Below are 110674 nucleotides of genomic sequence, written 5' to 3'. Positions count from 1 at the left end.
ATTCTCAGTTTATTTAATTTGTATAAAAAGAGAGAGATGTCAGTCGTTCTCATCTCAGCTCATTATGTTTTAATGTGACCCCGCCCACGGAGAGCGTGCGCTATTCAAACGCAAATGTGAGGCGATCCATGCAAACCTTTGAGCCCACTTTAGATGGATAACACACACCGCGAGTTCACTTTCAGACTCATGTACTTTAATGCGCTGTGAGGAATAATACTATCTTGATAATAATCCTGGAAAATGTACCTCAGAAGTGCTGGAAGTTTCATTTCGAGGAGTAACAAATCCAGCTGAGGAATAGGTCAGTTATATATTTGCTTTGTTCTAATCGCAAGTGTCTGTACATGCAAAAAGACTTTTTTTGGTTAAAAAAATGGGTACATGGGTAAGATGACCATGTTCAGGAATGGAAACCAGGGAAAATGACAATTTTTTTGTTTGTGATTCAGTTGATAAACCATTTAAGTTTTGGGAGCTACAGACTTATATCAGATTCATATTGAGTCACTGATGTTACAGCAACACTTCAAAAACACTGCTGTTTTCAAAGCAATATTGTTTAATTAGTTTTAAGTGGATTTCATTATTTGTGCAGCAAATCTTTGCCACTCTCCGCTAATCTCCACACATTTGTAGAAGCGGCTGATGATGTCACTGAATTCTGTTTGGGGGTTTATAGTGTTGAATTGTTCTCAGAACTGTTGTGTATTTGTTCTAAACTTCTGTTAATTCTCAATAAAAACTTTTGTGACAAATTTGTTTGTAATATCTTTTTTTTTTTTTTTTTTTTACGGTAAAGTACTGGAAACCACAGCAGCCAGTTTTTTTGTTACCATAAACTTTAGTTCAATGCCGTAAAACAAATATTTCTACCGTATTTTTTACTGTAAAGTACTGGAAACCAAAAGTTGTTTAAGTTCAATGCCGTAAAATATTGCTATAGTTTTTTTAAGGCAAGGTATCTTGCCTTAGACAGAAGATCTCAAAGAAAGAGCACAGGACATTGTCTTGTCCAAACTTATTTCCTACCTTATCTCTGCATTCCCCTCTCCCTCCTCCCTCCTCCCTCCTCTCTTCCTTTCTCCCTGAGTCCCTATTTTACCCTAAACAGGCCGCTCACTGCTGTGTCAGAAACCAATCAGCAGACTCTGCATCACGATCCACACAACGTTCAATCTCCCCAGAATTCTAATCACCCACACCTGTTCACAATCAGTAACCTCATCAACCAGCTCCATAAAACACTCACACTCACTGCAGTCTAGCGTCAAGCCTCCAACAGGAACTGACCGTATTCCCTCTGTCTCTATCTGTTAGAGAAAACCTTTGAATACTCTGTTCACTGAAAATACTCACCTGTGTATCACTAACCTCTGACTCTTGTCTGTAATCCTCAGAAGAGCTGCTGTTGATCACCGATGTCCTAGCTACCAGCACTCATCCAAGGCTCATTGAAACCTCGGTTTCTCCCGCTGAACCCTCACCTTATTCTGTAAGAATTAAGGCCAGTGTTATCATTCTGGGATTGTATTCACGGAATATATGATTTCAAGAGTGTGCACCAACCTGTTGTGGATCCCGCATCTTATGTTCACTTAAATCCTCTCGTCTGGAAAAGACAATTCACATTCACAGATCTGAAGAGGAATACTCACCCGTGATGGATCCTAATCTCCTTTATTGAACAATTCTGAAAGTTAATTTGAGTTCCTAACCCGTTGAGTGAATATTACCCGCTGTGGATCCCGAATTCCTATGTTTTGTTGCTCCGGGTTTTTTCCCCGAATCCCTTGCACCTGCTATCCTAACATTCAATAAAGTTGTGTTATTTAACATCACCTCGATCTCTGAGTCCATCGTATCCTGACAAAAGGCTTGACCAACTAAACTTCAAATCGATGGTATGGATATAACACAGCCAACTCCCGCCGCTATTCCCATACAATCTACAAGCAATGCTACCGCTTCAGCAACATCAGCTCCTGGTACTTCCGCAAACACTGCTCCCACGCTGGTGTGCTTGGCTAACTCCGCCTCCCGACTAGCGCCATTCTCCGGCCGGGCGGAGGACTGCAATGGATTCCTTTTGCAGTGTTCACTAGCTCTTGAAATACAAGCTCAGACATACCCCACTGATCGATCAAAGATCTCGTTTATAATTCAACATCTATCTGGATCAGCATTTAGATGGGCAGAGTCACTGTGGATGCAACAAACAGAAGTTACTACATCATTGCAGAGTTTTGTCAATCATTTCAAGGAGGTGTTTGGACAACCCATCAGTGATTCCTCTATTAGTGACAAATTATTGCAGCTCCGCCAGGGTAACAAATCTGTTTCAGAATATTCCATCGAATTCCGGACACTAGCCTCTGCAAGTGGTTGGAATGAAAAAGCCCTCATCTCTGTGTTTCGTCGAGGCTTAAATCCTGCTCTCCGCCTACAACTCGCCATTTATGATGATAATCTAGGGCTAGAAAAATTCATACAACAAACCCTGCGCATTCATCAAAGATCACAGAGTTGTTATCACGATTCCCGATTATCCAATACACATTTCAATCGACCTCCATCTGATTCCACTTCTGAGAGTTCACCCGAAAAGATGCAGGTCGATGCTCATAGAATCTCCCTGGCTGAACGTACCCGAAGAAGAGAACTGAGGTTATGTCTATACTGCGGGACAGCAGGTCACTTTCTCAAAGAATGTCCAACTCGTCCACCTCGACTGATGGTGAGTTCAGTGCAAACTCTAATTCCAGTTTCAACTCCTCTCACTATTCCAGTAATTCTGAAATCCCACAATCTCCAAGTCTCCACAGCTGCCATCATTGATTCCGGGTCAGCGGGGAACTTCGTATCAGGGAAGCTCTGTAAGAGACTCAAACTCCAGAGGATCAACACTCCAAAACCATACTCCATCCACGCTGTAACTGGCGAATTTATCAACAAGGGGTACGTTACCACTCAGACACCACCTATCACTTTGTACACTGATGACACTCACCAAGAAAGTTTCGAACCATTTATCCTGGAAAACAGTCAGATTGAGGTTATCTTAGGACGTCCATGGTTAATCCGTCATCAACCAGATATCAACTGGCAGACTGGCAAAATCAATAGATGGGGCTGTCAGTCACCAAAAATCATTAGTCTGAGTTCCACTTCCATTGAAAGTCCCACAGAAAATGTATCTGTCACTTTTCCCCATAGTTACTCCTCGTTCTCCGACGTTTTCAATCCAGTTGCGGCCTCCAAGTTACCCCCACATCGACCCTGGGATTGCGCAATTAATCTGATTCCCCTGAGAATCTGTTCCAAAGGGTCGTATCTATTCCCTGTCAATTCCTGAGCAAGAAGCCATGCGAGCGTACATTGACGAAGCCTTACAACAAGGTTACGTCCGTCCTTCCACTTCTCCCGCAGCTGCTAGCTTCTTCTTCGTATCCAAGAAGGATGGAGGTCTAAGACCCTGTATTGATTACAGAGCTTTAAATAAGATCACCACAAAGTTCAGTTATCCATTACCACTCATTCCTTCAGCCCTGGAGCAACTCCGAGAAGCCAAAATTTTCACCAAGCTGGATCTCCGCAGTGCTTATAATCAAGTTAGGATTCGAGAAGGGGATGAGTGGAAGACGGCATTCATAACTCCTGCAGGACACTATGAATACCTTGTCATGCCTTATGGCCTTGTAAACGCTCCTTCGGTCTTCCAGAGCTTCATGGACGAGGTATTCCGAGACTTCCTGGGGCACTTCATGTTGGTGTATATTGATGATATCTTAATTTTCTCCAAAAATCCAGTAGAACATCAACATCATGTCTCTTCAATACTCCAAAGACTTCGTGAATTCAATCTGTTTTTAAAGGCTGAAAAGTGCACTTTCCATCAATCTCAGGTTGAATTCTTGGGCTACCAAATTAGTGAAAGAGGTGTGGAAATGGATAATAGGAAGACTGACGCCATCATGTCCTGGCCCACTCCTACTTCGATCAAAGAGCTCCAGAGATTTCTCGGCTTCGCTAATTTCTACCGAAGATTTATTCACGTGTACAGCATGTTAACAGCTCCTTTAACCTCTTTGCTGAAAGGCAAACCCAAGACCCTTCTATGGACCCCAGAGGCTGATCGTATCTTTCACTCACTCAAGACTGCATTCACCACTGCTCCCCTACTTAAGCACCCAGATCCTGAAAAGGTGTTTATCGTTGAAGTCGATGCCTCTACCTCAGGTGTAGGAGCTGTCTTATCTCAATACTCTGAGAGCTCCTCCAAGCCCTTACCTTGTGCCTTCTTTTCAAAGAAGTTGTCCATTGCTGAAAGCAATTACGACATAGGTAATCGCGAACTTTTGGCAGTGAAACTTGCCTTGGAAGAGTGGAGGCACTGGTTGGAGGGAGCTAAGCACCCGTTCATAGTCTTCACTGACCATAAGAACCTCCAGTACCTAAAAGAAGCAAAACGACTTAATCCACGGCAAGCCAGATGGGCATTATTCTTCACTCGCTTCCATTTTAGAATTTCTTATCGTCCGGGCTCCAAGAATATCAGAGCAGATGCTCTTTCTCGTATCCATGCCCCTGAAGTTCCGATCGAAGAACCAGAGACCATTCTACCAGAACAGATATTCGTCAACCCCATCCAATGGGACATCAATGAACAGTTACTTGAGCTATCTCAACAGCATCCTGGACCTCCAGAATGCCCTCCAGGAAAGATTTATGTGCCTCAAGAATTCCGCAATTCCTTAATTTTTTCGGCTCATTCATCAGTTGGCACAGGGCATCCAGGGGTACACAAGACATGTTCCACGCTCCAACTCCGGTATTGGTGGCCAAACATGCAGCAAGATATCACAACCTTTATTCAGGGATGTATTCCATGTGCCATGTCCAAGGTCCCAAGAAACCTTCCAGCCGGTAAACTGGTCCCACTCCCTGTTCCAAAACGACCCTGGTCCCATATCGGGGTTGACTTTGTCACCGATCTCCCAAACTCAGCCGGGAATACCTGTATCCTCGTTGCCATCGACCGGTTCTCAAAGGCTTGCAAATTAATCCCACTAAGGAGTCTCCCTACGGCCTTTGTCTCGGCACAGTTATTAATGGAACACGTCTTCCGAAACTTTGGAATACCAGAAGACATTGTGTCCGATAGAGGTCCCCAATTTATCTCTCGGGTTTGGAGAGCATTCTTCAACCTAATGAATGTGACGGTAAGCCTCTCATCTGGTTATCATCCACAAACGAATGGACAAACTGAAAGGAAGATCCAGGATGTAAGCCGGTTTTTGCGTACATTCTGCCACTCCAATCAACACATCTGGAGTCAATACTTGATTTGGGCAGAGTACGCACAAAACTCTCTCAGACAGTCATCCACTCAACTCACACCTTTCCAATGCGTCCTGGGCTATCAACCTCCTTTGTTTCCATGGTCTGGAGAACCATCTGAAGTACCTGCAGTCAATGAATGGTTTAGGGAGAGTGAAAATGTCTGGAATCAAGCCCATCAGCACCTACAACAAGCAGTTAATCGTCAACAACATTTTGCAGATGCTCATCGACGCCAAACTCCCGTTTATCAACCTGGACAATTGGTATGGCTTTCTACCAAAGATATGCGACTCCGGCAACCCTGCCGTAAACTTAGCCCAAAATACATCGGACCATTCACCATTGTCAAGCAGATCAATCCGGTCACATATCAGCTTCAGCTCCCCGCTCAGTATCGGATCCACCCTACCTTCCATGTTTCCCTTCTCAAACCTCATTACCCACCTGTACCTGGCTCCCCAGCAGAACTGGCTCCCGGAGACGATCCTCCTATTCCACCTATAGAACCGGATCCCATCTATACGGTTAAAGAAGTGATGGACTCTCGACGTCGAAATGGTCAATTGGAGTATTTGATCGACTGGGAGGGATATGGACCGGAAGAGAGATGTTGGATACCTCGAAAGGATATCCTCGATCCTACTTTGCTCCTCGAATTCCATGCTCAGCATCCTGACAAACCAGCACCACAACCCAGAGGCAGACCTCCAAGACGTCGAGGTCTAAGGTCCGCTGGCGCGGACTCTAGAGGAGGGGGTAATGTCAGAAACCAATCAGCAGACTCTGCATCACGATCCACACAACGTTCAATCTCCCCAGAATTCTAATCACCCACACCTGTTCACAATCAGTAACCTCATCAACCAGCTCCATAAAACACTCACACTCACTGCAGTCTAGCGTCAAGCCTCCAACAGGAACTGACCGTATTCCCTCTGTCTCTGTCTGTTAGAGAAAACCTTTGAATACTCTGTTCACTGAAAATACTCACCTGTGTATCACTAACCTCTGACTCTGTCTGTAATCCTCAGAAGAGCTGCTGTTGATCACCGATGTCCTAGCTACCAGCACTCATCCAAGGCTCATTGAAACCTCGGTTTCTCCCGCTGAACCCTCAACTTATTCTGTAAGAATTAAGGCCAGTGTTATCATTCTGGGATTGTATTCACGGAATATATGATTTCAAGAGTGTGCACCAACCTGTTGTGGATCCCGCATCTTATGTTCACTTAAATCCTCTCGTCTGGAAAAGACAATTCACATTCACAGATCTGAAGAGGAATACTCACCCGTGATGGATCCTAATCTCCTTTATTGAACAATTCTGAAAGTTAATTTGAGTTCCTAACCCGTTGAGTGAATATTACCCGCTGTGGATCCCGAATTCCTATGTTTTGTTGCTCCGGGTTTTTTCCCCGAATCCCTTGCACCTGCTATCCTAACATTCAATAAAGTTGTGTTATTTAACATCACCTCGATCTCTGAGTCCATCGTATCCTGACATGCTGACTCATCACAAAGGTGTCATTTTTTTTAATAGTTGCGAGCTTGCATCGTGCTAATAGTCAGAAATTGGAGAGTCTCCTTAATGATGTGCCCCATGCTCCATTCATTAGTGCCTTCAGTTTGATCTATCCTGGAATAGTTAAATAAATAATAATAATAAAACATAAATAATAAAACACCACCTATAAGAAAGTTTACCATGATAAACTATAGTACATACTATGGTATTCCAAGTAGTACCATGATACCTTACATATAACCATGGTACATTTTGCAGTACCTCAGATTTACCATGGTACATTTTGCAGTACCTCAGATTTACCATGGTACATATCATACTGTGGCATCTGTGTAAAAGCAGCAAAACTTGGATGATGAAGGTTAATTGGATGATCAGTCTTGTTAATGACAGACTGATCACGAAGACATCAGATGATCCCAATGATCTTGATGCGTTGTCACCTAATCCCTTATTGTTGTTAAAAACACAGGCAATACTGCCACCTGGCATATTCAGACAAGAAGATCAATACACACACAGACGTTGGAAGCAAGTGCAGTATCTCGCAGATTTATTCTGGACCAGATGGGCTGCCGAATTACTTGCCTCAATTACAAGAATGTCAAAAATGGTCTAAGACCCCCAGAAACTTACAGATAGGAGATGTGGTTCTCGTAGTGGATCATTGTGCACCAAGAAACTCATGGTTGATGGGCAGGATCATAAAGACTATGCCAGACTCAAACGGACCATAAGACGTTTGATGATGCAAACAAAAACCAGAACTCTAGAAAGCCCTATAACTAAACTTTGTTTTTTAGAAGAGACTGTTTAAACTGGTAACAAAAGAAAAATGAAAGGATTATTCTCAGCGTTTATGGCTCCACCTAAGTGACTGATAATTGATATAGTGTCCCTCCTATACAATTAGGGGCCGGAATGTTAGAGCCATAATATATGTTTTGCAAATTTGATAATACTGAAGTGTTGTTGGATTATTACTTATTGTACTTGTATTTTTTTATGAAGATTGAGAATGTTTATACTATAATTATTTATGCTTTTGTTATGTCCTTGCTAACTGATGAGGAGATTAAGACGTCATATCCGTGTGGTGGACAGTAGCAAATGACGGAGCGATACGGTTTTTGACTGTTGTTCCATATTGTGTTATGTAAAGTTAAAAGGTTGTTCTTGCTTTGAGGTACAAAATAATCAAGAATGAAAAAGGAATATAACGACTTGGATGAGTTTGTTGCGTCAGACTGGTTGCTTTGAACGAATGGTACATATTCTAGATGGAGTGCCGTTACATTAACATAAAAAGAAAGCCGTACTGTAAAGTCAAACAAGAAGCGAATTTATTGAAATGTTTTAAATCAACTTTTCATTCCAATTTTTAAGGCTGACCATCAACCCATTCTCACTTCCAAGGCGTCAAAAACTGAAGCGCCCCCAGCGTCACAATGAAGACGTCAAAGTCGCCCATCTGCGTCACTCTATGACGAATTTGAAACTCCGTTTCTTTCAATGGTAAACTGTGGCGTCAACAATAGACACAAATTTTATTAGTAGGAAATCGCACTGAAGAAGTCTCATTCAGAACACATTGCGATATTTGGCATCAGTTCACGTGTGCCAGATGTTGGCAGAGGTGTCAAGTCCAGGTTCAGAAAGTAAAAGTCCTCCTCAGTATTTTGTTCCAATCACCTGGATTGGCTAATTCAGCAGGAGAGAGAACTAATTAGTGAAATCAGCTGAAACTCCAGTATTAAATTAACTCTGGGAGTTTATTTGGCTCCAGACTCAAGAGTTTTAAAGTTAATGAGCTAATTAAGTGATTGATTGAGTGATGATTGACCATTATTGAAGACACTTGATGTTAACAAGCAGAATCACTGTAGGAGAAAAATCACAATTTTAGTCACCATTATGAATATCAGTGCAATGAATCTCAACAATGGTGACAAAAAGAATATTCAATTAGGAAAAGCAAATTACTAAGACAATTCAGATCATAATTTATTCATACTGCAATGCATGATGGGAGTCATTGATGAGTTTTGATTGGTGGCACCCAGAATGCACTGCAACATGCTTTATTATTGTCACCATTGTTGAGAATCACAGGCTGATTCTTGATGTATCTGTGTCCAAATAAAATACTTTTAAAGTATTTTGATCTGAACAAATTTTAAGAAATCTTTTTGATTATATTGAAAATGCTGAAAATAGTATACTGTAGAATCACCGGCTGCTGTACTCTAACACCTAACTCTCTGAATGAGTTTTGTGGTTCAAGTCAAAAGATGATTATGTCAAAACATAACCATCACCACCAGGTCAAGAGCCCAACTAAAGGAAAAACTGATCACCATAATGGTAATAAAAAAAAAGAGATTTTCTCCTTTGGTGATTCTGCTTGTTATCATCAGGTGTCTTCAATAATGCTCAATCATCACTCAATCAATCCCTAAATTATCTCATTAACTTTAACACTCTTGAGTCTGGAGCCAAATAAACTCCCAGGAGAGTTCATTCAACCCCCTGGGGTCGGCTATCGCGCCGGCGCGATAGGCTAGTTTTTTTCCGTATGAGTGCAAAAAAATAATAAAATAAAAATATAAATTTTTATCTTATATGCTTGTTTTGTACATCAATCTATCCTGTTAAGTGTGTATTATTTTTGTGTACACTCACAATAAAAACAAAGTGTTGTGCTTTTCGCCAAATAAAGAAAAATAAACATGATGCAAGTTCTGCCTTCTCTCTGCCAGTGTCGTCCATTCTGAAACGCGTCCGAAAATGAACAATAACTCAGCGAATACTCAGTCAAACAGGCATACAGACAGACAGGCATGAAGCTTGAATTCTCTTCTTTTAAATGAAGTAACTTATATAAAAAACAAATATTCTCATCTTGTGAAATCTGTATTAAAAGAGAGCGATTCCAGTCGACCTCATTACAGCTGATTCAAATGTAATGTATGGCGTTATTATCCTTTAAAATGTCGAAAGAGCGCATTATTGTAGGGCGAAAGTACATTAATATAATGCGCGAGCGCAAATCTCTCTGCTCGCGCGCGGAATATAATGCATGAGCGCGAATCTCTCTGCTCGCGCGCGGAATATAATGTGCCGAGTGCGAATCTCTCTTGCTCGCGCGCGGAAACTGAGCGCGCGCTCTCAGACAGGCTGCTCTTGTAAGAATTTTCTCTGGGCTCGCTCAGAGAATATGCCTGCACTTAAAACGTGTTCAGTGCAATCGCGAATCTCTCCTCTTCACTTAAAGTAAGCGTGTATGTGCTTAGACTGTGTCCCGTGCGTTCGTGCATGCCTAAGTAGGTATTTTTTTTTTTTATTAATGCAAAGGTATCAAAAATATAACTTACATAGCAAAAATGTAGGCTACAAATTACATACAACGGAATAAAGAAAGCAAAGCAGCATATATAGCCTATATATATATATATATATATATATATATATATATATATATATATATATATATATATATATATATATATATATATATATACATACATACATACATACATACATACATACATACAGCCTGTACATATGCTCATAATAAAATAAACAGAACAGAAAGCTTTAATGAAAAAAATAAAAAAGTTAAAACAAGTTTATTATCTTAAGAGCTTTAAGATTTTTAGATAACAAAATGCTTTGGATGTATTGTTGGACCTCTCTTCTAAAAACAATGAATAAGGGATTCTGCTGAGTGTGAATTTACTACAGTGAATGTGAAATTTTGCAAGGAACAATAATAGATTGATAATATAAAATTTAGCTTTTGAAAAGGTTTAAATCAGATGATGAAACTGCTCATCATATCTTCTGGGATTGTCCTCACACACAGGTATTTTGGGTTGAATTTTATAATTGTATTAAGCGCAATGTGTTTCCGGATTTCTCTTTGCTTTTTAAGGATGTACTGTTTGGTTTCTTTAATATACAAAAAGCTAAATTTAATGAGTATTTTATTATTAAGCTATTATTGTTCCTTGCAAAATTTCACATTCACCATTGTAAATTCACTCAGCAGAATCCCTTATTCATTGTTTTTAGAAGAGAGGTCCAACAATACATCCAAAGCATTTCGTTATCTAAGAATCTTAAAACTCTTAAGACAATAAACTTGTTTCAACTTTTTTATTTATTTCATTACAGCTTTCTGTTCTGTTTATTTATTGTTTATGAGCATATGTACAGACTATATGTATGCTGCTTTGCTTTCTTTATTCCGTTGTATGTAATTTGTACATTTTTGCTGTGTAAGTTATTTTTAATACCTTGGCATTAATAAAAAAAAATACTTAAGCATGCGCGAACGCACACAGTCTAAGCAAATACACGCTTACTTTAAGTGAAGAGGAGATATTCGCGATTGCACTGAACACGTTTTTATTTTTTTTTATTTATTTTTTTTATTTATTTATAAAGGGACCATGCACAATTTTTAACATAAAATTTACATTTCATGTATTGTACCGGATTTAGCCAAAGGCTATTTTTCATCCGTAGTCCCCCAGGCAGGTCAACGCTAACACAACATTACACAGACAATACCTATATTCACATACAATAAATAAATACATACATACACACGTACTGTCAGGGCCATTAAAACATAAATAAATAAATCAGTCAAATTAATTTAACTACAACAATCTCAATGGTTACATGATTGGTTCAATTTTAAAAATGATTTTAACTTCAATTTAAAAGGGCCATGAGCTCTACACCCTTTTATGTCCTCTGGTAGAGCATTCCACTGGTTAGTGGCTTTCACTGTGAAAGATGATAGCCCAAATGCAGAACGACGAAAGGGAACCACACAATTACTCATAAGTGATAGTCTGGTAGATCTTACAGAGGTTTCACAGCGAAGATGAATAAAATCACATAATACAGAAGGTGCCAGACCGTTTAAGATTTTATGAACCATACACAGACTTGAATAAAGTCTAAAATTGTCAAAGTCAAAAAAATTATATTTCCCTATGATCCTACAAGAATGAAAATGGTTAGGTTTTTTAGCTAAAATTTTTAATGTCTGTTTATATAAAGATTTTAAGGGTTTAATAACAGTTTCACCAGCTTGATCCCAACATGTCAAACAGTAAGACATATGAGAGAAGATTGTAGCATGCATAAAAGCCTTAGCTACATCAAAAGAAAGACATGGTCTAATTTGTCTAAAGTTTGCCATATTATGTTTAATATTCCTCACCATTTTCTTTACATGTTTTTTAAATCTGAGATTTGAGTCTAATATTATACCAAGATAATTGAGCTCATTTACTATTTCTATCTTTTCACCATTAATATATATATCAACATCCGGAGATTTAACGTTTGTTTTAGAGAAAAAAATTCCTTTTGTTTTACTGATGTTTAAGCTAAGACATGACTGTTCCAGCCACTGTGTAATCTTTTCTGTAGCAGCATTTAACTTTTCAGCTGCTAGTTCTGCTGTCTTCGCATGTGTAAAAATAACGGTGTCATCAGCATACATTTGTGCTTGTATCCCTTCACACTGTTGCGGAAGATATACAAACTAAATAGTAAAGGACCTAGTACTGATCCTTGGGGTACACCCATTGTATAATGCAAATCACAGGACTTAACCCCTTTAATTTTTACACATTGTTGTCTATTTAATAAGTATGAAGATACCCATGCTAAAGCTTCAGGTGAAAATTGAAATGTAGACAACTTAGAAAGGAGAACTGTATGATTAACGGTATCAAAGGCTTTACGTAGATCTAAAAATATAGCCCCAACAAATCCTCCTTTGTCAACTTTTAAATGTAAAGTAGCTGTTTCGGTAGAATGATTTACTCTGAAACCAAACTGCATACAATGTAGGCCAGCCTCAATGGTATTAAGATGGGATGTCAGCTGTTCAAAAACGATCTTCTCTGCAACCTTTGAGAGTACTGGCAGTATGCTTATGGGTCTGTAGTTACTAACTTGATAATGGTCTCCAGATTTAAAAATAGGAGTAACAATTGCTTTTTTCCATGCAGTAGGAAAAACACTACCTTCAAATGACAAATTAATTAAATGAGTGATAACCGGGGTTAAACTATCTTTGTGAGTTTTAACAAACATAGTATCCAAATCATAAGCATCTTTACATTTTGAATTTTTCAATGAGCTAATAACTTTGTTAACTTGCGTTTCATTTGTCTTAATTAGATTAAAACTTTTACATACATCCTCAATTGGACTAATATTTATTTCCCTTCTTGAAAATGTATCCCCTAATTCTTTAACGGAGTCAATAAAAAAATTATTAAAAATAGTAGCAATGGCACAATCATCTTCAATTAGCTTTCCCTTAACTTTAAGTTTAACATCACCTATAAGATTTGGTTCCTTTCGTAAAAGAGAATTTATGTTTTTCCAAATTAGCTTACCATTACCTTCAGCCTCATTCATTAGATGAAGATAATAGTTGGATTTGGCTACTCTCAGCTCTCGAATAACTTTGTTTCGCAGACCTTTGTAACAAAGCCTATCAGTGTCTCTTCCAGTCTTAATAGCTTTCTTTAATAATGAATCCCTATTCTTCATCAACTTCCATAAATTCTCATTGAACCATGGTAAAACATTCTTATGTTTGATTTTTTTCTGAACACTAATAGTAAATTTATCTCTTACAGACTTAATTCTATTATAAAATGTATTACAACCATAATCTATATCCTTGGAAGATAAGATATCATTCCACTTTAGATCAGCTATTTCCTCATCGAATGCTAATAATTTTCCTTTTGGTATACGATGAAAAACATTAGAGGTTACTATATTATTTTTAAATCTGTTTTTCGTTAGTTTCCGTGCAACTAAGGTTAAATTGTGATCAGATAACCCAGTGATCAAATTATAACTCTTAATTATCCTTTCAGGTTTATTAGCAAATATTAAATCTAACTGTGTCTTAGAAGATTTAGCAATTCTAGTTGGCCCTTTAATTAACTGATTTACATTAAATTTATCTGCAATAATTTTCAATTTTTTCCTCTTTAGTTTATCTTCCCAATTTAGGTTAAAATCACCCATAAGAATTATTTCTTTGTTAAGATTACATTCTTTTAAAAGTCCTGTAAGTTGATCATAGAATGTATTATTAACAGAAGGGGGCCTATATACACATAGAACAATAAAAGACATTTGAGAAGATAGAATCATTTTCAACCCCACAAATTCTAAATCATTAGCGGAATTAAACATGAGACGTTCACACTTAATGCTGTCTTTAACATAAATTAACACTCCACCTCCCCTTCCAGAAGATCTATCCCGTCTAAAACATTGATATCCAGGCATAATAAATACACTAGAAGATGATGATTGTTGCAACCACGTTTCAGAAATACAAAGGAAGTCTAAATTTGAATTGGATAATAAATGAGACAACTGTTCGCTCTTTGCAACAATGCTTCTTATATTCAAGTGACCGCCAAAAAGTCCTCTCGGTTTCACTTTCGGATCCCATAGGACCTTGGCATGATTAGCAGTCTCAAAGATCTTACATAATGTCTGCTTTCTTACTGCAGGATTTCGGCAAGAGGAAGCATTTCCATGATACACTGATGTTTCTATTACTCTTGTAGAATGACTGGAGAGTAACGTAGAAGTGTCATACCTTGGAGCATTGAGTACGTTGTTAATTAAACTCGTTTCATTGTTTGGGAGGCCAGGTAGATCTACAGGAAATCCCCAGGTACTCCCTTCACTGTGAGACGCCACCATGGTTGTTGCCAAGTGAGGCTCAGCTCCAGAGTCCTGCTGTATTCCTGGGTAAACTGGTCCCGGATTTAATTGGACATCCCCGGAAAGCAGTAGTAAGATAAGCAAGAAACCATGAGTCTTAGTAAAGTAAGTAAAGTAAACTTTATTTATATAGCACCCATCACAGAAAGAATCACAGAGTGCTTTACAAGTAGCACGTATACAATTTAAAAAACATCATACAAACATAAAAACATAAAAGCACAATCAACTAAAAGCTTGTCTAAATAGCAGTGTCTTCAGCTGTTTTTTAAAAGAAACAATAGAATCGGCCACACGCAATGACAAGGGCAAGGCATTCCACATTTTTGGAGCAGTCGCCTGGAAGGAGCGATCTCCCCGAGTTTTAAGGTGGGTTTTAGGTACCATCAGGAGATTTTGACCTGAGGAGCGCAGAATACGAGACGAAGAGTAAGGGGTCAACATGTCAGTGATATATTGAGGCGTCTGTCCATGTAGTGCTTTAAAAGTTAAAATTAAAATTTTATAATCAATTCTGAATTTTACCGGAAGCCAGTGGAGAGTAAATAAAATCGGAGTAATGTGTGCCCTTCTGTTTGTTCCTGTTAAAAGCCTGGCTGCGGCATTTTGAACCAGTTGGAGACGTCTCAAAGAACAATTGTTAAAACAAGTAAAAAGAGAATTACAATAATCTAACCGTGAAGAAATAAAAGCATGAATGATCATCTCCATGTTAGTTTTGGGCAGTATTGTTCTTAATTTAGAGATATTTCTCAAATGATAAAAACAGCTTCTGACCAGCTGTCTAGAATGACCATCCAGGGACATCGATTGGTCAAACAAAACACCGAGGTTTCTTAGGCTCGTCTGGAAAGACGAGTCCAAGGAACAGAGGTGTTGTTTAATTTGAGATATTTTTTGTTCTGGAGCGATGATCATAGTTTCAGTCTTTTTTGTATTCAGTTGTAGAAAATTGTTATATAACCAAGACTTAATGCATGACAGACATTCAAGTAAATCCGTTAATTTTCCAAACTCAGAATCATTAAAAGAGCAGTACAGCTGAATGTCATCAGCATAAAAGTGATAAGACACATTATTAAAATTTCTGATTATTTCACCAAGCGGGCTCATATATAATAAAAACAAAAGAGGACCTAAAACTGAACCCTGAGGAACTCTGTATAACAGAGGGGTCATATCTGACAGAATGTTATTAACAGACACACAGAATGATCTGTCGCTCAAGTAAGAGGTAAACCATCTAAGAACAACACCAGAAAAACCCATTTCATTTTGTAATCGATTTAACAGGACCGTATTGTCTAATGTATCAAACGCTGAAGATAAGTCAAGTAAAATCAGCACTGTGTACTGTCTTGAGTCAGCAGCCATCAGAATGTCATTTGAAACTTTAAGAAGTGCCGTCTCAGTTGAATGGCATTTCCGGAAACCTGACTGAAATTTATCAAGTATATTTTTCCCATTAAGAAATGTAGTCAGCTGGCCAGCGACCACTCTCTCAAGAATTTTAGATAAAAAAGGCATTTTAGATATTGGCCTATAGTTAGTTGGCACAGAAGAATCCAAATTAGGTTTCTTTAATAAAGGGCTGACAGCTGCTTGTTTAAAATGACTAGGAACAGATCCACTTAAAAGGGAAAGGTTAATCAATTTCACAACAAATGGTCCAAGTAAATCAAACACATTTAATAACAACGAAGTCGGCACTACATCAAGCGGGCTAGAAGATGGTTTCATTTTACTTAATATGCTCTTAATATCATCTAGATTGATTGGAGAAAAAGTATCCCAAGTGTATGAGGCAGGTGACCCACATGAAATGACATCAAGAGATGGAATTATAGTACTTCTAATATCTTGCACCTTGTTTACAAAAGTATTTAAAAACCTATTGCAATCACTCTTTGAGTGTACAGGCACTTGGGGAGCAAGGGGAGAGACGATCTTAGATATTGTATCAAACAGGACTTTAGAATTATTCTTATTCTGAGTTACAAGATTAGTAAAGTATTCTGACCTGGCCTGTTTTATCTTAACATTTAGCAGTGAGATAAGCTCCCTCAAATGCAATCTATGTACTTCTAGACTTGTGGATTTCCATAAACGTTCAACTTTACGGCACTTTCTCCTGAAAGACATTATATCATCATTCATCCAAGGGCACACATTATTAGGGAATATGCTTTTACTTTTCAATGGAGAAACTAGATTTAAAACCGACAGACACTGATTATTAAAAGACTGAAGAAATAATTCAGCATTATTACAATCAATAAAAGAACTCGGGTCAAATGACTCCGAAAATTTCTCTGCTGTAGCTTGATTGATAATACGTCTTTGCAACATCGGTCTACATGGAAGACAGTCAACATTAGAAGACAGATTAAAAAATATGCAACAATGATCGGTCACATTTATGTCCACAACACTCAAATGGTCAATACTCAGACCTAATGAAAAAACAAGGTCCAGAGTATGACCTTTTATATGTGTAGGACCTAAAACACATTGTTTAAAATTAAATGATTCAGTGAGTGTTAAGAATTCAGATGCCACAGAACATGACGAGTCATCGACATGCAAGTTAAAATCCCCAAGTATCAGAACCTTTTCAAGTTTGATAATTGAAGATAAAAACTCGGCAAAATCAGCTAAAAACAAGCGAGCAGAACCAGGAGGGCGGTAAATTAAGACAGTAAAATGAATCATTATTTCCAACCTTAGTCATCTGCAGCTCAAAGGAGTCGAAAGAATCCGAATTGATCAACCTGCAGCAGAAACGGTCCCGGTAGACGAGAGTGAGTCCGCCTCCTCGTCGCGACACCCGCGGTGTCCCATACACAGAACAGTCCGGGGGACACAGTTCATTGAGTCTTTCGAGTAGACGCGCCGGGTCTCCGTTGACATCTGGTCTGTTTACATATCACAGCGCGTCCATACCTCAAAACAGATGAATAAATTGCATGATAGCCGAATAAGTTTTGATGAAAACTTCCCGCATGGATAGATACCGGGAGAGGATCGAAGTGAAAACAGTTTTTTCCCTGATCCACATAATTGCTTGAATTCTTGAAGCACAGCTGATCAGCGTGAACAGTTCTGATCACCACACGTACCGGTAGTGCAATAGTGGAAAAGAGTAGTAGTGTAAAAAACATACTACAAAATGTAGATTCCAATTTCTCATTGATAAAATATTTAGCTCTGCTTAAAAAAATTAATACGGCCTCTGACAAGTATTCATTAAAACAAAGAAAACGGCCGGCTAGTTGGAGAAACGGAGGAATTGCAGCACCTGCCAAGATGCGATCCGACGTCGCCGCCATTGTCGCCATTTTAAGTGCAGGCATATTCTCTGAGCGAGCCCAGAGAAAATTCTTACAAGAGCAGCCTGTCTGAGAGCGCGCGCTCAGTTTCCGCGCGCGAGCAAGAGAGATTCGCACTCGGCACATTATATTCCGCGCGCGAGCAGAGAGATTCGCGCTCGCGCATTATATTAATGTACTTTCGCCCTACAATAATGCGCTCTCGACATTTGACAGGATAATAACGCCATATAATGTGACTCCGCCTACGGAGAGCACACGCTATTCAAACGCAAATGAATGAGGCAATCCACGCAAACCTGTGAACGCCCACATATCAGTTTATTCAGATCATTACTTGTTTACACCGTCTCGCAGCGCTGTGAGCAATAAGAATAATGAAAAAAGTACCTCAGAAGTGCGGGTATATCGAGGAGCGAGCTGAGGAATACTGTAAGTTTTTTTTTCTTCTCACGTGAAACGGGTTTCTGTTTATGAATGAATGAATGGCAGAGATGCGCGCTGTTTACCACAGCTCGCAAAAAGACAGTTTAAATTTGAATCGCGTATGTGAATGAATGATGATGTTTTAGCAAACTGTATTACTATACTGAGATGAGTAAAAATCGACTGAAATACGTTGAAATAAAATGTAGGCTATTTGTATAAGCAATACGTATTAAACTGCAAATTAACATTTATATGCCCTAATATTTCATAAAAACAACGTTACAGTCAGGCGAAATATGAAAGACAACATTTTGTTGACTAGATTTGAGTACAGTTTTTACTGTAGAATATACTGCCACATCAAATAAGCTTTTGTTTAGCAATTTTTATATATATATAAAATAAAGTCATCAACTAAGATGTTAGCTGTTCCAATTTTGGCTATATTCAAACTAATGAATACATAGATAGGCCTAAAATGTAGGCCTATAATCATTTTTTTTTTTTTACAAAGAAAGAGTACACTTGAAATATTGTTGAAATTTTAATTATTGTTGTAATTGTAACCTTTTTAATAAAATAGCAAAACATATTTACAAGATAGATGTAAGCAAAATCTTAAATGGTCAATATAAGTCTTCTTCTAATTTTTTGTCCTTGCATTGTGGTTCAGTCAGTCAGAGTCACACCTGAATGAATGGCTAATTATGCAGAGTCATTATGCATAATGGGTGGGACATTTTGTATTCCAAGGTGTAAACCACTCCTCGTTCACGCCTACTCGCATATTGGCTTTCCAAGCAAAACCTGTTTTACATAAATTTAAATCAATGTATTGTTTTATCTGAACGATAAAGCAAGACTATTTTCACATAATTTTGAAGCCAGAACTCGAAGGAAGAACATCCATTAGTCAAAAGTCTTATTCATGCATATTTATTATGAGTTTTGAGGTCTTCTTTCAGCAACTTTCATTTTTATTTTTTTCAATGGGGATGGCTAGTGCCTACGTCATCGTAGCCAAATACGTCACTTCCGTGTCCAAACCGAATTGGGCTAGAATGGTGCAGTGCTGTGTCCCAAGTTGTAACAACAGAAATGATGTCAATAAAACGATTAGTTACTACCGCTTTCCTTTGGATGACAACGAGAAGAGGAGATGGCTTAAACTGATACGGTAAGCTGGATATCTAACCATGAAAAATACATTTAAGTGCGGGCTAGCGCCAGTATTTGCGCTAAACGTTAGCCGAGATAACGTTACCTGTTGCTGTTAACGATGGAGTGGGGCCACATAAAATAATCGAGATTAAAGTCATTATTTACGGGAATAAAGTTGCCATTTACTAGTTTAATGTGACTGAGTTTAAAGTCGTTATTTATGAGAATCAACTAGCTAGTTATTTATGAAAAGTCATATTGTAAGATATTAAACTTTTTTACAAAAAACAAACATTTTACAAGAATGAACGAGATTAATTACGAGATATACGTAATATTTTACAGAATTAAGTCGTTTACAAGTCCTTTTTTTAGATTTACGTGACAATTTACCAGAATAAAGTCAGTATTTACATTTTTGAGAATGAAGCCATTAACAATATAAAAGTCACTATTTATGTATATACAGTTGCCAAATTGTGTTGCTTTTGTGGAACAGGGGTGAGAGGGACAAGGGTTCTGCACTGGCAGAACCTACTTCTTTTTGTTTATCGCCACAGAGTTCTTTATGTAATGTTTTTTTCTTTTATCCAGGCGTAAAGATTTCACACCTAACTACAACTCAAGGGTCTGTGGATGGCATTTTCCACATGGCAAAGCAGCGGGGCCCACACGGTTTGCCTGGAATGAGGGAAAGGCTTTTCCTCACATCAGCCAGCCGACCAAACGGCAAAAGAAAATGCTCCCGGCGACTGTAGAGGACGAAGGAGGAGCTGAACCAGGCCCAAGTCACCTTGACACTGCTCAGAAGACCCCAAGTAGTTCAAGTGTTTTGGTGCTTGAAATTGAGAATAAGATGCTCAGAAAAGAAAATGACAAACTGAAGAAAGAATTGGAGAAACAAAAACAAACATTTTCATTTAGTCAAATATCCTCCCACCCAGACATAGTCAACTATTACACTGGCTTGCCAGATGCTGCCACAGTCTTATTTTTGGAGACCCTTCTTTCCAAATTTGATCTCCAGTATCACTTTGATTGGAACGTCCAAAAAATGCCCTTAATCGATCAGCTGCTCTTGACTTTGATGAAACTCCGACTGAATTGTGGTCTTGTTGACCTTTCTGTGAGGTTTAACTGCTGCCGGGCCACAGTCACCAACATCTTTATCACCATCTCCAGTGCCCTGTATGACATTTTGTATGTCGGCATGATGGAAAACAAAATTCCTTCCAGATTCAAGAACCAAACCTCCCTCCCACATTGCTTCCAACCATTTCCCAATTGTCGGATTGTGCTCGACTGTACTGAAGTACCTGTGTCCAACACAGAAAGTTTGGACACCCAAAGTCATCTGTACAGTCATTACAAAGGAGGTACCACGCTTAAGGCTCTGATTGGTGTGGCACCTAATGGATTCATTACCTTCGCCAGTGACCTGTATGGTGGAAGCACATCGGACAAAGCAATAACAGCAGACTGCGGAGTACTTCAACAGCTAGAAGCAGGTGACATGGTGATGGCTGACAAGGGCTTCACTATTCGTGACATTTTACCTGCAGGTGTTTCACTGAACATCCCAACATTCCTTGTCAACGGACAGTTCACAATGGAGGAAATCAACCACAACAGACTTATTGCCAGTGCAAGAGTTCATGTGGAGCGTTCTATTCAGCGCCTGAAAACATTTCACATTTTGTCATACATTCCGTACCAGTATAAAAAGCATGCAAACAAGATACTGAAAGTGTGTGTTTCTCTCACAAATTTACAGACACCCATCCTCCGTGAAATAGCATGAATTTCCTCTCACTGTTTGCCACAATGCCATCATCAGCATTGATTTTTTCTTTAACTGTATTCCATATGAACTGTATCAATGTTGTTTTTTACTTGCTAATCAATTTTCCTAAACTCACATGTTAAATGTTATATTTTTTTAAAGGTTTGTTATACATATTATCAACACAACTGTGTTTGATCCTCCATAAGCTGAATGAATAATTTTGTTCCGTTTGACAGCCTGGATGCAACTGAAGCTGAACAAGACAATTAAAAAGTCTTCACACTGATTATGTTGCTCCCACTCAATTTATTTGAACTGCATGTTACTGCTTTTCTTTTTCTTTTTTAGAATAAATAAAACAACAAAACACACAAACATCATTTTAACTGGTACAAATGCACAGATATTGATATATACAAATTGGGAGAGGCTACAACATTCAAACTGAAAATAATGCTTTAGAACTAGGAATGTCAAGATTAACTGATTTTTACAATAACCGCGGTCCATAAATCCACTCAAACGCATGAAGTCAATGGCAGGTTCATAAGTTAAATGTGAAAATCTTATTTTCATAGCGGCCAAAGGAAGAGTAAAAAAAAAAAAGGATCATGTGCAGCCGCGTTTGTCACGTAAAAATGGACATGAACCGTGTAAGCACATGGAAAGACATAGATCTTTCAAAAACATCCACATAAATCTGCTTTCTTATAGCTAGCTAGGTAGGTATAGGTATTGCTAATAATGATAATAATAATAATAATAATAATGATATTCTACTGCCTATTTATAAGTTTACTTTTTATTATATTACTTTTTTATATATATTTGAATCCTGACATCCCTATTTAGAACATGTAAACAAATGCAGGGTTAATCATTTAATATCGGAGAGAATATGGGGCAGGAAAATGTCCTTATAAAATATTTCTAAAACACTAATGTTGTTTGCCCAAGCTGGATCTTTATGGATGAACAGAATTACAACATCCAGCGGAGTCCATACCACCAGGTGGCATGTGCCAGCTCCCGTAAGGTACAGGTTGCCCTGAATTTGATGCCAGTAGTTGTGAGTCGGCTTCATTTTCAGTAGGCCAGTAACTTCATCCAGTTTGAGATAAAAGTCCTTTGCCTCTGCTGCCTGAATTATGGTCTTGTTTCTGGCTGCATAAGGACATTTCACCTCAATGATGCAGTCAGCAGATACTGTCCCATCTGGAGAGCCACCAAGCAGGCCACTGTCAGAGAGAAACACTCCGCTCTCCTGGATGGTCACACCAGTGCGCTTCATGTACTCTTCTTTAGCCTTTGGCTCATGAACGATTCCCCAATCACAAGCCTGGGGGTTGAAAGGGAATTTCATACACAATGGCATCACAAGGTGCTTTATAAAGGGAGAGAAGGAAAGAAATATCAGCCCAACCCTTGTAGTACAATCTTTGTTTACACTTGTTTGATTTAAAAATTACCCTAGGGTCTCTATGTGGGTTTTTTCTGCCACCAAAGGGTGATATGTAGAACTAATTGACAATAACCTTCACTGTATTTGAGAGTAAAAACATTTTTGGTGAAGAAACTTAATTGTACATAAATTTTGAATATGTGATAAAAAATAATGTAAACGGTCTAAAATACACTGTGGGCAAATTTACAACCCTTTCAAACCTAGTTTTGGCTGTTTAAAAGCCACAACCATTACAGCTGAAAAAACCTCTGATAAAAAAATTTGATCAACCTTTTTTCCCCAAACACTATTCATCAAGCTCAGACCTGATCAAAACAATTATTTTTTTGTTTTTAAATAATGGATTTTAACCTTGTGAATGCCTTTCATATGTGATTTCACTGCAGTGTCATGGTTGAATGAAAAATTGTGGTTATAATGGGAGTTGCTGGGGAGTATTACTTAAAATTTGATGCTGCAGAAAAAGTAATGTGCCAAAGCAGATGTTTTCACAAGTCTTTGGAAGATCCAGGAGTGTGATAGCATATAACAAATATAACTAAAGGATATGTTTTATTACAGTACCCAAGGGTTAAAAGAACTTTGTGTCCATCACTTACATGAGCTCCTTGCTTGAAGTTGTAATGACCAAGCAGCGTTTTGAATAATGAAGGAGGGTAAGAGTTCCTCTTCACTGCCGCCAACACAAGACCAAAGTTGCTGGCTGTAACTCTCTTCTTGCGATATGCCATCCTGTTATAAAGAAACACACAACAGTTAACCTCACAGTCACTAATGACTTTTAGTACACATGAAATCAATCGATCCTTGTATGTATTATTACCATAAGTCATTCTGAGTTTGCCCAACTGTGGCCCTCTCGATGGCTTCCTTTTGTTGTGGGCTCACAGCAAGGGATGAAAGGAGATGTTGAGCTTTGTCCTCACAATACCCGGAGTTGGCCAATATCCCATCAAAAGTTTTGACGTGATGGCAGGGGTCAAAAGTCTGTCCCAACAAATATCATTGAATCAGAATAACAACAATTAGATCCCTTCATGTCAACATTGTTCACAGACATACATATATTGAGTTGCCTTGTGTACGAAATGCGCGGTTTGAATAAAGTTAAAATTAAAGTCTGAACAGGTTTATGTCTGATTTGCAATTTAAATCTGTGGATATGTCAAACTAAATTTACCATCTTACTAGGGATATCGTCAATCTTTGTAACTGATTTAATGTTGTGTACATGTGAAGTTTCTGATAAAGCAGGACATGAAACAACAAAACACAAGTCAAACCTGAGGCAGTGCAGGAGGTTCTGGAGCTAATATCCAACCCAGACCTGTAAAACGGTCAAGCTGTGCCAGAGATGACGATGCCCATTCTCTGTCCTCCGGGGTGACAGGGCGTTTAATTCCAGCTGAAAAAATAGCATAAAGGATATGATGGTAACTGCTATCTAACCCAGGCTTAGATTTTACTATGAAAAGAAAACATATGGTCATTGTTTTTCCAATGATAACAAAACAGAAAGCATGACAGATATTTCCAAGTTACTCGAAGAACTAACCTTGTGATGTGGAAGGTGCAATCACAGACACTTTCTTGGCCGTGATTTGCTCTGTTTTGGGTGTCGTGGGCCTCTTCCACATACACTCGACATCCGTGCGGGTGAAGTTCTTCTCAGCCCAAATGAGGAGGGCTGCAACATGGTGGCACTTGGACCTCCCGATGGCACAAGAGCAAGAACTTGCCTTCACTTCCTGTCCCTCAACGTGTACCTGAGTGAAATCAACTTTGCTAACCCTCACAAAAAACTCTTAACAATGCTAAGAGGCAAAGCTTTGTAGTGCACTCTGTAAGCCTGCACTGCTAACTTTTTTTTATTATAGTATGTTTATTTTTTTATTGTTTATACTTTTTGCCCCCTGAAGTCTGGTAGTCACTGTATAAGATACCTCCTATATTCACTATTTAATTGTTCGTTTCCTGTCTATTCTGCACACCCTGAGTGTTTTCTTGAGAGCTGAATGTAACAAGTGAATTGTGAGATCAATAAAGGTTTTTCTTATCTTTGTGTTGCACTAGGTGGAGCCAACAACTAGTTAGGTAACGTCTAATCTGTATTGGGCGAGCAATACTTTTCCAGAGTTTTAAGTTGTCAACAAACCATAGGTACTTATTCTAACATAGCTAAGTACAATAGTTAACGTTACACTTGTACAGTAAAGTTAGCTTGGTGGCCGACAGCCTTATGTTAGCGAGGTAACGGTAGCTACTAAAAACTTGTAACGTTTGAACCGTGACAAATGTACAATCTTTTTATGGTAAAGGGCGACAGCTTAATGTTTGATTAACAATTTGTTTTATGCTCATATAAAACAACAAAAGTCATAGAAATTTGTGCCATTTGACGAGTCACTCAAGAGTCGGGACCTCACCTCAACCTCGTAAACTTTACTTTTCATTGAAGCCTGTACTTTCCCTTTCAGACTTCCACCTGCCAGCACACTAACATTTACAACTCTGTTGGAGTTGTACGAGTTCAAACCCTTTTTCACGGACTTTGGGGTGTCCGCAAAATACGATGTCACCGTAAAAAAAGTGACCGGTTCCTTAGCTACTGCCATTGTGTTTACATTAGACGCAGCGGCTTGGACACGGAAGTGATGTCGTGACGTCACACTAGCCATCCCTATAACCACGCATAAGCATTATTCTCTTAAAAATAAAAAAATATACATGCATGGTGATCACATATTTTGGTAGCCCTGTTTGTGCTATATAGAGTGAATTTACACCTTTGCCATTAACATGTTTATAAATAACTGAAAAAAGCACAAATGTCAGAGCATGTCAGAACACCTCCAGGGCCCAGAAAACACCTCAGACTCCAGAGGGTTAACACTGGAGTTTTTGCTGTGTGAGTTCATGGGTGGAATAAATATATGGCAGGACTTTTTCTTTCTGATCCCTGGACTTTCCACCTCTGGATGTTGGTAAGTAGTCGTAAATACGCTGTCATAATAATGTTTGATATAATGTCTTTTCTGCTTGTCAATATTAATCTGATTAGCCCTCTCATGTTCAGTCACTGCATTATATCTGTCTTCTCCAAATGCTTCGCATTTCATTGCTTTCTAATTCAAAACAGGGTGATTAAACACTGTCTGTCACGTGACGTGCTATAGGCCTAGACCTTCAATCAGTTAATCATATTCATATCAGGTTTAAAGTAGTAAAATTAGTTTCAAAGTTGTATTTGTAGTAGAAGCACAGTAAAAACAACATTTACCATGCTTTTAGTAGACACATTAACCTTAGTTTTACTGTGATGGGTGTAGTAAAGGACAGCAACCACAACACTTACCATGTTTTTACCACAGTAACTTTAGTTGTACTGTGATAGGTATAGTAAAATGATAGAAACCACAAAACTTGCTTTCACCTCAGTATTGGTAGTTTAAAAGTGATATTTCTTGTAAATGCATAGTACAACAGTACAACTTGCCATGCTTGTAATGCCTTATCATGTAAAATCCAATATTTGTTAGGTAAATCAGTACTTTTTCCTTTAAATAATCCTATAGGGCAGGGGTCTTCAACTAAAATCGCTTGAGGTCCAGTAAATGAACCCTCCTCACCAGCCGAGGTCCGGACAATTATATACCTAAAAATATGAATTGATGGGTTTTACCAGACTAAAGAAATGAGTGTAGATAACTTTTTTTTTTTTATTGAACAAAATATAATGTTATGGATAAACATATGTCTTTTCATATGTATAAGCAGCCATAAGTAATCCTTCACAAAACTGATCTAATTTTAATGCTGTTCTGTTATGTCCTTTAAGTTGATTTGGTACAAAATATCTGAATTCAACCAGTAACAATGTCTGACAAAAATATGATTAAGGAAACTGTGCAAAATGCCTTCATCTCTAAATGTGCACTAAACATACATTAATTTCAACATTAACAACTTAAAAGGAAAACTAAAGTGCTTTTTTCGGCTGAACTGAGATTAACTATCACAATCAACGCAAACCTCCTTGTATTGTCTCTACTTAACTAAATCAATGTATCTAATGTTGATAATCAGCAATATCATTCAGAAACACATGCAAAAAATAGTGCCACCAGTGTTGGAAAAATTAAAAAGTGCAAGAAACCCTTTATCTCTTATTTTGTACAGTCCATAAAAATGTAAATAACCTCTTATGAAATTTAAATAAAATTGTCTTAAATTCACTGTATTCTCAGTGAACACTCATATGCTCGATGTTGGGCGGCGAATGAGTGAGAGAGGACGACCCGTGTAGATCGCTCATACTGGGCTTTGAGCTCATTTATTTTCTGCGCCCTTACCTCGGACTGCTGAGGATAAGTTTCTTCTAATAAGTGTCTATGTTTAGCTTCGTAATGACATTTAATGTTTCCACTTTGAACAACCGCGACAGACTCGGAGCAAATGAGACACACAGGCCTTGTAACAGTTACAGCTCGATGCAGGAAGAATAAATGCGTATTTTTCCACCAATTATCTCGGAAAACTCGGTTTTCAGCGTCAACTTTACTAATTTTTGAAAATGCCATTGTTTTTCACTCACTGAAAGTTTTATCTCTCTGCGTTTTTCACTCGCTGAAAGTTTCATCTGTCTGCGCGCTCTCTGCTCTCTTCATTGCACGCAATGACTGCGCGTCTGAACGTAGCAACAGTGAGCATAGTAACTGTAGTAGCAACCATAGCAACCCGTTGCGCTGTTGGACCCAAACGGCTCTACTGAGCTGACTTTGATGTGCCTGATATAAATGTGTTTTTATTAGAAAATAGCGGCATTTATTTATTTCATTATGTCAAAAGGCTTCGCGGTCCGTATGGACGCATTTTGCGGTCCGGATTCGGACCGGGGTCCGCCAGTTGGTGACCCCTGCATAGGGGGCTATATTATACATAAAGGTATTTTCTTTTCTCTTTTTTTTTAGCTGAAAAGACCAAAAGGGCCTTTCGGACTCATTCAGTGTTTGAGGAGAAGTAAATAGAGGAGATGGAAAGCTAAAAAGGCAAAACTAGATTCGATTTGAATTATCTATTGATTAGATAAGATTTGCGTCTGTTGTTGATGCCAGTTTCCCATTGAAAGAAATGGAGTTCCAAATTCGTCATAGAGTGGCGCCGAGGGGTGCCTTTGGCCTCCTTGGGAGTGAGAATGGGTTGTGATTATATAATTTGTAACTTACACACTAAACTCATTACAACAAACATTCAAAGTGTGCACATGTTTTAGATTTCAAATTATATCTGTTTATAACTGTGATTATGGATTTATAGATCAGATCAGATAGGAGCAGCACATTAGTCTGTAATCAGATGTGATCTTATTTTTGTTTTCAATATGAATGGAGGGCAACTATCACAAATTAAATGTGACATTTGGTCTGAAAAGAATAGTCAAAGACTTGGAAATGACTCCGATCTTCAACCAGATGGAGGAACTGGATAATATTCTGAATGATCTGATCAAATCTGACTTCTGATATATAATACTGCCTAAATCATAATCATACACTGTTGTTTTGTAGCCTAGAAATCTAGACGCACCCTAGCGGCAGCTAAATTTATTTCGCAGCCAGGTGGGTCTAGCAACTCTCAATAGACCTTCTAGCTGCAAAAACCTAAATTGGGTCAGGCCAATCACGTCGTGTATAGAGTAGGCGGGGGCGGGCTTAACATATGACGACAGAGTTGCGACGGTTGCCACTTGAAAACAAAGAATGACGGCTGCTGATGGAGAACAACGGTCTTTCGAATCGGCTTTGGCCGCGACTCTGGAGGACTTGGAGTTAAGTTTTTCTTTGAGAAAAGAGCAAAGAACGGCACTTAAGTCATTCTTAAAAAAAGGAAGATGTGTTCGTCGTTTTGCCGGCCAGATCTGGCAAAAGTTGAATCTATCAACTAAGCTCCGCTGTTGGGAAAACGCTCTGGTTGGTTGAAGCGCTGTCCTATTGCGTGCAGAGGGAATTTGAAAGACAGCCATTTACCCCGCCCCTCGGATTAAACCGCGTCTATGGTGAGTTTCCAGACTTAACATCTTGATGTAGGTCTGGCTTGCCAGGCTAGTTGTTTTGTTGACCAGAGGAGAACTGAGCGACTGAGTTTTTTTTTTTTTTTTCCTTTCTTCACCTTTTGTCACCTTTTGTCTTGCTTATGTGACAGGTTGATAATCTAACGTTCAGTTTTGCTCATTGGAATTGGGGAACTTGTACGGAGCCCCTAAAGGGACGTGGTGGTGGAAATTTTTTTAGGTTGGGAGAACATTTTTTTGCAAATCTTTTGCGTTCCCTCTCAAAACTTTTGCGTTCCCCCGAGATACTTTGCGTTCCCTCGCAAAACTTTTGCGTTCCCTCGCAAAGATATTTGCGTTCCCACGCAAAACCTGTTTTGAGCTCGGACAGACAATTCCTGTTTAATGTCCCGCTGGCAGTGTTTCAGAGCTCAGTACGTTAATGGAGCGTTTCATAGTGTTTGAACTTGGACTCAGATGCGGTCAGTGCTTAACTCAAGGAGTTCAGTGAATATTCACATAGGCTATTCGAACGTCAAGTCAAGTATTTTAAATAATCTTCTGTGATCTAATTTGGCATCAGATAAAAAAATCAGACAGAAAATATACTATTTGATAGTCTTCTGCACAATGATGATAGTCTATACAGATTAGCATTACATTATAAATATAATCTATTATTATGAAAATACCTGGCATGGCTTGAAAAACACAGGTACAGTAAATCAAATATCATTGCAATCATATTTATTGTCTTCAAAACATCTTTATCTGCATGTTACAGCGATCTCTTGTTAGCTTTGTGTGTATCAGTGACGTCCTGGAATGTCACATGATTATGGCTCTTCTTCATGTTCCATATATGGAATATTTTTGTGCATAATAGCGCCCTCAGGCTATTGGTATGAATTGAAAATACACAGTATCAGAGTATTCAACCGCTCATAATGATTACATCGACGCATTTGGGTATAAATTCAATAATATTATTCCTGTCAATAGAAATATGATGTAAACCTATGAGAATCTATCAATATTTCTCCAAATCTGCACATTTTTGAGCTAAAAGCCCTGAGGGACGTTGTTTTCTGAAGCACTGTCATGACGACAGCACAGAGTTTTTTTTATGAATGAAAGCAGCTGACACGCATTATTCATATTAAAGGTATCGACTCATTTTTTCATTTCATAACTCCTGACATAAATTAAGAAATAACTTTCGCTATAAGTTTCTCAGAATACAATAGTGGTCAAATACTGAAACTTGAGTCTTATATCTTTTTAATGATGTATAGTTTGTCAAGGTATAACATTAAATCTGATAGTAACTTTGAACTAAATAAAAAAAAAAAACGCTTCAGTGCGCGGGCGCACTGGCAACGGTTAACAGGTTAAGAAGGGGACCAGTTCCACCACAGCATACAGTGGAGTCAGTTGAGGCTACCGAGACAGAAACTGGAGGTGCAGTGCAGAAAGGCCCAGGGCCGTCATTGATTAGATGCCACACAGCAGAATTGTTGGCTGACGAGACTGCTAAAAAACTGAAGGACAGTGCTTTTGGGGATTGCTTGGCCATCGAGGTGAAGATAGCAGGTGTCAAAACCAAGTGCCTCTTAGATACAGGGTCAGAGGTGTCCACCATATCCGAGTCACACTTCAGACAGCACTTTGGGGAGCAGAAGTTGAAGTTATCCTCTGCGTGCTGGGTTAAGCTTACAGCGGCCAATGGACTGGACATTCCTGTCTTGGGATGCTTGCAGGCTGATGTAGAATGTCTGGGAAAAGTATTTCCTGGAAAGTGTATATTCGTTCTGACTGACACAAGTCCTGATGTGAAAGAAATGAAAGGGGTGTCTGGGATCATCGAGATGAATGTACTCAGTGAAGTTCAGTCCTTGTTTATCTCAGCTGAGGGGATGGAGAAGATTGACAAGTATAATGGGCGAGATGAAGCCCAGGTCCGGAGAGTGCTTGCTAAAGTTGAGAAAGAAACAGGACATCTAGGGTCTGATGGAAGGATTGGGTATATCAAGATTGCCGGAAGACAGGCTGTCACTATTCCTCCTCGCTGTGAGAAGGTGCTGGAAGGCCGCTGTGGAGTGTCGCCTAGGGTGAATAGTCATGTGCTAGTTGAGCCAGTCGCTGGAGCAAGTTTGCCAAACGGACCTTAGTGGCTCACGTTCTTGCTAAAACAGAGGATGGAAAGGTCCCTGTGCGTGTAGTGAACTTGAGTGGAAAGGCTGTTAGACTTGTTCCCAGATCCAGAGTTGATTCTGTTTATAAGCCAAAGGAAGTAATCACAAAGGACGTGCTTGAATTTGAGGAAGATGATGGAGTACTTCATGTCAAAGAGTTGGTGCAAGACAAAGTTCAAGCTGATAAAAACTCACCCATACCGCTACCAGTTCCTGATGAAGTGAACTATGAAGGACTCACACCAGAACAATGTGAAAGGCTCATTGAGTTGCTATCAAAGCACAGAGATGTTTTCTCCAAAGATAACCAAGATAATGGCTACACCACGGCTGTGGTGCACAATATTCCGACAGGTTAAGCGCCACCGATAAAGCAGCGACATCGTAGAGTACCACCGCAAATATTCCAAGAGGTCAAAAGGCATGTCCAGGGTCTGGTGTCCCACGGAGTCCTTAAAGAAAGCAGTAGCCCCTGGGCATCACCCGCAGTTATTGTTATGAAGAAAGATGGCAGTGTGTGTTTCTGCTGCGATTATCGAAAACTAAACGAAGTAACATATAAGGATGCATATCCGCTTCCACGGGTGGATGAGTCCTTGGATGTGTTGGGCAACGCCAAGCTGTTCTCTACACTGGATTTGACTACTGGGTATTTCCAGGTGGCTGTGAGTGAGAAGGATCAGGAAAAGACAGCCGTCACCACTCCATTTGGGCTGTTTGAGTGGACCAGGATGCCGTTCGGGCTGTGCAACGCTCTGGCAACTTTTCAGCGCCTTATGGGTGTGGTGCTTGGTGACTTGGCCTTTGAGGTTCTTCTTGTCTATCTAGATGATGTCATTATCTTCTCCAGAGATTTTGAAAGCCACAGTGAGAGGTTAGAACTTGTCTTTAACCGGCTAAGACAATATGGTCTGAAGTTAAAGCCAAGCAAGTGCTTTCTTCTAAAGCCCGAAGTAAAGTTTTTAGGACACCAGATCTCTGCAGATGAGAAAGTTAAAGCCCTGGATATGTGGCCAGTTCCTAAAAATGTGAGAGAGGTCAGGCAAGTGCTTGGTTTTATGAGCTATTACCGAAGTTTTGTCCCAAGGTTTGCTCAAATTGCCAAACCACTCCATGCACTGATAAGTGGAGGAAAGACAAGCAAGAACCCAGGAACGTTTACTTGGAGCCAAGAATGTCAGTCTGCATTGGATGAGTTGAAAGGATGTTTGACGTCACCACCAGTTCTGGCATATCCCGACTTCAGTGAACCCTTTATACCAGAGGTCGGGAACCTATGGCTCGCGAGCCACATCTGGCTCTTTGGCAAAAATCATGTGGCTCGCGAGGTCTCTAACCCTTTACCAACAAACCATCGATGAAAAACAATTAAAACACATCAACAGAGATCGGCTCTCTGCAGAAAAAGCAACCAATTACAATTCCCTTGTTGTAGTACAGCCTACTGAAGTTAATGAAAAGTTTATGATAATAATAATATTAAAGTTGTACCGGCAAAAGTGCGTGTTCAGTGCTGTTCGCGAGTGTCACGAGTCACCACAGCAATCAACTAACCGCTTACGTTTCTGTGGTAACCTACAGCTCCTGCACTGGGATTCAAGCTGGCGAAAACCATTCTAGAACAGCAGCAAAAATGTAAAAGTAGACTTTATAAACTTTAATATAACATTTTATTGAAACGGGTGCTTTGCTGCGCATAGAGACATTTCACCCGCTGGTAGGCTACTTTCACTTTTGCCGCAGAGACCCTTTATGTCCTATAAATGTGTCGTATTTTTGATAATCCGCGCAGATTTCAGTTGACGATTCTGTTTAAAGTTATTAAAAACAAAACATGAATGAATGAGAAAGAAAAGAACAGGATGTGCTTTATATTGAAAAGAAATATTAAAAGCGCGATAAGTCGCGAAAGAGAACTGACAGGATACTGTGCGCGCGCTCCGAGCGCAACACGGACAAGCAGCCTTTGTCTTCGGTTGCGCGCCTAAACGGCCAAATAAACACAGAAATATATCAAAATGCTAAGTCGAGTATTCACGTAAACACAGCAGATAGTACTGTGTGCATTCATTCTCTCTCACACGCACACAAAATGGTATATGCTCATCACTTGGTACTCAACCTCACAGTGAAAGCCCTGCAGAATTAATTCCATATTGCAACTTATTTATTGTTTGCTGAATATTTGTTAATAATATTAATAATTAAATAATATTAATAATAATTACTACGGTTGAATTTTTTATTGAAAAAAGCACGTCTTTAATATTAACTTTAATAATATATATATATAGGCAAATTTTTTTCCTACTGTGGCTCTTTTGGAAAAATGCATTATCCAAAAATGAAAAAATGGCTCTTTGGTCAAAAAAGGTTCCCGACCCCTGCTTTATACTTACCACATATGGAAGTCTTCATGGACTGGGAGCAGTCCTCAGCCAGAAACAGGAAGGGATTGAGCGTGTTGTGGCATATGCAAGCAGAGGGCTAAGAGGTTCTGAAAAGAATGACAAAAACTATAGTGCATTCAAATTGGAGCTGCTTGCATTAAAGTGGGCGATCACTGAAAAATTTAGAGAATACCTTATGTATTCAAAGTTTATGGTGATTACTGACCATAACCCACTAAGGTACCTCTACTCAGCTAACCTTGGCGCAGTTGAGCAGCGCTGGGTAGTGCAGTTGGCCGAGTACGACTTTGAAGTATGCTACAAACCTGGCCGACACAACACGAATGCCGATGCCCTGTCAAGGATTCCCTCCAAGGAGGAACCACAGAAGGATGATGATGGGAAGGATTTTATTCGGCTAGGAGCTGATGAAGTGAGAGCATGCTTGTGGCCAGGCAAAAGGGTCAACCAAGAGCAACCTGATGGTAAAGCCGCGGTGCAGGCATCAATAAGAGGAGAAAGGAACGAGGATCCTGTGATCGGCCCCATTTATAAAGCAGTATCTGAGAACAAGAGACTGAGTAGAATGGATCACAGATGGATCACAGAGAATGGATCACAGCTCAGTAATTTGGAGATGGTTCGGATTCACAGTATCAGATGAGGAACAACATCACGTTTTTTTGTAGGGAGTGCAATAAACAAGTTACAGCCAGGGGTGGAAGCACTACAAATCTTTTTCACCACCTAAAACAGTGGCACAAACTGCAGTACGAAGAGTCTTTGAAACTGCGCGCTGCAGAAGTCCCAGCCGCAAGCCATAGACAATGCGAAAAAGCTCCAGCCCTGAAACAAAGCTCACTGCAAACTTCATTTTCCCGCAATGTGCCTTATATAAAGAAAAGTGACAAGTGGTGTACTATAACTAAAGCGGTGTTCTATCACATTGCTAAAGATATGGTCCCCGTTGCAATTGTGGAACAAGTCGGATTCAAAAAGCTACTGAAAACTATGGACCCGAGATATGAGCTTCCCAGTCGCAATTACTTTGCACGAGAAGCACTGCCACAAATGTACACTGAAGTCAGACAGAGCCTTGCTGACCGGCTCGCTAACGTGACCCATTTTGCGTTGACCAGCGATATGTGGTCGAGCAGGACGTGTGAGCCTTACATGAGAGTGACAGTTCACTTCATTCAAGACTGGGAAATGAAAACAGCGTGTCTGCAAACAAGTAATTTTCCCCAGGATCCCACCGGTGAGCACATAGCTGAGGCCCTGCAGGACACAATTGCAAGCTGGAAACTCCAAGAAAAGTATCTGGTTGCTATAACAACCGACAACGGGAGCAAGACTGCACTTGGCTATTGGTGAGTGCAGTGTTTTAAGGAATATTCTGTTATTTTACTTTAAACAAAAACATATTAACCCTGCGCGTTTTGCCGGATTTTCTCCACATTGTAGCACTATAAACTTAAATTACTCCATCATTTATGGTCATACAGAAAAAAGAAATATAAAAAAAGAATCTGTGATATTTCTCCTTTTGTATGTGTCCACTTACAATCAAATCAAAACATTGTGCTTTTGTAAAATAAAGAAAATAAACAGGGTGTGCGTTCTGCCTCTCCGTCGCGGTGAACTTTTTTTTCTTGAGCACGTCAATAAACTGAAACAAAACTCAGCAAATACTTGTAACACATTTATGAGCCATATACCTTTATAAACATTAAGTGTGTACTTTTAAATGATCGGATTCAAAACGAAAACAAATATTCTCTGTTTAAGTAATTTGTATAAAACCAACAAGATGTCCAGCTTCTCAAACGCTTGCTCATTACAGTTAATTTGGCCACGCCCACTCGCGCAAAAGACATTCACATGCAAATCTCCACATGGGACGCGAACGCGCTCGTTACCTCAAAAACAAAACACCAAAACACTTCACAAGTCTCTGCTTTTCGTCGAGCGCCGTGAGCTTACATTGGAATTACCTCAGAAGAAGAAGATTTGAAGACAAGGAAGATGTAAGGTAAGAAATTCTTACATATTAGTTTGTTATTGTTGCATAAATTTCACATTGCAGTTGAACTGTTGCTAGATATATGGTGAATATTATAATATTTAGACCCGTGTTTACTGTTACTGTGTTTGTGGATATCTGCTCAAATGTAGATATGGTAATCATAATGTTTTATATTTGAGCGCGATCGCGTTTGAATGTATCATATTTGGATCGCGATCGCGTTTGAATGTATCATATTTGGAGCGCGATCGCGTTTGAATGTATCATATTTGGTGAAAAGCACCAAACGGCTTCATGTTTTTACTATTATCTCATGCCATATCATCATAACAAATGGAAACATTTGAAGTAACATGATAATCAATATATTTTTCTCTTTATAAATATATTTTGGAAGATATATAGGCTGCTAATATGGTTATTGTTATTATTTTATGCAGCACTGCGCATAGCCTATGCCTATAAGGCACAATAAACCTGATGTTCATTATTATTGGAAACATTTATGTGTGTGTGTATGTATGTGTGTATTCTGTGAATTTTAAAAAGCAATTTTAACCAGAAAAATCTAAAATTTATACCCAAAATCGTGCAGGCCTATAGTTTCTCTTGATATCAGTATGTTCACTCTTTTTTTTTTTAGGGCCCAGATGCCACTCCTGCTGACTTCAACATTCACATGAGTCACTGTACATGAACACGGTAAAGTGAAAATCAAACACCTTGGAAATGAAAGGTATGTACAATGTTTTTAGGGATGGCACAAAGGTCTCTGTCTTTGGATAATAGTTTTCAGTGAGTGCTTTTTTTGTCATTTGTTTTGTATCTTTGGATTATGTTGTGTTGTAAATAAATCCAAACAATTTAAAAGACATTCTTTTTTAAATCTCCTCATTTACAGTATTGTGCAAGGTTGCTCAGCATGATAGGGCCCTGATAGCTCCTAATAGGGCCATTAGGGAGTGTCTTTGTCTTTCTCAGGTGAGAAAAGCTTACATATTAATGAGGTCCCGCATAAGGCTTTTTCACACAAAACACGTCATAAAATTTTTAAATCAATATATTGTCTTATCTAAATGAGCAGTCCGGGTGATTTTCACATAGTTTTGCAGCAAATATTCTAGGCTATGTCATACAATTTTCAAAAGTCTTGTGAAGAAATAATCAGTATGGGTTTTATGACCTTATTTCAGTGAGATTTTTTTTTTGTATTTTCACAAACCACGCATAAATGTCATTATCTCAAAACAACAAACTTTTACACACATGCTGCTGATATATTATTGTAGCAGAGTTTGTGCTGAATACAGTGTAATTAGAATTTAGCCATGAAAATATCACAAGTAACAGAAATAAGCACAAATGTCAGAGCATGTCAGAACACCTCCAGGGCCCAGAAAACAGCTCAGACCTCAGAGGGTTAAAATGTTAGTTTTTCCTTATTTTCCTTTGTGTGTCTGTCTGCAACTTTGTGTTTTATGCTGCTGTTTTGGCCAAGTGTCCGTTGAAATATGTATTGTTAAATATAGGTTAAATAGATTAATAAAACACAAAACTTAAAGTGCTAAATGTTAAATCACTTACAATACAGAATGGTAGATTTCAGACCCATATTAATTAGGTTTCCGTTATTGGATAAGAATTAGTGATGCATTGATGTATTTACCACTTTAATGTTACAGCTGGTAAAGGTGAGATAATTATGACCTTAAAATGCGGGTTAGCCTGTTGATATCATCAAGGTAACATATATTTAGCTATTATGATAGACTATAGTTTTTTAAATTGTGGAGTTTTTAGTGGAGTAGAAATATTAAGTAGCATTCAAAAATAGCATAAATATTAAATACTAAGAACAACAAGAACGGAACATGAGTAAATGTACATTCAGTATAGTCAATTTATAAATTATACAAAAATAATAATACATAAAAATCACTTGCATGATTAAAATTCAGGGAAAAAAAAGAATATAATATTTGATATTTATGATTAGTACTTGTGTTGATTAAAAAAAAAAAAAACTATGAAATGAGAAAATAATATTAATGTAGAATATTTCTAAAGCTTAATTTTGGATTAGTTGTATGAATGTGTTAAAGTGAAACCAGAGTCAAATTTCTCGCATAAGCACGATTTGTTTAATAGTTTTTTATGATTCTGACAGGACATGGCATGAATGACAAGCGTGTCACCCGGGCCATTTCTTTGTGCAAAAGAATTGTAAGCTGTTTTTCGTACAACTGGAAGAAAAGGAGACATCTTGCTGAAGTCCAGATTCAGCTGGGTCTGCCAAGTCACCAACTCATAACCGAGTCTGCCACACGCTGGGGATCCAGGCAGCAGATGATAGAGAGAGTCCTGGAGCAGGAAGGAGCACTGGCCAACGTCCTGTCTAATGACAAAATGACCAGGCACCTTGTCCCTACCTGGCAGGACATAGAGGTCCTAGAAGCAGTCCAAAAGGTCCTGAAACCTCTCCAGGACTTTACTGATGCTTTATCAGGTGAGGAGTACATCACTCTATCATATGTGAAACCTGTGCTGCACCTTTTTAACGAAAGTCTCCTGGCATGTGAAGAGGGTGATCGCGAGCTTTGTAAATCGATCAAGACCAGCATTGTTGAGTACCTCAACAGCAAGTATTCTGACCCAGCCATTACTGACCTTTTGGACATGGCTTCATTTGTGGATCCTCGGTTCAGGGCCGCCTACATCCCAAGAGAAAAAGTCGATGCATTGAAGCACAGAGCTGTCTTGGAGGTGGAGACGCTACTGGCTGATCAGAGCAGCTGTCAACCGCCTTACCTATGTGTGCCCACTGTGCCTGAGCCTGCAGATGGAGAAGCAGCAGTAGCACCAAAAGCTAAGAGACTGGCAAGCTTCTTCAAGAAGCACACCGCCACCACCACTGCACCAACCAAAAGAGGGGGGCTATTGAAAATGAACTGTCAAGTTACTTGCAGTCCGCAAGTGTGGAGAGTAACACTGATCCCCTCAAGTGGTGGAAGGATCATGAAGTTTTCTTTCCATCTCTGAGCCACCTGGCAAAAAAGTACCTCTTGGTACCAGCTACCAGTTCACTCTCCGAAAGGGTTTTCAGCTGCAGTGGCAATATCGTGACCTGCCACAGAGGATCTCTGATGCTGGATGCCGTTGACAGGCTGGTGTTTCTCGCACAAAATATTTAAACGAAGGAGGATACGCTTGTCTGTCTTGTAATGTCTACCTCAAGACAGCATTACTATTTATCAAAGTAAACAAAAGAGGGGGAAAATGTTTATTGAGTTGATAATCTGTTTCTTGTGCAACTGGTTGAGACTGTTCAGATAAGAAATTGAGTTAACAAAAAGGAAAAGGTAATCTCAAGCTGATGTTTAAAAAAAATGTTCTTAAACTGAGCACTTTATTTTGTTCTTTATATGTAAATGCTGCCTTTACTAAGGTTTGTCATATTCTTTTGTAATGTTTGTCATTTGCATATTATTGTTATATTGTTATTTTATTTGTTAGAAAGGAGAAGAAAATCTGTTATTTGATTTTAATAAGCCATTTACAGTTGTCAAACTACAATTTTTTGATATTGTAATTTTCTCATAAATATATTTATTTTAGAAAAAGATTGGCCTATTTTATTTTATAGGCTAATTTTATTTAAGATATTTTTATTTTATTTAAATGTGCACCTTATGGAGCTTTGATTTCAAAAAAGGTACTCCTGTCCTGTTGTTATACAGTATTTTTGTTTACATTTTATTGTTATTTGAACAGCTGAGCATTTAATTATGAACCAGGTGAAGAAACCTGTTTATTATTTATTCATTTGATTTTGCAACTGTTCACTGCAATGGCCGGTTTCAATAAAACTACTTGTGATGTCATATTTGGCTTTGACTTTGACTGAACATTTGCTCTCACTTTGCGGAAAAAAATATTGCGATATATATCGTATATCGATATTCAGCCTAAATATATCGGGATATGACTTTTTGTCCATATCGCCCAGCCCTAGCTCCTATGACCTGCAGTAAAGTTTCAGCTCCATTAGAGGTCCTAGCCATGGATTATACGCAGCTTGAGCAGTCTTCTGGAGGGTATGAAAACGTGCTTGTTCTTACCGATATGTTCACCAGATTCACAGTTGCTGTTCCTACAAAGAATCAGGCTGCAAACACAACAGCAAAAGCGCTGCTTAAGCACTGGTTTGTTTATTACGGCTGTCCGGCTCGCTTGCACTCGGACCAGGGCAGGTGTTTTGAGGCCAACGTGATCAAGGAGCTTTGCAAAGTCTATGGTATAGGAAAAAGCCGTACCACCCCATACCATCCACAGGGGAACTCTCAATGTGAGAGATTCAACCGTACCATGCGTGATTTGTTAAGAACCTTGCCACCAGAGAAAAAGAGGGATTGGAAGACTCACCTTCCAGAGCTGGTAATGGTTTACAACAGCAATGTGCATTCATCCACTGGTTATTCCCCGCTCTATCTAATGTTCGGAAGAGATGCACGTTTACCAATGGATGTCCTTGGGGAAAAGGACCTAGAAGAGGATGAGGTTGATAACCTGGATGAGTGGGTGAAAGGTCATCATGCAAGGTTGAAGACGGCAGTGGAGATTGCAAATGCAGCATCTCAAGAGGCTTCCAGAAAGAGAAAGAGAATTTATGACCGCAAGTCATTTGGAGCTCTTGTGAGGCCTGGAGATCGAGTGCTTCTGCGTAATCACAAACACAGGGGCAGAAATAAAATTCAGGATAAATGGGAAGACACACCATACATAGTGTTAAAGCAAAACCATGCAGACATACCTGTGTTTACGATCAAACCAGAGCAGGGGGGTCTTACAAAGGTTGTACACAGAGATCAGCTTCGGCACTGTTCATTCCCGTCATCCACAACACTGCGTGCATACCGGCACGGTATCAGAGACAAGCCTGAGTCAAACACAGACATGTCGGACATTGTCTGCTTTCCAGAAACTGCACAACACTCCACTTACCATGCACACACAAGGGTGGATTAAGGGGAGTCACAGGAAGTAGGACAGGGTGACAGTGATGAGAATCAGAATGTGATAGCTGAATCAGAGTTGAGGGTACACGATGACTCAGATGATGTTAATGTTTCAGAAGCTGTAAGAGAAAGTATTTCTGAGCTTAGACGCTCTCAGAGGCAAAACAAGAGTATCTTACCTGTGAAGTATAGAAGTGACTATGTTGTAAAATTAGAGTTCAGAGTCTTCTGTAACTTTGGGAAGTATATGAAGTTGTATGTCATGTTTTTCTAACATGCTGTTTTGTGTTTCAGAGATTAATCTGCCAGAGATGTCAATGGAGTGGCAGGGTTTAGCAGGGGGGAATGTCACGGGTATATTATTTTGAAAGGAGATTATATATATATATATATATATATATATATATATATATATATATATATATATATATATAGGGGACTTTTATTTTTGCGAGTGGTCTACTTTTTGCGCGTGCTGTGAATTAGTGATGGGATTTATGGCTCTTTGAGGGGATCCGGATCTTGGCGATCCGTTCCTTTCAAAGAGCCGTTCAAAAGAACGGCTCTTTTGGCTCTTTTTAAATATTTAGTCAGTTTTAAGAAGCCAGCTTGGGGGCATCTCAGTTTATCCTGGAAATAATCACTGAGAGGAATGATGAGGTGAGATTTGTAGTCAAATTAAAACTCAGATATCACACACCAATATCTGAGTTTGAATTATTCTGAAATATTGATTATTACCTCATTTGTCATGTGTGGACTATATTCCATAGGGTTGCACAACATCCCTCTGCTTAGACAGTGACATCACTATTTTGGATTTACCTTTAGTACAAAGTGTGTGTATGTGTAAAGCTACGTTGACTTATGTTATTCATACAATACCTACTCACAAATAAACATCAAAAACAGAGCCAGCTGCAATGAATTTCTGTGCAAAACAGCTTTTACTACAAACACTTCCACACAAGAACATTATCACACAAGAACATTTTGATAGAAAACAAAAAATATTTAAAGTTTTAAATATATACTGTAGATAAAATTAGAATAAATAAAATGGAAATGTCTACATACACAAAGCCGTGACGGCAGCGTGCACAAGTCATGACTCCGCTCCTACCCAATGACAGAGGCACGGAGGGTTTTTTCCACTGGAGTACTCACGTGAAGGATGCATGCACAACTATCATCATGCTGTTAGGCAGTAGCACCCCTGCGCTGGGTGCGCCCCTCCCCCTATAACTGTTCTGTCTCGCGGAGGAGCTAATTTGTGTGCATCTGTGTGAAACACGCATAGGAAAAAAAGAACGACAGAAAGAACGGCTCCCCTCCAGCCGCGACTCGGCTCCCATCGTTCATGTTTATGAGCCGTTCAAAAGAATCGGTTCGTTCGCGAACGTCACAACTCTACTGTGAATGCAGCGGAGAGAGACGAAGAAGAGCGCGTGTTATGAGGGTGTGACGGACACAGAAGAGAGTGTAGTGTCGCTATTGTGAAGCTTGTTCGATAAAGTTGTTTCAATTAAAGATTATCGAGGCTTAAGTAGAGTAAATAACGACAGCAGACAGCACTTAGTTAAAGTGTGAACAGTGAACCACGTTTGATTTTGCAGAAGAGAGTTTTGTTCCAGTGGTATGTGTTGGCTGTGAGAATGACGCAGTGACATATTGTGAAGACCACAGAAGCTGTGAGTACGTTTAAGTGCAAACCCCGTTTGATTTTTGCCATCCAGAGACTTGTTACATGTCTTTTTTTTTTTTTTGCAGTTTTTTTTGCACTTCTCTTTGCACTTCTCGTGTTTTGATCGAAAAGTGTCGCCGAGTTAATAGCTCAGTGGGACTGTTCACGTGTAATTGAGTTTCCCGCACGAGTCAGAGATTGAGATCGCTGTAGCAGCTAGTATGCACTTAATCAAGAGACATAACTTTTCCAAGAGTGAAGGTTACCCTGCCATTGAAGTGACATCTCAGTTTGATTCATTTGCAAGTTAATTTTCTTTTTGAGACAGTTTATCTGTGAAACGGTTGAGACAAAGTTGAGTGTATTTTTGAACTTGCACACTTCAATACGGGATCTTCAGTTTATTGCTACGCACCCCACGTCCAGACAACGCACTCTAATTCATCGTTCTACGAACTGGTATTTTCCTTTATTTTACAGTGACTGAACTGATAAACGGTGAATTGTGAGTACACATTTAAAAGTGCTTATTCAGAGGTGAGATTTGATGGTATGTTTATGTTTGTTGTTCTCAAATGTGATTGTTTGAAGGTGATCTTTTGAAAAAGGTGATAATTTGTGGGTATACAAATTGACACGTTGAAAATTATCTCATTTTGTAGTTCCATAAAGGATTTGTTATACCACAAGTGAAAAAAGTTTTTCAATTTCAGTATTGAAAGTGTTGGTGTGAATTCAAAAGACAACACAAAGACTGTAAATTATTTTATTTCATTCTTTATTTAGACTGAAGACTTTTTACAGTGTATCTTTTCATTGAGAGCTGCTAGGGAGTGGGGAAGTCTCACTTACTTTATTAGATCTGGGAGGGAGGAGCATAACACACTGTGATCTAACATTATGCAATTGACCTATGGCTAAGCCACGCCCCCAAACGCGATGAGCCAATCACAGTGCGCATAGCTAATCCAATGCACTCGGACATTCTTTGCTTCCACGTCCATTGAAATGCATTGCAGTTAGTCAGTTTTCATTCGTTTTTATCTGTTTTTTCTTGTCATTTTAATTAAAATGGTCAAACGGTGTGCATGGGGTACATTCAAATCCAACACTAGGTATCCTGAGAGGCTGGGCGACGGTGTGTATTTTTAACCCTTTCCCAAGGCCCCGTTTACACGTACATGGTTATTTTGAAAAACGGAGACATTTCCCTTCGTTTGCGCCCTTCGTTTACATGCAAACGGAGGATTCGCCAATGAAACCGATTCTTTCTAAAAACTCCGGCCAGAGTGGAGATTTTGAAAATCTTCGTTTGCACGTTTGCATGTAAACAGAGAAAACCGGAGTTTTAGGTAGCGACGTCACAGAATGTGACTATTTTCGGGATTCTGATTGGCTAAGGGGGGCTTGAGCTTCTCGTTACACTGCCACCTACAGGTTTGGCATGCTCTTGACAGCATATACACAGGTTTGTGTGCACGATGTTATTTTTGAAAACGAAGAGGGGTGAAATGTCCGTTTATGAAAATAGCCACCTACGTGTAAACGTAGCCCAAGTCACATCTCAACCGAGATAAGTGTCTGCTCTGAATTAATTTATGCGGTAACTTAGACCACAACACCAACTAAACTTGAATAAATTAAACAAGGATTGTCTACATCTGTTTTAAGGTAAGTCAACAACGTATTTCAACGTTATCTTTAACATCTCTAATGTAACATTAGCCTAGCTTCTAGCTGCGTTGCAGTTTGTCAAGAGTACAGTTTGACAAAAGCACAATGTTGTGTTTTACACAAATACAAGTATGCTAAACACTTTGCAGTTTTAATGATGTCCTGTATGAATTTTTTTTAGTTTTTATGTTTCCACTGTCGATCGCAATCGCGCCTGCGCCTCTCTCTATCTGACACATGCTGCGACACCAAACGCGAATAGAGCGTCAAATTCGCTCTAGTTCGACGCTTGAACATTTTGAATCCATTTGCACGGCCAAATCGAATAGGACGCGCTTATAAAGCGAGCGTTTGAAGCGAAATAGCACCCAAACTATAACGTTCACTGACCTGTAACATTAAATATTTGTCTGGAGCTGAAGCTTTTCATCGACCTTCTCAAAATAAAATGATTAATATAACCCTCCAATGCATAGCTAAGGCCCTTTTGGTGACTTTGAGATGATATATAATCTTTCTGTCTCCAAAAATCATCAATTGCCTCCTGTGAAATGCCTCCAACTGTGACAGCTGCCATAGCGCCTGTTACCGATTGTTGACTGTTTGTCCGAGTCAGTGGAGGGGGCGTGGCTTAGCCATAGGTCAATTTCTCTTCAGGAAGCCACCGTGTGACATTATCGTACCTGAAGCCTACCCTTGTCAATCTTTAGATTTCTTACACAATAAAGTAAGAAACCACATACACATATTAGCGTGTAACGAGGCTAAAGCGTTTGGGGAGCGAGGACCAAGATCCTTTCGTTGTTCAAACTTCCAGAGCAGCCATAATCCATTTCCCCACACGACGGGCAAAATACCACGTTACAATATAGCTTAAATTCCCCTACGAGGTAAGAAGTGTTATAATCGGTGTCTTATTTTGGGAGGGGGGAAATTAATCAATGTATTTACTATTAGTGTTTTTATTGCAGGTGCGGCCCAAGAGCGCTAGCTGCTGATTTTTATTTTATTATATTTATTTTGTCATTGTTTCATGGTCCTAGTACAACTGACGGCAGCGGATATTGCGGTTTTGATCCGCTAACGATCGAGCTCTTTAACGAGCTGCTCGTAAGAAATGTGTTGAAATACTGACGTAGCCAAATGTATGTTCGATGGGCTATTAAAGGAGAAGTTCACTTTTAAAATGAAAATTGTCACCCTCATGTTGTTTCAAACCTGTATGAATTTATTTCTTTTGCTGAACAGAAAAGAAGATATTTAGAAGATTATCAGTAACCAGACAGTTTTTGGGTCCCATTGACTTCCATAGTATATATTTTTTTCCTACTATGGAAGTCAATGAGACCCAAAAACTGTCTGGTTACTGATAATCTTCTAAATATCATCTTTTCTGTTCAGCAGAAGAAAGAAATATTTTGTTGTAATTCTTTTTGGTTTAACTCTCTTTTTGGGTTATTTGTATTACTTTATACTTTCCTGGGTAGAGAAGGAACCTAGGCTAGGTGTCGTAGTTGTGTATTTTTATATTTAACCAAAGGTTACACTTAATTGGGGACATTTAATTTAAAATTCAACAATATTATTGATCTGCCTGCATTGACACTATTACATGAGAACTGAACATCACTGTTTTCCTCAGAGCTGCTATATATATATATATATGTGTGACTAAATTAATAACTTTTTTACAACAAATGAACCATCACTAAACTTCCATGTTATCTCTGTAAAGCTGCTTTGAAACAATCTGTATCGTGAAAAGCACTACCTAAATAAATGTGACTTTCTAGTTCTTTCAAAAATAAAAATGCAGTCATTTACTCAACCTCACACTCATCTATATAATGGCAGTGAAAAGCTTCAAGCTTTAAAGGTACAATTTAAAATATCCAAAAACTACTAACTAAAATAATGGTATATTGTGTTGACTTGTGTACTTTATCCCAAATGTTTCCAACAATGTTAAAAGGAATAGTTCACCTAAAAGTGAAAATTCTGTCATCATATACTCACCCTCATGTTGTTTCAAACCTGTATGAATTTCTTTCTTCCCATTGACTTCCATAGTAGGAAAAAAATATACTATGGAAATCAATGGGACCCAGAAACTGTCTGGTTACTGACATTCTTCTAAATATCTTCCTTTCTGTTCAGCAGAAGAAAGAAATTCATACAGGTTTGAAACAACATGAGGGTGAGTATATGATGACAGAATTTTCATTTTAAAGTCAACTATCCCTTTAAAGGTGCTGTATGTTACTTTTCTACTAAAATTAATCCTTTTTTTATTGCCTGTGTGTGAAGGGGTTGTAATCTCACATTAAAATGATCCACTTTGTCGGTTTTGCTATTACCTCGGAAAGCAAATAATCTTATTTTTATGTGAAGGTGCCGGGTCGGATTTACCGCGAAATCCAGTGACGTGAACTGCACGCGCGCTCCCGAGCCTCTCGCCTCGTCTAGCCTACTGACTTTGCACTCAACAGCGACGACACCAACTTATGACATGGACTTATGACTTATGCAACTTATGACATGTCTGATAACACTACGAAACAACCTGTGTTGTACAACACAGACTCCAAAACAAACTCCACATATTGATAAAAAAACAACAACAACAAAAAATTCTGCTGAAGCTCTAAGGCCAGACGTGAATCGCATGAACTTCGGGTGAAAAAAACACGGCTCAACATCGGTAGGGCATTTGAATCATGGAGAAACCTCATTTCACATTCACACAAAATGTCTAGTTAGTTGGCGAACTCATTAGTGCATTACTCCTCGTTTGTATTTCTTTCGAAAAGGTGAATTATTGCATGGTACCTGGATGTTCAGTCAGAACATATGCAGTGCGAAACTAGGATAGTTCTCAACACAAACGTCCGTGTCCTCGTCTGATTCAGAGATTTCGTCCAGGAGAAATTGTCATCGTTGAAATTCTTTGTCGCAGACGGACTCTATCTCTGTGTTCGTAGTTGCATCTTTCAGTCTAAGAGTTGCATAGTGAGATCACCGGCGCCACCAGTCCGCCCTAACTCGAGCCAGTCCGGGCTCCTCGTCCGCGGCAGGCAGGTCTTCTGCCTTGGCTGCTCTTCGCTATAATGCGGCTTGTAAAGGTAGCCACAAACACCTGATTCAAGCATCAGACTTCCAAAATCCTCTTCCTCTATATCATATTGAGCACTCTCCTCCGCTATTGTCATAACTGTACATCTGTCTCCACAGCGCCTGTTAGCTTAGCTTAGGGCTGGGCGATAAAACGATAACGATAATCATCGCGATATAATTTTTCTCGATAAAACGATATCAAGAGGTCGATAAATGTTCGATAATGTTTATGCGCCAAAAGCGGAACGAAACTCATTTGAACCGCGCGCCACACGGACCGTTTATCCGCTCGGCTCAAAGTCCAAACGGCAGCGCGAGCGCGAGCTCACTAAAGTTAGAGCAGATACATTTACTCTGATCGGTCTCGGTCACGAAATCCAGTGAGAAGCGCTTGAATTCAGCGAAGAACACAAATGTCTCAGTGATTTAAACCAGCTTAAAGGCAGATGAAACAGCGCTGACAAACAGGTGAAACACTGTGCGCAACGATACAGTCTGAAGGCTGAAATTCCCATCATTTACCACGGATTTACTGTTAGCTTAGTAATATTAACTTCACCATGAAATGTGGGATATACTGTACATATGGAATTGCTATTATATTATTAATGTAGACAATGTATTAAAGGACTAATGGAATATAATTACAGTATTTAATAATGTATTTAGACTACTGTTTTTCATACAAATACCATAGAAACCATAAAGTTACATTTTGCCATGATAGTGAGGTGCTGTAGGGCAGGCTATGCCTGGTTTTATCTGTGGTTATCATGATCTAAATGCATGATACTGGATGACCAATGGTTAAGTTTAATAAAACTCAGTCAGAATATTACATTTTACAAAAAAAAAAAAAAAAAAATTAGCACATGCAGAAACTAAGAAATTGTCCAATAAAGATATTTATTTTGTTAAGGAAAAATGACAAATGTTTGAATGTTCTCTACCTCAGATTTGTGAAAAGTTCACCTGTTTGTGTTTGTCCTGATATGTTCTGACAATAAAGAGTAGTTTAAAACCACAGTTAACGCTCTGGTTTCTACAACTTTCACTTAGGAGCAAAAATCTGCCTTTAAACTTTAAAGAAATAAAGATTTGACTTTTATCGTGATAATTATCGATATCGACTGATATAAAAAATTTATCGTGATATTTTTTTTTGGCCATATCGCCCAGCCCTAGCTTAGCTTCAAACAAGATGGAGGATATTACTTTCAGTTTCAGAGAGTAAAGTCCCACCCACTGATCTGTAATAGGTCTGTAGCGTGAGCGGGTCCCGCCCCCTGGGAATGATGAGGAACGAGTGTCTGTAGTCTCAACAGAAATCCCCCCCTCTTACACTTCCTCCTACAATGACGCAAAATGACGATTTTTGCGTCATTGTGGGAGGATGTGTAAGAGGTAAATAACGGATTTCTCCCGTCTCAGGGGAAAATGAGTGTGTTGCACGACCATTCAATAGTATGACTGGGTTTCTAACAATGCAAAGCTTAATGCAAATGGGTGGAGTGTCCCTTTAATCAAAGAACAAAGGGAACAGAGAAAAACTCTCTGCTCTTGACTAAATAACTTTTTTCTTTAGGCAGATTATCACTAATCTGTGTGTGCATGTATTTTCCTTGAGAACCAAGCAAGTTGACTCATGAAACCATTTGTTTATTATATTGCAATTGCAATATTGACCTCTATTATCGCAATATGACATTTTCCCCAAATCGTGCTGCCCTAACTGCAACCCAGTAGGGGAGCACCACTCGAGACTCGACTCGAGAGCTGACATAGTTCCATGAATGCGCTTTGGATAATATTACTTCACAAATAAAGAGGTAAACAAAGCCCTCGCATAGCTTCATAAAATTCATAAATTGTCTCCACCATACAATGTTTTAAAATGAACTGCATGCCATTTAGCAACACAAGTCATCCGGCTTTTATAAAAGGCACAGTATGTACTTTTCAGTGCTAGAGTTGTAGTCTTCACCTCCACTGCTGATGGAAATCATGTTCATGGATGAGCTGCATTGTTTTCATGATACTTGTGATGTCCTTACATTAATACTCCACTAGATGGCACTCAAGCTCCTTAGGTATAAGATGCATGTGAAGAAAGAGAGAGAAGAGGGAGAGTAAATGCTGAACATGTGCTTGCATGTTATCCTGCTTGTGCAGAAGTTATTAAAAAGTTTCCTGAGAGAATTCAACTTGCTTGTGCTTCTTGTCATGAAGACATATCAAATTTGGCGACGAGGACGTTTTTTTTTCACAAGATTTCCTGAAGATGGCATCTGTAAGTGCTCCGTTTCCCAGTCCATTTTTGCCTTGTCCCGGTGAGCCCGCTATACCGCTTGTAACATGGCTGAGAATGTTTGAGAATTACATGCTCGTCATCAATGCTAATGGAGATTCCTGGCCAGAAGCCAGAAAACGGGCTTTACTTCTTCACTGCCTCGAAACTGAAGGTCAGAGACTATTTTATACATTGCCCGATACCGGTGACAATCTTGCTGTTAAAGCTTTGGAGGAGCATTTCATTCCAAAACGAAATGTGGTCGTGGAAAGACATGCCTTCAGGAAACGAGTGCAGAGGATAGATGAAACGGTACTGCAATATATTGCTGCATTGAGAGATTTGGCGACTACTTGTGAATTTAATGACAATCTTGATGATATGCTGCGTGACCAGCTAGTGGAAAATATTGCTAACCCTCGCATTCGTGAAAGATTATTAGTGGAATCTAAATTGACACTAGAGACTGCAATTACAATTTCCACGCAGCTAGAGGCTGCTAATGCACAGGCAAAATCTATGGCTACAAGCAGTTCTGCTCCAGTACAAGCCGTACATGTCACTCCTGCGACTGGACGACTAAGGCCAAATTCAAAACACGTACCTCATCAAAACCTCATTCTGCTTCTTCAGCTCAGACTTGCTTCCGCTGTGGCTCCACTGGACATCTTGCAAACGCACAGAACTGCCCTGCTGCATCTGCTAAATGTAAAAATTGTAATAAGACTGGACATTTTGCACGAGTCTGCCGTTCTGCTCCTGCTCGTTCAGTGCATTCAGTTGAATTACCAGAGGTCTGTATTCTCTATCTACCTGGAACATCTGATCGTTTGATGTGTGATGTGACTATAAATGCTACGTCTGCTGATACACCTGTGTCTCTTCAACTCTTCGACTCTGGTTCATCAGTGTCCATTCTGCCAAAACAATTGTATGAGCAGCACTTTCGCACTGTGCCGTTACAAGCTCCATCTGCCCGTTTAGTCACTTACTTGTAAGAGTCAATTTCAGTGCTTGGATGTTTACCTGCTACTGTGTCTAAATATGGCTTTACCTGTCCTGCACACTTCTTCATTGTTGACAATGGCACAGCTTTGTTAGGCATGGACCTGATTAAGGGGCTCCAGCTTCGATTCGATGGAAACACTGTGCTGCCGCCGCCACAATCCGCTTCAGTTTGTGCCCTCTCCACTCCTCCATCACAGCGTACTGCTTTGGGCTGTGTAAAAAAATTTACACACAAGGTTAACATTTCTGACTCTGTACCTCCTGTCAGACACAAATTGCGTCGCTTACCTTTTTCTGTCAGAGATGCTGTTTCCGCCGAACTGGAACGACTCTTGCATGCTGGTGTCATTGAAAGAATTGACTCCTCTCCATGGGTTTCCCCAATTGTTGTGGTCCAAAAGAAAACAGGGGGGATCCGCATGTGTGTGGATCTGCGACGGCCCAACAAGGCAGTTATAGTAGACAGCTACCCATTGCCACACATGGAGGAGATGATGACATTACTTCAAGGTGCAACTGTATTTTCAACTATAGACTTAGAAAGTGCATATCATCAGGTACCTCTTCACGACGACAGCCGGGACCTAACTGCATTCATTACACACGAGGGTTCAGGTTCCGCAGGGTACCTTATGGTTTGGCATCTGCTCCATCTACATTCCAAAAGATGATGGTTGTCATTCTAAAAGGACTCCAGAATGTTGTAAACTATCTAGATGACATCATCGTGTGGGGACGCTCGCTACAAGAGCATGATAAAGCACTAGAGAATGTGCTGCAACATCTCAAAGATGCTGGGTTGGTGTTGAATGAGTCTAAATGTCAATTCAGAAAGCAGAGCTTGAAGTTCTTAGGACACACGGTGACATCACAGGGTATTCAGCTGGATCAGGAACATCTCTCTGCAATAATCAATGCACCTGCGCCATCGGATGCTGTTCAGTTACGTTCTCTGCTGGGTCTCCTCTCATGGTATAACAAATTTATTCCTAATTTCGCTTCCGTAGTGATGCCTCTGCGTGCGTGCCTGAGAGATGAGAGTGGATTTCACTGGTCCGATGAAGCTCAACAAAGCTTAGCTGAAGTCAAAAAGCTACTTGTACACAGTCCTGCTCTTGCACTATTTGACCCGGGGCTGCCAGTGGTAATTTCTACTGATGCGTCTGCTTACGGACTAGGTGCTGTCTTCGCACAAATAAGCACTGATGGTCAAGAATGTACTGTCGCTTTCGCATCCAGAACACTCACCCCAGCTGAACAAAAATACTCCACTGTCGAAAAGGAGGCTCTGGGGTGCGTTTGGGCAGTGGAGAAGTGGAGGACATACTTGTGGGGTCGCAGATTTACTCTGCGGACTGACCATCAAGCCTTGACGACGCTGCTGACCACAAAAGGGACTGATAGAGCTGGTATGCGCATAGCTTGGTGGGCTGCTCGGTTGCTCTGTTTTAATTACACTGTTGAGTATCGTGCTGGATCTCAAAATTACACTGCAGACTGTTTGTCCCGCCTGCCCCTGCCTCTGACTTCAGATGCTGAGTCAGATACAGAGCCCGAATTTGTTGCTTTACTGTCCACTGGTCCGACTGCCATATCTCAGGATGAATTCGCTGCTGCCTCTACTAGTTGTTCTGAACTCTGCACTTCGCACACAAATTGTCCGTGGCTGGCCTCCATCTCCTGCTGCTCTGGATCCTGTTCTACGCCCATATTACAAACTGAGAGATGAGTTCAGTGTGCAAGCTGATTTTGTGTTTAGAGGGTCTCGACTGGTGGTACCTGGAGAACTGCGTGAGTCACTGATCCGCATTGCACATGAGGGCCATCAGGGGATTGTGAGAACGAAGCAACGCCTGCGTGAAATGTATTGGTGGCCCAGAATGGACACACTTGTCGAACAAAAGATTACCGCCTGTCAGTTATGCCTTTCTCTGGACAAAACTGCAAAAACCTCTGCTGTGCCACTCCAGCCTGTTCCTTTACCATCTGCACCTTGGGAAAAACTGGCAATAGACATTGTGGGCCCTTTCGAGACTGCTGTCTGGGACTGTCGATACGCTCTGACACTCACTGACTACTATAGTAAATGGCCCGAGGTAGCCTTTACTGCATCTATTGCAACAAAACAGGTGACTGCTTTTCTTACCTCCGTCTTCAGTAGACATGGCAACCCGACCACTCTGGTGAGTGATAATGGGCCTCAGTTTACTTCACCAGAGTTCGCTGCTTTCCTGAAAGACAGAGACATTAAGCACATTCGCACATCAGTGTATCATCCGGCTGCAAATGGAGCTATTGAACGCTTCCACAGAGTTCTGAAAAGTACAATTCAATCTGCAATCCTACAATCAGCACCATGGAAAGCAATAGTAACTGACTTCCTGCAGATCTATCGTGCTACACCTCATGCTGTGACAGGTGTTTCCCCCTTCGAATTGCTTCATGGGAGGAAAATGCGTACACGCCTCAATGTCTAAAACCCTCACCTTCTGGTCATGAACCTAAACAACTGCAGAAGCGTGTTTCAGCACGTCAGGATGTCATGAAATCTCGCTTTGATAACAAGCATCGAGTGCGTCATTCTTTTTTCCGAAAAGGGGATAAAGTGCGCATAAAAAAGTCAGTACATGTACCAAAAGGACACCCAAAATTCACTCCTCCAGTTGAGGTTAGAGAAAAAGTTGGCCCTTACACTTACCTCTTAGACGATGGAAAGAAGTGGCATGCATCGTGTCTCGCATCTGTGCCGACTAATGCAATGGATAATAGACTGACCACAAATGCAGAAAACCTGATTCCCTCTCAAGTTTCTCTGTCTGGAAATTCAGTGTCTCCTGATGCTTGTTCACGTGAGACACGTCAAAGACGTGAGCCAGGTTGGCTAAAGGACTATGTTTATTAGTCACAGAAACTGACATGGACTTTTGCACACACTTTCACATAAACATTCCAGTACTGAATTGCAATTGAGTAGTTGTGTTGATTGTTTTAGATGCTCCTTTGCATTCATGTAATGTGTTGCTTAGTGTATTCTTATACATGTGAAATTGTTGATATGTTAAGGATTTGATGTTCTTTATTTCTATTTCATGTCAATTGTTGGCTACAGAAAGAATTCATTTAACTAAGAGGGGAAAATGTGATGTCCTTACATTAATACTCCACTAGATGGCACTCAAGCTCCTTAGGTATAAGATACATGTGAAGTAAGAGTGAGAAGAGGGAGAGTAAATGCTGAACATGTGCTTGCATGTTATCCTGCTTGTGCAGAAGTTATTAAAAAGTTTCCTGAGATAATTCAACTTGCTTGTGCTTCTTGTCATGAAGATATAACAAGACTCACAGTGTTGCCATGATTTTTCACAGTGTAAAAGAAAACAACATGCATGAATTAATATAATTACACATCACTGTATCAGCAACTACATAATTACCACCTGATAAATAAAGCAACGTGGCAAATCATCAGTGTTTTTTTTTTTTTTTTTTTTTTTTGCTCATCCTGGACTGAAGCACACGCTCTACTCATCAACACAATGGTGACACACAAAACTCAACAGAAACACTTTAAATCAAAAGAACATTAAACACTAACATCTCTCAAGATCTAAGCAGAGGAGTATTAAACAACTCCACAAACAGCATTACCAGCTTCACTTGTTATTACTAACCAGACTGACTTTATTTCTGTCAGACGTCTACAGAATCTCTCTTTGAGAATTAACCGAGGTTTAAATGTTGATGTCTTGAAATAATTTATTTATTTTTTTTTTTTAAATATGGATACCATTATGGTGATCAGTGTTTTTTTTAGTTTGTGCTTTCACTCTTGACTGTTTAACATCAGTTCTTTGGTTGCTTTAACTGTGTTTCAGATGTGTGTTTGTAATGGTAAAAGACAAACTAATTTGATGATGTTGGTCACTTTTTAGTATAGGGTATAGTCATCATGTAGTGAGATCTGAGCAAAATCTGCATGGGGAACTTTTTAGTTCTAATGTGAAACTCCCGTGAGATTTCTACATCGGATTATCTGTTGGGTTTACTGGATTTTGGTTATGAAATCACATCAAGCAATTGTAAAAAATTATTGTAAAAGAGTAAAAAAAACTTGTGCACTTCCTGTTTCACTTCACCGGATTTTATGGGCGTAAAGCATTAGAGCCACATATTCAGTACTGCCAAAAGGAAATAGCAGGAACCCCTCTCTTGTAAATCAGGGCTGTTTCTGTCAGACAGAGCTCTGTGTACCATCACTTTCACTTTTCACTGCAGAAAGAGTTGATTCACTTTAGCAGATAAACAACAGCATTAATGTTCTTTAATAATAGGGAACATGACCAGTAGGGTTGCTTATTTAGATTGCAAGATATGTGTTATGATTTTAATGGGGTATACTCAAATCCAAGAGTGATAGAACTAATGACGAATGACATTTTCTGGCAGAGAATTTCCTAAGAAAACTTTCTTTGACATAGGATACAGAAAAAAAATACTAGTAACAACACAATCATTGAGGAAGAAATAGCATTAGTTGAAAGATTTTCTAATATCAATTTAATTATGTTGACAATAGCTTGGAGATGTTTGTGTAAGACATCATGAAACCCTTATCAGCCTTAAACTGGGTGAAAGAGCAGCACTGAAACAGAAAATGAAAGTGAATACAAGGTCAGTTATTTTCCTCACAATATATTCACAGTCATTTTTTCATTTAAACTGAGCTTATTCTTCATGGAGAAGCTGATGTGCATTTTAAAAAGTTTAGTAAATAATCTAAAGTTAATGTAGGTGTCCCTTTCAACAAAGAAAAAAAATCCTCATTATTGAGTGTTTTGATTTTACACCATTGGTCTTATTTACTGAGGGGTTTTGACTGGCATGTACTCGTCTCCTGAGAGTGAATTGATCCAGTCAGAGCTGCTGCCGTTTCTTCTCTGCAAAACATTAACAGAGACGTTGCAGGTTCAGACCGGGTTAATAGTTCACAGCATCATCCAAAACTGAACTCCAAAAAAAGCATTGTAACATAATCACGCCCACCGTTTGTTTTCCGTTCCCCCAGTGTGTATATAACCACCTTGAGATGATCTAGTCCAGGGATGGGCAAACTCAGTCCTGGAGGGCCACTGTCCTGCAGAGTTTAGCTCCAACCCTGATAAACTCTCCTGTCTGTAGCTTTCTAGTAATCCTGAAGACATTGATTAGCTGGTTCAGGTGTGTTTGATTAGGGTCCCAGATAGATAACAACCATCAAAATAATGTTAATGTGTCTGTACAAAAGGCCTGGATGCCCTTAAATGGCTTGGATGATTCTGACCAATCACAGCGCACAAGGTTACTATAGCGTCACCTGGGCTGAAGCGGAAACCGCGTTAGAGAGAAGATGCAACGCATGTGAGAGTGTTAAGTTCGGGCAGCTTCATTGTAGTTCATCTATAGTAGTTTGATTACGATTCAGTGAAGTTTATATGGAGTTGCTGTGTGCGTGCATGTCAAGTAAGTTTATATTTCCAAATATTTCCTGTTGATACCAAGAAACAAGTAGTTTACATTCAATAGTCTAAACAGTAGTCGATTAGTATCATTCTGACATAATTATTCTTTCTATTTAGTATGTTTAGAGTTTCCATGTGTTATTTGAGGTAGACGTTATGTATTGGACATTATTTTATTGTTGGATGCTTTAATTTGGAAATTATTATTATCACATGGTGATCGGCTGTTTATCACATGCATATGCCATGCCCAGTCGCGGTATTTACGCGCTTCTAGCGCCACCGTGTGGCGATGTTAAGAATAAGTATTTAACATTGTCAAATAGTCCTTTATTAATGTGAACGTTGTATACAGCATGCATACAGTTAATTATTTCAATGTTTATGTTGTAGAATATGTATATATTAATGTTTATTTTTCTTGTAAATTTGTTATAGCACCACACATGTAAACTCAACCAGCTCTTCAGTAAACAAGTTAAACTTGCACCCTGTTTGGTGTGTCTTCAATTAATTCGACTTGTGCAGTTCTGACCGACTGCCTGCTGTGTTTCACATCCATCTAAATTAATCTACATTCGAACCTCTTACCTAGCTTTCCTGGTAGCTTTGTCTGAGAAAAAAATGATCAGTTGACCCTATGTTTACTAGGGATGCTCCGATACCAGTTTTTTCAGAACCGATCCGATCCGATACCAAAAATTCTGAGTATCGACCGATACCAATACCGATCCGATACCAGTGCAGTTTTTTTTTAAATCAAGTAGAATTTCTGTAACTCTGTGTTGAACTGATAATCACTATTTTGTGTTAAACACAATCTACTTAATACAGACTAGACAACTTAGTTATAAAGAAAAACAAATAAAAAATGTATGATCATAATCTATGACAAACATGCTATTATAAACTAGATTAGTGGATAATTCATCAGTAACATTTATTCTAGAAAAATCACAAGTGTAGTAATAAATCTGGTAAAACTTTAGACATTGCAATTTGTATTGTTGTAAAATACATTCATGAAAAACAAGATCAAAAAGATTAAAAAAATGTAGGCTAGCCTACTATAAAAATAAGAATTTTTTATAGCGCAGCTGAAGCAGCAACATATGAAAGATAGGGCAGAACAAGAAAGTCTATTAACCTGTTAAGCTGCAACCCCACTTTTGAAAAATCCCCAGAAATGACATACCCAAACTGAAACAGATACAGTTCATGAACCCTTTGTACTAAAAGCACGTATGATCTCATTTGAAAGCTGACACCTGGCAGTTTATTGTAAATGTAGAATTAATTATTGTCATAATGAAATTGTTATAAATAGCTTTAAAGTTTCGTAAAGTTATTAGAAATTTATTTTTATGAAACATCTTCATGAAAATAAAATTGAAGTTGACACTGTAGCAATCTAGAAATGCACTGCAGCTAAAGCCACATGTCTGACCATATTATATTTAAAATATGAAGATAAGTCAAAAACTCTGTATTTAGTTAAAATTTTTTCAAGATAGAAGCACCTAGAGCTAGCTAGCATGTTAGCTTAGCACACCATCAATACATGACAATTTATGAGATTAAAACCATGTTTGTGCTCCATACTTTAAAAGCAAGTGAAGTGTTTTAAATAATCTTCTGTGATCTAATTTGGCATCAGATAAAAAAATCAGACAGAAAATATACTATTTGTTTATATTCTGCACAATGATGTTCTCTATAGATTAGCATTACAGGGTCCGAAATTAACACCCGCCAAGCGCCAAATGCGGGTAGATTTTCCGTTTGGCGAGTATATCTCAAAAGGCTATCCGCCACAGTGGCGGGTGAATGTTCATACCAAAATAATAAAATTGTCAGCGCGCACGCGCTCTTCTGCCTCCTAAGAACGAGCAGAGAGAGAGCGAGAGCGAGAGAGTGAGCCCCGGCCGCGCGCGCGCACTCACTCACTATTCAGAGCGGACAAGCGTCAAGCTTCCCCGTACTTTTTGACAAGCGTCCTTGACAGGGCGGCCAGAGCTTCTTTGTAGCTCAAGTCGGCGGCGGTGTGTATGTACAGTTAACGCTCTATCTGTTGACGGCGCTGAGGAAAAAGGATATGTGAAGCTCCCGCCACTGGAAGAAGCGGTCGCCGCCCATTTGTGTCCTGCTCATCAAAGCCGTGCAGAGCGTCTTCAGCACTCGCGGATCGTGCACTCCACCGCTGGCCAGGCTGCTTCTGCTTTACACACCATGGCCGTTCTTTTCTCAATAAAATTTGTTTTCTCATAGCGTTTGCAACGCAATACTCGTTCCCTTATCTCTCAGGGAACCGAGGTTACGTAAGTAACTTAGCCGAGTACGTTCTGCCTTCCCTTCCACATGAGTCAGGAAACAAAACTGACAAAAAAAAATGCTTTCACCCCAATGAGAGTAATATTTCATATATTTCTCTCATTTTGATCTATATATATATATATATATATATATATATATATATATATATATATATAAAATATATTATTATTTTTATTTTTGTATTTTTTTATTTTACATTTCAAATTTTGCTCTGGACAATTTTTTATGTTTGTATTCAACATAATAGGCTATGCCTACCTTATTATCTCAATTAAAAGTACTGAAATGAATGTATATGTGACAAAAAAAGGGGCTGTTTATTATTTTGGCCAGTAAAAAATATGCTTGGCTGGTGGATTTTTTCATCTACCAGTCCCTGTGGCAGGTGAGCCAAAAAGTTAATTTCGGACCCTGGCATTACATTATAAATATAATCTATTATTATGAAAATACCTGGCATGGCTTGAAAAACACAGGTAACTCAAATATCATTGCAATCATGTTTATTGTCTTCAAAACATCCTTATCTGCATGATACAGCGTTAGCTGTGTGTGTATCACTGACGTCCTGGAATGTCACATGATTATGGCTCTTCTTCATGTTCTATATATGGATTATTATTGTGCATATAGCGCCCTCAGGCTATTGGTATGAATTGAAAACAGTAAATAAGAGTGCCAAACGCTCATAAAGATTACATCGACGCATTTGGGTATAAATTCAATAAATATTATTCCTGTCTATAGAAATATGACGTGAATCTATGAGAATATATAAATATTTCTCCAAATCTGCACATTTTTGAGCTAAAAGCCCTGAGGGACGTTTTGTGTATCGCTGTCATGACGACAGCACAGAGTTTTTTTATGAATGAAAGCGGCTGACGCGCATAATTCATATTAAAGGTATCGACTCATTTTTTCATTTCATAACTCCTGACAGAAATGAAGAAATAACTGTCGCTATAAGTTTCTCAGAATACAATAGTGGTCAAATACTGAAACTTGAGTCTTATATCTTTTTAATGATGTATAGTTTGTCAAGGTATAACATTAAATCTGATAGTAAATTTGAACTAAATAAAAAAAAAAAACGCTTGAGTGCGCGGGCGCACTGACAACGGTTAAGAGGTTAATAATCTTTCATTGCGCAAAAGTATTATAATACGAAAGGCTCCAATACAGTGCGGCACAAAGCGCTTATGCACAACCCGTGTGCAGAATGATGCGCTCGAAGCAACACGAGTCACAGCGCGCAGCGCGTCGAGTCCACAATAAACACAGTTCAAAGCACTGAGGAAATACATATTGATGCGTAGTGTATTATACAGTATCTATCTTTGCAATAGTTTATTCAGCCTTTTCTTTTAACAGTTTTAAATTTCAGTTACTGTGCGCGTGAAGAACAGTCATAGCGCTCTACTCCATTGAGATCCAACAGACATCCGGTAGAAAGTAACATGATTAAGGTACAGCAATACAGACCAGCAAGATAAAGTAATTTTATGCGAAACCATAGAACTTTATCTACAGATCAAGTACAATGATATTAACATTGAATCATCTTGTTGAGAGTTTCATCGCGTAGACTGACGTAACCGAACGCGCTGTTTGAATGCTGGAGAAAGATTGACAGCTGCAGCGGAGGAAAGAGTTTACGTGAACTTGAATTTAACGACTTAAATATTAATTTCTACCTCATATTAGACTATTAAATGGCTTCTGAACACTTATAATATAGTGCACGAAAACTTTATAGTGCTTTATAATACATTTGTGCCTTTAAATGACAGAATAGTAATACGTAAAATTTAAAAGTAAAAATTTTTAATTTAATTTTTAGACACGGTACGTTTCTTTATTTCCGGTTTGTCGCAGTCAAATGCTTGAAATGCTGAAATGAAATTATGTAGGACTTTTGGTTTTAATATTGTCTAGGTTTCTTAGGCCACGTCCACACGAAGCCAGAGCTTTCCCTATCCGATATTTTTTTTTCCCCGTTCAAAAAAAAAATTCCGTAACCACGGCGTCGTCTCAAGAAATATCTGCGTACACACGAAACCACTGAAACCGACTCAAAACGATGTAGTGTAGATGCCAGACCAGTATGTGGCGCTGTAATTCTGCCACAGACATACACTAAAAACGGAGAAGAAGACTTAAAGAATGCGCATAAACCTTGCGCGCTGTATACAACAATAATATTAGGCACAGTAGCTTCTTTTTTCTTTTCTTTTTTATCAAGAACTTTGTTGAACAATATGAAAAACCATAAATGGCCTGGTGCAAAATATGAGTCACGATATTCGATAGTTAGCGGACGCGTAAAGCTTGCCACAAAGAACCAGCAAAAGTAATCATTATGAATGTGTCAAATATAGCAAGGAGACATTTTAATTGTTTATTAATAAACAATTTTTTTCTGTGTCAGTCTCGGCTAAAGATGTTGACGATGCAGACTCGCCACCTTTGCAGTATGTGAACGTGCATAGAGAGAAATGCACATTTCATACGGATTACATAAGAGAGTTGTCTGTTTCTTTTCGTTTTGAATTGTTTTGTTTAAAAGTGGACATTTCAAGCTTTCTATAGATACATTTCTGAGTTTCGGTTCATTTATGAGACAAGCTCAGTTCACGAGCAATGCAAGTTATATCGCGCCAGTGCCTCCATGTCCTGATTAAATTGTCTGCTATATTGGCAATTGGTTGATGAAACACTGATTAAAATTAAGATACAATTTATACAAAACGAAATTCACTTTAAAGAAAGGTTTTATACAAAACAAAACTTAATGTGGTCAAAATTAGCCTATGTCTCCCGATATATTGCGCATCTTATGATTACATGCTGTTCACTTTTCATATAATCAACATAGATCAAATTAAAAAAAATAACATATTATTCACACATAAATATGAAACTAAATACATGTTGTTTAATGGCTACAACACGTAGGCCTACAGTACAGAGAAATTTAATGTCAGAGTGGAATTTGAGCGAACGCCGTTTTACCGGTGATCATGAGAGGCAGGGTGCACCGTTTTTTGAATAATAATCAAATAATTCCCAGCGATCGTCGAATATTATTTTTTCTTGAAACGCCCATCCCTACAAAATGTCTTAATCAGACAACAGACAAGCATCATAGCATAAGAAAGAAAATATAAATAGGCCTAAATTTAAAAAAATAAAAAAATGAAATAAAAATACATTCAAGTAGGCCTAAATAATAAATAAAGAAATTAAAGAGGCTCAGTAGCTTCTGCAGCACGAACACAAGCATGTAGTCGGCAATTGTTGCTGTGACTTAGCGGTGTCTGACTAGTTGACACTTGGTGTGATGACATCATCGTTTCACAAAATGTACGGATTGGCCGTACACACGAAAACGCAAGGGCGGCGTTTTCAGATTTATCCACCTTGGGACCCGGTTTAAAAAAATAGCGGTTTCAGTCTCTGAAAACGCCGGATCCGTGTGGACGAAACGCCAATACGATAAAAAATTTATACGTATACAGTGAAACGCGTCTCCGTGTGGACGGGCCCTTACATTTACGTTTTGAAAATGAACCCTGTAGTAGGCCTAAGGCGATGCGTAAACGTGGCTGTTTTACATGTCTTGAAGTGAATAAACTGGTCTTCATCATTTTTTTTATTTGTAATTAAATAAACTTACATTTCGCCGAATTCGGCCCCTCATTCAAGTCCTTGGTTCACCCGTGCTCATGTATCAGCACAGCACATAGACAGTAGCGGCCCCTAATTTATTAACAAATGATTGTTGCGACGGAAGCGAATCAATCAAAACTAACTTTAGCTGGAATTTAACTTTATTAAAGAACCGCTATAATGCCCAAACAATCTGTTACCTTAAATTATATGTTTATCTCTGTGAAGCTGCTTTGAAACAATCTACATTGTTAAAAGCGCTATATAAATGAAGAAGATGACTTGACTACATTTAATTTTATAAAAGCCGTCTTTTATGGACATGGTCGATAAATGTCCGGGGAACACTATTAATGAAAGTATTCATGTAGGCTACTCCTGCAGAGCGAGGACCACCTTGCGAATGGTTCGACAAACCGTGTTTTCCCCCAGCTTCTGTGCGACACTTGGAAAAAAACGCAACGCAATACCATTTGAGTTAGTGCATGAATTCGACGTGTTGAATTGTTTGTGCGGCTCAAGAAGTTCACAAAGATAAGACATTCCTTCCGCGGAAAATCTGTATCTTTCATACAAGTTACTATCAGGAAAGGCAAGGGGATTTTGTCTGGCTAAAAACTCTTTCTCTACGAAGTGCTCGTCAAACAATTTGCGCTGAGATGTCACAGGATTTGGAAGAAAAGGTGAAAACTTCAGTCTGAGATCTTGAATCCAGAACATAACCTGCACCGGAGCAGGTTAGCTGTGCAGCGTAAGATACCATGCGACGAACACCGCTTAAAGCCAAGCTACTTTCATAGTACCTAAAACCCAGGATTGGCGGAAACTAAACTGAAACATAGTTGGCTAGCCACCTAAACCGGCTTCATGGTACAGGACCCTGATCAGTTTTCTTGTTGTTCATCTAAGAGTTATAACTCGGATACAACAGCCAAACAAAATCTAACGCTATTAGTTTAAGGGTCAAGAGCCCAACTAAAGCAAACACTGATCACCATAATGGCAATTTAAAAAATTGATTTTCTCCTTTGGTGATTCTGCTTGTTAACATCTGGTGTCTTCAATAATGGTCAATCATCACTCAATCAATCACTATATTATCTCATTAACTTTAACACTTTTGATTCTGGAGCCAAATAAACTCACAGGAGAGTTCATTTAACACTGGAGTTTTTGCTGTGTGAGTTCATGGGTGGAATAAACATATGGCAGGACTTTTACTTTCTGACCCCTGGACTTTCCACCTCTGCAGACTCTGTGTACTTATTCAAACTATGACAGAGTTTTATGTAGAAACAATGGATTCATCTATTCACACCGGTCATGAATATTAGACATGCTGAAGTTTGTAATGAAGAGCAGTTTGATGATGATTTTGGTCACTTTGGTCAAACTTGGGCTTTAAACTTTGAAGATGAATGTGAAGCTGTGGTCGTCTTTGCAAACCCACTTTTTGAGCACAACTCCTTTAAAGCAGCACCAGTTAACTTTTCAACATTCATAATATATTTCCAAGACTCTTGTGATGGTACATCGACTTACAATAGGTTGAATGACACGTCTGCCATAGCCTGACGGGGTCTGTATCGTTTTTAATCATACTTTTAAACTTCGGGGTTCGGGCAGTAACCCGAGCACAAAAAGAACTACAAAATTCGACTGCTTTACGGCATAGGCTACCTCACTTCCCCCAACACGTCCTCACATGCTGTTGGACTTGTAAGTACACTCACCTAAATGATTATTAGGAACACCATACTAATACTGTGTTTGACCCCCTTTCGCCTTCAGAACTGCCTTAATTCTACGTGGCACTGATTCAACAAGGTGCTGAAAGCATTCTTTAGAAATGTTGGCCCATATTGATAGGATAGCATCTTGTAGTTGATGGAGATTTGTGGGATGCACATCCAGGGCACGAAGATCCCGTTCCACCACATCCCAAAGATGCTCTATTGGGTTGAGATCTGGTGACTGTGGGGGCCATTTTAGTACAGTGAACTCATTGTCATGTTCAAGAAACCAATTTGAAATGATTCGAGCTTTGTGACATGGTGCATTATCCTGCTGGAAGTAGCCATCAGAGGATGGGTACATGGTGGTCATAAAGGGATGGACATGGTCAGAAACAATGCTCAGGTAGGCTGTGGCGTTTAAACGATGCCCAATTGGCACTAAGGGGCCTAAAGTGTGCCAAGAAAACATCCCCCACACCATTACACCACCACCACCAGCCTGCACAGTGGTAACAAGGCATGATGGATCCATGTTCTCATTCTGTTTACGCCAAATTCTGACTCTACCATCTGAATGTTTCAACAGAAATCGAGACTCATCAGACCAGGCGACATTTTTCCAGTCTTCAACTGTCCAATTTTGTTGAGCTTGTGCAAATTGTAGCCTCTTTTTCCTATTTGTAGTGGAGATGAGTAGTACCCGGTGGGGTCTTCTGCTGTTGTAGCTCATCCGCCTTAAGGTTGTGTGTGTTGTGGCTTCACAAATGCTTTGCTGCATACCTCGGTTGTAACGAGTGGTTATTTCAGTCAAAGTTGCTCTTCTATCAGCTTGAATCAGTCGGCCCATTCTCCTCTGACCTCTAGCATCAACAGCATTTTCTCCCACAGGACTGCCGCATACTGGATGTTTTTCCCTTTTCACACCATTCTTTGTAAACCCTAGCAATGGTTGTGCGTGAAAATCCCAGTAATTGAGCAGATTGTGAAATACTCAGACCGGCCCGTCTGGCACCAACAACCATGCCACGCTCAAAATTGCTTAAATCACCTTTCCCATTCTGACATTCAGTTTGGAGTTCAGGAGATTGTCTTGACCAGGACCACACCCCTAAATGCATTGAAGCAACTGCCATGTGATTGATTAAATAATTGCATTAATGAGAAATTGAACAGGTGTTCCTAATAATCCTTTAGGTGAGTCTATATTACTTAGCCTATATTGTATATCACTCGGACAAGCTTTCACTCGTTGGTATGAGCTAAAAAGCACCTGCCGTTCTTGTTGATGGATTAGTAACTTGGACATCTTCGGAGGCTAGCTGTGCTTGTTCGATGTCCGACGATTGTAACGCGTTGTCTATTCCCCAATCAAACTCGTGTAACTGTCTGTCACACGTTCTACCGTCCACAGCATTACTTGATAGACAAAAATAGGACAAGAATGAGCATTAAACAGAAACAACCCGCCTACGGGGTGTTCAAGGCGCACATACAATACAGACTGCCGTCAGTTAAACAGGGCGCGCGCAGCTCTTAAAGGGGACACACCTTATTTCCACTCGTTACAGCTTCCATCCGACTGAACAGGGACCGGTATATAGGGGGGAGGGGATCAGGCCGTGAGTGAAGAGACTGCTCTGCGTGAGTGGTATTTACGACAGTAACGTTAAATACAAGTAGTCCACAGCGACTCTAGGGGTCGTTGTTTGACCAAAATGGAATTCCTACCTAGTGTGGCTTTAACCATGTTTTTAGAAATGTGATCTTTGTATTCATTTCATATGTTTTTGGCATGTTTTCTGTCTAAATTTGAATGCTAATTTTAATTTTATCAGGAAGGATTGACAAAATCTGTTTTGTTTTTTTCCTCATTGGATGAACAGAGAACGGTCATATAATCTTCTGTACACATATTTCTGTGTAGTCAGTCTAGTTGGGTGAAGGAACTCCTATCAGTCTCTCTTTACTTAAATGATAATTAAATGCTTTAGGGTTTCTATCAATCTACACATTTTTGCAGTTTTGTCATTAATAGCTGTTTGTGATACTGTAGACTACATGTTTCAATGTATTTATTGGAGAATTTTAGTGAAAGCAAATGTAAAGTTCAGTGAAAGTTTTGCTGCTATTAGAATTAATGCTCTGCTTTTAACATGGTCGACACAGTATTCTGGTCTCCATTATGGAGAGTTGTGTTGGACTATGAGGCACTTTTTTAAAACGCTGATAACAGACCAACATTGAATCAAGATCGATATTTAACATTGATTTTTTTCATCAGGTTTGCACCTTGAAATAATATTATTTCAATTATAAAAAATAGATTAAGATGAACATTAAAATAAAATCACTTATTTTACATCGAATCAACATTGAAACAATAACAAATCAATCGTGCTTTATGTACAACACGATCTTAATTAAATCTTCAATAAATACAACAAATCTGACTTTATTTCTATGCCGGTGAATCATGTCCATTTTTACATCTTTCAAGCAGAGACTGTTTAATTTCATTTAGAAAGTGTGTTGTATTATTAATGCATTTTACAGCAATCAGTTATGAATGATTTCAGTGATGAGGGAAGAAAAAAAAGCATTATCAGCAGTTCAGATCAACAGTTTCCCAAAATCACCTGATCATATTTTCTCTTGGCTTTATATATATATATATATATATATATATATATATATATATATATATATATATATATATATGTATATGTATGTATATATATATATATATATATATATATATATATATATATATATATAATAGACTGACTCTAATTTGAGAAAAATATTTGTGAAATAAAAAAGGAAATTAAGCCATCTTCTGCAACATATTTAAAATGTAACATATGAAAGTCTTAACTGTAGATATCTATGAAATAATGAGAGAATCTGATCACAACATCTATGTACAATATATTTATGACACGAGTCAATAATCTGAGTTTGAGGGATGGACAAGACTGTTGGATATGTTGGGATTATCCATGCCGGGTCGCGGCGATCTGAGAAAAATAGGGAGAAAGGGGAACTGAGGAAATTACACACATTTTGAGGAAAGTTGTATTTGAGGAAGGAAACCAGGGGACTTGGTTTCATATTTCCACATTAGAATGATGGACAGATAACTTATCATCTCAACACAAACAAACTTTTTCTTCAGTCAGTCGTGTCGGGTGATGATCACTGTATATCAGATTATATCAGGTTAGATCTTCTTTCTGCTCATAATGATCCTCATCACTCTCTTTATGTCATATACATGTATTAATGTGTGTGTGTGTGTGTGTTACAGTTGTGTAGTTAAAAAAAAAAGTTATAATTGATTTATGTGTAGTTATAGTTGAGTAATTTGGGCTTTGACCAGGTCAGGACTCTTACTAACATTTTCAATGATGAAATAACTCCAGAGCACTTTTGATTATTAATTTCTAGGAAAACAACAGAACATTATGTAATACCGATTTGTCTAAATGCCGGTGAGGGGTAGGTTTAGGGGCAGAGTCAGGGGTAGGTCAAGGGTCGGTTTAGGGGCGGGGTCAGAGTTAGGTTTAGGGGCGGGGTCAGGGGTTGGTCATTCGTACGAATTAGCCAATAGCCACCTCATAAACTATGAGAAATTGATCAAGTTGTTTCTTCCTTTATTGCATTGTGCTTGACAATAACGGTTTTAAAAGTCTCAATTTGAACTCTGATCCAAAATCAAATGCTGTGGAATGTTTTACATGTGTGTTTGAAACAAAGCGAAAACAGCTTTTTATAAGTCATGCGTCAATGCAATGGCTAATTTGTTTATTCTCTATCTGTAAAGGAAACTCGTCCTCTGAACTGGTTTGTGGATACACAGAAATAAACTGACAATGGCTTCCTTTCATAAAGGTGAGTATTCTTCTTGTGTTTAAAGGTTTGCTCTCATCGCCCCAAAAACCTTATGAACTGTGAACGTATGATGAATGTAGTTTCTCAGATTCAATCCAATACAATTTCAGTTGTTTTTATTGTTTTCTCAGACTGTCAGTGTTTTTTATTGACTTTTTCTTCATATTTCAGGTTTTATAAAAACTCACCCCCCTGTTATTCTGTGTAAGTATAAACAGTGTTTTTGCTTTTATCTGTATGCTGATGTAATGAATCAGATCTGGTTTGTCACTTCACACAGTAAATTCCCCCGTGTTGAATTACCATCACTCAGTGGTCATAAGGGAAACTCTAGCAGAGTGTTCAAAGAAACACAGAAGCAGTGTTTTTAGAGTTAAAGGGGTCATATAATGCAGGGATGGGAAGTGGGGGTGCTGGTGGTGCTGCAGCACCCCCTGTTTTCACAGAATTGTAAATGCATGTGTGTTCATTAGCATTTATTCATTTTTAGCATTTAGTCATTTATTTGTAATAAACACTTTAAGTGGGCTATTTAAAAAGTGTTATTTATATGTTAAATTATGTTTTTAAAACATACGCGCAGAGTGTTACGTAATATTGTGTGTGTGCACGGACCGGCCTTTAAGGTGTGGCGGATAAATAAAACAAAATAAAATGATACGACCGGCATAAAAACTGGGGTATTTTTTTAAATATAATAATGAACGTGAATCCAATGCCTACTCGCATCTTTATTAGCAGCGTCCTCGTAACATTGCGCCTAAAGACAACTAAGAAAGCCTGAACACAAACAAAATGCCCCCCAAAAGAAAAAAATCTCCATGTTTTCGGTGCTGATGTGTTCATGTAACATGTAAGTGTGGCGCTGCCAATAAAGCACCTAAAAGCTGTCACAACGAACCAGCAAAATAAATGATTATGAATATGTAAAATATATCAGGAGACATTTTAATTGTTTATTTAAAAAAAAAAATAATTATGTTAAGTGTCGGCTGGAAAGATGAAGCGATGCTGACTCGCGATCTTCGCAGTAGTGAACGCGCCAGAGAGAAATGCACATTTCATACGGATTACATAAGCAGAGAGCAGTCTGTTTTCTTTCGTTTTGAATTGTTCTGTTTAAAAGTAGACATTTCAAGCTTTCTATATATGTCTCAGGTCTGTGAGGCAAGTACGTATATGCTGAGTTTCGGTTAGTTTATGAGGCCAGCTCCAGCTCACGCGCCGGCGACTCCGTGTTGTGATTATCTATTTTCTAATATATTTACTTATTTATTTAATCCAGACAATTGGTTGATGAAACATTAATTAAAATTAAGATACAATCAATACAAAACAAAATTAAATCTGTATTTTATTAAACTGAATATTTGCAGTGTAAGAATTCAGAACAAAAAAAAAACTAGCTATTTGAAAATACATCTATAAAATTCAGCCATAAAAACATTTCAATTTGTTAAATTTCAAATGTTCAATATTCGTTTAAAAAAAATCAAATTCAGAACTATTTAACCCTCTGAGGTCTGAGCTGTTTTCTGGGCCCTGGAGGTGTTCTGACATGCTCTGACATTTATGTTTATTTCTGTTACTTGTGACATTTTCATGGCTAAAGTCTAATTACACTGTATTCAGCACAAACTCTGCTACAATAATATATCAGCAGCATGTATGTAAAAGTTTGTAGTTTTGAGATAATGACATTTATGCGTGGTTTGTGAAAATACAAAAAAAAAAAATCTCACTGAAATAAGGTCATGAAACCCATACTGATTATTTCTTCACAAGACTTTTGAAAATTGTATGACGTAGCCTAGAATATTTGCTCTAAAACGATGTGAAAATCACCCTGACTGCTCATTCAGATAAGACAATATATTGATTTAAAAATTTTACGACATGTTTTGTGTGAAAAAGCCTTATGCGGGACCTCATTAATATGTAAGCTTTTCTCACCTGAGAAAGACAAAGAACCTCCCCCTAACGGCCCTATTAGGAGCTAACAGGGCCCTATCATTCTGAGCAACCTTGCACAATATTGTAAATGAGGAGATTTAAAAAAGAATGGCTTTTAAATTGTTTGGATCTATTTACAACAACATAATCCAAAGATACAAAACAAATGACAAAAAAGCACTCATTGAAAACTATTATCCAAAGACAGAGACCTTTGTGCCATTCCTAAAAACATTGTGCATACCTTTCATTTCCAAGGTGTTTGATTTTCACTTTACCATGTTCATGTACAGAGACTCATGTGAATGTTGAAGTCAGCAGGAGTGGCATCTGGGCCCTGAAAGAAAAAAAAAAGTGAACATACTGATATCAAGAGAAACTATAGACCTGCACGATTTTGGGAATACATTTTAGATTTTTCTGGTTAAAATTGCTTTTTAAAATTCACAGAATACACACATACACACAAACATAAATGTTTCCAATAATAATGAACATCAGGTTTATTGTGCCTTATAGGCATAGGCTATGCGCAGTGCTGCATAAAATAATAATAACAATAACCATATAAGCAGCCTATAAATCTTCCAAAATATTTCAGTAACAACTAAGCTAGAGAAAATATATTGATTATCATGTTACTTCAAATGTTTCCATTCGTTATGATGATATGGCATGAGATAATAGTAAAAACATGAAGCCGTTTGGTGCTTTTCAAACGCGATCCAAATATGATACATTCAAACGCGATCGCGCTCAAATATAAAACATTATGATTACCATATACATATCTACATTTGAGCAGATATCCACAAACAGTAACAGTAAACACAGGTCTAAATATTATAATATTCACCATATATCTAGCAGCAGTTCAACTGCAATGTGAAATTTATGCAACAATAACAAACTAATATGTAAGAATTTCTTACCTTACATCTTCCTTGTCTTCAAATCGCGTTCTTCTTCTTCTGAGGTAATTCCAATGTAAGCTCACGGCGCGTCTTTCAAACTGGACGAAAAGCAGAGACTTGTGAAGTGTTTTGGTGTTTTGTTTTTGAGGTAATGAGCGCGTTCGCGTCCCATGTGGAGATTTGCATGTGAATGTCTTTTGCGCGAGTGGGCGTGGCCAAATTAACTGTAATGAGCAAGCGTTTGAGAAGCTGGACATCTTGTTGGTTTTATACAAATTACTTAAACAGAGAATATTTGTTTTCAGTATGAATCCGATCATTTAAAAGTACACACTTAAGTGTTTATAAAGGTATATGGCTCATAAATGTGTGACAAGTATTCACTGAGTTTTGTTTCAGTTTATAGACGTGCTCAAGAAAAAAAAGTTCACCGCGACGGAGAGGCAGAACGCACACCCTGTTTATTTTCTTTATTTTACAAAAGCACAATGTTTTGATTTGATTGTAAGTGGACACCTACAAAAGTAAAAATATCACAGATTCTTTTTTTATATTTCTTTTTTCTGTATGACCATAAATGAGGGAGTAATTTAAGTTTATAGTGCTACAATGTGAAGAAAATTCGGCAAAACGCGCCGGCGCGTTTGCCGACCTCAGAGGGTTAAACTACCACCTAAAATTAAATTTTGTTAGATTACACTTGCAAATAATTCAAATTTAGACAATTCAAATTCAAATAATTTTGTCATATTATAAGCTCCATAGTTTAAGTGCATTTGTCTTTAAATGATAATGAGCTTTGCTCAACCCACCCCTCTGTTCTGTGCGTACACCGTTTCTAACACAATAACCATAACGCGTTGTTCATTATAAACTTGGGATTATGAATTATATTTATAACGTCGTACATAGAAAACATCCCGTAATGAACCCTGAATGTAAAAATAGCCACATTCATCGTGAAGCGTGCAGCAAGCGATTAGCAAAGATTAATATAAATAATATAAAGGTTAATAAAACGTTACTCACTTCTTCTTCTGGAGGTGCAGCAGGAACACGAATAGTTGGTACCGATCCTTTTTTCAGGAGCAGCTTCTTAGCAAAAACAGCTTTATACTGACCCTCGTTTGTAAAGCAGTCTGGTGTGTGAAAGGATTCGCGCAAACATGAAAGCATTGACGTTGATCGTGGGGAATATTCCCTTCGAAAACAAAACTCAGCCACTGCGTCTTCAGCGGTTCGGATTTAGGAACATCAAAATCATGCTGTGTTCATTATTACACCCAAGAACAGAACACCACAATCGCTTAGACACCATTCTGCTCATAGACAGTGCTCCAGCGTATCAACAATGATGCGCGGACTATGATGATTGACAGCTCGCTCACGAGCGAGGGCGGGACTGTATTGAAACGCTGCTGTCAATCAAAAATCGTGGGAGGGGCGTCCGACCGTGTGACGTCACTAGGTCGAACGGCTTGATTTGATAGACAGATAGTTTAAAAAAAAAACATTGGATGGATTTTTATAATTTTATGATGGATGTGTACAGGCACTGCCAACACACATTTCAGTACAATAAAAAAGGGCATGTACCATTATATGACCACTTTAATGAGATAATTAAGTGATTCATTGAGTGATGATTGTTTGATTATTAAAGAAACCTGACGTTAACAAGCAGAATCACTGAAGAAAAGATAGACAAAATAACTACAACTGACTTCAACCACAGCTTAATGTGAAATCAACTGGAAAAAAATAAATATCTATTTCAAACCAGGCTGACTTTTTTTCTGTCATTCATCTGAGAATTAGCAGAGGTTTAGATGTTAATGAATTATTGAAAATGTTTGTTTTTTATTGAATCAGTGTTTCTTTTGGTTGTGCAAACTTAGCTTTTTATATCAGTATGACACACACATACTTCATATAGATACTGTAGAGCTGCAATAGTGCTTTGTTACGTCCCAGGGTCTTTTAATATAATGTGTTGTGAGAAAATGCTTGTATGCCCTGTGTTGTGCTCTGTTTCTCTCCCTCACTCTCTTTCACTCAGGTTAATTACCATCAGCTGCAACTTGTTGTGAGCATGTGTCGTGGATATTTTCCCTAAACCTAACTACCTGGGTCTCGTCTACTGGCGACGTCCCCACTCGGGTAGATTATTCCCTAAACTAACTATCTGTACCTGGGTCTCGTCTCCTGGCGACGTCCCCACTTGGGTACCTGGGTCTCGTCTCCTGGCGACGTCCCCACCTGATATCTGAGTCTCGTCTCCTGGCGACGTCCTCACTTGGATATCTTACCTAGTCTAACTTGTTCCTCTAACTAATTAGTTTTCTAAACTAGCTTCCTGCCTAAACTAGCTTCCTGCGCAGGAATAAATTGACAAACAGACCTGCAAATGTCCTTTAAATGCTTTAATCACGGCCAGGAGATCTTCCCGAGCAGTTCTCAGGGAATCTCTCCCAAGAAACAAGGCCGGAGGATCTCAGACAAATTCCATTGAGAATCCCACCGAAAAACACATATACAACAGTTTTTATAGAATCAGGGTATGGCATAAATTTCATGCTGCATTACATAATTTCCCCACTATTTGATTGGTTCTTCATATGCAAACCCCTCTGTTACTAGGTAAAGCAAACTCTGATCTTGTGATTACTTATCACAAGGTTTTAAAGATGACTTAATTTGTTCTAACAGACTTGTCTAGTTTCACTTCCCATAACTATGTTATTTTTACCCATAGACACATACTCAAAATCACAAGTTTTTCCCCAAAGAGTTTTGACACATTAAAAGTATATGAATGTTATTCCTGCAAGAAAAACAAATGTTAGTTGATTAATTAAAGTTGATTAATTAAAATTTCATTGACACATGCCTGAGTCTGAGCTGAGCAGTATAAATGCAGCACTTCGAGAAGCCTGTGCTGAGGAACACTTTTCCCCCAGCCTCAGACTGAGATTGTGTGTTTTGGTGAAAACCGTGCTTATACTTGAGTTAGAGTGGACCTATACTCATTTGTTTCGTGCTAAGAGTGACAGAGCTTGCTTTCTAGTGTTGATATCTCTACCTGTGGGTAATTAAAAGGTATTGTATGGAATCTTGTTAGCTGTGTTCATTTTGGATTGTCTGGGGAATGTAGGGAGAGGGTGCCTTATTTTATTTTAATATTTTTCCTGTCTTTGGTTAGAGAGGGAGCTCAGGAAAGTTTTGTTGTTGATTTTCATCTTTGTTTTTGTGCAGGGTTGATAGCTCCCTTAAACCTTAGTTAGCCTCTATTTTTGTTTGTTATTTTAGGCCATGCTCTCTCCTGAAGAGTTATTCCCATCCTTTGTTAATTACTTAAATATGTAACAGAAATAAATTTTACAGAACTTTTACTTGTACTTGAAGTTGTGCTTGCTTTCACTCTGGGGCTGAGGCCGAAGTGCGTCCTCCACGTAATCAATGTTACTTTTTTTTTTTCTCTTTGTTACTTCCCCTCCTAACCCCTAGACTGGGAGGGGAACGTAACAAGTGGGGGCTCGTCCGTTCCCGTTAATAATAGTGTCAAGTCACTCATTCGTGGGTAAGTTTACTTTTTTCTTTTCATAGGCTGTTTGGCAGGTTTTTTTTGGTGTGGGGAGGAAACTGGTAGTAAGATGGAGTTTGACTTGATTAAGTTCACTCTCTCTCCTACCACAGAAGTCTTTGAGCGTTGTAGGAAAGCGGATTTAATTTTGATTGCTAACTTTTTTAATATTACTGTTCCTACAGAAGCAGCAAAACATGTTATCAAGCAAGTACTGCGCGATAAACTTGAAGAAATGGGAATTCTACCAGAACCCTCTGGCAGGGAGGAGGTGTCGCCCGACATAGCAGAGGGAGTTGTGTCGGATGATGGCCCTCCTGGTGTTCCTGCGGTAGAGCCTTCTGTCGACCCAATGTTGGCGTTAAAGATGAAAGAACTCGATTAGATGATTAAAAAACAAGAGCATCAAACAATGCTGGTTAAATTGCGCATGTTAGAGGCGGAGACTGATCGGGATATTCAATTGCGTCAGATGGCTCGAATTGAAAAGCAAGAATTGGAAAGCAAACCTGTACCTTTGCCTCGTTCACGAACTCCTTCTGCTAGCACTCCTTCTGATAGCCATTCTGCTGCACCTCAAAATCCACGTGAGGCTGAAGCCAATGAAAATTTTGATTTAAGCAGGTATTTGAAACTGGTTCCACCATTTAGGAAAAGCGAAGTAGATGCTTATTTTGTTACTTTTGAGCGCATAGCCGGGAAGTTGCGCTGGCCTAAAGACGTGTGGGCATTGCTTCTGCAGTGCAGCCTTTCTGGGAAAGCCCAGGACGTTTCCTCTGCTTTGCCACTAGAACAATCGCTTGACTATGACGTTGTGAAAGCCGCGGTACTTAGAGCGTATGAACTAGTACCGGAGGCGTACAGACAAAGGTTCCGTTCTCATGCCAGAACTGCCAAACAGACTTATGTTGAGTTCGCCCGAGAAAAGCGCACACTTTTTGAGAAGTGGTGTCTTTCTAATCGAGTCACTACATTTGAACAACTACAAGAGCTAATTTTGCTTGAGGATTTCAAAAGTAGTGTGCCTGAAAATGTGGTAATTCACCTAAACGAACAGAAAGTGACTTCTATCGTTGCCGCAGCTGTTTTAGCTGATGAATTTGTGTTAACGCATCGGAATGTATTCTTTACTCCTCGGCGTAACGTAATGTCCTCCGTTAACGTTAATACGAACAAGGTGTATGAATGAGTGAGTGAATGGGTGAATGTGAGGCAATATTGTAAAGCGCTTTGGTGGCCATTGGGTCTGTGAAAGCGCTATATAAATGCAGTCCATTTACCATTTTTACCAAGGAGGTGAGACCTGTCTGGTCACATGCTAAACCAGTCACACAACCAAGTTCACCTCGTTAAAAGGACAAGCGAGTTTGTTTTTTTCTGTCTGGATCCAAGTCACCTAATTTCTGAGTGTCGGGCTTGGAAACAGAAAACTGCTGCTTCACAGCCTAGAAGTGCAGCTTTGGTGCACACGGTCGGTAACAGTAAGGGTAGTGCAGAGATTGTTATTAGTGCGTATCAGCCGTTTTTACTGGATGGCACAGTATCTCATTCACCTGATGCAGTAGGTAGGTCATTGAAGATTTTGAGAGACACTGGATCAGTCCAGTCATTGATTTGTGAAAAATCGTTACCGTCTCTAACTGTTTACTCCGGCACCAATATCTTAGTGCGAGGGATTGGCATGGGATGCCTTAGTTTACCATTACATGACTTGTACCTCATGTCAGACTTGGTCACCGGGCCTGTAACCCTCGGAGTTTGTTCGCATCTACCGGTTGATGGAGTAGATGTTATTCTAGGGAACGATCTTGCTGGTGGAGATGTTTTTCCTAGACCTTTGGTAATTAGGGAACCAGCTCAAAATAACAGTGTCACTTGTGCAAAAGTTTCCTGCTGCCTTTCCTGCATGTGTAGTTACGGATGCCCAAAGAAAGAAGATGGGAGATGTTATTGATCTCTCTGAGAGCTTCTTATTTGATTCAGATGATCAAAACTTGACGCCAGAGACGGCGGATGTTACGAAAACCTGTGAGGTAGATTATGTACCTGAACTGAAAGTTGTATTGGGAGTGGGCAGGGAACCGTTGGGTGCTGCTCAGAGAACAGACCCTTCTTTAGCAAGCTGTATTGAGTCTGTTGTGAATCTCAAAAGAAAACTTCATGATAAGGTAAAGTACTTCTGGGAAGGGGAAGTATTAATGCGGCGATGGAAGCCCATTGCTCGTTCTTCCCTCAACACAATTCATCAAATCGTTCTGCCTCAACCGTATAGAGAGCCTGTCCTGAAAATCGCTCATGAGCATGTACTCTCAGGTCACTTAGGAGTTACCAAGACATACAAACGAGTGTCACGCTACTTTTTCTGGCCAGGGCTAAAATCAGCGGTGTCCAAGTTCTGCCGCTCATGGGCTGCCTGTCAAATAGCTGGTAAACCGAACCAAAAACTTCCAATTGCTCCCTTGCGGCCTATTCCTGTTATGCGATAACCTTTTGAACGCCTGTTATCAGACTGCGTAGTCCTCTGCCTAAGTCCAAATCTGGTCACGAATATATACTATCTATAATGTCTACTTCTACACGTTTTCCCGAAGCAATACCCTTACGTTCCACGAAAGCCCACATCATTGTTCGTGAACTGATCAAGTTTTGCACTGTCTTTGGATTGCCAAAGGTCATACAAACTAATCGCAGTACAAATTTCACATCAAAACTGTTCTCACAGACTCTAACTCAGTTTGGAATTACTCATAAACTGTCAAGTGCATTCCATCCTCAATCTCAAGGTGCTGTGGAAAGGTTCCACCAAACGCTTAAGACGATGCTGCGGACTTACTGTCTTTCTAGTGGTAAAGATTTGGCAGAAAGCTTACCTTTCTTGATTTTTGCGATTCGAGAAGCAGAGCAGGAATCACTTGGATTCAGTCCTGCCGACCTCGTCTTTGGTCACACCGTGCGGGGCCCTCTTAAAGTGTTGAGCGAGCAGTTGTTGGCTAAGGATGCAATGCCTGTCACAGTCCTAGATTATGTAAGCTCATTTAGAGAACGGTTACATAGAGCTTCTAAGCTGGCTAGAGAACATCTGACCACAACCCAATCCAAAATGAAAGCCTGGTATGACAAAAAAAGTCTATCTCGTAGTTTCCAACCAAACTACGAAGTTCTTATACTTCTACCTGAGCCTGGTTCGTCCCTCAATGCTAAGTTCACTGGTCCTTATTCTGTAAAAGAAAAACTTAGTGACACAGACTATGTTGTCAGCACTCCTGATAGGTGGCGTAAAACCAGGATATGCCACATTAACATGTTAAAGGGATTTGTTTGTGACTCTAACCCTGATCCACCATGTAACCTTGTGACTACGCCTTTACCGGTTGCTGTAGCTGAAGTTGTTGAACAAGATAGTAAAGGACTACTAAACTCTGCTGTATTGAAAGATCTACCTTCCTTTCTTTCTCACCTAGAACCTGAGGAAGCCAGTCAGATTATGCAACTAATGCATCGGTATTCACCTCTGTTTTCTAATGAGCCAGGGAGAACAGTTCTTGAACATGATATCAATGTAGGTTTCGCTAAACCGATCAAACAGCACTCTTACAGAGTTAATCCAACTAAACGTCACATCATGAAAACCAAAGTCGAGTACATGTTACAGCATGGTCTGGCTCAGCATAGTCAGAGCCCGTGGAGCTCACCGTGTCTATTAGTTCCAAAGGCAGATGGCACATACCGGTTTTGTACTGACTTCCGCAAGGTAAACGCAGTGACGAAACCTGACTCTTTTCCGCTCTTACTGGCAAGTGCCACTAACCACCCGAGCTGCAGAAATCTCTGAATTTGTTACACCAGATCATTTCCTGGAATATTCTGTCCTTGCTTTCGGAATGAGAAATGCTCCAGCCACCTTTCAAAGGTTGATGCACATTGTGTTGGGTGACGTACCAAATTGTGATGCATATCTTGACGACATTGTAGTCTATAATGAATCATGGGAAGACCATATTGAAACCTTGGAAATGGTTTTTGAAAGATTAAAACGTGCTTCGCTAACCTTGAACCTGTTTAAGTGTGAGATAGGGAACGCTACAGTAACCTACTTCGGGAAAAAGGTAGGCCATGGTTGGGTGAAACCTGTTGAAGCTAAGGTGGAAGCTATTCTTAAGTTCCCTAAACCCAACAACAAGCGCGAGCTTCGCCGATTTCTGGGAATGTCAGGTTACTACAGAGGTTTTTGCAGAAACTTTTCCTCTGTAGTTGCTCCACTCACAGACCTCCTGAGCACAATGAGAATGTTTAGCTGGAACAGTGACTGTGATCGAGCATTTGAAGCTGCTAAAGACCTGTTGAGTAATGCCTCTGTGTTAGCTGCCCCTAACTTCAAACTGCCATTCAAACTACAGGTGAATGCAAGCCACTTTGGTGCGGGAGCTGTCCTTATTCAAGAAGATGCTCAAAGCATTGAACACCCGGTGTCTTATTTCTCCCGCAAGTTCTCAAAGGGTCAGTTATCCTACAGCACAATCGAAAAGGAAGCTTTGGCTTTATTGTGGGCCTTACAACATTTTGAGGTTTATGTTGGGAGTAGTGCTCTACCTGTAATTGTGTATACAGACCATAATCCTCTAACTTTTTTGTCCAACATGTCTTCCTCTAACCAGCATTTACTGCGCTGGGCTCTCAAGCTTCAAGATTTTAATCTCCAGATCCAGCACATCAGAGGCACCGACAACATTGTGGCCGATGCTCTGTCCAGATCTGTTGGGATGGCAACTTAGGTGACGTGTATGTTGGGATAGTGATACAGAAACCTTATCGTACCCTGGTCTGTAATCTTAGTGGTGGGGGTGTTACGTCCCAGGGTCTTTTAATATAATGTGTTGTGAGAAAATGCTTGTATGCCCTGTGTTGTGCTCTGTTTCTCTCCCTCACTCTCTTTCACTCAGGTTAATTACCATCAGCTGCAACTCATTGTGAGCATGCCTGAGTCTGAGCTGAGCAGTATAAATGCAGAACTTCGAGAAGCCTGTGCTGAGGAAAACTTCTCCCTCAGACTAAGATTGTGTGTTTTGGTGAAAACCGTGCTTATACTTGAGTTAGAGTGGACCTATACTCATTTGTTTTGTGCTAAGAGTGACACAGCTTGCTTTCTAGTGTTGATATCTCTACCTGTGGGTAATTAAAAGGTATTGTATGGAATCTTGTTAGCTGTGTTCATTTTGGATTGTCTGGGGGAATGTAGGGAGAGGGTGCCTTATTTTTTTTATTTTTTTTTTTATTATTATTATTTTTTTAGCTTTTAATTCATTGTGAGCTTTTGTCATGAATGTGTGGTTATGTCCTTGTTTTGTATCTTGTGTATTGTTCAGCACTTTGGTCAGCCCTGTTTGCTGTTTTTAAATGTGCTATATAAACAAATACAAACTTGAAACTTAATACCTTTTTTCCTGTCTTTGGTTAGAGGTTAGGTTTTGTTGTTGATTTTCATCTTTGTTTTTGTGCAGGGTAGATAGCTCCCTTTAACCTTAGTTAGCCTCTATTTTTGTTTGTTATTTTAGGCCATGCTCTCTCCTGAAGAGTTATTCCCATCCTTTGTTAATCACTTAAATATGTAACAAAAATAAATACTTTTACTTGTACTTGAAGTTGTGCTTGCTTTCACTCTGGGGCTGAGGCCGAAGTGCGTCCTCCACGTAATCAATGTTACCTTTTTTTTTCTCTTTGTTACTTCCCCTCCGTAACATGCTTTTTTGTTAGTTTGAACAGAAAAGGCTTGAGAGTTTCATTAAGTGGAAAAGATGTGTGAGATTCATTTCTGGGATAAACAATACAATATTCTGTGAAAGAAAAAGCCATGATGGCAGAACTTTCATTTTTGGGTGAACTATTATTTTAAGTACAAGCTTATATTTATATTATTTATATTTTATTGTGTCCTAAACATGTTGATTAATTTGTATTTATAATTGTTTTAGATGTCTTAAGACTGTACTTGGCCTTTTCATCTGTCTCACCGGCGACGACTGCAATAGGTAATGTACACTGAAAAAATGTTTTGTCAGTTCAACTTAGAAAATGTACTTCATGTGGAAACATCTACAATAACTGATTGAAATGTTGAAATTAAATAGATTATTTAAGATTACAGATTATAACTGATTTCAAGCAACCTTAAAAAAACAAGGTTTTATTGAAGCATAACTGTCAGTAGATGGAAAAAAGTAAATAGAGGAAATAGGCCTATATTTCATTTAATTTATTTATTCTCTTTTCATGCAACACGAAATGCCACAACAATCCAACAAACACAACAAAAATACATTCCATGACAAGAGTAGGATGAAGAAAAAAAAATTATAAACTCCTACCCCATTCTTATAATAAAAGTTACAAATTAGATGGCCTCACCAACATGAAAGAAAAAAGAATAATAACGACAAAAAAATAAAATAAAAAATAGCCCAGACCAGATGTAATCTACTTTCAATTTTAACAATTTTCCATTTTTTATATTTCTTTTTCTTTTTTTTTTTTTTATTAATTCTGCTTACACAACACTAAAAAAAAAAAAAAAAAAACATTAATGCAATAATGACAACTCTGGCATCAAAGACAACGACGAGACCATGATCATTGATGATATAGTTTTAACAATTTTCACCATCATCTTTATACAAGTTAAGTATCTTCTCTTTATACTTATTTAAATTGAACCATATTTGAACCACATTTTAGATCATTCTCTAGACAATTCCATCTTTTCACACCAGAAACTGAAACACACATTTGTTTGAGGGTATTTCCAGCAAAAGGTTGTTTAAAGTCATTATTTCTTCTGCTTGTCTCACTATTTACAGTAAAAAGGGTTTGCAGTCCATGTGGTAACAAGCAATGTTTTGCTTTATGAACAACTAATAAAGTTTGTAAAGAAACCAAGTCCTTCAATTTGAGTAGTCCTGACCTCAGAAACAGTCCTGTAGTATGTTCTCTTGGAGCAACTCCAAACAATACATCAAATAGGGCAAAATAAAGGAACAAAGGATTCTCATTGCTTTATAATTTAACATAAACTTTACTTTACTCAAAACAGCAATATTTTTTACAAATTTTATTTCTTACATAGGCTATGTGTGATTTCCATTAAAATTTTTCATCGTTTATTTTTAAATAAACTTTCGTTTATTTTTGTTAAACCATTTCTGAAGTAGGACCAATTCTTGTTCAATAGTTTTCATTAAAATTTTTAAGTTCTTCCCCGATACAAAAAAAAATTGTATCGTCCGCAAAAAGAACAAAACGTAAAATCTTTGATTCATCACAGAGATCATTAATGTATAAAATAATTTAGGCCCCAGCACAGAGCCTTGAGGGACTCCACACTGTATTGTTTCCAACTTAGATTCATGGCCTATATACTCTACATATTTTTGTCTATTTTCTAGATAACTAATAATCCATATGTCTCTAATTCCATATGTCTGCAATTTAGATATCAATATTCCGTGATCAAGAGTGTCAAAGGTCTTTTTAAGGTCAATAAAAACTCCAACTGTGTGATTTTTTTTTTTTTTTTATCCTCCAATTCTGTAGTAATGTCCTCTGTGATTTTCATCAAAGCCATAGCTGTTGAGCGGGTGCTACAAAACCCAAACTGATTATCGTTTATCAAAGAATGTTTTTCAAGAAAATAATCCAATTTTTTAACAAAAAGCTTCTCCAAAATTTTTGAAAATTGGGAAAGCAAAGATATAGGCCTATAATTTGTAAGACTGTGCCTATCACCAGTTTTAAAACAGAGCGTTATTTACCAGCGTTGCCCAGCACTGCTACACACACCATGTTAAAGCACAGAACATTTGCAAACAGAAACAAGTCCAGAGAAACACACTTTAACACACACCGCTGAGAGCACACACACACACACACACAGCGGAGAGCACATCACACACACAGTGGAGAGCACACAAACACACACACACAGCGGAGAGCACAGCACACACACAGTGGAGAGCACACAAACACACACACACAGCGGAGAGTACAGCACACACACAGTGGAGAGCACACAAACACACACACACAGCAGAGAGCACAGCACACACACATACACAGTGGAACATGAGCAGTTGCTTTGAGGTTGTGTATCTTCGGAAGTGAAACACAAAGCTTGCTTTCTTCTTTGTCCTTCAGAGCAGAGGTCCTGTAGCTGACACGAGTCACGACTACACTGCCCTCTATAGGACTGGTGCAGTCGGAGTGCGCATGTGTCGAATCTGTCCATCCTGAGCTTTAGTGACACTTTTCTGAGCGCCTCGTGTCTGATCTCTTCTCAGCTCAAACACTGACTGTCACTGAGTGAACGACAGATCTCTGTCTCTCTCTCAATAGTGCTAGTCTAGAGTCAGACCCGATCAAACCGCTGATACAGTGTTGCTGAGGACACGACTGGAATAAAACACTTCACACGCTGTGGAGAAACTCACTTATTTTCTGTAAAATAAAATACTGCTGTTTTAGTCAAATCATTTAGTTTAATTTATTTATTTATTTTCATTATTTGCATATGGAATATTGAGGAAACTGAATGTCATATTGTTACTTTAATATTAGTTTATGGATTCCCACTGAAAACCTGGCAATGTCATTTTGAAATGGTCATTTTTAGACCAAGAAAATGGACATAAAATCTTAAAAAATAGTAATAATAATAATATGCACATGATTATACTGGTATGTTATGTTTACTTCCAATTTAAAAGATTTTTTTTTTGTTTTTTTTATTTAAGACGCATTGATGTTTAAATAATCCTATAAATGCATTTGATAAAAATATTGTGGATCGAAATGAATCGCTCCGAATTAGCAGAAGAAGAAAAAGTAATGTCTAAAGCTGCACTTTTGGTTACATTTTGTAGTAAAACATGTTTTTCAGAAACTTGTTAATTTCTTAATATATGTTCATAAGTTAATCTCTCTGCAGACCCCTGCTACACCTACACTGTGCTGGACGATACATGGAGATCCATCAGTAATAAACGTGGTTCAGTCAAAAACTGTGGCGACATGTCTGTCTCCTGGAGCGGCTGGTATCGTCTCTTCATTAACAACACTAGCGCTCATATCCTAGACACATGTGTTGCTCCGTTCAGTTGTGGCACTGATTACGCGCTGTGGATACGTGGTGGACACCCAACAGTAACAGATGGAGTCGTCACTCGAGATGTCTGCGGTCACTGGAGGAGTTACTGCTGCTTTCTCGGGTCTTTTCCCATTAAAGTCAAAGCCTGTCCAGGCAATTATTATGTCTATGAGCTGGTTAGTCCAACTGTGTTCTGTTCAGGATACTGTGCAGGTAATTATATTCACATGAGCTCTTTCTACACACTCATGATATCTGTGTCTCTGTTCATTAATCACTATTCATCCAAACTTTCAGACACTGGCAGCATTAACACCAGCCCTACAACTGTCACAGTGGCCATCTAATCTGGTAATGTTACACACTGTCTCTATTGGCTTATTTTCTGAGTGTTTTTTAATGTATGTAGGCTACAGATCAGGGCTGCACTTCCCAGAAGACACCAATGGTCTTGGGAAACGCTGCTCTGTACCATAGATGTGTGCGTGTGTCAGAATAAAATACTTACTCGACCAGTAAAATACATTATAGTATACAATAGACAACATGTGCAATTTGTAGTATTTTGAAGCCAAAGGTATTACTGAGCATATACTTTTTACTCAAATATAATTATGGTGTATGGTTTGTGTGTTTCGAAAACACTCAAAAGCCAGCGTCACCCCGCTGGGAAATGCTGGTCTATATAGGCTAATAAAAAATAAAAATAAAAAGCCTGTAATTAAGACCTTAACATTGACTTACATTGACTTACCTGTCGAGAAGAAAGCAGGCAACTTCAGCGTCTCTTTTGAAAGCTTTCTCCTGCATTAGCTATCCCGACATAAACCCTTGTTTTTGTAATCTCCGGTCATGTTTCCTTTTACGGTCTTATTTTGGACTTTATCGACTAAGATGACTCGTTATCCTGTGACTTAACCGTGAAGTGCAGCCTTTTAAACTTGCCGGGGCAGTGACAAGCGCCTCTCTGCTCTGCTCCTCCGCTTCTGTTGACTTCAGTCACGTGACGCGGGCTCTGAACGAAAACGCGTTGTGGAAACGCGTTGGCCTAGTACTTTTTGTCCCTCTCTGCTATTATAGTTTTTCAAGATGGCGGAACTACATGGAAGCCTCCGTGGACCTACCCGTCCTATGTATATAAAGATAATAAATTCTTCGTTTACGAGGACAAGTCAGATCATTGGCAGAGGTATTTGGACACCATTGAGGACATATTTATGAATAAAAATATTGATTTTAGATAATAAAATACCTAAAAAGATACATATTGTCCCTTTAAAGAGGTCATATAATGTCATTTTTGTACAAGCTAATATGTTTTTTTAGGGTATGAATTAAAAGTTTGTAATATACTTTAATTAAAAATTCTCATTAGTATTGTAAGAAAACACTCATTTTACCTGGTCAAAAACAGCTGTTTTCAGCATGCCGTTTCAGTGCATGTGTCTTTAAATGATAATGAGATTTGCTGACCCCGCCCCTCTGTTCTGTGCGTACACCGTTTAAAATAATAATACAAAAACCATAACGTGTTGTTCATTATAAACGTGGTATTATGAATTATATTGAGCACGTCGTACATAGAAAACATGCCCTAATGTACCCTGAGTGTAAAAATAGCCACATTCATCGTGAAGCGTGCAAGCTATTTGCAAAGATTAATATAAAGGTTAATAAAACATTACACTCACTTCAGTTCTTCTGGAGGTGCAGCAGGAACACGAATAGTTCATACTGATCCTTTTTCTGGAGCAGCTTCTTAGCAAAAACAGTTTTATACTGACCCTCGTTTGTAAAGCAGTCTGGTGAAATGATTCGCGCAAACATGACAGCATTGACGTTGATCGTGGGGAATATTCCCTTCGAAAACAAACTCAGCCACTGCGTCTTCAGCTGTACGGATTTAGGAACATCAAAATGACTGCTGTGTTAGTTATTACACCCAAGAACAGAACACCAGAATCGTTAGACGCCATTCTACTCAGCACTCCAGCTATCAACAATGAACGTGCGTCGGCACATGCTATGATTGACAGCTCTCTCACGAGGGCGTGAGGGCGGGTCTGTGTTTGAAACACTGCTGTCAATCACAATCGCGGGAGGGGCGTTGGATATTATGACGTCATAATATCGAACGGCTTGATTTCAGAGAGGGTCAAACATATAAGGAGATTAAAACAAAACCACTGGATGGATTTTTAGCATGATAGGATGGTTGTGCACAGGCACTGCCAACACACATTTCAGTGCAATCAACTTGTAAAAGTGCATGTACCATTATATGACCCCTTTAAATGAAGACAAAGAGGTGATAGTTTTCGCCCCACTGATCATTTTAAGACCCCCAGCATTGATTTGAGGAGCTTATCTGCATTTATATCTACACATGTGCGGAATATGGGGTGTGCTTTTAGATGGGCCTTTACAATTTGACAAACAAATATCTTCGGTAATTGGATCTAGTTTCTATCATCTTTGCTTTTATCTAAAATTAAACACTTCCTAACTGACAAAACTGAATAGAGCAGAAATATTGCTTTAAGGTAACAAGTGCAGGTCACCACACAAGTTAAACTGTACATGATCTAGACTCTAGATAAATAAAATGCGACCGCAGCAGTAAATCAGGGGAATGCTTATATTTCTTCCTTTGGTTTCAATTTTGAACATGTTGCAGTTCTTTTTAAAAAAGTATACATTTTAGTACAATTATAAAATGATATAACATTATTTCATACTGTACATTAGCAGCAATTACGGTACACATTGTTCACTTTAGCAACAAAGTGGAGACCCTCTTTTCTGTAATGAAAGGCCAATCTTATGGGTTGTGGTCTCTCAGACATCGGCAGTAATAAAAATAAAAACGTTGTTTCCCTTTGGACTTTAATTACACTTGATACTGGGCATCATTAAATTTTTCCCCTGACTGACAGGTGATGCTTGTAACCCGATCATAATCTGTTATCCGACAAGATTAGAATGTTATATTCTAATTAAATTAAATTAGAATGTATGTATTTCTCAATAATTATCACTTTTTTCAAAGCTCTTCAATCCACTGTCTTAACCAACTTCCAGCTTCACTGCAGTTAATTTCACATTCAAAACGCATTAAAACTACCAAAACACATCATTTATGTTTCAAATTAAGTCATTCTTTCAGAACTCTAGTGAAGGTTTCAGCCAACAAACACAATAAAATATACAAAACAAAAACACACACAAACAACAGGCAGCAATATGCACTATTTTCTGCTGTTCAGAATTCAATGCAATTTATGCTACATGCTTCATGTCAGCCTGGTCTCATTGTTAATACGTAGGTATTAATACGTAATTTTCAAAGATAGAAAACGTACTGTTTTGTACGTTTGGATAGATGCTGAAACGTATAATATGGATGTATCTGCAACGTTTAAACGTTACATTACGTTTTTTCAGCTAAAAAACGTAAACTATTTACGAATATTTCATATCATAAAGATATCTGTATATTTCCCCTTTTACCATTTTATAGATTATAAATGTAAGATCCCTTAACCCTACTCCCACACCTAAACATAGCCATTTTATAGACAATATTAAAAGGATAAAACGTAATGGACATATGTGTAGGGAAATGGCAGTTTTATTAACAATATAGCATTAAAAGATAGTTTGAGCCACTAATCCTACCCCTACCCCTAAACCCCTAACCATTTCTTAAAACTACGTAACGTTAGGCTACAATTATAAAGAAAAACAACAGACATAACTTTTACACATTTAATCACAATAATTTATTTAGTGAGAAAATGTCAAAACCGGTACCAAAAGTCGTTCAAATGACGATGTGTCGCATTCCTCTCTGGCAGTATATAATAGTTTTGTATGAGGTAACGTTACAGAGCAGAATATAAGTTATTAATCCATGAAAATGTTAATCCGGTTTCGGTTCGTTGTTCGCTCTGTGAAGGTGCGCGCGCTTCTCCATTTCAAATGTAGTACACCAATTTAAACACAGAATGTCGCAATCTGTGACGAAGCAAGCGAGAGCCAATGAGTGTTTGATATCACTGCCGTAAAACATGTCGTAATGCTTCGGGCGCAATTTTTGAATTTGAATTCACAACAAGCGCGGGATGCCAGGATTTGACCTTTACGATCGCTGCTGCTGAGAAATTATGAAGATTGCTGGATAAATGGCTGAATTTTGATCTGTTTCTTGCAAACAACGCATGGATTCTAATGATTTGGATTACACCAAGCTAATAAAATTGATGTCTTTTGTGAATTTATGTTGTGTTTTAGTGTATTATGGGTCTAGGAGAAAACGCCTTTTGTGTCTCACGGTAAATAAACCAAATATTACAAAATGGTTAAACGATTAAAGAAGGCATTTTTAAGGTTTTAAAGTGTATTCTTGTTTAACACCATGTAAGTTAGGCTAATCCTCCGAAACGAGTTTGCACCAGAAGGCACGAACAAAGCAAAATGTTATTATTTATGAGTAATGTTAAACTGTATTAATTAATGCGACTGAAAATTTAATTGATAAGACAATTGAATGCAATAGAGTCAAAACATTAATGCCACGATTTTAATACAAGTTAAATATGAATACGTACAAATTTGTACGTTGGTAAAGTTGTTTGTACGTAAATAAATTGTTTTTTTGCTGTCAATACGTAAATATTATACGTTTTAGTACTGTAAATACATCAGTATTATACGTTTCTGTGAGTATAAAACTTAAATGTACGTATGGTAGAACTACACTTTATGTAAAAATACACACGTATTCTCATGAGATCACGTTGTTCATGTTTACATTAATGTACAACATGATTTCCTTTTGTATAGATGTTGATGAAAATGAAAGACTAAGACTTGTGTAAAAATGGAGTGCAACTGGAAGAAAACAAAACTAGAGGTATTTCGCATTTCATGGAAGGAGAGCTCAATTACTTACAGAGAGGCTTTAAAAGCTGCTAGATCTGCTTATTTTTCAACCCTATTAGAAGAAAATAAACATAATCCTAGGTATTTATTTGAAACAGTGGCTAAACTAACGAAAAATAAAGCTTCAAGCCCAGAAGTTTCCAAGCAGCACAGCAGTAATGACTTTATGAACTTCTTCACTTATAAGATTGATAATATCAGTAAGAAAATTATAACTATGCAACCGTCTACTACAGTATCGCATCAGGGAGTGCATTGTAGTCTTCCTGAGGAAAAAATTGATTCATTCGTTGCTATAGAAGAGGAAGAATTTACTAAACTCGTTAAATCATCTAAATCGACAACATGTATGCTAGACCCTATACCAACTAAGCTACTTAAAGAAATACTTCCAGAGGTCATAGATCCTCTTCTTAATATCATTAATTCATCTTTGTCTCTAGGATACGTACCAAAAAACTTTAAGCTGGCTATGATTAAACCGCTTGTTAAAAAACGCAACTTGATCCTTCAGAATTAGTCAATTACAGGCCGATCTCGAATCTACCTTTTCTGTCAAAGATATTAGAAAAGGCAGTATCCTCACAACTGTGTTCCTTTCTTGAAAGAAATTATATCTGCGAGGATTTCCAGTCCGGATTTAGAACTTACCATAGTACCGAGACAGCTCTCGTTAGAGTCACAAATGATTTGCTCTTATCATCCGATCGTGGTTGTATCTCTCTATTAGTGTTACTTGATCTTAGTGCTGCATTTGACACCAGTGACCACAACATTCTTTTAAATAGATTAGAACATTATGTTGGCATTACGGGAAATGCACTAGCATGGTTTAAATCATACTTATCTGACCGTTATCAGTTTGTAGCAGTAAATGATGAGATGTCTCATCGATCACAAGTTCAGTATGGCGTACCACAAGGCTCAGTACTAGGACCGCTGCTGTTCACTCTGTACATGCTACCATTGGGAGATATTATTAGGAAACATGGAATTAGCTTTCACTGTTATGCTGACGATACTCAGCTGTATATTTCTTCAAAACCTAACGAAACTTATCAATTCACAAAATTAACGGAATGCATAGCGGATATAAAAAATTGGATGACTCGTAATTTCCTACTTCTAAATTCTGAAAAAACAGAGTTTCTAATTATTGGACAAAAAACGTCCTCACGTAATAACCTAGAATATTGTCTAACACTTGATGGCTGCTCTATTAAGTCTTCGTCGTCGGTTAGGAACCTGGGTGTGCTCTTTGATACCAACCTTTCATTTGAAAGTCACGTGTCTAGTATCTGTAAAACTGCATTTTTCCATCTTAAAAATATATCTAAATTACGTCAAATGCTCTCATTGACAAATGCGGAACAATTAGTTCATGCGTTCATGAGCTCAAGGCTAGATTATTGTAATGCTCTACTGGGTGGTTGCCCTGCACGCTTAATAAACAAACTACAGCTGGTTCAAAACGCAGCAGCTCGAGCTCTTACCAGAACCAGGAAATATGACCACATAATCCCAGTTCTGTCAAAACTGCACTGGCTCCCTATTAAACATCGCATAAATTTTAAAATATTGCTGATTACTTACAAAGCACTAAATGGTTTAGCTCCGCAGTACTTGAGCGAGCTCTTAACGCATTATAGTCCGTCACGTCTATTGCGATCTCAAAATTCCGGCCAGTTGATAATACCTAGAATATCAAAGTCGACTGCTGGCGTTAGATCCTTTTCCTATTTAGCACCAAAACTATGGAACAGTCTTCCTACCATTGTCCGGGAAGCAGACACACTCTTGTCAGTTCAAAGCTAGATTAAAGACACATCTTTTTGACCTAGCATTCACATAATACATTATAGACTTCTATAATTTAATGTTAGGCTGCATAGATTAGGTCAGCCAGAACCGGGAACACTTCCCATAAATCCTGATGTACTCAGTACATCATGAGAAGAATGGCATCTACGCTAATTTTTAGTGTCTGTGTTTATCCCGAGGTTTTCCCGCAGCCTGCCGGATCCAGGCCGTATCCAGATCTGACGAAGGACCTTCGCCTGGACCGATGACAACGCAGTGCTGAAGTGCCAACTAGTCTCTCCCTATGGAGGATCCCTCTACCACTATACAAATAAGGCGTTGTCGGGAAAATTCGTTTCGCGTTCCTACCCCAAAGCAACAAAATAAAATAAAATTCTTTATCAAAATTTATAAGGAAAGACAAGTACTTTGTTTAGGCTTAGCTTGTAGGGAATTCCAAACCTGCGTATATTCAAACGCACATAACTATAGAACCCATTCTAAATGCGCATTTGAGCGCCATTTAAAATGTGAACGCGTTTAAAGTCTGTGTAGAGGGAATGGTGTCGTCTTAGACATCTAATCTTACAGTTAAATCCGACCTTTAGTTCATAAACGCCAGAGGAGAACTGGCCCCCGACTGAGCCCGGGTTCTCCCAAGGTTTTTTTTTTTTCCATTAGGTCACCTGATGGAGTTTTTCGGTTCCTTGCCACTGTTGCCTTTGGCTTGCTCAGTTGGGGTTATTTGGGGTTATTTGGGGATATTAATTTAATTAACCAATCAACGATACTATTGATCAGCATTACCAAACGTGGACGTTCCACTAGAAACAAACATTGATGTATTGTTTTAATTTAATACTGTGAAGCAGCTTTGTTACAACCTATGTTGTGAAAAGCGCTATATAAATAAACTTGACTTGACTTGACTAGGTGTTTAGTTACATCTTCTTTTTTTTTTTTTTTTAAGAATATTCAGAATATCAATGTGGTATACGGTAGAAATATTGCACATTTCAGTCTATCTTAGGTTTTTAAATTAAATAACACAGTCTTGGAAATATTATGTAAGCATGTGCAAACAAGCCTGTATAGTAAATCAAGTTATGTTGGTCTTTGTGTTTAAGTGAGAAATTAATTCATTTAAATTGAAAGATCTCAATGTTAATAAGATCTTTCAATTATATTTAACAGTTTAGAGCATATAAAAGAGTGTATAAAAATGGGCTCTGAGTTTTGGCAGTGGTTTTGTCTAAGTGAAATATGTAGTTTGGAAGATGTAGTCACTGAATGCATTAATACAACATTGAATGACACAGACATTTGCAACACTTCTACAGTAATACCGTATTAAAATATGTTCAGAATCTAAAAATAAATACTAAATACTATCAAAACAATTAGATGTAGCTGAACACATACAGGTATTAATCTTGCAGTTTCATCATCATGTGACATAAAATACTGTGAATTCTGAACAACAGAAAACAGCAGAAATATGTTATAATGCTACCTGTTATTTGTGTTTTTTTTTTTTATTATTTACTTTACTTTACTTTATTGTCCACGTAGTGGAAATTTGTCTCTGGCTTCACATGCATCAATACAACAACACATAACATAAAATACAATAAAAAGGGGGGGAATGTAATAAACAAAGCACACATCAATCATTACCATTTAAAATCTTGACAGCATTTGGCACAAAGGATAATTGGTAAACCTTCCTAATTACTCGTGGTTGCCTATAACGTCTTCCAGACGGCAGCAGTTGAAACTTGCTATGTAAAGGATGAGAAACATCCCCTACTATCTTTAAAGCCTTTTCCTTACTTTTTCCTCGATAAAGATCATTCAAGTGTCTCTGTGTCTTGCCAATTATTTTGCTTGCCTCAATCACAATCTTGGACAATCTAGCTTTATTCACAACAGTCAGGTTACCATACCATGATGTCATATTAAAAACTAGAATACTTTCCACAAAATTTTTATAAACCATTTCGAGTATAATCTTGCTCACACCAAAGTGATTCAACCTCCTAATTAGATGTAACCTCTGGTGAGCCTTCTTACAGATGCTATCAGTATTTTCTAAAAAATTAAGTTGGGCATCAATGTATGTCCCCAAATACTTAAAATTACTGACAAATTATATTGGATTTCCATTTAGTACTACAGGTTCCAACCCCAAAATATTACGCTTGTCTCCAGTTATTACCAACTCCTTTGTCTTATTTGTGTTTATCACCAGTGCACTCGACTGGCACCACTCAAAAAGTGCTTCAGCATGTTCATAATATTGTTACGACCAGCTCAAGCCATAACACAAAAGGGGGATCAAACAGAAATGTTCATTCAAAAATAAGATTTATTGAGTTAAACATATCACAAACAGCAACAATAATAATAATAATAAACAAAAGTCTAGGGTTAAGGGAAAAACAACATATTGACAACATGTGTAAGCAAAACACAATGAGCCACTCATGAGGAGAGTATCCCCATGGAGTGCCTGCTCTAAACAAGACACAGCACTCTTTTATACACAACTAATTATCAATTAGGATGAGGAAGACCAATCAGGAACTCCCACGTCCAGGACCAATGGGATCAGGAGACTCAGGGACGTCACAATATACAGAAGCACTACCAGCATCTCCCACTTTCATAAGACCCACAAGTGCCATATCATCGGCATATTTAAGGAGACTAAAACCCTCATTTTTTATCTTATACTCATTAATGTACAAAGAAAATACTATTGGTGATAAAATTGCTCCCTGAGGGGCTCCTGTATTTAATGTGATAATTCCAGACAGTTTGCCATTAATAGCCACTCTTTGTGGGCGATTAGATAGACAATCTTTAATCCACCAGATAAGTCCACCATTTACCCCCAAATCAATCAGTCGCTGAATTAAAATGTGGATCTTCAACGTGTTAAAAGCTGATGTGAAATCTAAAAACAAAATTCTAGCATAATTTGAAGTTAATTGTACATGCTCAGCAACTGAATTATATAATGTTAAAACTGCATCATCAGTACCTCTTGCTTTTTTGTATGCGAATTGCAATGGATCCAAGACATCACTCACAAAATACATTAAGTGCAGCATAATTACTCTTTCCATGCATTTCCCCAAAACAGATGTTAATGATATTGGTCTAAAATCATTTAACCCTTTTGCTCCCGTAATTTTGGGTACTGGGACAACTGTGGATACCTTCCATAGGTTTGGTACTTTTCGTGTATTTAACAAAAGCTGGAATAACTGTGTAAAGACCCCGGTCAATTGATAAACACAATCCTTTAGTACACGCCCATTCAACCCATCAGGTCCAGGTGCCTTATTTGATTTTGTGCGGGACAAGCAGTATGCAATTTCATGTTCTTCCAGGGTAATGTTTTCATATAAGGGGATATCAGAACAGATCCTAACAGATTTAACTTGTGTTTTTTGGGTAAAACCTTTTCTAGTGTTCTGGAATAATGATTTGATCGGAGACATGAAGTTTCAGTGCATTTTGAATGTGAAATGAACTGCTGTCAAGCTGTAAGTTGGTTTGGAGAAGATATCATGGTCTTTTAACCTGATATCATTTAAGATATAATTTAAGACTGTAGTATAAATGATTGAATGATTTAACCATAATTCATTACTATCCTTGATATTCTAAAATAGGTATTTTTCATGTGTATGTAGACTCTAGTGTGTGTGTTTTGAGTTGTTGCACTTCCCCCCAACATGCAATTTACATTTCAATGCAGGAAGGCCTGAAAGGCCAGTGTTTTTCTCAGGTGAGAAAACAGACCAACAACCCTCACAGTACTGTAAAATATCATGGTCTTTTAACCTGATATCATTTAAGATATAATTTAAGACTGTAGTATAAATGATTGAATGATTTAACCATAACTCATTAATATCCTTGATATTCTAAAATAGGTATTTTCATGTGTATGTAGACTCTAGTGTGTGTGTTTTGAGTTGTTGCACTTCCCCCCAACATGCAATTTACATATCAATGCAGGAAGGCCTGAAAGGCCAGTGTTTGTCTCAGGTGAGAAAACAGGCCAACAACCCTCACAGTACTGTTACCAACATATGTGCAATTTCTCAAATAAACTAGAGAAAACGCTGGGATTTACCCTGTATGTGTTCAGCTACATCTAATTGTTTTGATAGTATTCCGTATTTATTTTTAGATTCTGAACATATTTTAATACGGTATTACTGTAGAAGTGTTGCAAATGTCTGTGTCATTCAATGTTGTATTAATGCATTCAGTGACTACATCTTCCAAACTACATATTTCACTTAGACAACCACTGCCAAAACTTAGAGCCCATTTTTATACACTCTTTTATATGCTCAAAACTGTTAAATATAATTGAAAGATCTTATTAACATTGAGATCTTTCAATTTAAATAAATTAATTTCTCACTTAAACACAAAGACCAACAGAACTTGATTTACTATACAGGCTTATTTGCACATGCTTACATATTATTTCCAAGACTGTGTTATTTAATTTAAAAACCTAAGCTAGACTGAAATGTGCAATATTTCTACCGTATACCACATTTATATATATTCTGAATATTCTTTAAAAAAAAAAAAAAAAACTGAAAAATTAAGATGTAACTAAACACTTACACAAGTCTTAGTCTTTCATTTTCATCAACATCTATACAAAAGGAAATCATGTTGTACATTAATGTAAACATGAAGCATGTAACATAAATTGCATTGAATTCTGAACAGCAGAAAATAGTGGATATTGCTGCCTGTTGTTTGTGTGTTTTTTTGTTTTGTATATTTTATTGTGTTTGTTGGCTGAAACCTTCACTAGAGTTCTGAAAGAATGACTTAATTTGAAACATAAATTATGTGTTTTGGTAGTTTTAATGCATTTTGAATGTGAAATTAACTGCAGTGAAGCTGGAAGTTGGTTAAGACAGTGGATTGAAGAGCTTTGAAAAAAGTGATAATTATTGAGAAATAAAAACATTCTAATTTAATTTAATTAGAATATAACATTCTAATCTTGTCGGATAACAGATTATGATCGGGTTACAAGCATCACCTGTCAGTCAGGGGAAAAATGTAATGATGCCCAGTATCAAGTGTAATTAAAGTCCAAAGGGAAACAATGTTTTTATTTTATTTTTATTACTGTCGATGTCTGAGAGACCACAACCCATAAGATTGGCCTTTCATTACAGAAAAGAGGGTCTCCACTTTGTTGCTAAAGTGAAAAATGTGTACCGTAATTGCTGCTAATGTACAGTATCAAATAATGTTATATCATTTTATAATTGTACTAAAATATATACCTTTTTAAAAAGAACTGCAACATGTTCAAAATTGAAACCAAAGGAAGAAATATAAGCATTCCCCTGACTTCCTGCTGCGGTCGCATTTTATTTATCTAGAGTCTAGATCATGTACAGTTTAACTTGTGTGGTGACCTGCACTTGTTACCTTAAAGCAATATTTCTGCTCTATTCAGTTTTGTCAGTTAGGAAGTCTTTAATTTTAGATAAAAGCAAAGATGATAGAAACTAGATCCAATTACCGAAGATATTTGTTTGTCAAATTGTAAAGGCCCATCTAAAAGCACACCCCATATTCCGCACATGTGTAGATATAAATGCAGATAAGCTCCTCAAATCGATGCTGGGGGTCTTAAAATGATCAGTTGGGCGAAAACTATCACCTCTTTGTCTTCATTTAAAGACAAAACATTTTGAGCAAGCCAAGATTTAACCTCATCTAAGCATAATGAAAGAGAAATTAATGAGAATTTAACAGTTAAAAAGATAATGCAAGTAATTTTCAAACCAAAGTAATACACTACACAAGTGCGTGAAAATGTAAAATATTGTTAAATACAACTATAACATTGTTTACAAACAAACCCTATAAACACTAAAAGGGCTGTATTATGCAAGCCAGGCCAGTAGTTCGCCTTGTCAGAAAAAAAAAAAAAAAAACGCCAATACTCATGAACATGTGAACACCTGATGATAAGTATGCATGTGAACATGTTATATACTTGAGGATGCCCAGCCTGATCTCATGAAAATGCATCTCTATAGCATGCATTGTTTATCGTGCAATGTTTTACGCGAAAATTAGTTTTTTACATGCATATGATACGCACTTTATTTTAGCCAAACAAGTATCGTTCTATACCATCCAACATGGGGATACGAAGTTCATTTTAAATTAATAAAATCATTATTCACTGTATAAAGTATGCTTTACACTATACTAAATATAGGTCACCTGAAATCGTTACCTTAAAGAGCTATTTCTGTTTGATTAATATACTATATATATATATATATATATATATATATATATATAGTTACATAATGAAGGCAGACTTCACTGCCAGTTCACTTCACTGTTCATACACACACAGCTCCATTGCAGATTCCCCTCTTGTATAGGTAGAGATCGTTCACAAAGTCCTCACTTGGTCAGTGTAGCGACATTGGTCTGTTAGTAATATAGACGTGTGTGTGTGCAATGGCACATAACAATGGCAAGTAAACTGTTAGGGACTGCATAACCAAGCATACAAAGTATCTATGATATATATATACTTATAGTTACAAAATAAAGACAGACTTAACTGTTCACACACACACAGTTCCATTGCAGGCTATTGTGAGTCCACTGTTGTATAGGTAGAGATTGTTCAGAGTTGAGATTCCATCTTAGCATGTTTAAGTTTTTTTTTTTTTTTTTTTTTTTTTTTTTTTTTTTTTTGCATATTTGAAGTTATATTATGAAAAAAAATATTTCATTTTTGTTTCTTTAAAATGACAAGATACAGCAAGTCAACTCAAAAGTTTTGAATTTGTTCTTAAAGAAGGATCCACTGTTGGATGGTAACAAGCGACACATGTTTGGTTGCATTTAAATTGAGCAATATTTCAAACACTGACTATCTCTGTACATCAACATCCTAGAAACAAAGGAAACAAAAAAAATATAAGGACATGTCTGTTGATTTTTTTAGAGTAGAAATTATGTTTTATTTAATAGGCAGCCAAAACTATCAGTCGCATTATTAATATCTTAATTATATAATAATAAATGCATTATAATTATAACATTGAGTTGCAGATCCCCTCTTGGCATATATATATATATATATATATATATATATATATATATATATATATGCCAAGAGGGGATCTGCAACTCAATGTTCATAATATAACTTCAAATATGCATTTTTTTATAAAAAAAAAATTATATATATATATATAGATCCCCTCTTGGCATATATATATATATATATATATATATATATATATATATATGCCAAGAGGGGATCTATATATATATATAATTTTTTTTTTATAAAAAATGCATATTTGAAGTTATATTATGAATAATATAATATATATGGTAACCCTTTATAATATCTGCATCCTATTAATCATTAGTTAATCAATAAACAGTTAAATAATAAGCAGACATTAATAATCAGTTTATAAATACAGTTTTATATGTTGTATTATTGTACCATATGTACCATTGTATCATATCTATAATGTGTTTCATAATTTTATTTTCATACTTTATTATCAATTTATCATTTCTAAATGCAGTATAGCGTTATTTTAAACCAGTTATTAAGGTGTTGTCAGTGATTAATAAGATCACTTAGAAAGTTTAAGTAAATGTAGTAGATTCAGGTAGTTATAAAGCATTTAGTAGTGGTCAGTTCACTATTTTGTGAGCTCATTTGAAGTGAGGACTAGTTATGCGCTGTAAATAATTTATAAAGGAGATTTAAAGACTCAGTTTTCTTCTAAACAGAAAAAGGAAACAAACACAACACAGCGATCGAGAACATAGACATATTAACAGCCTTTAAATCTCCTTTATAAATGTTTTACAAGGCATAACTAGTCCTCACTTTAGATGAGCTCACAAAAATAGTGAACTTACCACTACTAAGTGCTTTATAAATACCTGCATTACAGTAGAAATACATGTTAATAAACCATTTATAAACACACTAAGGAACTATTACTATATGTCTGAATAATAAATATGTATGAATGTACATTTAAATAGTTTAATCATTTACTCACACTTTGTAGGTGATCTTATGAACCACTGACAACTCCTAAATAACTGCTTTGTAAATTATGCTATACTTCATTTAGAAACGATAAATTGATCATTAAAAAAGTATGAAATACAATTATTAAACACATTATTGATATGCTTTTAAAAAAGGAATAAAGCATTTATAGCTGTATTTATAAACTGCTTATTAATGTATATTAATTCTTTATAAATTAATTAACTGTTTACTAATGCTTAACTAATGAATAATAGCGTGGAGTTATTATAAAGCTCCTGAACTAAGCCGCCAGTTAAACATCAGCTCTACAGTCTCAGAGCCTCTCTAGGACAGCAACCCATTCAGACAATAGAGAAGTGTGAACGACGTGTGTTAATGGGCCACTGCAGTTCCTGCTCCAGCCTACAGGAGCGCTGCTGAGTATGGACTTAAACACACACACACACATGTAGGTCCCCACTTGGTCAAAAATGAAAAAAAATCACCAGAGCGTGTTTTAGCTGATTTTAACTTGTTTAGCATGACCAACAGGGGACTTGAAAAAAGTCCCCACTTGGCTCGGCGGTCCCCTGTTGGTGAGTGTGTAACGACACCAAGGTCCCCACTTAGATAGGTAGACAAGTACACACACACACACACACACACACACACACACACACACACACACACACAATTGAGGGCATGATTTGAAAAGGCTGAGTGGTCAGAAAAAATAAAATAAAAATAGACACACTTGTGGTTTTCAAGGTCTACAATGGCCACTATAGGAAATGAATGGGAAATTGGCAAAAATACGAAAATACAGATTTTTTTTTATTTTTTATGTACGATCTACAAATCAGCCAGAATGCAGAAAAAAAGCACACAGCAATGAAGGGGTGAACCTCAGAAATATCAAGAGTGCAAAACACACACACATATAGAGAAATTAAATGGTGAGACTGTCACAGTGACAATTTTGAGAATATGTGAAATAAATTCAATAAATCAAAAATAAGGGGGAGACCAATGATAACATTCAAAATGCAAAAGTCACAAAAAGGACCAAAACATGAATCCATCCATCATAAAAGTAATCCCCATGACTCCAGGGGGTTACAGACAGGAGAGTTTATCAGGGTTGGAGCTAAACCCTGCAGGACAGTGGCCCTCCAGGACAGCATTTGCCCATCCCTGTCCTAGAGTTTCTTCTAATGAACTGATGAGTTGAATCAGGTGTGTTTGATTAGGGAGACTAAGAAAACGTGCAGTGTTGTACTATAGTATTTTTTTTTCCTACTATGGAAGTCAATGGGACCCAGAAACTGTCTGGTTACTGACATTCTTCTAAATATCTTCCTTTGTGTTCTGCAGAAGAAAGAAATTCATACAGGTTTGAAACAACATGAGGGTGAGTATATGGGCGCTTTCACACTGGCAGTTTAGTGCGGACCGGGGCACGGTTCGCATGAAAAATCGCTAATGTGAACGCTGTCATCGGACCCGGGTGCGCACTAGAGTACCGAACCCGAGACTACCTGGAGGAGGTGGTCTGAGCTCAGTTGCTCCCGAACCGTGGTGCGGTTCGCGTTAATGTGCAAGCAACACGGACTCGGGTGCGCGCTTGTTCAGGAAGTATAGTATCCCGCGCATGCGTATCACTGTCGATATCATTGTTTCCTCACACACGACAACCATGAGTGGCAGGGGAACGTTGTGGGACACTGAAGAGACACTATGTTGTGCATAATAGCACCAAAAAAACATACAAATTACAGCTATGCTCAGTCGAGTTGTATTCTCCATGTGTTTTCCGTGTGCATTTGCGATGACGTAAGATCACTGCAAACGCACCTGGGTTCTATAGAACTAATTGAGTGTGAAACCAGACCAACGCTGCGGGGGGCGCTGGGAACTAGCGCACTCGGGTTCGGACCGCAGCAAACGAACCCAGTGGAAAAACGCCCTTAGATGACAGAATTTTCATTTTAAAGTGAACTATCCACTTAATGTTTGTGGATGAATCTATTGCACATAAGAAGAGTACAAGATCAGCTTTTGTTTAATGTCAGCAATGTAATTTTGACCTATAAGGACGGTTGTCTCATGTATCTCATTATTTATGTGCATAATTATGTGATAGTTGTTTATGTGTAATGTGTTAATGATTCAGGATGAAATTATTCAATTAAATCAGGCTGATGTCTTCAACTACACCATTGGCTGTTGAAGTTTAATAACAATATTTTTAAAGTGCAAGGGGTATATATACAAACATTATCCAGGCAAAAGTGTGAACGAGGACGACAAAATATCTTCAAGTAAGAGCAGTCACAAAATTAAACTCATCTATCATTGTGTAATTAAAATTAATCTGGGCTCCAGCCAATAACAGAAAAGTAAAAAAAAAAAAAAAAAAAAAAAAAAAAAATATATATATATATATATATATATATATATATATATATATATATATATATATATATATAAAGTGTATAAGTTCTGCATTTTAGTAAGTTAATCATAATGAGATACACAAATTCAGGATGTCCAGTAGGGCAACAGACAAAAAGAGGAAAAAGAGTTTCCTCTTGCTGAATGAAAAACAGGTTTTTCCACCTCTGGTCATTAATAAACAGTGTTAACCACACAAAGTCCTTCACTGTAAAGCTAAAGTGCTTGTGTTAAAACAGTCAGTCATTTGGTTGCTGTTGATCTGATGAGCTTCAACACGGTAAGACAAACACACTCTTACTTAAATGAAACGGATAATTATTGCTATACATGAAGCTCATATATCACATGATTCCTGACATGAGGAATATCTTCTGTTCATAATGATCAGTTCATTTACACACACTAATAATCTTCAGATGTGCAAAGATCTTACTAACACTAAGAGCTGTTTAGGGTGATGAACATACACTGTTTATGAGCATATAAGTGATGTTTAATGCTGTATTATAGATATATGTTATGCTGATGTGGGTCAGAATGGCTCCTCCTCTTCCTCTGATCTTCTTTCTGCTCATGATTCACGGTGAGTCTCTCTTACATTCACATTAGAAACACTGATTTTATTTAATTGTAATTAATCTAATTTAAAGACCATAATTAGTGATTAATGAGCAGCTTTGTTGATTTTTTTCCCCCCTTTTGAAACAGGAAGTTAGGTTGTGTAGCACCAGATCATCAATTTTAAATTTTAACTCTTTCCCTTCCGGCGGTTTTTGTAAGTTGCCAGCAACCGCCAGCATTGTGGGTCATTTAAAAAAAAAAAAATTATTTAAGGCCCACAAAATATTTTTTTGTATGAGTATCTGAACATGCAATATATCAAAAGAAAGAACAGAGCCTCTGCTTTAAAACAAGTTTTATGTATTTTTATTTATTTTTTTTTTTTGTCAACACTTGAATATAGGTAAGTTTCATAAAAAAGAGTGACACTTTGAACAAAAAGCTGAGAAAATCATGTTTTTCCCTCCAAAGACTACAACGTGCATAAGCAATAATTGTATCGCTTGTATCCCGTTTTTTTTCCTGTACTCTTTACCCTCTCTTTATTTCTTTATCCCCCTTTGTATAACAGTGAAAACACGGAAAGCCGGAAAATCCTGTCAATGGTGGGGAAAGAGTTAAAAAGATTACCCTGTATTTTTTTTTGGCATGAGCCACCATTTTCGTGTAATAAAAGCTTTCACATGCTTTTATTGGCAGTTGTAACTAATAAAACAAAATTTTCATCTTGATGAATTCTGTGTTTCAGGGGTTTCTAGTGCTGATTGGGGTGTGAGTTACAGTCCTTCACACATCTGTGCACTAAAGGACTCAACAGTGATAATGAGATGCACTTATAAATACCCTACTACTGGATATCAGATCAAGAAAGTGTTCTGGACCGAGTCATTAAAGGGTGATGAGTCTCCAGATCTGTCTAAGGACCCTGAATACAGTCAGAGGCTTCAGTATCTGGGAGATACACAGCAGAACTGCACCATCAGACTGAGTCATGTGACACTGAAGGATTCACACATGTACTATTTCAGATTCATCACTGATAAACGTGATGGAAAATGGACTGGTGATCCAGGAGTGACTCTTACTGTCACAGGTGACTTTGATGAGGTTTATCTCTTCTTCTGTGCATTATGTTAAATAATAATCAGTGTATGACAGCAGCACTAGATATAATGTGTGTGTTGTGTTCAGATCTTCAGGTGGAGTCTCCTGAGAGAGTGACAGAGGGAGATTCAGTCACTCCGAGATGTAAAAGCAGCTGCGCTCTGACTGACAGAGCAACATTCATCTGGTACAGAAACTCACAGCCATTAACTGAGAGAAGAGACAGAAACAATGAACTCCTGCTGCAGTCAGTCAGAAGAGAGGATTCAGGCAGATATAGCTGTGCTGTAGACGGACACACTCACATCTCTCCTGAGGTTCAGCTCAATGTCATGTGTGAGTGTAATTAAATGTTTTATTTATGAAAAGCAAAAAAACACAGTTCAGGTCAGGACTTTGGCAAATGTTCTGGCAAGATTCTCTCAAAGTTATGAACAAAATTTATTACAGTAACATAAATAGAGTGTCTCTTCAACGGTAGTTGGTCTTTCTTCAAATGTCCTTTAAATAATAAGGGTCACTAACTTTCTGGCTAAAGCCCGGGACACACTGCACAATTTTCCGCTTTCCGAGACGAAAGATTGCCATCGTGAAACAATCGTGGTGATTTCTGTGGTGGTTGCTCCTAATCGCTGGTCCTTCATCGTACAGTGAGAGAGGTTCAAAGACGGCCGTTCTCATGATCTTGCGACAAAAGAAAGCCTACGATAATTTTCGGACAGTGTCAGATATTCAGCATGATCGTCTCACATTGTGTTTGCTGCTACTACATCTACTGACCAGCCAATAAAAATACAACATGAAATCAATGCGACATGGCGCTAAAACTTAAAACTGTTAACCTCAAGGTCTTTTCCCTTCCTCTTTTGCCGCTTCCTCTTTGCAAGTTTAATAGATCCATGTCGCAGTGTGATTTGTAATGATCTTTTAGGATTGCTAAAAAACGTTAGCCTGGAAATCCATGGTCTGGCGTCGACTAATGAAAATTGGCCAGCTCGAGGGGCGGCACCAAGCATGCATTTGAAAATCTCACTGCACGCAATTGGATAACACTACATCCAATCACAACAAGTTATCGCTTAGCTACCAGCGGAGCTAACTGGTAGATTACACTCTTGCCGTATCCGGTCGACAAAACAGCAAAAACGCCCTTCTTGCAAAGGAACGATTCTTGCGCCGTCTTCTGTTCCTCTTTTAGAGAAAAAGCCAAGTCTAACTCGTTCATTGTAGCGGCCAAAGCCGTTTCAAACAACTGGTGTTCATCCAAAGCCATCTTGCAATGTTTACTAATGACTTCGACGTCACAGCGCTGTCGTCATCTCGCCTCTGGCCTGCCTATATCAGATAACCTGATGTGATTGGTGCAGCTCGGATACAAGGGCATATTTAATGAGCATCATTACTCGACGTCAGAGTAACTCGCTGAGCAAATTCAATTTGTGCTCTCGCGAGAACTCGTTAAAACAATGTTTTAAACAATAGCTTAAGGTTGGACGATATACAGCAAAATCCCCTGTGTTTCATAAACAGTGCTCAGTGTGAGCATTAGGGACGACACATGCTGTTAATGATGAAAATCACTGAAGGAAAGAGGAACAAACATTTGAAGTGATCAGTGTTTCCTGTAGTTGGGCTCTTGACCCTTGATCATTGTATTAGTTTTTCTCTTGCTGCTTTAACAGTGTGTTTAGAAAACATTTTCAGATCAGATGATGTTAAGTACAGATTTTTAAGGTTACATCATCATGAAGTGGCTTAGCTTCCCTTATTGCATCTTAAGTTTAATCATTGATCAGAACTGTGTATTATCCTTCATATATTTAAATAATCAGCATATGAAATTCAAGAATGGTAAGATGGTTCATGCCACAGTGCATGATGGGTGCATACTCATTTATGGCTCCCAGCATGCAGTGTGGCATGAAATAAATTATGCAACTGAATTCTTTTATTTGTTGATTGTCACCATTGTTGATGTTTGCATGATGTGTGTGTCTGAAAGCCCGGAAAATTATTGCATTTAAATGTTTTAGCACTTGAAATGATTTGTTCACTTTGTTCACCTTACTGTGTTTATATACTGTAGTTCTCAAAATAGCATTTTTTAAACTTGTTTAAAAAAGTACAGATTTAAATCAGATTTCATCAATCAGCGATAAATCATAAACAATCTCCTTCAATTGATCTCTTTTCTTTACAATGTAAAAGTGTTTTAGGTAAAACACAACTGCAGTTGCTGAAATAGAACTAAATCAACAGAAGTCAAGGATCAAGAGACCAACTAAACTAAACACTGATCACCACAATGGGGACTTTTCTCTTCAGTTGATTTCATCTAAGGCTGTGTCTGAAGTCAGTTGTAGTTCTTGTGTTTCTCTTTCCTTCAGTGATTATGCTTGTTAACAGCAGGTGTTCATCACTAACGCTCAATCACCACTTGACTTGATAATTTAGCATTGGGGGTTTTGTAGTGTTGTTTAGGTGTGTTTTATTGCAGTTGGAGACTGCTGCTATCAGTGTTGTAGTCGAGTCACCAATTGTCGAGTCCGAGTCGAGTCTCGAGTCCCCAGTGTCCGAGTCCGAGTCACCAAAGAAGAGTCCGAGTCGAGTCACCAAAGAAGAGTCCGAGTCGAGTCACCATTTCCTGAGTTCGAGTAAGAGTCGAGTCTCGAGTCCCCAGTGTTCGAGTCCGAGTCGAGTCATCAAGGTAGAGTCTGTGTTATATTTCAAGACTGCCTACATTTATCTACTCTGGCACCTTTAAAGAGTTGATATAATTATAAAAGAGGGTCTACATTAAACAAAAATGACACCACTGTGTTAACAAATATAAATAATAAATAAATAAAATATAAATACATTTAAATAAAAACTTGATTTCAATAATGTAGGCTATTAGTAGGCTAAATGTTAAAATTAACATTAACAATGCTGTAGAAGTGCAGTTTATTAATAGTAGCCTAAATGTTAACTAATGTAGTTAACTAATAAATGGAACATTATTGTAAAGCGTTACCGATTTGTTATACACCAATTCATTAATGAGGATAGGAGCAGGCTTCACTCAATTTTGATAATACACTTTTTAGAGTGCTGGCCTAAAAATATAATACATAAGAATAGGACAGAGGCCGCACTATGCATAAACGTTTTTTATTCGTTGCACAAACGCGTTTCGGCGTGTGCCTTCTTCAGTGTGCGTTGAAGAAGGCACACGCCGAAACGCGTTTGTGCAACGAATAAAAAACGTTTATGCATAGTGCGGCCTCTGTCCTATTCTTATACACCAATTCAGACATCTCGTGAGTTTGTTGTTGGACAGATGGACAGCTGTTTTTACCATTCATTAAAGTGAATCGGTTCAAAGGAGTCTTTAGTTCGCGAATCGGACATGTCATTAATGGACGTGCAGCCCATAGTGTAGCCTACGGCACGCCTTGTGTGATTATCTCAGCAGTTTATGACAGGACATCGAATAAAATTTGTGTCAACACAGAAAACATTTCATCACTAGATAGGTTCTTTCGTTGATTGAAACTGTGGTTAATGTCAGCTGAATGTGCGGAACGCTTTTCAGAGAAGATAAGGCAAATGTTTTTTTGTTGTTGTTTTTTTCAGCACAATTCACACCCCGCGGTAAATCTCTGAATGCTCCACGTGAAACTTCGGTCTTCCAACCTTTTACTATCGTGTCAATTGATTTTGATTAATATGATGAGTCGGTGATGTCAAATTTACTTTGATTGTTAGTGTTTTTGTATATTTCTGTTAGATCCTCCAAAGAACGTCTCAGTGTCCATCAGTCCATCTGGTGTAATAGTGGAGGGAGATTCAGTGACTCTGAACTGCATCAGTGACTCAAACCCTCCTGCAGAAATCAGCTGGTTTAAAGGAGGAACGATTGTAGGATCTGAAAGAATCTTCAACATCTCAAAGATCAGCTCTGATGACAGTGGAGAATACAAGTGCAAGTCCATCAATAAACATGGAGAGAAATACTCTGCTAATGTGACATTAAACGTCATGTGTGAGTACATGATCACCTGCACATTGTTTAAATTTTCTAAATTCATAATTTCCTAATATTCATTGAACTTTATTTTTTGTCTGTTTTAGACCCACCCAGAAACGTCTCAGTGTCCATCAGTCCATCTGGTGTAATAATGGAGGGAGATTCAGTGACTCTGAACTGCACCAGTGACTCAAACCCTCCTGCTCTGAACTTCAGCTGGTTTAAAGGAGGAACGATTGTAGGATCTGGAAGAATCTTCAACATCTCAAAGATCAGCTCTGATGACAGTGGAGAATACAAGTGCAAGTCCATCAATAAACATGGAGGGAAATACTCTGATAATGTGACTTTAAATGTCATGTGTGAGTTATTGATCACCTGCACATTGTTAAGAAACTTAAAATTCATAAGTATTTGTTATGAATTTAATTTTTTGTCTTTAGATCCTCCCAGGAGCGTCTCAGTGTCCATCAGTCCATCTGGTGTAATAGTGGAGGGAGATTCAGTGACTCTGAACTGCATCAGTGACTCAAACCCTCCTGCTCTGAACTTCAGCTGGATTAAAGGAGGAACGATTGTAGGATCTGGAAGAATCTTCAACATCTCAAAGATCAGCTCTGATGACAGTGGAGAATACAAGTGCAAGTCCATCAATGAACATGGAGAGAAATACTCTGATACTGTGACTTTAAACGTCATGTGTGAGTTTTATGAATAATATTTTCATTTTTCATACCTTCAACTTGATCCTCCAATAAATCCTGTGATTGCATCAGTCCATCAAGTGAAATAATGGAGGGTGATTCATAAGATTCATAAGTTTTTTGTCTGTCTTAGACCCACTTGTATCTTCACATCATTCATCAGTTTGGAGAGTTAATCATGATGATCTTCCTCTTTCAGTTCATCATGTTGCTGGTAGGAATGTGATTGTGATCACAGCGGCATCTGGAGTATTATTCATCATCATCTTCATCCTGTTCATTATGTGAGTTCAATAAAAAATGTCAGTGATTGTATAAGTTAACTTTTGGTCTGATGTAGAAGAAAATGGCTAATTTGTGTTTGATTATTAATAATCTTAGTAATCAAGTAAAACAGTGTTCATATTTTCTCTTAATTTAATCCATTCGTCCATATGCTGTTAATGTCTGTCATTATAACAGGAAGAAACAAAGGAATGTTAAAGCTGAAGATCTAACAGTGAAAGAGGTAAATCATCCAAACACAACATGACTTTACTGAAGCAGAAAATCAGTCGATCAGCCGTTATCTGCGTCTCAGACTGTAACTGTACAAACTGATGAGAAACTAACATTATCAAAGTATTTATCATCTCAATCCAATAAACTTCCATAAACTGATATTTTCCTCTTATTATACCAATGCATATCAAACTCTGTGTTAAGCGTCCTCATGTGATGCGACTCATAAAGAAAAAAAAAACTTATTTTTCCATGGTTTAATTCTAATTTTCTATATATATGCTATATATTATGATTAATATTATTTGTCTTATCATTTTATAATCATTATCATTTACATCAGCACAGCAGTGTATGTCACATACAATTATTATTGTCATTTAATTATATGTCTGCATTTTAGAATTTTACATCACTACATTGATGTGATTTGATCTGATCTGGCACTTGATCTGAAAAGTTTGAAACTTCTCTAGACTGAGAATCTATACTTCAGATCACACTGATTTACATGTCTTAATAATAATTAAAAAAGTTCTTGTATTTCAGAATGATCTCTATTCTGATGCGTCACGGAGAGTTTCAGTCCATGATAAGCCTCTTTCTGAACTGGATTTAGCCAATGACGCTCTGTATGCCAGTGTGAAACCCAAAGAATTCAGGGGAAAATCTCCTGAATCCAGAGATACTGAGGAGATCCTGTACACAACTGTCCAACATCACAGAAAGACAGAGACGAAGAGAGCAGAGGAGAATGAATGTCAATATGACAATATAAGAGTTCATCAGCCTGAAGCTGCAGTGAGGTGAGAAAAACAACTTAACCTGTACTAACTTTACCAGCAACAACTTAACCAGTACCAACTTCAGCAGCACCAGCTTAACCAGCACCAACTTTTCCGGCACCAACTTAACCAGTACCAACTTATCACCAACTTAAATAGCACTATCTTAACCAGCACCAGCTGAAACACCACCAACTTAACCAGCACCAACTTTAACAAAACTATCTTAACCAGCACCAGCTTAAACACCACCAACTTAACCAGCACCAGCTTAACCAGCTTAACCATCACCAATTTAACCAGCACTATCTTAACCATCACCATCTTAACCAGCACTATCTTAACTAGCACTAACTTAACCAACACTAACCATCACCAACTTAACCAGCACTATTCAATTCAATTCAATTCAAAATTTATTTGTATAGCGCTTTTCACAATACATATTGTTTCAAAGCAGCTTTACAGAAAGTGCATTTCAGAAATGTACATTGAGAAATACAGTTAGTTAATCATGTATTGATTTAGGGCATAAACATAGCCAGCGTCGAGTCGTCTCTTCACAGGCGCCGAGTCGTCTCTGCACGGGTGTTGGCGAATCTGTAGTTTCCATGAGAGGCTGGATACAAACTGGAGCTGACGATCTGTATTTACCTCGGGACTAGCGTCCCGAGATAACAACAGAAAAGCATATGGGAAATAATTAGCGTACCTGCTGTTCGCAATATTAATGCATTCAATCTGATTCAACTGTAGTATAAAATGTAAGTATTATGTGAATGCCTGGCTGAAGAGATGCGTCTTTAATCTAGTTTTAAACTGGGACAGCGAGTCTGAGCCTCGAACAATATCAGGAAGGCCATTCCAGAGTTTAGGAGCTAAATGTGAAAACGCTCTCCCTCCTTTAGTGGACTTAGATATCCTAGGAATGACCAGAAGCCTCGAATTTAGTGATCTTAAAGAGCGCGATGGATTGTAGGGCGATAGAAGTTCCGTTAAATACACGGGAGCTAAACCATTTAGGGCTTTATAGGTCAGTAGCAATACTTTGTAATTGATACGGAACTTTATAGGTAACCAATGTAGAGACGACAGAATTGGTGTTATATGATCGTATTTTCTTGATCTAGTAAGAACTCTAGCGGCGGCATTTTGGACTAACTGTAGCTTGTTTATTGAGGATGCAGGACAACCAGCTAATAAAGCATTACAGTAATCTAGTCTCGAGGTCATGAATGCATGAACTAACTTTTCTGCATCAGAAACAGATAGCATGTTACGTAGCTTAGCAATGTTTCTAAGGTGGAAAAAGGCTGTTCTTGTAACATATGAAATATGATTTTCAAAAGACAAGTTGCGGTCTAATATAACACCCAGGTCTTTTACTGTAGAGGATAAAGTAACAGGACACCCTTCTAAATTAAAGTTGTATTGTAAGAGGTTTTGTGGGCAGTTTTTTGGACTAATAAGTAATACCTCCGTTTTATCTGAATTTAATAGCAGAAAATTACATGTCATCCAGTATTTTATATCTTTAACACACTCTGTTAATTTAGATAATTTAGCGTTTTCATCTGGTCGTGATGAAATATATAATTGAGTGTCATCAGCATAACAGTGGAAATTAATTCCATGTTTTCTTATAATATTACCAAGTGGCAGCATATATATTGAGAATAGCAGAGGGCCTAACACAGATCCTTGCGGTACACCGTAGTTTACTGACGTTATCTTCGATTTTTCCCCATTTACGCAGACAAAATGGTAACGGTCTGATAAGTATGATCTGAACCAGCTTAATGCCTGTCCCTGAACACCAGTGTAGTTTTGTAGTCGGTCTAAGAGTATTGTGTGATCTATAGTATCGAACGCAGCACTAAGATCAAGTAAAACTAATATTGAGATACAGCCTTGGTCAGAAGCTAAAAGTAAATCATTTGTGATTTTAACGAGCGCAGTTTCTGTGCTATGGTGCGGCCTGAATCCAGACTGAAACTTTTCATAGATATCATTTTCTTGCAAGAAAGAGCACAGTTGAGCGGACACAACTTTTTCTAGTATTTTAGACATAAATGGAAGATTTGAAATGGGTCTGTAATTTGCTAGGTTATTATGATCTAATTGTGGTTTCTTAATAAGAGGTTTTATAACTGCCAACTTGAATATTCTTGGAACATGACCTAAGGATAAAGACGAGTTAATAATATTGAGAAGAGGCTCTTCCACTACAGGTAACACTTGTTTCAGTAGTTTAGTTGGTATTGGATCTAATAAACACGTTGTTGGTTTAGATGCAATGATAAGTTTATTTAACTCTTCCTGTCCTATAGTTGTAAAGCACTGTAATTGTTCTTGCGGGGTGATAATTGAGGCTGAATCATAAGACACCATTAAAGATTGTACATTTACAATTGTGTTTCTGATGCTTTCTATTTTCTCAGTGAAGAAATTCATAAAATCATTACTACTACACTGTAACGGAATATTTTGCTCCGGTAACGTCTGTTTATTTGTTAGTCTAGCGACGGTGTTAAATAAAAACCTAGGATTATTTTGGTTGTTTTCTATTAGTTTGCGGAGATGCTCAGCCCTGGCTGCTTTTAGGGCCTTTTTATAACGTGACATACTGTCTTTCCATGCGATTCTAAAGACCTCTAGATTAGTTTGTTTCCATTTACGCTCTAAATTACGAGTTTCTCTCTTTAGAACATGCGTAACAC

The 110674-nt window shown here is 38.2% G+C and overlaps 3 protein-coding genes across 14 annotated transcripts; 2 read left to right on the top strand and 1 right to left on the bottom strand.

The window, feature by feature from the left end:
- The first annotated feature begins 19468 nt into the window (after window positions 1–19468).
- LOC308687739 (uncharacterized protein) lies at window positions 19469–21393 on the top strand. The gene is made up of 2 exons (XM_081360453.1): window positions 19469–19594; window positions 20173–21393. Exons 1-2 carry the CDS (start codon window positions 19479–19481, stop codon window positions 21377–21379), a joined length of 1323 nt encoding a protein of 440 aa, XP_081216579.1. The 5' UTR covers window positions 19469–19478; the 3' UTR covers window positions 21380–21393.
- Window positions 21394–22060: 667 nt separating this feature from the next.
- LOC308688499 (uncharacterized protein) lies at window positions 22061–24730 on the bottom strand. 2 transcript variants are annotated; one of them, XM_081361600.1, is made up of 5 exons: window positions 24385–24730; window positions 24113–24234; window positions 23653–23816; window positions 23429–23561; window positions 22061–22748 (listed from the first exon to the last, which is right to left on the bottom strand). In XM_081361600.1, the coding sequence occupies exons 1-5, from the start codon at window positions 24464–24466 to the stop codon at window positions 22242–22244; spliced, it is 1008 nt and encodes a 335-aa protein (XP_081217726.1). In that variant the 5' UTR covers window positions 24467–24730; the 3' UTR covers window positions 22061–22241. The 2 variants fall into 2 exon arrangements, with proteins under 2 accessions (XP_081217726.1, XP_081217727.1); XM_081361601.1 differs by having other exon boundaries at window positions 22061–22703; window positions 24385–24728.
- Window positions 24731–41930: 17200 nt separating this feature from the next.
- On the top strand, window positions 41931–108163 carry LOC308688229 (B-cell receptor CD22-like). 11 transcript variants are annotated; one of them, XM_081361164.1, is made up of 17 exons: window positions 41954–42195; window positions 42275–42693; window positions 67338–67405; window positions 67577–67609; window positions 78511–79728; window positions 79825–79881; window positions 82830–83201; window positions 83286–83339; window positions 100798–100870; window positions 101597–101941; window positions 102040–102288; window positions 105725–105979; window positions 106069–106326; window positions 106408–106665; window positions 106868–106952; window positions 107131–107176; window positions 107719–108163. In XM_081361164.1, exons 7-17 carry the CDS (start codon window positions 83052–83054, stop codon window positions 107977–107979), a joined length of 2034 nt encoding a protein of 677 aa, XP_081217290.1. In that variant the 5' UTR covers window positions 41954–42195; window positions 42275–42693; window positions 67338–67405; window positions 67577–67609; window positions 78511–79728; window positions 79825–79881; window positions 82830–83051; the 3' UTR covers window positions 107980–108163. The 11 variants fall into 11 exon arrangements, with proteins under 11 accessions (XP_081217293.1, XP_081217291.1, XP_081217288.1 ...); XM_081361167.1 differs by having other exon boundaries at window positions 41931–42647; window positions 78511–78911; XM_081361165.1 differs by having other exon boundaries at window positions 41931–42647.
- Window positions 108164–110674: the final 2511 nt, after the last annotated feature.

The sequence above is a fragment of the Scardinius erythrophthalmus genome, assembly GCF_964197995.2.
Source record: "Scardinius erythrophthalmus genome assembly, chromosome: 3".
NCBI classification, from domain to species: Eukaryota; Metazoa; Chordata; class Actinopteri; order Cypriniformes; family Leuciscidae; genus Scardinius; species Scardinius erythrophthalmus.
This window is presented reverse-complemented; position numbering and strand designations above follow the sequence as displayed.

Coding starts and splice junctions, on each gene's coding strand:
- LOC308687739 (XM_081360453.1), top strand. CDS start 19,479: ATGGTGCAGTGCTGTGTCCCAAGTTGTAACAACAGAAATGATGTCAAT. Junction 19,595..20,172: donor AGATGGCTTAAACTGATACG/GTAAGCTGGATA, acceptor TCTTTTATCCAG/GCGTAAAGATTTCACACCTA.
- LOC308688499 (XM_081361600.1), bottom strand. CDS start 24,466: ATGTGGAAGAGGCCCACGACACCCAAAACAGAGCAAATCACGGCCAAG. Junction 24,235..24,384: donor TGCACCTTCCACATCACAAG/GTTAGTTCTTCG, acceptor CTATTTTTTCAG/CTGGAATTAAACGCCCTGTC. Junction 22,749..23,428: donor ACTTCAAGCAAGGAGCTCAT/GTAAGTGATGGA, acceptor CCCTTTATAAAG/CACCTTGTGATGCCATTGTG.
- LOC308688229 (XM_081361166.1), top strand. CDS start 83,052: ATGGAGTCGTCACTCGAGATGTCTGCGGTCACTGGAGGAGTTACTGCT. Junction 105,980..106,068: donor TGTGACATTAAACGTCATGT/GTGAGTACATGA, acceptor TGTCTGTTTTAG/ACCCACCCAGAAACGTCTCA. Junction 106,327..106,407: donor TGTGACTTTAAATGTCATGT/GTGAGTTATTGA, acceptor TTTTGTCTTTAG/ATCCTCCCAGGAGCGTCTCA.